Source organism: Theobroma umbraticum, unplaced genomic scaffold (assembly GCF_002168275.2).
Source record: "Theobroma umbraticum cultivar Fairchild unplaced genomic scaffold, ASM216827v3 scaffold_302.0, whole genome shotgun sequence".
In the NCBI taxonomy this organism is placed as follows: Eukaryota; Viridiplantae; Streptophyta; class Magnoliopsida; order Malvales; family Malvaceae; genus Theobroma; species Theobroma umbraticum.
Genome location: NW_018397287.1, coordinates 366,103 through 489,600, shown reverse-complemented (window position 1 = coordinate 489,600; position 123,498 = coordinate 366,103). Strand labels below are relative to the sequence as shown.

The 123,498-nt window shown below is 33.0% G+C and overlaps 13 protein-coding genes and 1 pseudogene across 17 annotated transcripts; 3 read left to right on the top strand and 11 right to left on the bottom strand.

Moving 5' to 3' along the window:
- Window positions 1-2,445: 2,445 nt before the first annotated feature.
- LOC110428552 (G-type lectin S-receptor-like serine/threonine-protein kinase At1g34300 pseudogene) lies at window positions 2,446-5,307 on the bottom strand (annotated as a pseudogene).
- Window positions 5,308-11,750: 6,443 nt separating this feature from the next.
- LOC110428568 (GDSL esterase/lipase At1g29670-like) lies at window positions 11,751-14,596 on the bottom strand. Its single transcript, XM_021444428.2, has 4 exons — window positions 14,103-14,596; window positions 13,352-13,585; window positions 12,271-12,517; window positions 11,751-12,146 (listed from the first exon to the last, which is right to left on the bottom strand). Exons 1-4 carry the CDS (start codon window positions 14,496-14,498, stop codon window positions 11,911-11,913), a joined length of 1,113 nt encoding a protein of 370 aa, XP_021300103.1. The 5' UTR covers window positions 14,499-14,596; the 3' UTR covers window positions 11,751-11,910.
- A 5,778-nt stretch (window positions 14,597-20,374) lies between these two features.
- LOC110428550 (Exostosin family protein) lies at window positions 20,375-24,170 on the bottom strand. Its single transcript, XM_021444406.1, has 3 exons — window positions 23,282-24,170; window positions 21,286-21,539; window positions 20,375-21,054 (listed from the first exon to the last, which is right to left on the bottom strand). Exons 1-3 carry the CDS (start codon window positions 23,904-23,906, stop codon window positions 20,503-20,505), a joined length of 1,431 nt encoding a protein of 476 aa, XP_021300081.1. The 5' UTR covers window positions 23,907-24,170; the 3' UTR covers window positions 20,375-20,502.
- Window positions 24,171-25,381: 1,211 nt separating this feature from the next.
- Window positions 25,382-29,459, bottom strand: LOC110428592 (PyrD). The gene is made up of 2 exons (XM_021444459.1): window positions 29,244-29,459; window positions 25,382-25,914 (listed from the first exon to the last, which is right to left on the bottom strand). Exon 2 carries the CDS (start codon window positions 25,868-25,870, stop codon window positions 25,571-25,573), a length of 300 nt encoding a protein of 99 aa, XP_021300134.1. The 5' UTR covers window positions 25,871-25,914; window positions 29,244-29,459; the 3' UTR covers window positions 25,382-25,570.
- Window positions 29,460-30,299: 840 nt separating this feature from the next.
- Window positions 30,300-31,513, bottom strand: LOC110428534 (protein DMP2-like). The gene has a single exon (XM_021444378.1). It carries the CDS (start codon window positions 31,002-31,004, stop codon window positions 30,339-30,341), a length of 666 nt encoding a protein of 221 aa, XP_021300053.1. The 5' UTR covers window positions 31,005-31,513; the 3' UTR covers window positions 30,300-30,338.
- Window positions 31,514-31,712: 199 nt separating this feature from the next.
- Window positions 31,713-42,011, bottom strand: FAB1D (FORMS APLOID AND BINUCLEATE CELLS 1A). Of its 4 annotated transcripts, none has more exons than XM_021444376.2 (15): window positions 41,760-42,011; window positions 41,388-41,629; window positions 40,572-40,665; window positions 40,013-40,287; window positions 39,892-39,925; window positions 39,051-39,758; window positions 38,473-38,617; window positions 38,031-38,390; window positions 36,248-37,117; window positions 35,607-35,935; window positions 35,052-35,178; window positions 34,760-34,915; window positions 32,907-34,400; window positions 32,566-32,832; window positions 31,713-32,331 (listed from the first exon to the last, which is right to left on the bottom strand). In XM_021444376.2, exons 4-15 carry the CDS (start codon window positions 40,251-40,253, stop codon window positions 31,984-31,986), a joined length of 5,079 nt encoding a protein of 1,692 aa, XP_021300051.1. In that variant the 5' UTR covers window positions 40,254-40,287; window positions 40,572-40,665; window positions 41,388-41,629; window positions 41,760-42,011; the 3' UTR covers window positions 31,713-31,983. The 4 variants fall into 4 exon arrangements, with proteins under 4 accessions (XP_021300051.1, XP_089641794.1, XP_021300050.1 ...); XM_089785668.1 differs by having other exon boundaries at window positions 40,596-40,665; XM_021444375.2 differs by lacking the exon at window positions 41,388-41,629.
- A 10,751-nt stretch (window positions 42,012-52,762) lies between these two features.
- Window positions 52,763-53,862, bottom strand: LOC110428580 (protein EPIDERMAL PATTERNING FACTOR 2-like). The gene is made up of 3 exons (XM_021444445.2): window positions 53,622-53,862; window positions 53,444-53,499; window positions 52,763-53,279 (listed from the first exon to the last, which is right to left on the bottom strand). The coding sequence occupies exons 1-3, from the start codon at window positions 53,725-53,727 to the stop codon at window positions 53,085-53,087; spliced, it is 357 nt and encodes a 118-aa protein (XP_021300120.1). The 5' UTR covers window positions 53,728-53,862; the 3' UTR covers window positions 52,763-53,084.
- Window positions 53,863-67,455: 13,593 nt separating this feature from the next.
- LOC110428557 (PWWP domain-containing protein 1-like) lies at window positions 67,456-72,464 on the top strand. Its single transcript, XM_021444415.2, is given in 9 exon segments — window positions 67,456-68,878; window positions 69,757-69,891; window positions 69,894-69,942; window positions 69,944-69,980; window positions 69,982-70,297; window positions 70,300-71,458; window positions 71,460-71,530; window positions 71,533-71,700; window positions 71,703-72,464. Coding segments are annotated over 9 exon segments (3,381 nt in total). The 5' UTR covers window positions 67,456-67,773; the 3' UTR covers window positions 72,044-72,464.
- A 1,923-nt stretch (window positions 72,465-74,387) lies between these two features.
- Window positions 74,388-79,101, bottom strand: LOC110428556 (transducin family protein / WD-40 repeat family protein). Its single transcript, XM_021444414.2, has 10 exons — window positions 78,955-79,101; window positions 78,788-78,868; window positions 78,003-78,122; window positions 77,674-77,816; window positions 77,427-77,574; window positions 77,237-77,320; window positions 76,468-76,583; window positions 75,785-75,864; window positions 74,935-75,025; window positions 74,388-74,788 (listed from the first exon to the last, which is right to left on the bottom strand). Exons 1-10 carry the CDS (start codon window positions 79,043-79,045, stop codon window positions 74,561-74,563), a joined length of 1,182 nt encoding a protein of 393 aa, XP_021300089.1. The 5' UTR covers window positions 79,046-79,101; the 3' UTR covers window positions 74,388-74,560.
- A 1,269-nt stretch (window positions 79,102-80,370) lies between these two features.
- LOC110428555 (Regulator of Vps4 activity in the MVB pathway protein) lies at window positions 80,371-84,446 on the top strand. The gene is made up of 6 exons (XM_021444413.2): window positions 80,371-80,693; window positions 80,847-80,979; window positions 81,162-81,265; window positions 82,839-83,010; window positions 83,099-83,239; window positions 83,313-84,446. Exons 1-6 carry the CDS (start codon window positions 80,644-80,646, stop codon window positions 84,303-84,305), a joined length of 1,593 nt encoding a protein of 530 aa, XP_021300088.1. The 5' UTR covers window positions 80,371-80,643; the 3' UTR covers window positions 84,306-84,446.
- A 661-nt stretch (window positions 84,447-85,107) lies between these two features.
- On the bottom strand, window positions 85,108-86,381 carry LOC149526231 (somatic embryogenesis receptor kinase 2-like). Its single transcript, XM_089785666.1, has 2 exons — window positions 86,178-86,381; window positions 85,108-85,615 (listed from the first exon to the last, which is right to left on the bottom strand). Exons 1-2 carry the CDS (start codon window positions 86,379-86,381, stop codon window positions 85,301-85,303), a joined length of 519 nt encoding a protein of 172 aa, XP_089641792.1. The 3' UTR covers window positions 85,108-85,300.
- Window positions 86,382-86,442: 61 nt separating this feature from the next.
- LOC110428554 (somatic embryogenesis receptor kinase 1-like) lies at window positions 86,443-92,404 on the bottom strand. The gene is made up of 10 exons (XM_021444412.2): window positions 91,883-92,404; window positions 90,760-90,892; window positions 90,576-90,647; window positions 88,906-89,049; window positions 88,200-88,271; window positions 88,011-88,082; window positions 87,815-87,927; window positions 87,182-87,313; window positions 86,749-87,090; window positions 86,443-86,570 (listed from the first exon to the last, which is right to left on the bottom strand). The coding sequence occupies exons 1-10, from the start codon at window positions 91,977-91,979 to the stop codon at window positions 86,455-86,457; spliced, it is 1,293 nt and encodes a 430-aa protein (XP_021300087.2). The 5' UTR covers window positions 91,980-92,404; the 3' UTR covers window positions 86,443-86,454.
- A 15,275-nt stretch (window positions 92,405-107,679) lies between these two features.
- LOC110428583 (uncharacterized) lies at window positions 107,680-108,566 on the top strand. Of its 2 annotated transcripts, none has more exons than XM_021444450.1 (2): window positions 107,680-108,029; window positions 108,115-108,566. In XM_021444450.1, the coding sequence occupies exons 1-2, from the start codon at window positions 107,724-107,726 to the stop codon at window positions 108,130-108,132; spliced, it is 324 nt and encodes a 107-aa protein (XP_021300125.1). In that variant the 5' UTR covers window positions 107,680-107,723; the 3' UTR covers window positions 108,133-108,566. The 2 variants fall into 2 exon arrangements, with proteins under 2 accessions (XP_021300125.1, XP_021300124.1); XM_021444449.1 differs by having other exon boundaries at window positions 108,111-108,566.
- Window positions 108,567-116,927: 8,361 nt separating this feature from the next.
- LOC110428590 (ethylene-responsive transcription factor 4-like) lies at window positions 116,928-117,350 on the bottom strand. The gene has a single exon (XM_021444457.1). The coding sequence runs from the start codon at window positions 117,348-117,350 to the stop codon at window positions 116,928-116,930; it is 423 nt and encodes a 140-aa protein (XP_021300132.1).
- Window positions 117,351-123,498: the final 6,148 nt, after the last annotated feature.

The following is a 123,498-nucleotide window of genomic DNA, read 5'->3' as shown; positions in this document are numbered from 1 at the left end:
AAATTCAGTTAAGGGACTTCAAAGAAAGAGTTTGTACATGATTTTTTGAAGGTAGAAGGCCAAGAGAATGATCTAAACCTCTGAAAATTTACAACATTTAATTACCTCATTTGGATGATGATCTGATGATGTTTCTGTAGAAATAATTTGTTGGAACCTAGTCCTTGTGTAACAAGGACTCTTGCAAAATCATGGTTATTTGTACTTCAAACTTGTTGAGGTTTTGAGAGATTTTTGACATGATGTTTGGGTCATGGGATGTCTCTAAATGGTGCCAAAATCAAAACAAAAATATGAAGAATGGAGCTCCAAAGAATTCGGGATAGCATAAGTGATGCAGACATGATGAAATTGCACTAGCTTGTGCAATTTCTTATTTGTATAATTAGGAGCTGTACTAATTCAGTTATGACCTTGATTTAGACTCTTAATTGTAGTGAAATATATCCTAAAGAGTTTAAGATTGTCCCAATTCAAATTCTAAAATCAAATTGGCAAAGAAGTAGGACTCTTGGCTATAAAGATCTAATTCTAATTGGACTAGGATTATAAAATCGAGGACAAGGATTAAGTTTTCAAATAGGATTAGAAAGCCTAATTGGATTAGGATTCCTTGTGAATATTAAATTTCTAATATAATTAGGACTCCTTTTGAAAATAAAGGTCAAATTTAAATTCATAGTCCTAAAAAATTTTGAATTACCAAATCTATGCTTAATTGTATTCCTAGTTGGACTAGGACTTTTAAATTAGCACAAGACTTGTTATGAAATTAGGACATCTATTTTAACTAGACTTCTTAAAAGTCTTTAGGACAAAAGGAAAGACTTAGAAGTCAATATTATTAGGGTTCAATGAAATTTAATTATATTGAATTTTTGGAAAAATTGTTTCCCCTTAGCATCAAATTATTTAGATTAATATCTTGGAAGATTGAGTGATATTATTGACAAATGACATATAAGATCTTCAATTTGAATTAAACATAAATTTTATATGTTCATTATATGATAATGAATTTATGAAGATGATTATGGACTTAGATCACTATAATGTGTTACGGATGGTTGTGTTTGAATGCATTTGATATTTATTTGTTTTATAAATAGAGAGTGTGTGCCTTGCCTTTTCTCTATTTTATTCAAGAATTGTAAAATTCTCTTCTCATCCTACTCTCTTCAAATATAACTTGAGATTTCTTTGCAAATATGTAATTAGAATTCATAAGATTGTATTAGATAGAAACTTTTGTGATTCCAAGAATGGAGGATGAAGGCATCAAGGAGACATAGAGATTACAAGACTACAAGATATGGTGATATTTGTATACCTATTGATACATGATGAACATATGTGTCAATAGATTTTGTTCAAAATGCCCTATGGGTGTCCTTAATAGATTATAAGTTTATTTACATTTAATACCATTTAAGTAAGTATCTTCACTTTTATTTTTCTTCCTACTAACTGTCTATTTACTTAAGATTTTTAATGTAAATAAGCAAACACCTCCCCCCATTTGGATCCAAGAAACATATCTAAAAAATCAAATCTCAAAAGAATCAAAATCTAAGTTTTGGTTTCAAGAACAAAATAAAAAAAATTTGACTGAAAATAAATTTTGAGCTTTAATTAATCATAGCAAACGTACTTCTAAAATTATGAAAAAATTATTTTAAGCCATTTCAATATCAAAGGAATTATTACTGTTATTTTTTATTTCCATTAAATTGTTATACAAAAATTACATATTTTTGTTCCTAAAAGACTTAGAAAAATTTATGCTTCTGATGGTGACATCCAAACATGTTTGCAAAGGATAGTAAATGTGAAAAAGACAATAATCAATAATCGAAATCATGTATGATAAAGGATCAAAGGCTCACCAAGGAGATGTCCATTATATAATTGGGTCAAGTCACCAACTTGACGAAAGGAGGGAGGATCGGCTTCTGCCATGTTCTGTGGGAATAAGCCTTCTCTCCCCTCTCCACCCACCAAACAAAGAAGTTGAACCATGACTAATCCAAATCGAATAGTCATGCACCAGTGAAGGTCTATAGCAGTACCCTTAGAATTATATGTTTTTGACAGATTCAAATACCCTAATTGAAACGGCACGTTACAGTTAGATGTTTCCATTAGTTTTGACAAATTCAAACTTGAATTGAATTGAGGTATATTACAGCTTTAGGAAAATATTCGGGTTATAAAATCTATTGCAGCATTAGCAATTGTCACTATGTACACAACAGGGGAAAAAGTTTCAAACACTTAGCTTCTTCAGTTAAAATTATATTCCTGTCATGTTTGGATGTACACTACCTTGACTTGAAATGATAGACTATGTTTGTTCTTTGTGTTGACAGAACAAAAGTTGCAGAAACTTCAGTTGATTTGTCAAATTTTATTCTCAAACAAAAGTGCAAGTTTCTGGAACTCTACTTCAACCTGCTTAAAGGAAGCAGAATTAGAAAACAATTTGATTTGATAGTTCACTGAAATCTCCTAAAATAATTGTAATAATCTACTAAAACAATAATAATTTATTATTTAAAATCTCCCATGTATTAAACCTGCTTTTTGCAGGCAAATCACGAGTGTGGATCTGTGTCATTTCTCTCTAAGCCTAGTAGGGAAGAAGATTCCCTCCCCATATCCCTCTCTGGTCTGAAAGGCAAAACTCCTATGGATTGGGATGATGAAGATGCATATGTTGAGAATGCACTGATATTACTGTTCACCGTTGTGCTTGTTCCTCTCGTGGACCCTTCAGCAACCACTTTTGGCGCTGCTGGTCTCTCAATATTGATGACTCCTTCTAGCATCTGTACCACTTTTCCCATCATTGGCCTCCGGGAAGGTTGCTCCTGGATGCACCAAAAGCTCACCATAATTGCCCTTGCCGCTTGCTCAATATCAACTTCTTCTAGTCTTTTGTCAACAATGCCCTCAATATTACCCTTCTCAAACTCCTCATAAGCCCACAAAGAGAATCTTTTACCATCTGTTTCTGTTGAGACCTCGAAATTCCTTGTTCCACTCACTATCTCTAACAAAACCATTCCATAACTATAAACATCACATTTTGAAGTTATTGGGTGATTAGCAAGCCATTCTGGTGCCAAATATCCTCTCGTCCCTCTAATACTTGCTAAGGACAAGTTCCTATTATCCTTTGGATTCATAAGCTTTGCAAGGCCAAAATCTGACACTTTAGCAGTGTAACTTTCATCTAGAAGAATGTTTTCCGGTTTTATGTCACAGTGAATTATGCAATCTCGACATTCCTCGTGAAGGTAAGTGATTCCTTTAGCTGTTCCAAGAGCAATGTTAAATCGATTTTCCCAATTCAGCGATTTCCCCTTGTCTTTCAACATAAAAAGGAAATTGTCAAGTGAACCATTTTTCATGAATTCATACACTAAAAGCCTATGACGCCCATCAGTGCAAAATCCGACCAATCTCACCAAATTCAAATGGTGTGTACTACTAATAGTTGCAACTTCCATCCTGAATTGTTTCTCACCCTGCTCAATTCCCTCTAGTTGCTTCACTGCAACCACCATTCTATTAGCAAGTGTCCCTTTGTAAACTGCCCCAAAACCTCCTGCTCCAAGCCTCTCTGAAAAACCCTTTGTATACTGTTGCAGTTCTTTGTATGAGAACTTCACCGGTGCACCAGATGCATAATCAACAAGTACATATTGAGCTGACATATGCCTAAATTTGGGACTACCTGGGTAACAGCAGCACCAAAAACCAATCAATAACGCAACCAAAACCAAAAGGATAGCCAAAACCACAACAGCAACAATCAACACAGATGACCTCGAATTGTTATCTTTCCCTGCAATATCTTGGTATGGTGATGCGTTTGGAACCGCTGACCCACAAACTTTCACGAATGAGGTGCTAGGAAGAATCGCATTCTGGTAACCACTAACAAAATCTGGGGTTTTCATGTAACAAGATCCACTTCCATCAGCTACTGAAGTGGAAGCAATGCAGGAACCACTCCCAAGACAATTCATTCTACAAGCTACGATTCCCACGATGAATGTCTGAGAGGAAACCTCTGGCGGATAAGTTAAAAATTTGGCATGTCCTAATTCTAACATGGTGAAATTCCCTGGACAATCCTCAATCTCCACTTTCCTCTTGCATCCTTTTCTACTATCATTTGCATCAATGAGCTCAAAATTCTGGGATGGGCATCCACAAATGGGATTCACATCTTTGTAACTGCAAATCCCCATGTTGCCACAGTATCCAAAAACCTGACACTGGTCAGTTACAGCCGCCCATGTCGGGGTTATATTCCCACTCTCCTTCGTAGTGCTATAAATCCTCAAATTACCATCACTATCCATCCTCAAAAATCTGAACACACCATTCCCTTCACCGTAGTCAGTACTATAAGCCATAATCATTCCACTAGAAAACGAAGGATCGAAGCCTCTCAAAATTCCAGCAGACTGCAATACATATCTAGGTGAAGTCAAATTTCCTTTGATGGAAGAGTTGAATCCTAGATTCCAGTATTCTATACTATTATTCCACTTTAAAGTAAGATCCCCTAATTTATTAAGAGATAGCGAGTAAGGACCAGAACGCAAAATCTTACCAACAGTAAAATCCTGTGAAGGAACGAGGGTATCAGTCGGATTCTCGAACGAGGACCATACTGGGAAACTATCATTGTTAAGCAGCTGAAAGTTGCCTGAATCGTCAAGAGACGCATGTGAGACACCTCGGTCAGCAGTGCCAGAGTCCCAAATAATGGTGCCGGAGCCATTAATTAGGCGGAGGGCTCCGGAGAGAAGCAAATGTAGAGTCCCACCAGAGTCAACAATGGCTCCAGCGCTATTGCTGCCATCACCAGCCGACCATACTGTAACTCCAAGAGAGTAGGTGATGGCAGCAACATAAGAAGAGGGAGTTACAGGAATGAAGGAAAGCGAGAAGGTGGAGGTGGGAGACGACCAGGATTGGTTTGCATCTGAAGCGTGAAGAGTTGAGCCTAGAGGTATGATGGTGGACGATGAAGAAACGGCGAAGAGAAGATGGAGGTGAAGGAGAAGAAAAAGGGATAATTTGGGCAAGTTTTCCATGGTGTTGGCGTTTATTTGCTTTCTTTCCCCTTTTTGATAGTCCATATCATCATTGCATTTAACGAGACAAGTAGTTGAAATGGAGTACAGGCTAAAGAACGAAGACATCGTACCGTAAAAGCAAAGGATAAAAGAGATTGTTTTAGCCGATTTTCTCGTGGCGGAAAGTGAAACTCTGCTTTCTCTTCGTCAAGGTCGTTGGAGCAGTTGAAATTTCGTCTACTCCCTTCGTCGCCATGGGTCCATGAAATTTCAAAGCTCCCTTTTCTTAATTTTTTATCTTAATTAAATTTCAATAAATATAAAAAATTTTAATTTATTATGACTTATAAATACATAAGGGTCAAACTCAGACAGTATTTATGAAATAAAGAAAATAATACACTTAGGGTAATATTTGGTGTGAGAGGGATCATCCCAAAATCTATAGTAATTTGCCCTTGGTGATTGGATCACCATGTTTGGTAGGAATTAAATAATCTAACAAATCACCATATTTGGTAGGAAATCAATAATCTTACATGAAAGTGACATAGGATCATTTCTTCTTCTTTTTTTAAAAAAAAAGAATGACGAGAAATATATTTTATGGATGTGAAGTGATTTATAATATTAATTATAGATACTATTACTCTTTTTCATATGTAAAAATAAAATATTATTTTTCATAGTAAATATCTGTCATTCTCAAGAATAATATTTTTGCATTGAGTTCAAAATATTACATCCTTTCTTTACTTTTTATTTTTTTTATGCTATAATAATTTTTGGTTTCTCGGCAAACTTATTATCATTTTAATAAATTTAGTTCATTTCATCATTTTTTTCAAAGATATGTATGTAATTAATATATAATTTTGAAGTTAATTTATCTATTGATAAATATATTTTTAATAGTTGTTGATTAAATCATTTAATTATACCTTATATTCGAAAAACAAAACATATTAGTACCTTACAAATTGTTATCTTTATACAAAACTCAAAATATTATTATTTTTAACTATTATATAGTTATTTTAGTATTTAAATGATTTTTACATGATACTAAATATGCTGATTTATAATTTTTAATCAAATATGAAACTTAGATGATTTGTGATGAGATTATTATCCTAACAAAATTTTTAAGTTGATTTGAAAAATATATCATAAGTAGCTTAAGTAAGTCATAAGGGGACGAAGTTTTCTCCCAATGTTGTGCATAGCAAAAGAGAATATGAAGACTACAAAACAAGAACGATCATTCAAGTTTCAACTTAAAATAGCATAGCCAAGTAGCCAATAGAAATTGAGTAGCTACAACCAAGAAATTTAGTCCCTAACCAACCTGTTAACCAACTACACCACCGTTCAAAATTCACAAGCCAAAACAGAAGGCCGAAATTAAAGCAACCAATTAGAAAAGGATTCAGTTTTTTTTTATTAATTATTACCTAATTTATATGAATTCGTCATTGCACCCTTGCATATGATATTTCTTGAATAATCTTTCAAGTTTGGTACAAATATACTCCTGTAACTAATTATTGATTAATTGTCATTACTCAGTACGTCACTTATTATTTTTATACTCATATGATGCTAATGTAGATGGTTTAAAATATCATATGATCATGTTATCATGTTACATCAACATTTTAGGTTATCATTTATTAATACATGTCAACATACATGCCATGTCAGCGTCACATGTCATTGAACGACAATTAATTAGCATTTTGATTAAAAATAATTGATTAACCATTAGTTATAAAATTTTATTTAATTGAAATAAAAGTATAAAGATTTTATTAAATGTAATAAAAATAAATATTTATTTAAATTTTCTTAAGTAGTTTAGAAAAAAAATTTTATCTAGCTGACATAGATAGCCTCGCAAATTACTTTTTGGAACAAGCTAAGCGTCAAAAGCTAAAATAAAAAGTCTAAAGATCATAAATGGGTATGTTCGTAATTTTAGTATTTTCCTTATTTAGTTAGAGGTCCTATGAGGATTGTAGGTATAATAGAATTTCTCTTTTATTTTAATTTACTTTGACAATAAGTAAGCATAAGTTTAAGAATTTACTCTTTTTTTTTTTACTCTAAGGAACTATAGAGTAAAATACTTCTTTATTTAAATTTACTTGCATGTCAAGTAGAATTAAGCTATTATAAATAGCATCTTTAGATATTTATTAAATAATTTTTTAAAATTATTAAATAATATTATTTTTTTTAATTTTAAGTTTAAGTTTTTGCATTTGAAACTTGATTATCAACTTTAATGGTTTGTTAAGTACTAGTCTTTATTTTCATGCTAACTCACTGCGTTAGTCGGTATCAGAGCACGAAAACTCACCCAATTTAATGGTAGGTGACAAAATTATGATAAGCGCTAGTTTTTATAGCGAAAATCATAACCTGAAACCTTACGATCTATAGTGCAAGATCAAGAGGTAGTGTTGAGAACCTTGGAGCAATGAATAAATCTCAAATTCCAATGTTTGGAATGACGTTTTAAAGAAGATCGATTTAATGCTTTAGGTGTATATACCAACAAAAACCAAAATGATGAAAGGCCACGTACCAAAGATGATGTAGCTCGGGAGCAACCTGTCTGCAAATCTGTTCTTGCAAACGGACGTAGATAATAAGTCAACATGGAAGATTCGAATGAACAAAATGATTATTTGGTAGATGCATGAGATACTTTGAAAATGGAATGAATGATTATGATGATCGAGATAACAGAGATTTAAGATTAAAGGTAGATATTCTTTGCTTTTATGAGAGTCTAAATATTGAAAAATTTCTAGATTAGATTGCAAAATAGACAAGTTTTTCAAATATATGGAGATTCTAGAAGGAAAAAAAGAGAAACTTGTAGCATGCAAATTGAAAGGCAGAGCTTTTGCATGGTGGAAAAAATTACAATCCAAAAGGAGTCGTGAAGGGAAAACACTAGTTAGAACCTAGTACAAGATGAAACAGCTGTTAAAAAATGATTTTCTTCCTCCTGATTATTAATAGAATTTATTCCAAAAGTACTAAAGATGCCATCAAAATCAACAAATTACATAAGTATACTATAGAATTTATAAGATGTGGTCGAAGAAATAACCTAAGGGATACAAAAGTATACAGGTTGCCAGGTATCTAAAAGGGTTGAAACCCATTATCAATGACCCTAGCATTGAGAATTTATCTAAAATATGAAAAATTACTTTAAAGGTTGAACTGATATTGCAAGAAAAGAGTAGACCTGATTATTTTCACAAGAGTTATAGTGGGTATAATCATAGAGCATCAAACGACAAGAATAAATCAATTTATGATAGTTTTACACGTAATGACCTATACAAGGAGAAAAAAGTGGTTGGAAAGCAAAGATGGCAAGTGTGAAGGAGGATCAGAAAGCTGCAAGTCTCTATGCTAAACCAACCTCAAGAAAGTGTTTCAAATGCAATCAACCTAGTCATAAATCCAGTGATTGTCTTCTCAAAAAAGTAGTTCATGTGGTAGAGCGTGAAGAAGATGATGATGAGATTGGTTGTGGTCCAAATGAGGATGATGACAATAGCTTGAAATATATGGTGAGAAGAATGATGTTGTTTCCAAAATAAGAAAATCACACTCGATGGCATCAATTATTTTAGATCAGGTGCACTATCACCAACCATTTATTTGATGTAATTATTGATAATGGTAGTTGTGAGAATATTATTTGTAAGGATGTTGTCAAAAGTTTGGTTCTTAATATTGAGAAGTACCCCCATGCATAAATTATTGGCTAGATTAAGGTAGTGCTCAAGATTCATGTAACAAAATGGTATAAGTACCTCTTTTTTTTTTGGCAAATACAGAGATGATGTAAATTTTGATATTATAGATATGGATGCTTGTCTCATGTTATTTAGTAAACCTTGGCAATTTGATGTTGCAATGCAACATGATGGAAAAGAAAACACCTGCAGATTGAAGAAAAATGACACAAAGTTTACTTTATTGCCAATGAAAGGAAATGCCAAAACCAAAGCTTTTAACGTGGAGGGACAAACTTTCTTTACCCCTACTTATTCAAGGAATGTGTTAGAGGCTGCTTTTAAGGAGTCAATAGAGGTGCATGCTCTAATTGTGAAACGGGTGTTATCTAGTAAAAAAATAAAAAAATAGTAAAGCATCTAGAAGCAGTCAAATCGTTACTAGAAGAATTCAATGAGGTGATGCCAAAAGATTTACTTGATGATTTACCACCCATGAGGGATATTTAGTACCATTTTGATATGATTGTTGGTGCTAGTTTACAAAATTTGCATCATTACCAGATGAGCTCAAAGGAGAGTGACATTTTCAAGGAGAAAGTGGAGGAATTATTACATAAAAGACATATCTAAAAGAGCATGAGTTCATGTGCAGTTTCTACCTTACTAACTCGAAAAAAGGATGGGACTTGGAGCATATGTGTGGATAGTCGACCCATCAACAAGATTACTGTTAGATACAAGTTTCCAATTCCTAAGTTGGATGACATGCTTGATAGGTTACATGAGGCTAAGGTGTTTATGAAGATTGATCTTCGTAATAAATACCATATTCGAATTAGATCTGAGGATAAGTGGAAAACAACTTTTAAAATGAAAGAACGGTTGTTTGAGTGGCTCATGATGCCATTCAGGTTGACTAACGCACCTAGTACCTTTATGTAGTTGATGAATCAAATACTAAAACCTTTTATTGGAAAATTTGTCATAGTTTATTTTGATGATATCCTGATTTATAGTCAATTAGAAAAGGAGCATCTTTTGCATTTGCATGAAGTAGTAAAAGTCTTACAGGAAAATAAGTTGTATGTGAACTTGAAGAAGTGCAACTTTATGGCAAATAAGCTGTTATTCTTGGATTATGTAGTTAATGCAGATGGTATTTAAATGGATGTAAAGAAGATTCAAGCTATTAAAGAATGGCCTACCCTAAAAACAGTAACAGAAATCAAAAGTTTTCTTAGGTTGGCAACATTCTATAGGTGTTTTATCAAAACTTTCAGTAATATTGTAACACCTATTACAAAGTGCCTAAAAAATGAAAAGCTCCAATGAAGAGAAGAAGCTGCAACCAATTTTTCTATACTAAAGGAGAAGTTATGTACCGTTTATGTTTTAGCATTGCCAAATTTTGATATATTATTAGAAGTTGAATATGATGCTAGTGGTGTGGGGATAAGAGCTGTTTTTTCAGAAAAGAAGAAACCAATAACTTATTTCAATGAGAAACTTAGTGATATGAGGCACAAGTGGACCACCTATGACAAAGAACTTTATTTTGTCGTGTATGCTTTGGAAAATTGGGAGCATTACTTGGTCAAGTGAGAATTTTTTCTATACTTGGATCATGAGGCATTGAAGTACTTAAATAGCTAGAAGTGGATCAATAAAGACATGAATGCTAGGTGGTCTCAGTTTCAACACAAGTTTCCTTTCAAGCTGAGACATAAGTTTAGAATACAGAATAAAGTAGCAGATGCATTGACTAAACATGTGGATTTGTTGGTGACAATGAGACAAGAAGTTGTGGATTTTGATATAGTAAGGGAATTGTATCATATAGATAAAGACTTTCATGCTGCATGGGAAAAGTGTATCACAAATCAACTTGTTGAGGATTTTTACATTCATGATGGTTTTCTAATATGGGGTAACCAGCTTTGCATTCCTAGATCTTCATTGAGAGAAAAGTTGATTTGAGACTTCCATGCTAGAGGTCTTGCTGATCATTTAAGCCGTGACAAGATGATTATTGCTAATGGAGAAAGATATTATTAACTTATTTGAGAAGGGATGTAACAAGATTTGTGTAGTGATGTTACATATGCTAAACCGTAAAAGGACAGTCCCAAAATATTGGTTTGTATATGCCTTTACCTATTCCAAAAAATATTTAAGAAGATTTATTTATGGATTTTGTACTCGGATTGCCTCGAACAGAAAGGGGCATGGATTCTATTTTGTTGTTGTTGATAGGTTTTCTAAAATGACACAATTTATCCCTTGTAAGAAGACTTCAAATGCAAGTGAAATAGCTAAATAGTTTTTTAAAAAGGTTGTTCGTTTGCATGGTGTGCCTAAAACCATCACTTTAGGTTGGGATAACTAGTTTCTTGGTCATTTTTGAAAGACTTTATGGAAGATGTTTGATTCATCTTTGAATTACAGTAACACAACTTATCCACAAAATGATGGCTAAATTGAATCGGTGAACGAAACTCTTGGCAATCTAATTTGTAGTATTTGTGGAAATAGATCGAAACAATGGGACTTTGCATTGGCACAAGCAGATTTACTTATAATAATGTTGTTCATAGTACCATAGGAAAATTTAAATTTGCATATAAAGTAGGATTATGCTATTATAAATAGCATCCTTAGACTTAGTTATTAGATAATTTTTTTTTGAAATTATTGAATAATAATTTTTTAAAAAAATTTGAATTTAAGTTTTTATATTTGAAACTTGATTATCAACCTTAAAGTCTCAATTGAGTGCTAACCTTTATTTTCACTAACTCGCTACTTCATTGGCATTCTATCCTAAGTCCATTTAACATAAGTAATTATTGCTAGTTCTTGGATTTTTCTTTTTTGGAAGTGGTTCATGTATTTATAATACAATACAAAACTGATTATTTAGGATAAGTTACACAACATTCTCAAACCAAATTAACTTACATAGACTTAACAGCAACTTTATTTGAGACTGAAGCGTTGAGAAAATGATCCATTACATCTAGAATGTCATCCTAATAGAGCTTAAAAATCTATAGTTTGGCAAGTTGGTGGACGTTAATGGGATACACTTCAGTGTGAAGATAAGAAGTAAATGCCTTGGTTGCTATTTCAATATTTACTGCTTCTGTTGGATGCAGCCCATCAAAGAACACATGAGCACTCCTGTCACCACATACCTTCCCACCTTTCTTGCACAAAACTCCACTGCCTCCTAATAGGCTCGATGGCACCACTTCACAACAAGCATTGTCAGCATTGCTGAAACCTGGAAAAAGTAGAGGAAAGTGAACAATATATATGAATTCATACTTTTCATTTGATTATTTGACTTTGTTGTTCAAATCCTTTGTAGATCAATAAATGTGTTTTTACGATGCAATGAATCTTACCTTTAGAGGCAGGGTTCTTGATGATATCCCTTATAATCTTGTATGAGTTGACAAAAACAATATTAGCAGATGGCATTTCGGCTTTGGCGACATCAACCAATGACTTCAAGCCATCATTGAAGAGAGTAGCTGCATGGTTAAGAGCTGTAACGCACCTGCCCTGACGCGCTGCTGTAACCATAGGAGTACAGCCCAGTGGATTTACTGACATCAATACAAATTTCCTTGCCCCTAAATTGTACAGTTTCTGCAAAATCCATGGCAGCTTACTTTATTTTGTTTCCTCTATCTCTATGGGTCCAAATTGAACAAGTTAAACACCTAAATCAAGTTTATGACACAAAGAAATATCATATGATGATTTTATGTAATTGAAGTATCCCAAGAATCATTGTCTGTCGTTCGCCAGAATAGCTTTCTCCTTGACGCACTTCAATTTTCCTTTTTCTCGAAATTTTTTTTTTTTTGTTGGTCATGGATGAGCCAAGAAACAAACACTTTCGAAATCATAGTACTTTGACTACTTGTATGGATGACGTGACACCATATGCGCCACTCACCGAAGAAAATATCAAGACATATACTTTACAATCCAAATACCAGAGCAAGGAGACTAGGTCCCATTCACTTCAAGTCTGTCTTGCGATAAACAGTGCAATCTTTGCATCGGGCTGTTGAAGCTCAAAGTTCGTATAACTGCTAGACTCCTTGTTACATCTTATCCTCACAATTGGTGGATCAAAGATCTAAGATAAAATCTATGTCATTTCACCTCTCCTCACTTCAATACCCATTAATTTTTCTGGTTTGTTTTCTTTACTCTATTTATTTGGAGAGATTATTCTGGTCAACTGGAGGATGTCATAGGTTGAAACTTATAGCTATTGCATTCAATATGAAGAAGACGAAACAGTTTTAACCGGTGACGTTTGCTTACTTAAATATAATGGCACATGTACGATGTCATACAAGTTAATTCCATGTTAAATACATTGATTTGCATGTTCCCTACCTATCACAAGACACACAAAACATGCTTACTCTTAGCCTTAAGTAAGCTTTTAGTCATGAATGGTTGTACCTTGAGTTGCTGGGAAAGTGAGTCGGTGAGATTGGCAGTGAAGGCTTCAAGGCTGACAAGATTGTAGGATTTCCTTAAGAAGTAGTTGAATGAATAGTCGTTCCCCCCAGCTCCCACAACAAACAGGTAGTTGGGAAGCAATTCCCTGCTTCCGCAGCGCACCTGTTTTTCCAGTTCTGGCAATGTGACCTCCTCAAAGTTCCTGATTTGTTGGTTCAGAGTGATTACTTGGCGCTGTTTAATGCAAATCCAAGACATAGAGAGTTTAATTAGCCCAATTCTGCTATCCTTAAAGAGGGTGTGAAATAAGTTTTAAGGGAGAGCTTTTGCATGTCATTTGTTTGATGTGAAGATGATGAGCAAAAATTGATGGGTATCTGCTGCAACTTGGCCTGTTCCCACACCCAAAATTCCAGCATATATCACTATTATGATGAATGATCCTACATGTTTATTCTGTCGCACAAGCAAATGGTTTTCCTAATACCCCCAAAATGCATATCAAAGATGTTCTGATAGTTCGGTGAAACCTCCTTTCATAAATGTTCAAGAATTTCATGGAAAATGACTTAACTAATTTATTTATGTTCTAACAAAACCCCTCCAAAAATTTAGAAATGCTAAGATGATACCAAGTTTGGGATAGCTAAAAGGCAAAAGCTTATTATGGCAATAATGTGATGATGATAGTGATTGTGACTGGAGCTTTTGGTGTAAATGATGTTGATAGTAAATAGAATTTTGGTCTTACCGCAAGAAAACCAGTGTCATCTAAGATACCGGAGGCACCAGAGGCAAAGTTGACACCATCGACAACTTTTCTTCCCTTGGTTGAAGGGTCAGAAAAGGTAGGGATAAGAGAAGGAAGCTTAAGCTTCTCACCGAGAAGGTCAATGACGTTTTTCCCATTTGTGAACCTGCCAGAAGGTCCACGGGGGAAGTCTATCCCATATGGTAAGAAATCAGCCTTGGCCGTCGAGTATTGAAGGTAGTTGTTGTTGCCATTGTCAACCAAAGAGCTTCCGAAGACAAACATCCCTTTGATCTGATGATCACTTCCATCCTCCCCACCTTTGCATGGAAAGAAACAGGTTAAGAGTTGGAGGCAGAAAAGGATAAGCGAGGTTGCTGTATTTTTAGTCATCATCTTGAGAAAGGGGGTAAGCTTTCTGCCCTGGTCTGGGGTTTGAACAATCAGCTTATTAATATTGTCTTTTTGTGCGGAAGGGGCTAGAGGCTTATTAATAGGAGAAGGAGAACGAAGGTCTCACCATTCATTCATATGTTTGGTCATAATTGCTAGTATCAACTTCCTTGTATTCCCTATTAATATCATACTAACTAAACAGCTTCTATCTAATTTATAACCCACGTATAATTAGAATTTTTTATTATTAATTAAAATATCATTTATTATTATATTTTACGTTAGCATAACGTAACATGTTAACATATAATAATAAATAATTATTTAACATATTGATGTGACATAATAATATGATCATGTGATATTTTTTACTCTTTACATCAATATCACGTGCACAAAATATGATAAATGACATTTTAACTAGTAACAATTAATCAACCGTTAATCACAACAATCTATTTGATGTAAAAAAATAAAAATATATGAATTTAATTAAATAAAATAGAACAATAATGATTTATTTAAAATTTCTTTAATTATCGATAAATTTTTTCAAATATTATATATGTCAAATATGTTTTACTTTTCCTCTATTATTTTGCAAATGACATAATAAAGAACTAAACCCAACATCATAAATCGTAATATTAAGAATGGGGTGAGGGTAATAGATGTTGTTCAAAATAAATAAATGAATAAAAGAACTGATAAAAACTAATTAATCTTAATTAAGGATTTTGCAAATACTACTATTGATCTTAATTAATAAGTCTAATGCACCATGGCGTTAGTAGTTAGCTCAGGGTCAGCACTCAGCGGCACCTTAAACAAAGCTACAAAAGTCAAGTCCAGGCTGAGATATGGGCATATAAATAAACGTCTCTCTCTTAAATGCTCAACCATATTAAGGCAGGAATTAAAAAAAAACAATTAAATTGGACTGATGATATCTCTTTGCTCAATCTGAAAATATTTTTTATTTAATGTATTATTCTCATTAATTTCAATAAGGTTATTGCATTAATTACATTTTTTTTCTCAAATATCATCTTAGAAAAAAGCAACAAAAAAAAAAAGGTTTGTTTGAAAAAAATAATGACAAAGCAAGAATTGAAGTTGTCAATTCCAATAAGTTTGGCCAGAGAACACTTCATTTTCCTGGAAATGTTGTCTCACGGGTAATAAATGTGGTAACTGTGGGCGGTGAGTTTTGAGGACAACGAGTAGCTACGTTCATTGATTAGGGTATTTAAAGTGTTCTGTTCCTTCAAGCAAAGACATTTACACAAAATTTATATACTAAAACTATGATTATGTGACACTGTTCCCTTCTCGCATGACCACAGCATCGACTCTCCTTTCATTTGGGTTCATGCGTTGAAGCTCTGAGACTTAACACCACTGAGACATCTATGCTTAACAACTTGTCTATGTCAAAGCTCTTATTGCCCTATATTCAACTAATTAAACATTTATCTTATCTACATTCAACCTTTAGTCATACCAATATTCAATAGAATTATTCATGTTTCATCAGACATCAACACCATTACATTTACGCAAACCAATTCCTTCTCTTAAATGCATCGAATAATTTTTTTTTTCTCAATTACTGCAACAGTCAGAAATTAAATTTTCAATTAATAATGTCAGAATTCATACCCCACAGCTCGTTATCATCCTGGAGAGATAGCGATCCAGTTGGGAAGTTTTTCATGGGTTTTCTTTCCCCATGTCAGTCCTGTCCCTTATCCTCTTTCTGAATGGTCTATTGCTAGGAGGAGAATACATTAACTTTCTTACCCAAATGTTGAAAATTAATTGCACCCCTAGAGTCCTACTCCTGAGCATTTGGATAAAGAGATCAAACATATTTGGTTGAGTAGAGATTGTGGGAAAAACTGGTCCTATTAAATTGTAAGTTAAAAGGTGAGACCATATTTCTTTAGGTAGTATAAAACAAATTGCTTTTAGAAACTACTTGAAAGGAGACTAATTAAAAAAGGTGTCAAGTATATCAGAACTTTTATGGGTAGTGATAACTTTTGATAAATAGTTTTAAATTTTTCTATAAAACGGTATTGAAAATTACATCATTATTTTATAATTGTATCATTTTAATTTTATTTTTCTTTAAGTGATATTACATACTATTTTATATTTCAAATTGTAAGTTGTAACCATAAATATAAATGAATGTTAAGTTGGAATAACACTCTAATCTGGGAGAGGCAAGTATTGGTGGAATTCTTCGAGATTATAAAGGGGAAGTAGTTATAAGATTTGCTATGTCTATCGGTTTTTGTGAAGCTAATCAGGTAAAAATTCTAATTATAATAGAAGCTTTCTTATTGTTTAGCAACTATATAAAAAATTTACAAGTGAAATTATGAATTGAAATGACTCTTATAATGTGATCAACTGGATAAATAATCCTTTGAAAGTTCCTTGGCGTTTCAGACAACATATGGTACAGATTGGTTGTTTTCCACAGCTCAATTTCCAATTCAATGGTCACACATACACTTATGGAGGCTAATGAAGAGGTAGATGTACTAGCCAAACAATATGCAACATGTGAGAGTTATTTACTCCAATTGGTTGGTTTAAGAAATTTTTTATTACATATGTGTTAGCTTTATAAGCTCTAAATTGATTATAGTTTTGAAATGACAAAAATAATCAAAATTGCTTGAATGAGTTTTTTCCTTAAATTATTCATGTTAAAAACACCCTAGCATTTGCTTTTAAAATGTTCAAATACTTAACATATTTTAAAAGTGTGGGGATGAGCCCTACAACCAATTGAGATTGGTCAAGGCTTGGTTCCAATCATGCAACAATATCATTCATATTGAATGATTAAAGGTTTTTCTTCACCAATAAAATATTAATTACAATAAGTTAAAAGTCTAATTAATTGAAGTACAGGAGATTAATATGCCTTGCAAGGAAATTATAATGGGTTGCAGTAATGAGATCCCAATGCATCAGAGCATAATCTCAAAATGTTGCTGATCAATGTATCATTGAGATTGGACATCAAGGATATTTAAAGACGAGTACATTCTATGTTCCTTATTTTGGAAGTACGCAATCGATCATATAGATTGAAGTATAGAGATACTTAAAACTAGAATATAAGTGCTTATCTAAGAAAGCAAGTTCACTGAAAATGACTTGCCATGAAGGGTACATGTGGTAATACACTCCACTATCTATGTAACACTTCTCATGTATTAGTTGTAAAGTATTCCCTAGACTTGAGACACCAAGTTATCTTGTATATGGAATGATATGCTTTAATTTCATCTTTACAGGTGCCTAACCAAAGATGGCTAAACAATATGCTTTTGGGTAGATTATGAAGCATGTGAAGGCAAATGAATAGTCAAGATATAAATCATCAGCTCAAGTTTTTTAGAGGATATATCTTATCAGCTCTTGGTTAAAATTAGCTGATTAAAGTCCTTAGCAAAAGCAACTTAAAAATTATAAAAAGGTTTCATAAGTCTTTATAAAACTAATACTATAACTACAAGAACGAAGATGGAGATCAATAAGAGTAGACATTGTACCAAGCTCTTATCATTTCTAGGATACACTGGAAGGTTGTCAAAGAATCTTTTAACTCTCCTAACAAGTAGATAACCATGATGTATTGCTAGATGTCAATCTTAGTGTATGGAATCAATATGAACTAATTGATTGAAATTTATATCAATCAATTAAGTCATAAATCAATTCCATTGCTAACATGTTAAGAACCTAATAGGTCACACACAATGACATTTGAATTAAATTGGAAAAGTGATGATTTAAGTTAAACTTAAATCATACGCTAGGTAATTAACTTCTATAAACTTAATTAAAAAGAATTTAATTAAGTTTTGAGCATAATATATAAATAGTTATAATTATAATGCCAAAATTGCAATAATATAAAAGAAATTATATCAATTTAATTTCTATTGGGTTTAATTAAAATAGTTTAATTAAGTCATGATCCTATATTGTAATACGTTATAATTTGACGAACCTTATTGCAAAATTAAAGTTAATTTTAACCTAAATATATAAATCTTTTTTAACTATTTTTCCACATATGAAAAAGAAAAGTTGTAAAAAAAAAGGAGTTTTCTCTTTATGTGCTGTCACCTACTTTGTGAAGAAGAAAAAATTGTTGTTGAAGCAATTTTTCAAATATGTGATTCAGCCATCCTTATGATGAGTGGAAAAGGACAAACATTGTTCCCTTTTGCTAGCACAAAAGCATGGTTAAAATCTTCTTCCTTTGTAAAAAGGTTCAAGTGAAAATGTGTGTACTAATGTTGGAGGCCAAGAGTTTGATTGGTTAGGGTTTTTGCTACTTGTGGCGTTCGCAGGTTGCATTGAAAATATTGCTATTCCAATCAACTACAAAACTCTTGCTTTTCATATTAACACATATCAATTCAGCTCCATTAAGATCAAATGTAGTGTAAGTATTGTTTTTGAATTTAAAGAATAGTTTCTTTCAAGCATTTGCCCAATACTTAGTAAATTTTGACTGAGATTAGGCACATATAACACATTAGAGATCAATTTGATACCCTTTCATGTTTTTATTATAATAGTGCCTTTTCCTTTTACTTGCACGAGATCACCATTTCCAATCTTGACTAAGGAGTTGTATGAACCATCAAGTTGTGGTGTTTTGAGCGCAACTTGAGCTACAGATATCCAATTGCCATGATGTTAAAACCACTAGAAAGCTAAATGAAAAGTCTACAACTTTTGTATGTATCACTTTGCCTAGTTCGGACCAGATCATAGCCAAAATCACATGGGAAGTGACTAAACTATGGTAGGGATAGCACTGAGGCTGGAAAGCATAGAGCAACAACAGAGCAGCTTCAGCACCGCGGCACCATGCACTCAGCACCTCGGCACCACCTATGTTCAGCCAAGCTAGGCCATGGGACATCAAGCAGCGCCATGCTCTTAGCACTGCGACGCTACCCAAGTCAACCAAATTACCCCAAGGCAGCAGCCTCGGCGTCACAGTGCCATGATCCCAGGGCTGTGGCACCAGCACGTAACTTGGAAATCCTGCACGCTCTGATCTTTTAAATTGAAGGGCTATGTGGAGGGGTTTAAAAAGGGATTTTTTTTGGCTGAAAGACTAGAGTTCAAAGCAACCTTCAGGAAAAAAAAAAGAGCAGCTTTCTACAGAAGAGGAAAAGAGGAGAAATCAAGAAAGATTGGGTTTCATCAGCTCATTTCTCTCACTAGTTTTCTCTTTCTTTCTCTAACTTTTATTTGAGAAATGATTTATTTTATGAGAATATTGAACTTTGTTGTAAATATGATAAGCTATTTTTTTTTCTAAGATTGTGGTTGAGCTCTTCATGTAATTTGAATATTTTAACTCTCTTTTACTTATTATTAATAGGTATTGTGTTGTTTATTTCAAATCTATACTTATGGCTTCTAATTGTTTTATCAACAATTGATTGATTTGAGTTTCTAAATGCAACTTGACAAAATAGATCAAGGGTTTGAATAGTATGTGTTCACTTCACTTACAGCTTAGGTGATTTGATTAGTCTTTTGGATAAAAATATACTTAAATATGATGTGCAGCCAAATTTAGAGCATAAGCTAGCAATCAACCTATTGATATAAGTATAAAGAGGGAGATTAAATTCAAATGAACAATAGAGTAATTCCACAATCCTAGACGCTAATTCACTAACTCTCTAGCACTTTTTAACATTAATTCTCTAATTTAGCTTGTTTCCTTTAATTTTATTTTTAATTAATTGTCAAATTAGAATTATTTGGATACGATTAGATACCTAATTTTAATAATTAACAAAAATTTAGATGAACGATATGACTTGGCTCTATAACAATTTCATTATAATTTATAGTTTTGAACTTTTCATTGTGTCAAACAACCATAGCCTTATGCAAGTTGAAAAAGAATCAAGTGCCAAAAAAGAAGAAAAGAATCGTGCATTCAGGTACAATGGCATCGAACTGGAATAGATATACCCACTGGTTGTCTTTTCTCTCGAACAATGGCTTCCTTAATCGCTGGCAATTTTTGCTGAACCTTTTTCCAAATGTGATTTACAGCACCATCAGAAGGAATTGGCCCAATGCCACCCGGATGGCCATTATCATACACAAAAATAGGCTGCACCTTAGCCATATTCTGACGGAATTCATCCCTACGTTTTTCAGCAAAACTTCTAAGATGAGCAACAAGCCAATTTGGTCTCAAAGCATCACTTACTGCCACAAAAACTGAAAATGTTGAGTAATCCACCATCCCTTCAAAGGGGAGCTCAATATTGTCGCTGACAATCACGGGAATACAAAGACTTTGGATGGCATCAAAAAGTCGGCATGAAGTGGGAGTATCACCAGCTGGGTGCAAGCAGAACTCTGATGATCTCATCCCCTTAATTGACTGCTCTCTTCCAGTGGCATTAGGGAACCCTTCTTCCATAATAACTCCTGGTTCGTTAACCAACAAGTCCCATAATTTTTCTCGAACTAGGCCTCCCTGAAAATTTTAATAAAATTGACAACAAAGTCAAGCATAGGAGAGACATAAAGATTTCAGTAAGAACTGTGATAAAGCCAGCCTGAAATTAACAACATAATAAAGGAAGCTCAAAGCTGAAATGTCTTAACCCTCAGTATACAGTCAAAGGTAAACAACAATCAAGTAAAACAATTTTAATTTATAAGATGATACGCAGCTAGCTCCAATGTTAGGTTGTTTGATACTAACCCGGTGCCTGTGTTTAGCTCCCTTAAAATAAAGGAGGGTTTGTCGTTTCTTGTTTTCTGACAACTGCAGCCTAGGAAGCAGATGGGTATATGGAACAATCACGTCTTTAAGCAATGAAACTTGGGTGTGATGTATCACGTCTGATGAGTTACCATTGGATGATTTAGTATCAAGCCTAAACCACCCACCAAAATCCACAACCAGTAAAATAGCTGGGGCTATCTCTGCTCTGAAATGCCACATTGCAACTGGGTCTGCCAAAGAATGCTTCAAGGTTTAACATAACCTGACAATCCAGAGACTAAATCATAAGCTGTAAAGCATGCATAATAATTTTCCACTTTTTTCCTTCTTCTTTAGGCACTGATGGTAAATTATCAACAAATCATTATATTCTTATATGAAGAGCCAATTTCAAAGGCATGGCATATTTTAGTATAATTGACCCTACATGGCACAATATTTTCAAAGCAAGGAGTCAACAATGATATAGAAAGAAAAAGAAAAAAAAAAGAAGGTGGATTACACAATTAAACCATAAAAGTTAGAGGAGTAGTAACGGTGTATAACCTACAAGCTACAAGACAATAAACAGTTTACAGAAGCTGTAAGACTTCAAAGCTAACAAAACAGCTCGCCTGAATCAATTTCTCTTATTCCTTCTAAGATTGTTACTGAGGGGCACAGATTTCAACCAATATATATGTAACACTAATTTTTCAAAACTTAAAAAGCTAGCTAAATAAATTTGAAAATGCTAGACCTTGGGCAATAGGCCACCTCTTTCTAAACTAGCTGAATGACACACAACTCTTCCCCTTTTTGACTGTCTGAAACCTATATCTCTCTTTTGTGACCAATTTGGGCTCGGCTTGACTTTCTACACCTCACTTTGTCCTAAACTACCTTCATGTCATCCTAAGGCTAATTACACAAAATTGACAACCATGCTATCCTCTGCCTTAAAATCTGACCTTCATCAAAGGCACTTTCATACAATAGTAGCAGTCTTCTATCAAACACAGCAATTTGGTTTCAGATATCATTGTCAATGATTTTCTATGAAAATTGCACAGCAGCTGTGCAACCATCTTCAATACAGCCTACAAGCTTAATTTGCATTGAACTAAAAAAATTAATATTGTGCACAAAATGATCAGCATATCAGTACAGGACTCCCTAACACAAGAATAGCAACTAGGATGATGCATCCATACAACGCCTAAATAAAAAGATGTCTTCTAAAGCAATGAGTGCTTGTTCCTTTAGCATGTTTACAAATCCCACATATTTTACTAATCCAAGCAGACCAACCACCCCTCCAAGATCACTACTTATACTCATATTCTTCCAGCTACTAATGACTAACAAACTAACTATCAAATGGTAGAAAAATATAAATCATAGGACTAAATAAAAACACAAGTTACTCCACTTTCCATTGCCTAATAAAACCTATCCATCCAAGAACAAATACCAAAGAAACTAAAAGAATCCATCCTCAAGTCTACAGCCAAGTCCACAATGACAGAAAAGAGTTGTCCGTACGACTAACCAAGCAAAACACTGCTGACTAAGGTACTGTCTGATTGCTATATTGCCACTTTCTTTTTGCGATTAGAAACACAGAAAGCAACAAGTCTATAGCACAAATCGTCCTTCAAAGCAAGTAGTACTATTTTTTGAAAACTAAAAAATAAATGCCATATTTTTGGGAGACCAAAATTCATTATTTTGCTTTTTTATAACATAATCACGTTGAAATCAGTACTGAAATTTAGTCACAATATTCGTTTTGAATCAATTAATACAACAATTAAGCTTCTTGAATGACTTTCAGGAAGGAAAAACAAATAGAAAAGGTAACTACAACTAAACAGCCTAAATAACTAAATCCCAATACATTCAACAAAAAGAAAAACTCAGAATAAGAAATTAAGCAATAAGCATATGGATTTAAAAGAACACAAAATATACTCAAAATTAAGCACATTACCAGTGAGAACGAAAACATGATCCCGTCCTCCAGACCGTTTCCAAGCCTCAGTTTTCCTCACAAAATCCACCACTTCCTTTTGCCTGGAGTAATCTCGATTTCCAGCTTTCTTCTTAAACGCACCGCTTCCCGATCCCAACTCCATCTCGGCACTCAGGGTAGCAAAAAAAGGAACAAAAACAACATTAGCCTCACTAACATCAAAAACCCTTTTAGCAAAAGATCCAGTTCTTAGCTCTCCAGGGGTTTCCAAATCACCAAGGATCCAGTACTCCGCACTGTATTGTTTGATCAATGGATTCTCAGGATAAGGAGGGTATTTGGTGGATTTGGTGAAATGGGTACCTGGGATCTGATGGTCCGGGTCCGCGGGGATTCGAGAATCGGGGTGATTGGAAGCCCAGTATTGTTCGAGTAAGCCAAAGTTAAGGGATCTGGGAAGGTTGGCTACGTACACTTTGATGGAGTTCTGGAAGGAAGGGAGGGTAGTTTGGGAAAGGGAAGTTGCAGGTTGAGTAGTAGGGGAAGTGAAGAAAAAGAAGATGAAGAGAGAAAGGGAGAGAAGGGAGAGGAGAGTGAAAGTGAGAAACAGAGATTTTGTTGCAGTGCTGCTTTTCATTGCCATTGCTTCTCCTCCTTTGCTTTGCTCCTCAGTTTCCTTCTAACTTGTGCGCTTCTTCACTCATTTTGGCTAGACCGTGAGGGGCTGTATTGAATTTGAAGAGGATGCTTTGAGATTTGGGTATTTCAGTGAGCTTGCAGTAAGAGGTTGTTTAGGAAGAAGGTTTCTGAGGTAATTATCATTAAGAGTAATGATAGATCCAAATATGCCCCAGGGGTGTAAAAGCTCAACGCGATTCACTAGCTAAGTGCCGTCGCGTTGTCTGCTTCAGGGAGAATGTGATTAACATTAGATAGACGAGGAGAATCAGAGTACATATTTATAATTATAATATATTTAATTATATTATATTATAATATTTCTTTTATAATAAATCATTATAATTAATAAATATAATGTGATTATAATCTGCAATTATATTATATTACATAAATTGTTAAAAACATTTTTATTTTTTAAATTAAAATAAGAAAAAATTATATTCAAAAATAAAAATAAAATATATTAAAAATATAATTAAGAGATGATATTATATTCAAATTAATATTAAAATAATATAAATATATTGAACTTACATTTTAATATATAAAGACTATTCTAAAAATTGATATTACATTCTTCGTATTTTAATCTTTTCGTAATTTATATATCAAACATTGTAATACTATCTTCATATTATTTGTAATCACGTTACATTGTAAGGTACTGAATGTCACTTTATTATTTAGTTTTTGATTGTTGAAAAGATAATTATGGAATGTTCGATATATATATATATATCGAAGGAAGTCATGATTGCAAAGAATGTGATTACTAAAAAGATTACATTACATTGTTTGATTTGAAAAGATTTTACTTAAAATGTAGTGTTAATTTACATAATTACCTGAAAATATAAAATTGGATAAACTTATATATTTTTAATGTAAACATTTAACTTTTTAAACTTTATCTCTTAAAATAATAAATAACAACATGACAAAACAACAAAATATTTTTATATTATTTATTTAAATACTAAAATATACAAAATTATTACATATTTATTTTTATAATAATACCTATAAATATTGCAAATACTTATTTTTGTAATAGCACCTAGAATTATCACATGAATAATAATAAAAAACAATATTCAAAAAGTTTTTCAATTTTTTTGTCAACTTCTTTGGCTAATTATTTCTATTTTTATTTTTTAAAAATAAATAGTAAATATTTTTAATAATATTAATAGTAGTGTTATTTACAAGTACATATAAATACTAAGAGCAATTTTTTTTTGTAAAATGGAGGTAGATGTTTCCCAAGAGGGGGAAATGAAGACTGCCCCAGCTGGCACAAGGGACATAAAAGAGTCTCTGTGCTGTATCCTGGCTTGCTCTGTTCCACCCTGTCTAACCCAAAATTGTTGTGGGTTGGGGAAGTTATATAGACTGTAAGCCATGCCTGTACCAAGACCGAAACCATAAAGAAGCAAATGACAGCAAGGAAATGTTAAATGTTTTTCACATTCAATATTACTCAGATTGATACACATGCTCTTCTAGCATAAAAGTTAAGTTGCACCCACAGCAAACTAATACAAAATAGAGAGGCAAAGGATTAGGGTTCTAACGCTATCCCTAAGAGGAGAGTGCCCCACACTCTCCTACCTCAAACTAAACAAACTAGCGCTCCATTACAACCTCGTCAAAATTCCAGTCTCTCACAAGATCCCTCCTCACAGCACGACTACGCACCAGCCGCGGGGGACCTGCCATTCCAACGCTGTTTTGAAAATTTGGTTGTGGGGTCACTTTGGAGGTTGATGGTATAGTTGGTCTCGCAGCTGGAAGAGATGACTTCCGGGCCAAGCAGTTAGCAATGGCTGAACATCTTCCCTCATTATCTGAACTTGAAACAGAGTAACTCCTAAAAGAATGCGACGGACTTTCCACACCATGACACACCAGACATGCAAGACTCATGTTTCGGTCTTGAAGACCCTCAAACCAGAGATTGCCTTTTTATCCTGTGATAATACAAACAGATATAAGAAGATAAAGTGTGAATGTTCCATAGCATATATTCATTATATATTATTGAAAGCAGAATTCAAAATAGAAAAAGCTGCTAACAAATCAATGTTAAATGTTTCATGAACAAAAAAGAAATGTAACTCTTAAATTTAAATAAACAAATTTACAAAAGCGCAGCAGCATAAAGAACAATGTCGGAGAAAAATGCTAAAGAAGCTAATAGTTTGTTTATCTGATCATTTTGAAGTGCATACACAGCATCTATAACAAGCAAAACTAAAGTAATTACTCTAAGAGGAACTGCAAACCAGACTGTCATTAGCATTCAAAGTTAACAATCATCATGGAGAATGACTCATTGATTTTTGCCTAAATTTATATCAAGTTGGCAGTCCCACTTCCTGGAAGGCTTACACTTGTTTTCTTTTTCATTTTTCCTTTTGAAGCCTGTTAAAAGATTAAGTCTAAGATGTTGCAGATAGAATGCAAAAAGATCACAAAAAACTAAGTTGGGCCCAACATGCAGACCATGGATCTTGATTAAGCAGATAAAACCAGAAAAGTGCACATATGATTGTAAACCATGAAACTTAGAAAAAGTATTGAACTATTTCAAGCATATTGCGCATTCCAAATTCAATGCAAGGTAGAAAGACTACTTGGCCTTTCTTTTGAGTAATTTAACAAGTAAACCACAGATATGGTTCATTATTTTCTTAGCCAACATTAGAGAAAATGACAAGATCTTTCATATAACCTCTTCAGCCATTATTTGAAGTTCAAATAAGGTAAAGAATGTGGCTTGATAGACCCTAAACTGTAAAAAAATTGATAAACATGTTGGATACAACTGGGGCAGGATTTAAGTTCAAATCTTAATAAGATATACAAAGAAAGGCTATAATACTAAATAAGCCCTAGAACTTTCTCACTTTTTCTAACAAGCCCCTATTGTATAATTTGTGTCCAGATAGATCCTTATGTTGACAGAAAGATGTCATTTGTATCACATAACCTTAACAATCATTGATCAACTGATATTTTCTACATATGTGGATAGCGATGTGGCTTTTCTAACATTGCGAAATTGGCTAAGTGGGAAAATTTCTCTCCAAGGCATGGGTCACTCTAATCCAATTTCGCCATGTCAAAAGAGCCACATCATCTACCACAAGTACAAAGGATGCCAGCTAGCCATAAGCTTAACAGCCACTAAAGTCATGTGTCATGTGAAATCTTATCGTCAACATAAGGGCTTAACTGGGTAAAAATCATAAGATAGGGGCTTTTTTGCGTACAATGAAATGATAGCTTTTCTAAGAAATTTGAGATAGCTTAGGGGCATATGTAGTATCTTAACCCAAAAGAAACAATGGTTCCATAGCGAATTCTAGTCCACTTATCAAAGCCTATGGTACATTAAAAGCAAAATGCATAACTCTTACGCTGTAAGCCTTGATGGCATTCTTGCAATTTTTTGTCAACAATTAGCCAACAAAAAAGGCAGAGGAAGAGTTCCAACTAAAACTTAAGCTTTAGAACATGATATTGTCCAACTTCCAAATAACAAGTTAAACCAGTGAGCAATTCTTCATTTTTGAAATTCTAGATAAACCAGAACATTTCTCAGTTCACCAACAGTGATTTGACTACTTATTAAGCTAGCTGTTTCATGAATGTAAAGCTAAAATTCTAAAATTAAGCCCTGTCTGCTATACTAGCATCCTTCACTTGTTACCTTCTCTACCACAGGCTATTGGTAGATTTTAACTTTAACCTTTGATAAACCACATCTCTGCGGGAAATAGCAGAAACTGCAAAAAGGTCTTCCACTAACAAAATCATAATGCTTAAGAAGCTAATTGCCAAGCATCATCAAATTTCTGAGGACAACCAACAGGAAGAACCCTATCTCCATATGTTTGTATGTATGCATGTGTGTGTCTACCATCATTGTTATATCTTCCACTATCAAAGTTTCCATTGATTAATGCATTAATTTCCCTTTCCTTAGATATTTCTTATGTTACCCACACATAAATGGGTATACAAAATGCTAGAAAATATCTTAGATGTACATCATTCCTTGTGAATACAAAAGACGAAAGCATCAAACTCACTGATGTGTCGAACAAATGTGCATACCTAAAGATGTTCCGGTGAGGGGAGCCCCTCGTCCCTTATCTAAAGGACTACAATCGAATATCACACCATGTCCCAATCAACATCAAAAGACCAAAGCAAACAATGGCAAACAAATAAGCAACTTGCTTAGCAGGTCTTTCCACCAAAATTGGCATGTAGTAGTTCCCAGCTCTATTGATGATGCACAAGAAGAGATTCGTGCTATACTAAAGATGTGGTATATAAAATCAAACTTGATGTCTCAATTTCAAGGATGACAATCTCATTTACAAGTGCATATGCAGACCTATACAAATAATCAAATGATCTATTGAACTGATTCTTAAAAGGAAATAGAAATGACTCTGACCATGCTACAATCACAAGCATGTAGGATGTATGAAGGGAGAAGAATAAGTTTATTCATGCACTATGATTTTCCTACAAACCCTACACAGTGCATCAGAAGACCTATGGCCCAACAATCATGCTAGAATCACAAGCATGTTGGATGTATGAAAGGAGAGGAATATGTTTATTCATGCACTATGATTTTCCTACAAACCCTACACAGTGCATCAGAGGAACTATGGCCCAACAGCCTTGCTAGCCTTGCAATATTTACACCACACTATCCCTCTTAAGATATGCCCTTTCCAAAAGTTTATAATGAAATCTCATATGCAAAACACTAAACTGCAATTTGTGCATGATATAATAAATTGCCCAAACAGCAATACAACAAAAAATTCCAAAGAATAGTCGCTTACATTCATTGTTACAACCAATCATCCATCAAACTATGCCTTATTTACCTCATAATCCAACACAAGACCAATTCATCCCCTTACACGTATAGTTCAATATGCAAATCATATCCAACTTTTCAACAACCTAAAACCCTAAAAAATGAATATCAATGCAATTCAATTACCTCCCTTTTTCACTTTTACATTTACGAAAATGACTAAAAAGAAAGAAACCCATCTCAAAAACACTTCGTATTTCGGGTTCCCATGAATTGAAAACCATATTTCTGAGCTGAAGAGCACAAAGAAACCAGAACCCAGAAATCCAAGAAAACCAAGAAAGTATATGTTAAGCCATACATGAACAAAAATCCACACAAAAAACATAAAGTAAAAACAAAAGAATTCAAACAAACAGAAGCAGAGATCTGAGGAAAGAAAATTATTACCCGGAACTCTTTCGTTTCAGGTTTTGGGCGAGTTTGGGGCTTAATGGAAGTGTGTGTTAAGCTTTATTACTTTCGATGTGTTGTTGATTCCTGGGAGGCTTAAAAGAGGGAGCCGTGCAAGTGGTTAAGTGGGTTAAAAGGGGAGTAGTGTGGGAGGGGACGAGCCGACGCATCAAGATTCTGTTAGCGTGGACGAGGAGAGGCCCAGGGGACACGGCTGTCACTTTGTTCCTGTTGAAGAACCAATCATGTTTATCCATGTATGGAGGGTGGAGAAATTTATTTTCTTTGTCCACATCCGTTGACTTGGAAACTTTTACTTTCTACTTCTGACCATGCCGCTTCTTCACCGTTTACATTTTACATGCTATTTTTTTGGGAAAAAACAATTGTTTAATTTTCTTGATATTTGGAATTATTAAAACGGAAAGCTATTGATTTATTGGTAAGGGTTTTTATTTATTTTTTTTACTTAATAAATATATTTTATAAATTAAAAATATAAATTCGTGATAAGTAATCATATTTGATTTAAGATAGATTCACATCAAATCGAAAATTTTACATAATTAAGTAGATATATCAGTAAGAAATGAAATGAGTGAAGGAGAATGTCACGAATCTCATGTTAATAAAAAATATAAAAAGTTTTACACTTATAAGTAAGATCTTTAACTTATTTAATAATTATGTTTATTGAATTAAAAACGTGAATCGTGATATTAAAATTTATTTAATTTTTTATTAATACGAGTCTTTATGAGAGATATTAAAAGTCTTGCAAATTACTAATAAATAAGTGATGAATCTCAAACATCGAGGATGGATTGGCCTTTCCGGTTCACATTTTATAGAATAAATTACTCCAATAGTCATGCACGATTTATACAATTTGCTAGAGCACTAAATTCTCGCTGTCCTTTTGTGTTTGAAATGGTAATCATTGTACATCATCCCGCAATATCATGTTCAATTTCAATTTGATTTCTCAATTATCTATAACATTACAAATTTCAAAAAAAAAACCAAAAAAAAAAAAAAAAGGTAATACTAGATACAAGAATGGAGTTATGCATGAAGAAACCAAAATGTCTTTCAAACTCTGGAGTACCTGGCTTCCCTATGCAACAAGAATGGATACCCAATTCCCCTTCTCCTGGAAGGAAACACCACAAACAAAACACTTACGACAAAGCCAACCACAAGAGGAACAGTGTTGGTGACCTTCCTTGGGATTCCTGGATAATAGCATGCCGCAACGTCACTGTGCGACCCTGCAAAGGCTAAAAATGCAACCAATGAAAGCCACGCATGGACGATATCAGACCATCTCAGCTTGTAATCTGATGGGATGCAAGGTTTCTTCCTTCCAGCATTGAATGTCCAAATGCCCCTGAAGGTTGCTATCCCATAATACAACCTTCCCGTGGCTGTTCTGAAGCTGTCTGTGAATGTGAAGAATACACAGGAAGCTGCCAGGAAGACCAGAAAAGAACCCATCACCCAGCGGCTGAGAGAGGTGCACTGGCCATCATTGGTTAGGAGAGGAGCAAAGATGGTGAAAGCAAGGATGGTCGCTGTTGGTAAGAGAACATTGAGCCTGGCAGTGCTACTTAGGATTGCATTGATGATGTAAAGGTAGTGAGATTCATCTGCATCATCATCTTTAAGGTATTGGTATTCATCCTTGAGTTGAAAGCTTTCAGTGAGATCTTGGGTGATCGGGTTTTCCATGACTAAATGAAGGCAATGCAAAATCATGGTTTCCGTGAGAAGTTTATATTACGTGTTGGGAAGAACTTTATTATTCTTTGTTCAAGTTTAGGAAGGGAATCAATTCCTTTCCTAATTCCTATGCTTTTATACTACAATATTCTTCCCCATGGCTTACTTTCGGCATTTACTTTCTGCTTGACACAAGGATAGAATTTGCCATTTGTATCACAGAGGAAACCATATCCCTGAGCCTTTGTTAGGAACTCAGCTCACTGTGGACCGAGACACACAAGACTGGATGCTTGAATCTCATCAATACACACTTCGATCATTCAACAGAAAAGAGCAACTACTGAAAAATTTTCCATTAAACTCCTGCTGATAAATTTTGCTAAGAAGTCTAGACTCAAGGTTCAGGATGGAATCTGAAAGTGATCAGAAACCTGGAAAACAAGAGTGCTTGGTTTCAATTGCCAGACCGTGCAGCAGCCGTTATTCTTCCCTTCAACCACTGGTTTGACGAATGCAGGGTATAATTCAAATCCTCGATATAACTAACCCTATTTTCTGACCATGTGTACAAGTTAAACTTGCTCCTTCCTTTAGTAGCATGCTAGTTAGTAATAAGGTTAAATCAGACAGCCCAGACCAGAAACTAGAGTTTCACAATAGCAGCAACTAAAAAATTTGACAGGCTATCGATAGCAGAAATGCAGAAGAATAGCAAATAACTAAAAGAAAAGATATCGAAAAGACAAAATGCTACTGACAATAGCTGAAACTTTCCATTGATTTCAAATTATCAGTCTTTCAATAACAGCGGCTCTCTACAATTCCTCACTTGACTGTACAAAATTATGAACATTACGATGGATATGGCGGACCTATAGGAGAAAAACTATCCCCAGAAATTTGCTAAAAATTGCATAATAATGGGGTAAGATATGTACACAGCATTGTTCAACTGGCTGTAAAAATAGGGCTAATTCAAGAACAAAAAAATGAGAAACCAGGTATACATGAGCTAGGTAGAAATACCATTTAGGTATGCTTGCTTTAGGGACTTGGATTGAGATAGATCATCATCTCCAGTGCCACAAAGTTCACAGGGGTCAGAGGATTCCTGTGAGCACCAATGATCTGGAACACTCAAAAAGTATGTCGACATGAACTTTCTGAATCTTTTCTTATACTCCTTAGGAGAAATAACAGTTGGCAACACATTCTTAGGAACAACCAATGAAGACTTAACCCACGTCTCAAGTTGTTTGTCCCACGTATACTGCCTGAGATAATCAATAATCCCACATACAAGCTCCTGCCGCTGAGTATCCACCCCAACAAGTAAAGAATAATCCATTACATTGATTGACTACAAATAAAAGAAAACAATGGAACGGTCAGTCAATAACTCACTCCAAATTAGAGAATTATTACCTAAGAAAGGGAAAAAAAAAGTTCTAACAGATTATTTTTATGTTCTCCTTTTTGGTGGGGGTGAGAAAAGAGAAGTGTTGAATATGATTCAAGGGCAAATATTTTCAAAAACAAATGCTGCTCAGAATAGAATTTAGCAAAAGTCTAATTGAAAGAACTAAAAGCTCACATTTAGGAAAGTTGTGTCATTCCATACAGCCCGCTGCAAGAGACGTTTGGCTTTATTACTAACATATAATGGAGAGGAATTCATGTCATTGACAAAGTTCTGATCTAAAAGAACATCTCCAGAACCATCAGCAGCTGAATTAAATCGAGCATGCAAGGCCCCTTTCAGATCATACTGGCGAGTAATATTTCTACCGAAGGTAAGATTTTCCATCACCATAAGATCATGCCTAGACTCTTTCCCCGTCTTTGTCTGTCTTACTATCACCTGCAAAATGTTAAAATGTTCAAGCAAAAAAGCAAAGAATTAAAAGTCAGATGAAAAAATAAATAAAAGCAAACCTGATAAATTCCAAGAACTTTAGCAAGGCAAGTTTGGCTTCCAGAGTCAAATGATTGATTCATGTACTTGAAATAATGTAAAGCAAACTTCTCAAATGAATCATACTCCGTCTTCTTAATTTCCTTTATAATAAACCTGTCATCAAGTGTTTTAGCAAAAAAAGACTTGCTCTTCCCTCCTTTGGCATCCCAGTTTCTACAACGGCTAAGCGAAGCAATAAAATCAAGCTCTGAAGGGCAGCACCTGTCCCGAAGATCCCGGAACCGATTAGCATACAAACATATTACTGAGTATTTACCCTTCCCAAGTGATTTGGAAACCCCTAGAGAAACCTCTATGTTAAGAGCATCAAGAGGAAGTAGAGAATCCAACAAGTTCAACCCATCAAAACTAGACAAGCGTGACTCTTCTGAAGAAATGCTCAGACTAGAGACAGAATCAGAATCAGATGAACCACTAGAAGACCAATGTGAGGATGTTATGGTAGGAACTCGAATGAGACTACGTAAACTTTCAATCATTTTATCTCTCCTGCCATCCTCATTGGACGCTTCTATTAGAGCAGGCAGATCTTTCAGCATCGTTAATGCACAAGCAATTATACTTGAGAGTTCGCCCTCATAGTCTGACACAATAAAATCATTAGTTCCTAAGGGGATGTGTAGCCTTGACCCTTCCTCCCTGATTAATTGATAGCCTGTGGGTACTTGCGCTGGAGTATGACCACTGACGCATTCAAACTTGGGGGCATTTCCTCTCAGAAGATCCCTCATATATATCTGTCTGATTTCAGAAAAAGGCATCCAGAACCAACCATTTAGGTTTTCTAAGCTGGAAAGAAATGAACGTGGGGATCCACCCCTCCTAGATCCATTTGAATCGACAACAAAATCATTGTCTGCAAGATCTGAAGAAATTGAGATTGTTCTATCCATTTGTAAATGATCTGACATAGGTGCATCCTCTGCTTGACAATTCTCATCACCAAAATGAGGATGAACAGATATATTAGATGTTGCAATGGACTCGTGGTTGGATGATTTCATAGGGCATACACCATTCACTGTTGGCTTTTCAATATTCTCAAGCACAGTGGAATTGCCATGCATGCTGTCACATCCTACAGATATTTGAACAGGAATATCTAGAGAGAATTCATCACCTGAAAATTCATTTCCTTCAACAAATGAACCTGGCTCAACTTTCAAATTAGCAGTATTATCAGAACCTAGATCACCATTTCCAGAGTTAGTTTCTGTCCCACTGTCCTCTCCATCAGCGCTACCCGTATCCGACTTCAGTTGGTCTGGCACTGCTTTGTTACTGGCACCGGTGACTACTACTGTAGGATCAGGCAAGAGGAGAGAATGCAGGCGTCGATCCCAAATGCACGATTCCAGAAGAAGGTCCCACCTTAGTCGGTTCAAGCTGAGGAGTTTATGAGAACCCAAGTTTGCATTCCCAATCTTTACAACAACATTCTGAATGTTTACCTGCAGTTTTTTCCCAATAATATAAATGATCAGAGAAACATAAGCTCAATTAAATAGTGATTTGAACAGCATGGCAGAGCAAAAAGCCAAGATAATCACCATAAATGAAAATTCTTCATTTTGCTATGTTTGTTGATTTGTATCATGAATATTGCAAAATTTATGTACAGTCAAGTTTCGCTTGGGACAGTAATTTTGTGTAAATGAGGGAAACAAACAAAAGCACACACTCACAATAAATGTGACAAACTATCTCGCACAGATTTGAGGAAGAAAATACTTGCTTGTGGGTGGTGGATGACTAAACATAAAATCAAGGGCACACAACAACATATCAGAAAGAAGAAGAGAAAGCCAACCTCAAATTCAGAAGCTTCCAATTTCAACATCTCTTCAACGTCAGAGAACTCTTTTAACGAGCCTTTAAGGTTTAGAGTTAAGCCCACAAACTGAGACCTTATCTGCACCAAAAAGCTTGCAACCTCTCTAAACATTAGCATCCCTTTCATGTACACCTAAAGAAATACCAATGCCAATTCAAATTTATTAATACAAGTGAATGTTGGTAGGGACAAGACAAATGTATAATTAATCACAGAATAAACATTATATCAAAAGTCAAAGCACAGTGAAAATAGAATATGCACATACATTTTCATATTCTTCCTTCAGCCAGTCTGGTCTAATTGACTTCCTAAACTCAAGCTGTTGGGGAGGCAAAGACACAGTATAAGTGGCAACAGAAGAGTAACTAAACATTGCAACCATAGGGCCTAACCTGCAGTTCCATGAACATAACAAGAAATATAAGGACAACAAAATTCAAAAGGTAGTACTTTGAGAGTTTCTAAACTTTTTTAACTGAAACATAGAAGGAAAAGCAAGCAGAAGTTAATTATTATCACACAGCTCCATAGGAAGAGTTAGCATTTTGCCAAAATTTGCAAAATGTTCCACATTCTAAGACCAGCATAGAAAAGCCAAGAATAGAACTTAACATGGAAGAAGTCCCTGAGCATATGCACACTATAAATCTCCCCAACTTCTAGCCAATAAGTATATTCACAAGTTTGTAAAAACACAAACTGTTACTGTAATTATCAAAGCCCAAGTCTCAAACAGAAGGGCACATTTTTCCCATTTCGAAAATGCATTTGAGAGTACTGAGAATTTATTGTTAAATGAAAACAAAACAGTAATCCATACCCAAAGAAATACAGGAAATCCCTCTGCATAGAATGCCTGCAGCTGGGTAATCCTCTGGATGAAGAGCAGTCAGAAAAGCTGAGCTCCAAGAACTTTCCAAATGAGAGACCACATGCAGTGGTTGAAATTAGCACTCTTTTTGTAGATTTTGAAATTCCATTCCCAGTTTTGCACTTGCCACAGCGACTCCACATCCAGAGTTTTCCCTCTGCTTCCCCAGGTAAATGCTTAGAAAGCCGTTTAACTTGTATTGTTAGCTGCTTATTATGATGTGCATAATAGTAAAAGTGAGCTTCTGGAAGTTCACCACATACAGCACACTGGCTTCTCTGCACAAAGCAGACGTTTCAATCAGTGGAAAATTCAATAGAACCACACATTTAGAAAAAGTTGGGTTTCCAATGCAGTCTACCACTTAATAGAATTGAAGGTTACCTATGTTTCTAGAGATTAAAAAGGTAAACTATATACCCAAAGAATTCACCAAAACAAAATTTAGTAACATGACAAGATAAAAATTCATATCTCCAATAGTTTAGAGCAATGGCAACCTAATCAAACTTAACTCATCAAGAATCACATTTTGGAGAAAACAGCATTAGTAATAAAAAAAATCCCTAATAAATGTAGATCCCAGATACCTGATTAAGTAAATTATCTTGAAGGAACTTTCCAAGGGGAACATCAAAATTCCTATAGAACATGATATGGCTAAAATGGCTTTGCTCACAAATAGTCCCCCTTAAGGCATTTCGGCTAGACATAAGAACCAAAATACTTTGTGAATCCAACATTGTATTGATGTCCTCCTTATTTTGCATTTTTTCTTCATTATCATCACCATTGACTTTCAAGTTAAGTGGGGCTTCAGTGGAAGCCAGAACAGATTGAGATTGTCCATCATCAAAAGATTTCTCTCCATCAGGACTACTTTTAGATTCCGTATCAAATTGCTCTGAGGCCTCCAAACTATTCATTGCGGGCACTGCTTCTGTGAGCTTGGATTCCCTCCCATTTAACCCAAAATATGCAGACAATGACCGATGAGGAGCAGTGGATGCAAGAGGGAAACTGTTTCCTATAACTTTCTTCAGAGAGGCAGAAATAGATGACAACCCAGACAAAATGGCTGGATTAGATGGCTCCAAAGATAATGCTGAACAGTAGTCTAATCCTGACTTCGCAATTTGATCACCATCTATTTCCCCGTTTATGTGGTTACATTCTTCATGGAACCCATTCAAATAGGGAATGTCATTTGCATGTGATCCAGTTTCAGTTGTAGACTCATGAAGGCAAGGAACACTCAAATTACCAGTTTCTGTGGGACAGGAATCCCGATCCATTGGCAACACATCAGCTATTCCAGTGAAAGGAATTGTAGAGAACATTGCCTTTTGATCAATAAGGAAAGAAGTTTCAAGGATTAAATGATATGCCATCACAACAGCATACTGCACCACACACTTGATCTTTTTTAGTTCTTCAGAATGACTTCCTTTTAGCAAAATCTGCAATACCATGATACCAAGTCAACGAGGAAGTACATAACCAGGAATATGCAAAAGATATCTCACCCAAAAAAAGAAATGAGGGAGCTTATTATCAGGCAGATAGCATCAGGTCAAACATCTTTAAGTCCAGCTATCAAACACAAGTTGTTCTTGAGAAACAAGAGGAATAATCATTAATGATGCAAAAGAAACTCAAGCAGAAGACATCCAGGTTTAACCAACCCCAAAAGAAAGAAAAGACCACCCCTGAACACCACTCTGCACAAACAACTACACATTGCTGAAGTGTAAAGAAATGGCTTAAAAGAAGAAAAGCAACATTTTACATGATACAGAAAGACCATATGCTATAAAGAGTAGAGTATTTGTAGGGAAAGGAATAGAGACCATAGCAAGGAGCTTTTTCTTCACATATCAACATAAGAGGCTCTAGTTTTAATATATTACTATATTTAAAACTAACAACATACAGAAAATTAGCTATATGTAAGAGCCTAAAAGATTATTAATTTAATTAGTTAATTTAATATGTATTAAACTGGAACTTTCAATAGCTTTGGTTAATTAAGTTTGAAGTTCAAGGCCTTATCAACCTCATTAATCTTCAAACAACTGTTAAAAATAAAGCCAGGGGAATGTTTTGATAACTTCCGATCGAGAAGTTTTATGACAAGAAATACATAGTAAGTTGTCACAAGAATGAATCTTCTGATTACAACTGCTTATTTACATTTTTCCAACTGTGCCCACTAATCTGACCATATAAACTTGGCCCATATTCACCATCTAACTCTATTTTGCTTAGCATGCACAAGTGCATGTGTGTTTGCAACAAAAGCATGGCAGTGCATCCTGACTACTGCAACAAACAATTAAAAAAGGAAAGAAGAAGAAGAAGTCATCAACTTACAGTGCAACCAAGATGTTTAGGACAGCCCTCAAGGAACATTAACGTTTTAGTTGGCCGTTTTCCCCCTTCAACAAAACAAGCATGTTCCTCTACAAACTTTTCTATATGAAAGGAGTCACACTGCTTAAAGGAGTCAGACTGCTTTAGCTTTTGATTCATCAAAGTATCGGATGGTATGATCGGTGAGCCAGTACAACGAGCAACTCTCTCAAGACGATGTAGCTTCATGTCAAACACCAGTGTGATTCCTTTGGCAAGGATAGACTCTTGGACATCACGTGAAACAGTTTTCTCCACCAAAATCACATTTGGATGACACATATCTATCATCTCAATTAAAGATTTCAGATGACCTTTTTCCTGTTTTTATGCACACACATTTAGAAACATGCAGTAATATACTTCTGCATTACAAAGACAGAGTTCGTTTCTGCCAAGTTACCTCTTCTAGTGAACTGAATGAAGACAGCCCACTTGAGGACTGACCAAGAACTCCCTGAATTAATAACAGTGTTGGATTCTTGTATTTAGTTTGCATGTGCTTATGAGCAGCATGCTTTTTAAAGACCAAGCCCTTGATTAATTGGCTGCAAAACAAACATTAAAAAGGTGTAATTCTGCTGACTTATAAAAAGGTGTTATTCAAATAAAGCATGCTAAATGTTATTTTCATGCGTGCTCTTATATGTTCATTCAACTAAAATGCAGTTAAAGTTTAGAAAAGAATACAACTATTTACATGCTACCAATACAAAGGAAAAGGGCAGAGTGACCAGTATTCTCTTCCTCCATTAGATTCTATGGAGGTAACAGATGTTTATAGCATGTCTTGTAAGAACTATCTGGACATGATGCACTCAGAAGAGCACATGACCACCTCCCTTCAATCTTTAAAAGAAACATAAATGGTGAAATAAAACCTATCTGTCTCTTCAATGTAAAACCAGATTACTTATTGAAGAAAAATCCATAAGCAGGAGCAATATACTTTCTAAAAATATTACATTGAAAACAAATCACCTTTGACTGCGAGAACCAGTTGCAATGCATTTTACTTTCACATATCCATCTGGACCTATTGCTTTTCCATCAATAGCATCACGCTTCAGAAACAGAGCTGCTTCCCAAGATAAAGCAGTAACTATATCCACCCAACTATCACCATCATTCACAGATCTGGCAACACCAGCAGATTTAAGAAGTTGACTGACAATAGGTTTGAACTTCCCATTTATCACCTCTTCCATGGCCCTTTGTTTTTCTTCTTTAAACCTGTAGCTTCCATTACCCTCATCTTCAATATGGCACAACGAACTTGGCTTTCCCCATTTTGTGCCATCTCCACACTCGTCATCGTCATCGTCATCATAAGCCATAGTACCCTCCAAGTCATGCTCTGGATCTTCAGGTTCTGGAGGTTCCCAAATTTGGGTAGCCATTTCACCATTAATAGACTGAGAAACTCCACTTTCTTTATCAAAGGATCGAGAAGAACTTTCAACAACATTTTCTTTTGCTTCTAGCTCATTACTAGCTTCTGTTATCACCACATCTCTCACTATATCCAAATCATTGCTATCTTTCTTATCCCTCAAGTTGCTTTCCGCCATCATGTTCAAGCTCTCAACTCTGTTCCTGGGACCTCCTGAGCTCAGGTGCTGCAATCGGCCATTCGGCAGACAATTGAGCTCCCCATGACTATTTCTTGAACCTTCCTCTTGGTCACCCCTGACAATTATAAAATATAAATAAGTACATAAATATATGCTTATATACACACTCACACACGCATATATGATCACAAGACTCCAGTTAATAGTGAATAGTAGTATAACAGCACCACGCAAAGAAGGGGACCTACCGATCATATGAGTTTATATCAACTGAAAAATCACCTGATGGAACAGAAGACAAAATTTAAAACATTTAGCTTAAAATGTAATGGAAACAAATTAGAAAATAGAAAAGAGATAGAGACTTACTGCAGCTAGAATATGAGCGATCACTGCTAGACAATGAAGTAGTTGGACTGATCATTGGTGTTGCATAAGGACTAATACCATCCCGCTTTACAACTTCTCTTCCTTGCCTCTCCCAACATAATTTACAAGACCAAATGGTGTCTCCATTACTTGAAATTAAAGCATTACTATTCTGCTGTTTCCTCTTGTCCTCATTGGACTTTGTAACTTCAGCACCACAGTAATGACACATGCTACACATTTGATACAATAATAACTCCAGAAAATTCAATCACCTATTTGGATAAGGGGAGAAAAGGTAAGTTTGATATTGAAAATAATGTAAACTGTTCTAATCACTCCAGTAAAACATTAGGATCCAATATTTGGGTAAACCAATTACCAAACACTTGTGTAAGGCAGTCATAGGATTTAAATTTACTCGCAAATCCGAAAATAATCACTCCAAGAAAATTTACATAATAAAACTCGTTTGATCAAAACATATGATAGTCAGCATAAAAGAAAACCAAAAGTGCAATTCTATGTGAACTAAGCGAATGATTTCTTTGCGTTTTACCAATGGTTTTCTTTAAAGACTAGCCTGCTAGAAAAGAATAGCTGCAAAGAAAGACCACGTCAATCCAGTATCCAGTACATGTATCCAGTCGTTCCTGAAAAAAGAGCAGGATAGTGTATCAAAAATTTCACCAGCAGATAAAGAAGTATACAAAATATTCCCAGTTTTTACACACAATTTGTTAGTGATAACACGCAGCAAATCTTAGAATGATAGTACAAGTCTTACTAAAAATACATAAACTAAAAACTTCAGTAATACTTCTATCCATGTTCACAAATAATTCTGCAATTCTAGATACATTTCAAAATTATCCCAAATGAATCAGTAAACTTCAAGAGTATTTCTTCTATTCAGTACTATTTATGCTGAGAACAGAAGGAATCCATCTTTATAGAGATCCAAAGGAACATAAATCATAGGGACAAATTCCTAAAAATTCCAGAGAAAACAAGTGAGATGAGAATAAAAAGGATAAAAGAATTTTTTAATAACCATACACTAAACCCATGTCTAAAATCAGATTCAAAAGGGTACCCTTTGTTATGTCCAAAAAAACCATCAGATTCCAAATACTTGAAATTACTGGTCCCTTAAAAAATCAAATCCATTGAAATAAAAATAGACTAAACAGAGAACATAGTATCAGATCAACCACAGTTCATTGAAAACAGTGACAATATACTGCAATTCAAAAAAGGGTTCAAAAAATAATAATAACATGCATATACCAGGAATCCAAGTAACAAGTCACAAGGACAAAAAAAAATGCTCCCTTAAGCTAACTAAGAGATAGAGAGAAGAAAAGGGTGTTACCAACAGCCAATGCTGAATTGCAATCTCTAAGAAAGAAAAGATAACTTGACCAACTGATCAAACAAAATAGCTTGAACACACGCACCAGATGAGAGATAGACAAGGAAAAAGAAAATTGCTTTTTAAAGCCAGTTGATCTGACAATTGGATAAAATCTCCAAAGCATCAATCTTTGAATTTCCAAAATGGCAACTGCTTAAAAGTTTCCAAAAAAAAAAAAACAAAGTTCCCACGTTCCAGCTCTGAAATAAACAATTTAAAAAGGGAAAAAGAAGTCAAACTAAAACCAAAAAAAAAAAAAAAGAAACTCAATGAACCCAATATTAAGGCAACAAAAACTGAAAGACAGAAGCTAAAAATATTATTACTTACTGTCAAAGCAATCCAAAGAACAAATATTTGGGTATGATGACCTCTAATCCAATCCCAAGCATAATGGAAACTTGTTTATTGGGTTTTTTTAATTTTCTTTTCTTTTCTTTTCTCCACTCAGAAAGCAAAGATTTTCTTTTCTTTTTCCTTTCTTAGGAAAAAGCAAAGGATACAATAGAAGTGAGTCCACAAAGTGTAGACAGAGAGAGAGAGAGAGAGGGAAAAAATGGAAAGAAAGAAAGAAAGAAAACAATGAAGGGAAGAATGAAGAAAGAATGAGAACTAAAAGGAAAAGAAATTTGAAGAAAAGTATTTAAGAGTGGGGTCCACTTCACTGTTCAAAAATCTTTTTTTTGAATTTACATTTGTTAAAAGGTTTAAATAATATATTTTGTAATTATGTCCCTAGTACTTTTATTATTTTTTATTTTTTTTTTTATTTGACATTTTGAGGTGGAAAAAGGATAGAGCAAAGATAACTTTGCGTGCATGAATATCATGACTAGTTCTTGATGAACCAAGGCTATTTGAGAAAACCAGGCTAGATAAGATTAATTCATTAATTAAGATCAATTTATATTAATTTGTAACTAATTAAAAATGATTAAATCAAGGATTAATTAATTGAACCTATACTGAAATACTTGCTAAATTCGAAGATGACTTAAAAGACTAACAAGTCGTGATTGCATTACGTCATGTTAAACCATATTCAAGAGTTAATCTTAATTACTATTGGGATGGCATACAGCTCCGAGCTATGAGATTAAGGTCAAAGTTTGAATTAGGAGAATCTTTGCTTGTGGCTAATCTTGATTGTCATGATTGATTGATGAATTAACCTATCCTTGCTTCTATATTTAAAAGTACTAAATGTACATCATGTTTTGTAATAATACTATTTTCTTTAGTTAAGAATCAAAAAAGGAAGTTGGAAAGAGGAAGAGCAAGCCTTGAAAAGTCATATGCAAGAGTCAAATAGACAAGATTTGGATATCTAAAATACATCGAATGTAAGAACAAGGAAGAAATGGTATGGCATCCATTTGGAAGATTATGCATTTATGGCTACCAATTTAATATTTCTTTCCATTTCATCCATAACTAGGTTATAGGTCTTTTCACTTTTTTACTAATATTAATGTAAATTTTTCATATTTTTTTATGCCATATACATATTATTAGCTAAGGAGTCTATGACTACTGTGCCATTTGCTAATTGTCATTCCTAGTTAGGGAATATTTGGATTTATCCGCTCCCATATTTTTGACTAAATATTGATAGAATATTCTATCATCAATTCCCTTTAATTAAAGTTCTTAACAAGACCTTGATTAATGAGAAGTGGAGTTCTTATGGAAAACAATGGACCCAAAATCGAGAAATATTCAATAAAAATTATTGTTTATACGTTAAAAGTACGTTGCAATAATATATAATAGAATGTAAAGTTCTAATCCAATAACAAGCTTAATATATTTCTTCAATTAAAAGAGATAAATTTAAATTTTTTTTAATGTGGGTCTATATTTGATATTCTATCACTTAATCACAAAGCGCAAAAAATTCTAAAAATCATTTGAAATAATTTTTTTTAAAAATTATGAGTATTTAAATTTTAAAATTTATTTATTAAAAAAATAACAACATTTGATTCAATAGTAACGTTTAGGTGTTATGCACTGATAATTTATTAAATTTAAATCCTTTTAATGTTCAATACTAATCCGGATAAATAGTTACTATCTGTAATAAAGTTAAAATTATTTTTAGAAGTAAAGTAATGCAAAATTAATGCATACCATCACATATTGTTAACATTTAGCATGTAAAACATAAGGAAAAGAAGAATAAATTTCGGTGGTCCAAGTATAAATAAGGAAAAAGACAAGGGCAACTATGGAAATGTTTGAAAAACTTGTCCAAATATCCTCAGACAGTAAGGCGGGCTTTGTCTTTTTATTACGTCACGAATCAGAAGGGCATTAACAAATCATAAGAACTCCTTTTCCCCCCAAAAGAAAAGTCCCAATACTCTGAATCTACTGTGGTCGATCACACAACTTACGACCACTAACATTCCGCCACCTGGAAGCCTATCATTAATTATGTGAGCACTTGATTTGTTTGGATTTGTGAACGATTGGGGGTGAACGGAGTGTTGTCGTCACTGCCCTCCACGTGGAAGACTGAGGGCGATCCTGTCATTTAATTTCACTTAATTACTAAAATACCCTTCTTACGAGGAATGAAGGGATACCCTTCGATTGAATGCTGTGGCGGGCGGTGATTGGCTGGACTGTGGACAGCTCCTTGGAAGGGGTCCGTGCAGTAGACGGAAAGCAATAATTGCCTACTTATTCACCTATCCTTACTAACAATTTTCAAAAGTATCAACCGCCAATTTCATTTTGCCTTTTTTTTCAATGCAAAATTTTGTCCATCTCTTAATCATCAATTTTTTTGTAATTAGGCAAATACTTTAAACAGTTTTTTGAAATAATTAAGAAAACCTTAATCTATTTCTTCACGTTTACTTTAAATTAAGTAAATATTTGTAATTAATAATTATCATTTGTCATTTTATATACTCACATGATATTAATGTGATGTTATCACTATCCGTTATTACATGTCAACATATTATATCAATATTATTTAATATCAAATAACAAATAACGATCAATTGATAATAATTAATTAATTATTAAATGTGAAAGTTTATTAAATTTAAAATAAAAGTACTATTAGACAATTATCCAAGAAAATATTAATATATTTGATTGATAGGGGCCCCATACATCAGCTTCTGATGTGGGTTTTATTTGTTAGATTGATTCACATTTATAAGACTATGTCACTATGTCACTCAAGATATGCCATGTATACGCTACGACTCACATCAATGTCCCACGTATTTTGACAATAAACTAATAATGGAAAAGCCTTCGCTTCTTCGCATTTCCTTTCACTTATGGCCGCATATTTTTCCACCTGTATTGCTACTTTCTTTGATATTTTTATGTCAACTAGTTAATATTCACAATTTTTTGTTTACTAATAAATTAAAAAAAGTGGATTTATCAAGGAAAAGACTATTCTTTATAATACCTTTGTCTCACCTAATTACAATTAATAAATTTAAAATATAATACTTGAAAAAAATTTTAAATTATTCAAAAAAAAATAAATAAATAAATTTTTTATTTTTGTATTACTTCAATCAAGTCAAATAAACTCTTATGATTAAGGGTTAACTCAAAATATCGTTAGTCATTTTATATTTACGTAATGCTAATATGACACTGACGTGAAAAGTGAAAAATATAACCTGATCATGTCTTCGTGTTACATCATTATCTATTTTGACATATCAACAAGTTACATGATATAAAATAATAAATAATATTTTATAAGTCATGAGGGTTTATACAAGTCAAAATAAAAAGTATATACACAAAAGCTCATGTAAGAGAATACAAATATTTGAAATAATCTTAGTGAAATCACAAATAGAATGACTCATTAATTTATAAATTTATATGTAAATCAATTATTCATAAATGAGATATTACAATCAAACCATTAATACTTATAATTATTCTATGACGTACTCAAAATTGGCTGGTTGATAGAGTTTTCCTTTTCTGACTTACAAATTTCATTTGACATTTATCTTAATTATTATAGTGATTAAACTTTTCAGCAAGCAACTTGGAAGCATGATTTGTTTTCTACCTTTTGTCTTGTTGGGGAAATTGTTGGCGATATTACCTAAATTATATTGTATTTGTTGGATTAGAATCTTCCCCTTAGCTAGTTTGACAAATTGGGGGACAATTAATGTGTTCAGATTGTATTTCGGAAATGCTCAAAAGCCATATATTATAAATTAAGGTTTGACAATAAGTATCATATTCATACATGAGTTTGCAGTTCAAACCACTCCAATGGTCAATCAAAGGTTTTCCCCAACAACCTTTACCATTTTATTTTGTTTTGGGAGTTCAATTATTTAAAGGTTTGAATTATACAAATACAATATAAGGGACATAATTTTTAGTTTACTCATGAAGTAATTATAATCATGTTCACCCGTATTAAATTTTAAGTATAATGCTTGAATAAGCCTTTGAATTATTTTAAAAAAATTTATTCTTTTATTATGTTCAATTAAACCTTTTTTTTTTTAATTTTAGATCAAACAAACTTTTATCATTGACGGTTAACATGTTACTTGTTATATGGAGAGTGAAAAATATTACATAATTATATTATCATGTCACATTATTGTTTATTATGTGATATAAAATTATAAATGACATTTTAATTAATAGCTGTTGACTAAGTATTAATTATAAGAGTTTATTTGACTTTAAATAAAAATATAAAATGTAATTAATCATAATAAAAAATAAAAATTTATTTAAAATTTTCAAAATAATACTTAAGTGTTGTTCCGGCGTGCCAAATACATATTGCAGATGTAAGCATGTATCTATCAATTTTAAAATGAGGGCACACGTAGGCAACTTGAGCATGAGACAAATCTGGCTCCAATTATTTATTTATTGTAATTATGAAGAAGCCAAAGTCTAAATTGCAGAGATCATCAGATTGGGATTTAATTTTGTTTCAAAAGAAAGATATGATTAAATGAACTATTGAAAATGCTTAGTTTGTCATTTTCCATGGGTTTTGAATTTTAAATCTTGTCATGTTAATAGGTAAAATGCTATTTTGCTGCCATCTTAAATGATTCCCTCCATTTTATCACTGGATAAGACAAATATCCCTCCTTTTAAAAGTTGGTAGCTACATCCAAAGTTTCTAAGTTTTAAACATAAATGAGTTCCAGTTTTTCAAATATAATTTTGAAATTAAAAGGCATTTGTTACTGTACAGTTTGATGATTTTACATGATCACATGTATATTCTCATCGTATTTCAATTAATTATTAATTATAAAAATTTATTTAATTTAGAATAAAAGTAAAAGAGTTTAGTTGAACATAATTGAAAAATAAAAATTTATTTAAATAATTTAGAGACTTTATAAGGTATTATATCCAAAACAATTACTATAATGAAATAGTAACAGTTGTAAACTTGACCTTAGTCCAAAGAAAAAAAAAACCCAAATAAATGATTCAATGAAGTGAAATCAATTTCCAGTCTTGACCCGTCGAGATATTTTATAACTTTAAGCCGCTCTGCAGTCTACACCCAGTTGAAGACAAACAGAAGTGTTCTTTCAGAAATGATTTGATTAATAAGACAGCTTACCACTTGGGATTTTACAACAGCTGCTAGCTTAACTCCGGCCAGTTGTAAGATTCTTATTTCTTCCACATTGTTTCTGGAAGGACCAAAATGAAGCAACCAGACACATCGAAGGTATGCCAATATGGCTACAATGGGATCATTATTATCTGAAACAGGCCGGAAAAAGGGTAAATGGGTGTGGGAGTAGGTGGTATAATTAATATTCCCTGAATAATGCTGCAAACCCTTTTTCCCTGAATGATATGCATAAACCGTAGTGAGTGTGCAATACAAAGGCCAAATATCCCCCATCACTGCCCTTTTCGCTGCCATGATTGTGCAACACAGACAGCCAAAAGAAGCACATCCCAACCAAGTTTATAACTGTTTAAGAATCCATTAAATGTGACTTATCCATCGTTTGTAAGCTATTAGTACTCTAAATCTTTCATACAGATACATACTTATATATATAATATTGTTCAAGATCCACAATGATCAAAACCCCATATATCCAAATTTGTCATCATCATTCAGTTGACAAGTCACATGCGCATGCCAGGACCCTCTCTCATTAACTTATATTCAACGTTCCCCTAGGCCTTTGAATGAGTAATGTACATTGGTTCTATTGAGACCTACCCTCACCTTTTTTCTTTTGATGTTAGGTTGCACCCCTTTTCTTGCCTTATAATTCAGGTGTCCCTCCCTATTTCCTCCATCTTTTCTATAGCAGCTGTGCCATTTAATGAATTGTCTAATGTTCCATCTTGAGACTCCATTTCAAAGGCACATCTTCTTTTCTATTATGTTTGTTGTAGCAGCAGGAAAATAAAAATACTTGTATGCATCTACGTGGTTTGATCAATTAATCTGAATCTAATTAGGGAAAAAATGACAAAAATTAATATGCATAAATAAGGGATAAAGTCTAAATTTATAATTTTATTTAAATTGATGGATCACATTTATCACACCTTTGAAGAGGTACGTGTAATTTTACAAATTGTTTTTTTAATTTGTTAAAAAATTATCAAAAATTAATAGTAAAAAAAATTTCTTTGGAAAATAAAAGAATTTGTATTCTATAAAATATTTTAATTTTAATTATTTTTTAATCAAATTAAAAAATTATAATGGTAAACTTATACTCATTTAAAGCTTAATGTAGTAAATATGATCCATTACCCTAAGTAGTAAATTTGAACTTTTATCCCAATAACAAAAGAGAATACAACTTTAATCACTATTTTTTTTGACTCATCATAAAATTGAAAACATATAATTTTATTTTGAAAAGATAAAATTGTAAATATATAATTTTTTGGAATGGGTCAATGACCTTAATTTTGTAGTGTTTATATTTCAAATATAAAGAGTAAATTTTATGATAGCCACTAAATTCATACCCTTTTCTCACTGTCCTCACCAAACTTCAATGTATTAAAATTTGATCATTAATTTTTTAAAATTGTATTAATATGGCCACCTTAATAGATTCTGTTCAAATATATGATGAAATGACGAAATAGTAACCATTTAAGCAATCATGTCATTTATAAAATTTATTATTTTTTTCCCTTTTTTGTCTTCTCTTTTTTTTCCCCATTATTTTCAAATATTTTTCATTTTAACAAAACCCGAAATCGGAAATGAGAATGAAATTAAGAAAAGTAGATTTGACATGAAGTTTTTAAATGACCTAATTGTTTAGGTCATTATATATTATGTCATTTATTTGGATAAAATCACTTACGATGATCACATTTTATACATTTTTAAAATTTCGTAACTTAATCGAGACGAATTAAAGTTTAATGAACAGTGGAAAAAAAAAAAAAACCTTAGTGACCATCCTTGAAACTTACTACAAATGCAAATGGCTATATACATGCACAAAAGGAAGACAAGTTCAACTAACATTCAAGCAGATTAGATGGTGAAGGTAGAGACAGAGCTGACCCTTAGCATTTGTGGTAGAGATATGATTGTGCCTTTTACTACACCAGACATGAGACTTGGGTAGATTAAGATCAAAGCTTTGGCACACGTTTCATGTGAACTCAACAAGCAAATGAAGAACCGAAAGTTTGATGTTAAAACAGTCGCATCTGCATGATAATAAACATCTGCTGATACGATCGAGAATTTGCATAATTGTGGCCGATGAAGATCACAGTTTTTGTGCAGAATTTCCTTCTTTCTTATTAGTATTCTCTCCATGTCACCCACAAGTCCACTTTCAATTGATTAATACGGTTATGGATATCCTTGGATTTTGTTCGAAAATAATTTCTCTTTTAGAAAATTTTAAAGATATATCTCTTATATTACGGATTTTACATTAATAAGATATAAAATGGATTTTGAGTTTATAAATAAAAATCTTCCATCACCTATAAAGTATATTTTTTGAGTTAAAAATTGAAACCCGTAACACTTTGTATTGGCAAAAACCATTTTAAAACTTTAGTCTTGGAGTACTCTCCACTAAAATCGAACCCTAGTTGATAAGGAAAGAGAACTCCTCCCAACCCCACCTTATATATATATATTGAAATAAACTTGTTTGAGGGGGCGGCATGACTGAGTATTGAGTTGAACAAGCATATAAAAGTAATGGTGCTTTGAAGAGGCAGGCAATTGGCAATGAGGGAGGGAGCATCAACAAATTATTAGTATGTGGACTGAAATATGTAATAACTATGCATGAAGCATATGGTGTCTTTATCATATTGATGTTAATTTGGTTGTGAATCCCATTAGGGATTGTAATATCCTAATTAATCCAGTTTAATTTGTAGACTAGTGAAAAGCATAATATCATCACTAAAGGTTTTGTCCACACAGACTGAGCTTTATTCAGGTGAGGAGTTTGCTTATAAGTTAAGAAACTTCAATGTGTACATATAGACAGGTACATACATTATGTCTAATTATCTATAATTAAATTATAATTTTTTTTATAAAAATAAGGTTAAATTTGTCAGTATCCTATGGCTTCTTATTGAATTTTGCCACTCTATTTCTATTTTGATTGAACGTTGTCATTATACTTCAATTTCGTTAACTTTGGGATAAAAGTAATGGAATCGAAATATTTTATTATTTTTTTGTTGATAAATGTAGCAAATCTCCATTAATTTTATTATTTTAAGTCCTAAAATCAACAAAACTGAAAGTACAATTTAAGAAATTGGAGTAAAATGATAAAATTCAACATTACCCATAGTATGGTGGTAAATTTCCACCTTAATTAATAAATATACACTATAATAAAATATCAGTCAAGTTGGCCTCAAAAAGCCCTTGGTAGGCTTAATCCAAATGCAGGCTTAGATGAGCTGGATGGACTGATCAGGCTGGCCACTAAACACCTCACCAGAGCACTAATAACCAACTTCATTTGAGGATATATAAAAAAAGGAAACAAATACTAAAAAAACTGTTTTTTTTTTTTTATAGAATTTTCTGTTAGAAGAAGTCAAAATTTTATTAAAAATATATTTTTTCAATTAATTTTTGACAAATTATTTTATCAAAAATTTCATCTTTAAAAATATTTTTCGTCGAAAATCTAACGTTCCGAATTATTGACTTGAAAGTTATACATTGCTTCATGTTATATCATTAGGACTTGAAACCCCCTCATTTTCATTCTCAGCCTCCCAAAAAGTTGCAAGTATTCTTTTACATGCTCACAAGGGAAAGGGGTCCTTTCAGAGATCAGATTTTGTGGGTGGGGGGGAAATTATCTTGTCTGATTCTATGGTTTGTGAGCCATCAGGGGGAGGGGAAGAAAGAATTCATGCCTTGGTTGAAATTTTGCAACTTACCCAATCAAATGGACTACATGATATAATGGTGGCTCCCATAGGAGAAAGCTATGTGACCTTAGCATCCTAGAAAACATCAAGCAGAAAAGGCAAAGAAGACAATTAGTGATTTAGTTAAATGTCAATAACCCAACTTGCAATTAAACAAAAGGCATTGCCCTTTTTTTTCCTCTCCTCTTTGTCACTTTCAGAACATTGAACAGTGATGGGCTAACATTAATGATTATAGAAAGCAAACACAAAAGGACTAATGGGAGGAGGAGAAGAAATGTGGACGCTAGACATGTTCCAAAATGAGCCAGTATTCACCAAGTATTTGTTTCTTTCCATGGAGGAATGCCCAATTTTGACCTTGGCAGTCCCATTCTTTATTTATTTTGGTCCTCATATTTTAGGCCCACCTTATTTATTTGCGCGTATGCAGCACAGGGCCAAAGGACCAAGCTCCCACCTCCTCATTTCTTGAATGATATTAACAAATTAATAATATTACTAACATAATATTTTAAACCACTTCTTAATTATTTAATATTTTTTAATTTCTATATTTTTATTTTAAATTAACTAAATTATTATAATTAATAATTATTTAACTGTTATTTATCATTTTATATCTACGTGGTATTGATGAAAAATATCACACAATATGTCAAGATCTATTATAATATGGTAGAATGTTAAGTAACATTTTGACTAAGTCAGTTATTCGTTATAAAAGATTTACTTGATTAAAATAAAAATATAAGAATTCATTTACACACAATAAAAAAATAAAAATTTATTTAAATTTTCTTAAAAAGTCATGAGATTTTTTTAAAATATTATGCCTATTATATTTAATAAGGTAAATTCTATCAATACATTTGGTTTCAAATTTTTTTCGCATAGTGTCCTATGATTTCTTTTTCTCAATTAATAAATTTTGTTTTCATATGAAGTTACATGTTAAATTTACTTAGTCAAATTATAAAAATATTCTTAAATATGAACAAATAAAAGGATAAAAAAGGCAGAAGTGGGACTTATGCCGTGGAGGGTTGAGTAAAGCAAGGAGTGGGACGGGTTGTCGATTTCATTCACCCATCCATCCAATTATGGTAGTAAAGCGGCAAATGGCAAACGTTGCAGAGATAGCCTTCCTAAGCCTCTTGACTTGGCTTGTCACCCTTTATTTGCCTGTAGGAGGAGGGCAGGCTTCTTTCCTTTTGGGGAGGAAACCCTCTGCATATTTGCAATTAATTAAAGTAGGGAGTTGGGCTAAGGCCTCTACAATGCCAAAGATGGACTCCTTTGTTGAGTTTGGGGTTTCAACAAATACTCAATTATCTAATTTTAGAATTTTCTTTTATTTTGAAAATTTTAGAACCAGATTATAGTATTTTCTTGACATTTTTTTAGAATTATTCAAAAAAATTTAAATAAATTTTGATTTTTTTATTACATTCAATTAATCTTTTGTATTTTTATTTTGCATCAAATAAACTTTTATTGTTAATGGTTATTAATCAAAATATTACATCTAATCGACATTAACGTAAAAGTTGAAAAGTGTTACATTGTTATGTCATCATACGACATTGACACGTCATTTCATCATCTATTATGATATATCAATATATATCATAGTTTATTTGACTTAAAAATAAAAAATACAGAGACTTAATCGAACATAGTAATAGAATAAAAAACTTATTTGAATATTTCTCAACAGTTTAAGAGCTTTTTTTAGATGTTATGTTGATTTTCTTTTATTTTAGTTGGCTAAAGCCTAAATGCTTATTGCAAAAAAAGTTTCATTGGAGAGTCAGTGAACAGTAAAAGGAGGTTTTGCTAAACTTAGAAATTTCTTTGGCAAATCAGAGCTGAAGGGTTTGCATCGGAGATAGCAAGAGGGGAAGTTGTCCCTTTTAAAAGAACCTCTAATTAAACATTTCTTGTTGGCTGAAGAGAGATAGAGGAGAGGAAAGAAAAGAGAAGAGATGGAGAGAGTAGAATTTGCTAAAACACACTCAGAATTTCAGATTCTACTGCCTAGAAACAAGCCCAATGCTACAGAGACTACAAAACAAAACTCAGCTCTCCTAACTAAATCCCCATGAACTACAACCACCCAAAACCTCAATTCTACTATTTACAAACTTGGAAGCCAGCATCAAGACTAGAGATTAATTAGTGTCCAATTTCTTCATCACTAAACAAATTGAATCTTGCAATACTAGTGTGTCAGTTGGAAGGCACGTGGTAGTATTTGCCTTTGCACATGCACCTATAGACAATAGGGCAGGACTCCGCGATGGAGCACTTGAAGCTAACCATCACCCTCTTGCAGGGAAAGCAGGGGCCACAAGCGTGGGAACAGTCAGGCAAGCTCGACCCTGTTGGGTATAGCTCCATTCCAAGCTCTTCCTTTTCTCCTTCCTGCAAAGCAAACCCATGGAACTCATCAACAACTCTTCCTTTTTCTTACACTACTCATACTCATCAAGCTGCACCCTGATAAATTAAGAAAAATGGTAATCTGGATAGCATAGCATTCATGAGATTGGACAAGGGAGACCGGGCCCACTTGGGGGGAAACAAACCTGGGGGTGCATTTGCCCTTCATCTCCAAATTTGGTAGCTTTTCCATGGATGCTGGCTGACAAGATAGAGGAATGACATTAAGAAAAAAAAACACAAAAACATACTCCTGAAACTGATGTTTGGTTTTTCATTGGAGTAATGGAGACAGAAAGAGATGCATATTTGCAAAGGACTTACCATGGTGATCATGAAGGGGCGCCCGAAGGCTGTCTGTGGCTAGGCAAACCATCAGGAAGGTTAAAACTAGCATTTGTCCAGCGGTTCTAAGCGACAAGTTGTTCATGTTTGTTCTTTGTTGTATACAGCAAACTACAGAAACGCGAGAGATGGGACAGACAGCTATATAGAAAGCATGCAAGAAAAAACCAATGTTTGAAGGGAGATTTGGTGGTGGACGGGGTAGTAATATATAAGGGGTGATAGAAGGAAAGAGTTTTAAATGTAGAAGGCGGGTACACCTGATGCACTTCACATGATCCACGGCTATCTTTTGAAAGGGTTTCACATGATTTGGTAAGTCACCCCAAAATTAAACCTACAATAATATTGCTACTCAAACCTACATTAAAACCTAAAAGTACAAGAAATTTGAAAACCCTATCTGCTGTAGAAATCTAAATACCAGTCAAGGTCAAGCTGACACTTGAAAGAATATCTAGACCCATAGCCAACAGAAAGGAATAAACCCATAGTTTTAGACAAGGGTCATTAGGCAAAAAAAGGCAAAAAGCAAACAAAAAGAACTCCCAAATCTAGTCTACATTTTTTATGATAGTCTCACCTGAACCAATCCGTGACTTAATTGATAACCTGAATCCTTACTGATATAATGTGTTCCTATGTTATGTGGCGGGCAAAGTTTCAAATTGGAAACCAAGAGAATTAGAGCGGTAGACAAGAAGTTGAAAGGCATAAAAGTACTACTGTTCATAAGACATTAAATTCAATAGAACAAAACAGAAGGAGCAAGAGAAAAAAAATCCAATCCCACTACTAAAAATTTTGAATATAAGATCACAATTGTATCATTTAATAACAATAGTGAAAAGTAAAAGCTTGGAAAAGCGTCATTAATGGGTATGGGAGACATGAGGGAGTTCACGAGTACAGACACTTGGTAGGATGATATTGATAAATCAAAGATGTAGATATCATCTGCCACAAAAATGCCCCTCCCATTGAATAACAAGGCCCTGCCATAAACGTGAAGTTCAGACCCTTGACTTAAATGAACTATTGCTTCACTTCTTCCATGCCCTCTTCCCCCTTCTACAATGTCTCTCTCTTTAATGCTCCCATGTTTCCCATTGAGATCACCCACTTGTTCACCCAGTGACAAGATGGAAGGCTTCCCTTCTTGCCCATTAATTCTCTCCAAGCCTTACCGTCACCAAATAACTTTTCAACGTATATAATATTAAGGTCTGCCCTAACATTTTTTTTAAATTACAAACAACAATGATGTACTTAGGAAACATTGTATCAAGCCACTGTACAATCAATCCAGGAGTATGGTCGATCCATTTTTTTAATTCTTAAATTAAACCTGATATCTTTGTCTTTTCCTTAACCTTGCACATCCTTGTCAATTTCATTCAAGAATATAAATAAACTAGGCATTTTTTTTATTTGAATAAACTAGGTATTTTGGTGTGATTTAAAGTTCCTAGTAAAAATTATATATATTTAATCACAATATAAAGTAAGTGGTTTTTATTAAAATGGCAGTGGCAGAGGTTGAGGCCGGATACTCGGACCCGGTTGGGCTTCGGCAGGCATATGAGTTATTAATGTCACGTTCCGACCCAACTCGACTCATAAAAGACTCTAGTTTGTGCCTTGAGAGTGATTGAGGTTTTGGAGTCTGGATTTTCAAAACAATTATCACCCAAGGAGAAAAGTGATTGTCATCTGATGCCTTGCGCTTATAGTATCAGCATGAACAACTGTTATGTAAAGGAAAATCTTGTATTCTAACTTAACTAGTAACTAGTTACTAATCCGTGCTTGGTCATAAGAGTTATTATTTTATAATATAATTAATAAATTATTTTAAGTAATTAAATAATTTTATAATAATATTGCATCCATGAATTGAGTAATAGAGTGATCGTTAACATGAATGTATGAAAAATGCTATCATTGATATTAACAATATTTTGTAACAAATAATAATAATTGTAAATAATGTCGAATTTCATTTCTCTTTTTTTTTATATAGAATCTAAGCTTAAGAGATTGCTAATGCAAATTTAAATAAAAAAATTGGTAAGAAAATATCGAAATATAAAATAAGAAATAGACATGAAATCTATACAAAAAGTGTTGAAATTGCATTCAATGCATTGTCTTGCATTTCAGCATAAACAAACTCAACAAATTTACCTATCCCACTTCCATATAATAGATCTAACACTTTAGCCTTTTTCTCTTAGCTTCTGTATGTTGATTATGAGTAATTGAAAAAACTCTTTAAAATCCCCAACCTAATAAATGGATATTTAAAAGGAAAAATAGATATTTAAGAAAAGAACACCGACATATTCTACATAAGCATTTGAAACAAAGTTTTTCTACAATTAAAATTAATATCCTAATGCTTCTGTTAAAGTCATGAACTATATTTTAATTTCAATATTGTTTAATTTTCATAAGTTTAAACCACTTACAGAGCAGATCAAGGAAATTTGAAATATAGCTGTATGACCTTGCAATGCTTTATATTCCAAGCATTTCATCTAGCAAGATTCTAATGATATATGTGTAAGGGAAGATAAATCAAATCCATAAAAATCCTCGTGTTGAATCTTCAAGAACCTCACCTGTTGGGAGTGTGAACAGCTTCTAGTGAACCTAGGCTTGCAACCTTTGTTCCAATTACTTGGGTCATCCATCACATATCTAGGACGACATGAGCGCTTTGGTTCTGGTGCACAAACACACATCCCATTCCTCCCACAGAGCCCATGCACTAAACATTGTTGCATAACAGCTTTCCATGAGACGGTCGATAATCCTGTCCCATTATTCAAGCTATAGAGCCTGAGGTTTCCATCATAGTCCATTGTTAGCCTCCTCTTGATCCCAGAGATTGAGTCAGAAGCATTGAACTGCATCCAATCACTTGAGAAAAACCTGCCCATGTCATCAAAAATAGCAATTCTTGTACTGTTAAAGTTTTTTCTCCCATTTGTAAGCACATTGGTTTCAATAGTAGGCCAACCTGTCATCATTGTATTCCGCATGCCAATGCCCAAGCCCCATCAATATCTCCACACTTCTTGTCACAGTCCACACTAACATCTATGAGGTATTATTCATTTTGACTGGCTAGCCTGGTGGTTTTGTTCGACAATAAGTTGAAGGTGGTGAACTTTTATATTCTCAATATTACTCTAATATATAGCGAATATGGGATTCATGGCTTCCTTCTTTAAGATCATGACATCCTCTCTTACTCCCTGTTAAAAGTTTTTCTTCGTTGTTCTCTTTGATGTGAGATTTTGTAACTTACCTCGCTAGGAACATTATCTCGATGATGTGAGATTCACGTCCATGTGAGGACCGTAACACTTCACATACATTTCAATTAGTGCAGTTTTTAATATCATATCCATTTCAACAACTTGCTTATCTATGTAAGTATGAACCCATTTGCCCATGTCAAGGGCTCCAACCTCTGCACAAAGTGAAAGCATGGTCACCATTATTACTTGGTTAGGTCTCACTCCACTATCCCTCATTTTGACAAAAAGAGCCAAAGTCTAATCAATGCAATCAGCTTGTGCATAAGCTGCAATCATAACACTCAAGATCATAACATCTTTCTTTTTAACTATGTCAAAATCTGCTTTAACCTTCCGTATTTGCCCACATTTCTTGTACATATCAACCAAAGCAGTAGCAATAGCCAAAGACACACAAATACCATTTCTCAAAATCATCAACATTCATAATGTTTTGAAGACTGCCTTTTGATAAGCATTAGTCATTGCATGTAAACATTTGGATACAAAACTAACAAAAAAAATTTAACAAAACAATTTGGAAAAAAAATGGCTAAATACCTACAATAGAACAACAACAAAGATAGCACCAACACTTATCTTCACTACAACTATCAAAACACAATGAGATGAACCTCATAATATGGAAACAAAGATAAAAAAAAATAAGACTATAAAATCAAAATCACTCAAAAACACAATGATCAAAATATCCTATCATTTTAAAAAAATATTATATTACTATTAAAATTAACATAACATTAAACCAAATAAAAAGAGATAATAGCTCAAGCAATATGAAAATAAAAATGTTTTTAGTTTTTCTTTCCTTAAACTCATGATTATAACTGCTTTCAATCCCCTTCATAAAGCCCAATACTTTCATCCTACCCTAAAAATGTTCTAAATATATGAAAAAGAAAAATCAAAAGTGATTTGATAGCTTAGTGGATATAGCAAACCCTCCCCATGGAAGATCCAAATCCAAGTTTGATTCTTTGTATACATTAAAGGTATGTAGGATTAAGATATCCAAGTTCAAGGTACTACTTGAAACCTAAAGAGAAAAGAAAGCCAATCAAGAATGGCAGTTACTGGTTGAACCCTCACTTTAAGGGTATCATCTAGAGGAACATTGGATGCCATATGAACTTTAAGCATAGGGAGACCTTCCACATTTCGTATAGCACGAAGTATTGATTCAATATGCACTGTTTGTGAGAGAAACATTACCATAGTGAAATTAGACAATAAAAAGACTATCTCTATAAGCAAGCAAAATAATATTATAGATTATGTAAACTGAAATAATTTGTTAATCATAATGAAATTGATACAGTTTTAATGCCTCAGTACTTCATTCATTATGTCAAAATCTATATCAGCATCAACTAATGATGGGCTTATTAAGCACTGTTGCTTGTTGCTGGCTAAACCATACCAAAGGGCAGCAGGAATTGTTGGGTTTTCATATGTTAGCTGTTAAAAGGCAAAGTATTAAACAATTCTTCTATTTATTTTCTAATGAGTTAAGCTTTTTTTTTATTGGCAATAATTATTTTTTTAACATATTATTACTATAAACCCCAAAAAAAGAGGGTATAACATATAAACTGAAATGGGGAAAGAACTAATTGATTCTTTTTTTACTATTTAATACTTATTGCCTTTTACCTCTATATAATTTCATTTAAATAAAGTCGATAACCCAAAGAAAAAAATCATTAATCGAATTAATAAATATTTGAAAAATAAAATCATGATAAAAAGACTCACAGAGATCCATGATGTGATTCCTGCAAAATTTTTTTTGCATAGATAAATACCTTGGTTCCTTTCTGTCCCTTTTCATGGGATATTCTTTCAACTGCATATGTGCCCGAAATGCAAAACAGAAACTTTATAAGACAAGGAACAAAAGGGGGAAATGGAAATGATGAATATTTAATAAAATACATAAAAAATATTCCTAACAAAAAATAAAACCATATAAACATATATAGTTAGCTGCTATTTATTTTACCTTATTGCAATAAAGAACAGGGGTTGCAATCAACGACAATATCTACATTTATAAAAAAAATAGAACAAAATAAATATTAATTCCAATGTATAGTGAAGTACATAAGGAGGTAAATTAGGGAAGGGTTAGGGTTTGGTACCCTAGGCAAAGACGTCCTCCATCACTATAGAATCAGCTTGCAAAAATCAACAAACTCAATGCAACAGTCCTAGACTCTTGGATCAGTTTTCAAATAAATCTCAGCAAGATAAAGGCCATAAAATCAAAATCAGAAGCAAAGCTTGCAATCAAAAACAACCAGACACAGTCAACAATCAAGATAGAAACAACCAAGAAAAGGAAATCAAGCCAATAAAAGGATAAAAAAATCTAATAGAAACAGCATCAGCAGGAAGGCTTACGCAGAATGTTGTTCATTTCAAAAAAGGATCAAGGCACCATCGAAGAGACCACAATAAAAAACAAAGGGGACTTTTAGTAACATGATAAATGAAGGCAAAACCATGAGCAGATCTTCAGTCCTGCCTACACCTTCTTTGGGTAGTGAACAATTTTCCATTTCTGAATAATCAATGCAACCTTGATTAATATAATCTTATTTGTAGTTTAGAAATATAATCAAAGAAGACCAAAAAATGAAGTAATTAAATTCTATTAATCTAAGTTAAAGAGAATGATTAAACAACATATTTTGTAGATTAATCCATCTTTCAAAATTGAATATTTGGATAAGATAGATTTTGTTATAAATTTAGTAGTTAGTAAGAATATGCACAAATTATTATGGGAAACGATACTTAACTTAACTTTATATTTCTTGTAGGATTACGTGCACTTGCGTGTATTAAACTGACAATAATGCCTTACTGTTATTTTCTTTTCTCTTGGTTGTCAAGTACAAGATTCACAGACAAGAAAGATTGTTGGGATGAGCTGCAAGGTAGGAAGATTGCTTGAGCTTGTCTCTCTTTATCTCCTTATGAAACATGCATCAATTGTCATTACATCTAGTTCCTCTTTTGTATAAGTGACACTAGATCTAGCAATTTATATTTTTGTGTCTTAATCATGTTGACACGAAACACAATAAGACCAAATACAAACATTATTCGTATCAATATATGAAAGATGTATACAGATACATTTAATAATTATGTATTATGACACGATTAATACATTTATTAAATATGTCAGAATTTTTTATACGACACAATATGATTATTATTTTATGCAAACAATGATCATGGTAGTCTTTTATTTTATTTTTTTAATTTATAAAAAAAATGTTTTTGAATAGGTAGTCAAGCAATTTATTTATGTAGTTATTCCCTTGGGCTTTTTCATTTATAGACTTTTTGCCTTTAAGACTTTTTGGACCTTTGAGCTTGGCCTCATTATATCAACCCTCCACCATTTTTTTTCTCCATGACAAATGGTCTAAGTAGACAAGCTTTGTGATCAAACACATGTGCTTGGACGAAATGGGGTCAATTAAACCCAAAACCAAAATCCCATAATTACTAGCCCTCTTGCTTTATGCTTTTATTACTTTGTTTTTAGCCATTTATTTTCTTACCTTTTGAAAAAAGTTATAATAAATCAAAAATAAAAGCTACAAAAACAAAGTCATAATTGTTTTTTTAATATAAACCCATTAGTTTTAAATTTGTAAACACCAATATTTTATAACATACTTATTTCATATTAAAGTAAAAAGTTATGCATTTTGTTATTTGAAAAAAATCATATTATTTACCTATAATCTCTTAAAATATTATTTGTGTTATAAATAAATGAATATGTCCATTGAATCTATCAACCCTTCAAGTTTCATTTATAATTAATGTATATATTTATGATGGTTCATCAATATCTTCATTAATATTATATAACCCCCACATCTATGTAATCCTATAAATAGGGCTTTGTACTTGATAAAAACTTACAATCAATAATAATAAGAAATAGTGAGAAATGGACCAGAAGTTCTTCTTTCCTGATAAATGAACCAGAAGTTTTTCCTTAATTCTTCTTTAAATTCTTCTCTTAGTATATCTTGTTTTATATTTTATATGACGTTATCAATACGAGTTTCTAAAAGTAATGAGAAGATTTTTTTTCAATTAGATTTTACTTTTTTTTTGCATGGTCTAATCAGCGTGAAGTCAACTATAGATTTAGAATATATCTCTGTCTCCCTGAAGTGGTGATAGACTATCTCCCTGAAATGGTAATAAACCTCTGAGAACCCCAATCTAAGGGTCCAATTTTTTGTATGTAGTATATAGTAAATATTTAAAAGCCCAAGGTCCACATCTTGGAAGTGAGTGGAAATAATTATCTATTTTGGTGCCTTAACATAGAGATGCATTTTTAAGGGTAAGATTTTACAAATACAATTATTATAGACGAAAGCGCAAATGATAAAGATAAAGCGAATACTCTGATTGTTATTTTTGTCATTTGTATGAGATCCTGAAGACTCAATATTTATCCGTCTGAGCTCCTGATATACTATGGAGAAGATTAAGAGAAATGTATGATCATACCATGATTGTTATTTTCCCTTAAACACAGTATGATTGGCAACATCTCAGGTTGCAAGATTTTAAATCAGTGTTTGAATACAACTCAACCTTATTTGATATAGTTTCAAGGTAGGAGTTATATGGAGTTAAGCTCATTGAAACAGAGCTATTAGAGAAAGCTTTTTCTACTTTTCATGCTTCAAATATTGTATTGTAGTAGCAACACCAGCATCGTCAATTTATGACATACTCGGAGTTCATTTCGATCTTCCCAACTGCTAAGTAGACTAATGAACTACTGTTCAAAAATTATGATTTTAGACCTATTGGCTCAAAAGCATTGCTCAAGGCAAATGCTAGCTCTAGTAAGAGTACTGACTGATTTAAGGGCCGTGAGCATAGGCTAGTGCATAACCCATGAAGGGGTGGCAAAAGATATAAGCGCCCTAGGCAAATTAATCTTGGCTTGAATCATGCCAAGGGCAAGAAACCTAAGAAGGAGCATGATGAAAGTATTTGCTATCATTGTGGCATGACTAGATAGTGGTCGCATTCATGTCATATGTCAAAACATTTTGTTGATATATACTAGGCATCCCTGAAGGATAAGGGCAAGCGAGTCGTAACTCATGCCATTAAAAATGCTATGACCAACATTGAGGCTAATAATACCTCCATTGAAGTGACTTTTCTTGTTCCTGTAGAAGCAAAAACATCATTAGATGTCTTTGATTTTTTTGAGGACCTGAAAAGGCATCAGATTGGTGAAAGTCAACTTAGGCTTAGGATCTAAGAATTTTAATGTTATTTTCAATGTATTAGTTTTACTTGATTGTTCATAAATAAAATTATTATCCCATATCTGATTTGTGAATTTTTACTTGACACATGAAGTTGTTAATAAGTGACACATGAAGTTGTTGATATAAATGCAAATACGAACCATTGAGAAAAATAAAGATATCTGTTTGCTTGATAGTGCAACAACACATACCATTCTTCATGGTAATCATTTTTTCTCGAGTACAACATTACGTAAGGCAAATGTCCATACAATATCAGGTCTCATTGAAATTATTGATGGTTTAGGGAATGCCACAATTGTTCTACCAAATGGCACCTCTTTGTATATTGAGGATGCATTGCTAAATAGTAGATCAAAGAGGAATCTACTTAGTTACAAACATGTACTCTGTAATAGGTACCATCTTGAGACAATTAATGAGCAAAATAAAGAATTTCTTTGCATCATCTCTTATAAGATGGGCCAGAAGACTATCCATTGGAAGTTGGAAGCTTTAACTAAAGCATTATATTGTGTCCCTATTAAATTTATTGAAGTCTGCACTACCATGTCCTGATGACTAGTAAATCCCAATAAGTTTGGCCTTTGGCATGATCACCTAGGTCACCCAGAAGCTACGATGATGCGTAGGATAATCCAAAATACAATAGGACACACTCTAAAAGATAAAAAGGTTTTGTTGTCCAAGGTTTATACTTGTGAAGCATGTTCACAATGAAAGCTCATTACTAAACCTTCTATGACAAAGGTTAATCTTGAATCCCTTCCATTCTTGCAAAAAATATATGGTGGTATTTGTGTACCAATACAACCAGTAAGTGGATCGTTTTGTTATTTTATGGCATTAGTGGATGCATCCTATAGATGGTCCCATGTTTCTCTGTTATCTACGCGCAACGTTGCCTTTACATGTTTACTTGCGTAGATTATAAAGTTCTAGGCACATTTCCCTAATTATTCAATTAAGAGCATAAGGATGGATAATACTATTGAATTTACATCAAAGAGCTTGGATGCGTATTGTACTTCATTAGGAATCAAGGTTGAGCACTTGGTTCCACATGTTTATACTTAGAACAGATTGGTAGAATTCTTGATAAAATGCGTCCAAATTATCGCTTGTTCTCTATTATTGAGAATAAATCCTAATTAAGCAATGTGGGGTCATGCTGTTTTGTATGTGGCAACATTGCACCCCATTGCTAGCCCCTTGTAATCCCTCATGCAATTGGTTCTTGGTTATGAACCAAATATTTCACATTTACACACCTTTGGTTGCACTATGTAGGTGCCTGTAGCGCTACCAAAAAGGACTAAACTGGGTCGCCAATGCTATTTGGGCATTTATGTTTGGTTTGATTCACCATCCATTATTAGGTTTATGGAACCAATGACGGATGATCTTTTTACCGTTAGATTCGCGGATTGTCATTTTGATGAAATAATATTTCCATCGATTGGGATAATTAAGGCTTCCATGGCTACGAAGCAAAAACCAGTTGAGATTTGCTCTAAGAATGAGAAAACTTTATCCCACTTAGACCCAAGAACTCTTGAATATGAAAATGTGGTGCAGCGTATAATCCATTTACAAGATATTGCCAATAAACTTTTTGATGCATTTAATGATGCTGCAAAGGTCATGGAACCTCATATTCCAACTGTGAAAGCTCCAGCTAGGATTGTTGTTCCTGAAGATCAAATTGACATGGGTTAAAAAGGTCCACACTTGAAGCGTGGAAGATAAAAATTATCTAAAAGACATTGTTCCTTGAAAATGAAGGGGGAAGAATCACAAATCCGCTCCAGAGGAGCCTATTGCTTTTAAAGAGGCACGAATTGCTCCAAAATAGCCTATTGCCCCTATAGAGGCACAAACCTATGAAAAGATCACCAACCTAGGGAATACTGAGATTTTCATTATATATTGTAATGAGATTTAGGATTGAAATGAGATAATCATTGATGATGCTTTTGCATTCTTAGTTGCTCATGAGATTATGAACGATGATTATGAACCACAATCTATTATCAAATGTTGTCAGAGGCAAGATTGGCATAAGTGGGAGGAAACAATCCAGGTTGAATTGGCTTCCTTAGCTAAACGAGAGGTTTTTGGGCCTGTAGCTCGAACCCTCGACAATGTAAAGCCTGTTGGATATAAGTGGGTCTTTGTCCATAAACGAAATAAGAAAAATGATGTCATGAGATATAAAGCTCGATTCGTTGCCCAAGGTTTCTCTCACAAACTTGGGATTGATTATAATGAGATATATTCACCTGCAATGGATATGATTACTTTTAGTTTCCTTATTAACCTAGCAATTTTTAAAAAATTGAAAATGTGTCTTATGGACGTTGTGACAGCATATTTCAATGGTTCATTAGACTCTAATATTTATATGAAAATTTTTGAGAGATTAAAAATGCCTAGGGCATACACTCTTCGCAACTTATTCTCAATAAAGTTACAAAGATCTTTGTACAGGTTAAATGAATCCGACTACATGTGGTATCAACACTTAAATAAATACCTACTTAAAAAAGGGTATAAGAATGATCCTATCTACCCATGCGTGTTTATAATAGTAGTTTATGTCAACTATATAAATTTGATTGGAACTCTATAAGAATTATCTAAAACTACTGAATGCTTAAAACGTGAATTTGAAGTTAAAGATTTAGGCAAAACTAAACTTTGTCTTGGTCTAGGGCTTGAGCACAAAGCAAATGGAATACTTGTCCATCAGTCAGCATATATTAAGAGATTGCTTAGATGTTTTAACATGGACAAGGCTCACTCATTGAGCACCTCTATGGTTGTAAGGTCTCTTAATCCCCAAAAGGACCCGTTTTGTCTTAGAGAATTTGATAAGGAGATACTTGATCATGAAGTATCATATCTCAATGTTATTACAGCCTTGATATACTTGGCACAATGTAAGAAATCGGATATTGCTTTTGCAATAAATTTGTTGGCCTGTTTTAGTTCTGAGCCAACCCGGCGACATTGGAATGGGATAAAACATATCTTTCGTTATTTTCGAGGAACCATAGATTTAGGGTTATATTATTTCAAGGATTCCATTAACTCTAGTTTAATTGGACATGCTGATGTGGGATATAAATATGATTCGCACAAGGCTCGCTCCTAAACTGATTATTTATTTTGTTATAACGACACCTTCATTTCTTGGCGCTCTACTAAGTAATCGCTAGTAGCTACATCTTCCAACCATTTTAAGATTATCGCTTTATATGAAGCTGGAAGAAAGTGTTTGGTTGAGATCCATTATAGCACATATTCATGATTCTTGTTGTTTAATATCGATTATAAATTCTCCCACTATAATTTATGAAGATAATGCTACTTGTATTACAAAAGTCAGTGGAGTATATATTAAAGGAGATAGGACCATGTATATCTCGTTAAAATTTTTCTATACTTATGAACTTCAAGGAAGTCAACAAGTTGACGATAAATAGATTCGCTCCTCCAATAATCTTGCAGATCTTTTTACCAAATCATTGTTAACGTCAACATTTGAGAAACTAGTATATGTCATTGGAATGTGGCGAGTTAATAGGATGCAAGATTAATTTGCCCTTAAAGTGGCAAAGTATCAAATGCTCTATAAGTGGCAATATGGATCAATTAAGGGAGAATAGATTATGGACTATGCACTGTACTCTTTTTTTATTATGTTCGATTTTTGTCCCACTGGGTTTTTCTGGCTTAAGGTTTTTATCAAGGCAATTTGAAGCCCTTGAAATGGTGCTTCATCTAAGGGGGAGAAATTATTAAGTGCTCTGTATCTTTTTTGCCTTTTATCTAGTTTTTGTCCCATTAGGTTTTCTCAGCTTAAACTTTTTAATGAGTCAGAATTTTAAATCATTGTTTTCATGATTTAATGGACATTAAAGAGAGAGTGTTATGAATAAATGAATATGTCCATTGGATCTCCCAATCCTTCAAGTTCTATTCATAATCAATGTATATATTTATGATGGTTCATCAATATCTTCATTAATATTATATAATCCCCACATCTATGTAACCCTATAAATAGGAATTTGTACTTGATGAAAAATTATAATCAATAATAATAAAAAACAGTAATAAATGGACCAAAAGTTCTTTTGGGAAATGAACTAGAAGTTTTTTCTCAATTCTTCTTTAAATTCTTCTCTCAATTATTTTCTTAGTATATGTTTTTTTATATTTTATATCAATTTGCTTTTATATTTAAAGACACTTTTTGTTTATTTATTCAATAAAAGTAACAAAAGCATTAACTGTACGACATTTAAATTAATTTTTTTTTCATTAAATAAAATTAATATATATCTACATATAATATTACAAAAATTAAGCTTGATTTTATTTTAATTTTTCTAAAAGAATTTGATTTTAATTGACTCAAATAAAGCTTCAATTGTTCACTTTTGCCCCTATTTCATGTGATGCTTAGGTTTCATAATTTCATATCTCATGAGGAAGAAAGCTGTTGCAATAAAAAATGCTAAAGAAGTATGTGTGTTTATTTTATAATATTTAATAAAATTTTTAATTATTTTAAAAAATTGAAAAAATATTATTTTATTATATTTAATTAAATTATTATTTTTATTTTAAATTAAATATATTTTTATTATTAATAATTAATTATTTATTAATGTAAAAAAATAATTAATTATTTATTATTAATTAAAATTTATATTTATATAATATTAATATGTTATTAACGTAAAAAGTAAACATATTATCATTATATCAACATATCAAATTACTATTACTATAATATATTTATATGTTACGTTAACGTATCATGATATAAAATAATAAATTATATTTTAATTAATAATAATTAATTATAAAAACATACTTAATTCAAAATAAAAATTAAAATAATATAATTAAATATAATAAAATAATAAAAAACTATTTAAATAATTTAAAATTTATTTTAAATATTTAATTTTTTGTCTATTAATGTTATATTGAAATTAGTATCCCTAGTTCATCACGTATCAAGCCATCAGCCCTAGGATTGATGTACACTGAGACATTTGTATACGTGGAAGTATCCTATAAAAACCCAATATAATGAGAAAGCAGCCGTGATAATCTCCGAACTTATATAAGCGAAAAAAAGAAAAAAATCGAAAGCAGAAAAAGAAAATCATGAAATCCCAGATTTTCTTTCCATCCAAACAACCCTTTCTCTTTTAGGGTTTTATTTCATTACTTTTTTTAATATTTTTATAATTATAATTATCTTCCTCAAGAATCTCTTCCCAAAATTTCTCACTTTCCCGGGAAACGAACACACGTTTTGTAATCCCTTCCACTAACAGAGGTATGCTTTTTCAGTTATTTTTGTATCTCATTTAAGCTCCCGAGAACGCTCTCCATTATTTCAGGGTTTCGACTTTGTTTATTTATTTGTCTCTAGCTGTTCAAAGAATGTTATCTGTTATGAACAACGACCCTGGATTCGATAAAAGTTCGGATAAAATCGAAGAGAAAGCTAGGGTTTCTAGCGATGATGCTATTGATAGCTCAAATGAAGAGAATAGATTGAGTTTAGGAGTCTCTAATGATGAAGCTAGGGTTTCTTCGATGGAACTCGATTTGAAAGATGCTAGGGTTTCAGAGAATGAGAGATCTGAGGATGTTAGGGAGAGTGATGGTGATAGTGTTGATAAAGGAATAGGAACTGAATCTAGGGTTTATGATGTAACAGATCGAATTGATGAACAAGATGATAGAGTAAATGATGATGAGAATGATAGAATAGAGAATGTGGAGGAGGTGGAGGAGGATAGTGGTTCAGAGTACAAGTCGTTGTTATCTGAGTTTGATGATTATGTAGCCAATGATAGAATTGGTGGAGGGACTTCCAGGGCATTGAGTTATGGGTTTGAAGTGGGTGATATGGTTTGGGGAAAGGTGAAGTCTCATCCATGGTGGCCAGGGCATATATTTAATGAAGCTTTTGCATCTCCTTCTGTACGCCGCACTAGGAGGGAAGGACATGTGTTGGTTGCTTTCTTTGGGGATAGTAGTTATGGATGGTTCGACCCAGCTGAGCTTATCCCTTTCGATCGTCATTTTATGGAGAAATCGCAGCAGACAAATTCAAGGACTTTTGTGAAGGCTGTGGAAGAGGCGATGGATGAGGCTAGTCGGAGGCGTGGTCTTGGTTTGGCTTGCAAATGTAGGAACCCTTATAATTTTCGGCCCACAAATGTCCAAGGGTACTTTGCAGTTGATGTGCCTGATTATGAGCCAAATGGGGTTTATTCAATCAATCAGATTAGGACTGCGAGAAATAATTTTAAGCCTAGTGAGATCCTTTCATTCGTGAAACAATTGGCATCAGCCCCTGGAGCTTGTGACCAGAAATGCATTGAGTTCTTTAAAAATAAGGCTACTGTTTTCTCTTTTCGGAAGGCGGTGTTTGAGGAGTTTGATGAGACGTATGCACAGGCATTTGGCGTGCAGCCAGCACGGCCTTCTAATGCTCCAGTTGATAAATCAAATCAGCCTGTTAAGCAGCCACCTCGAGGTACGTGTGTCTACATGCTTTATGCTGATTTTGGAAACTGTTTCAGGTTTTGATTCAATGTAATTCTCTACTATCTGTTCTTTCTTTTGTGGTATTATATAAATTTCAAATGTTGTGTGGTTTTTTAACATTGCAAGTTTCACGTGGTTAAATGCGGTATTCGCATGACATTTCTTGGCTTTTAGTGCATACTTTGTTGAATTTGTATGGTTTGCCTCCCATTTTTGTTTGACTGAATAGTGCATGGTTCGACTAGATGTAAGCTTTTAACAAGTGTATTGCATTACTAGTGGCATTCAATACTTGCAAATTTTAGGCAAGTATGATATTATATGTTTCTTTATACAATCATGAAATGAGTTTGTTTAATAATTTTGATCTCTCCGAAACTGTCTTATTAACCGTTATAAAGATAATTTTTCATCAAAATATTTCTTCTTTTATATTGACTCTTCTGGAAATGGTCTCTACTGCTCTTCATTGGAAGGGTCATCTTAGGACACAATAATATATACTGGTTTCCTTATGATCTTGGTGCTGCAACAGCTTTTCTTTGGATTTTTAGCCTTTTAATTGATGTGTAGGTCTCCTTTTTACACCATAACTATGAAGGTCTTTTGTCAATTTGTATTTTGTTAATGAACAACTGCCAAAGAAACAAAAAGTTGGGTATGAGGTTTCTCTATGGTTTATTCATCAATGACTATGTTTATTGATATTATACAAGAGTGATCTGTGAAGTCTTCATGTCCCTCTACATCCAGCTATCCAATTATAATATTTGCTGGGATAAACCTCTGGTTATTTTTGTTTAGCTGTGAACACTGCCATGTCTCTGTTCTTATGAGATTTTACTTTCTTTTTTTTGCCATTTCCAGCTCCTTTGAGTGGTCCACTGGTGATCGCAGAAGCCTTGGGTGGTGGGAAGAGTTCTAAAAGGCTCATGAAAGTTAAGGACCTTTCAAAGAAAGACAGATATCTGTTCAAGCGAAGAGATGAAACGAGTGACTTGCAAGCCCTCAAATTGGCCAAGGGCAAGCTAGTTCCCTGATACAATCTACTTTCAGAGGGATCACCAACTTTTCTAGCCGGAGATTATGTTTTTGCAGAAGAGGACTCCCGTGTCTCAGATTCCACTGAAACAAGAGCAGACTGTCTTTTTGAGCAGGGATGGTGCAAATTCGAGTGGAGATTTATCTGGCAACGAAGTTGTAACTGTAAACCTTACTTCAGCAAACTGTACTGCTGTAAATGGAAAGCTATCTCTGAATAAAATTGATGGTGCATTGGCGTCTTTTCAGCGGGAAGGTGATGCTATGTTTGATCTTAAACCTGAGGATGGTGGAAAGTTATCCAGATTGTCTGAAGGTGGTCAGAAACCTGATCTGGGCTTCACGGCAAAACTGGAAGGAGGCCAGGGATAGATCAATTTCAAGATGGTTGCACTGGTGGGCATCCTGTCCTGGTTGATGTAAAGCACTCTGGTGGTTTGAGTTCTGAGGGTGGGGTGAAGAAAGCGAAAAAACGGCCTTCAGTGGATATAGGCTCCGAGAATTCTACTTGGGGAGAGAAAAAGAAGAAAAAGAAGAAAGAGGTTGGCCCAGAAACAAACTCTGATCATCCACAGAAGCCTTGTGTCCTTGGAAAAGGTGGGGCAAAAGCTGCCCAGACCAGTTTTGGTCCTAGAGAAGAGTCTCAGGTAAACCATCCGAAGAAAGATGGTCCTGCAAATTCATCATTCAATTCTGTTGGGGCTTCCACAACAATTGGTTTGGGAAATTCTGGGCTTGAACTTGCACAATTACTTAGTGATTTGCATTCCCTGGCTCTTGATCCCTCTCTTGCTGTGGAAAGAAATAGTCCAACCATTATTCGGCAGTTCTTTTTGCGATTCCGAGCACTTGTTTACCAAAAAAGCTTGGTTCTGTCACCACCATCTGAGATGGAGCCTGCTGAAGTTCGTGGCACTAAACCTCCTTTTGTTGGATCCTCTGATAACCTTCCCAATGAGAATGTTAGAGACTCAACTCCTTCAAAACCAGTGAGACCCCTTGGCAGACCTGATGATCCAACAAAAGCTGGACGGAAACGTCTCCCATCTGATCGTCAAGAAGAAATTGCTGCGAAGAGGTTGAAAAAAATTAGTCAGTTGAAATCATTAGCTGCAGAGAGGAAGGCCAATTCGAGGACAATGGAAGCTCCAAAAGTGGAGGGAAAAGAACAACCAACTGCAGGGCCCCCAGCAAGACCACTCAAAAAAACAGATTCTGCAAGGAAAATGGAGCCTCCACCTAGGGCTGTTGAGCCTACAATGCTGGTAATGAAGTTCCCTCCTCAGGTATCACTTCCGTCAGTTGCAGAACTGAAGGCAAGATTTGGTCGATTTGGGTCATTAGATCAGTCTGCTATCCGTGTGTTTTGGAAGTCCTCAACATGCCGTGTTGTGTTCAGACACAAGCTTGATGCACAGGCAGCATATAGATATGCTAATGGAAATAATTCCCTATTTGGCAATGTGAATGTGAGATACCATGTTCGAAGTGTGGAAGCTCCTGCAGTTGAAGTACCAGATTTTGATAAGACGGGGAGATGATACTGCTAGTGAAACCATGCGAGTTAAGGACCCTGCAGTTGAAAGATCAGCACCAGTACTTCACACCAGCCTCTTGCACAATCAGCAGTCCAGCTGAAGTCCTGTTTGAAGAAGCCAACAGCTGATGAGGCAGGGCAGGGAAGTGGTGGTAATGGAGGTAGAGGGACGGCCCGTGTAAAATTCATGTTGGGTGGGGAGGAAACTAGTAGGGGAGAGCAATTGATGGTTGGTATAGAAACAACTTCAACAACAATGCTAGTTTCGCTGATGGTGGTGCAACTTCTATTGCAATGGAATTTAATAGTAAGAACTTTCAAAAGGTCGTTGTTCCTCCATCGTCATCCCCCTCTCCAATCCATCCCATTCCCCAATATGGGAAAGCCCCAGCTAATAATTTGCATCACACAGAAGTAGCTCCCAGAAATTCTCACAATCTTAATACTCAAACCATCCCACCCGGTACAGCAAGCATAGATATCTCACAGCAGATGCTAAGCCTTCTGACAAGGTGCAATGATGTTGTGACGAACGTAACGGGCTTGTTGGGCTATGTGCCTTACCATCCTCTCTAAAAATTAATGCCTTGATCCAAAGGAGATGATAGATATCATTTACCCAAAGCTGCAATGAATGAATGCGTGGGATTTTGCAGCAAATGGAGCAGAAAGAGAGACGCCTGGCATAGGGGTCTGGTATTCTTTTTGTTTTTTTCGAAGAGCTGTTGGAGAGAGAGAGAGAGAGAGGGCGATGGAGAAAACTCATGATGTACTACTACTCTTTGCATACTTCCCAGTTGTGTACTGGTTTCGATAGTGCATGCCCATGTTCCCCCTTTTTAATCTCTACTCATTGACCTGCATCTGGTGTTGATGTGATGAATACTGAAATAGTAAAGTATGTGTGTCTTTCATGTATTTAATTTGGTAGTTCTACACCTCTTGGCACGTTCTATGATCTATATATGGTTCAAACAGACTGGTTTTGTTGAACAAATCCTAATACATGGATCATGGATGTAGACACACCGTAAGAGTTAACAAAGGCATTAGGATTCAGGTCTATTACCCATAACCACACCAAACAAGTTAATCAATGGGGGACCATGCCTATTTCCATCCCTCTCCTCGCGCCCGGTGTCTACCGTACAGACGAAGATAGCTTTGGGGGGTTTTTTTTTTTTTTTGAATATTTTAATTACTTTATAAAACTCGTTAATGCGTTTGAGGCTCTAAGACAAAAGTGTTCATTCTCAATACTAATAGATCAAAAGTGAATTATAATATAAACTGAAGATTAGTGGTGATTTATCCAAATAAACAATCAAAACCCAAGAGTGGTAGTGATTTATCCAAATAAACAACTACTTATTCATGGCAAGCAGAGCCTGTACGAAGTTTAACAACACAATTTCAAGTGTATGCTTGGGATAAAGTGAGCGGGAAAATAAATAAGAAAACATACAAAATTGGGTAAGCAAACTTTTATTAGTTTATTTCCTGCCTGGAAAAAAGTAGTACATTTTTCCATATAGATATAGTAGACCACATTTTCAAGTGATACTAGTAAGTGAGGTAGGGTTTGGTGGTGGCATGAAGGCAGGCGGTTGGGGTGGGGGGTTCTTAAGGAAGACGACAGCGGTGAGTACATTCGCAAGTGATAGAATCCAAACACCTCCTTGTATAGAGCCTATCGAACTTTTTGGATTCGCACAGCCTGTTGCATGTTCCACTGTTGCAATGCGGCTCCATGAGCATATCGAATTTGTCATAGCAAATCCCATGATGCCCATAAAACCCTTTGTAGCACTCCACACCTGCCAAAACCCACCAACATGAAATCAATTCACGCCCTAGTCATGCCAGGGGAATGCAGTCAGCAGTTATGCTAATGCTGTCATTTTGACCATGGGCATGGGGACTAGGTACCATTCCTTGCAAAGGCAGTCAAGAAAGAGACAGAGGAAGAGAAAGGGACCTAAGGGTAAGGTTAGTGAGAGGATAACCAGGAGAGACAGCAGAGCAAGAGCCTTCCTCATCTTCCAACACAAAAACCCCTTGTTCAGAAGATTGAGAAAGATGGTGATGGGATTCAACAAAGACTAATAAGCATTATATAGATAGACAGTGTCTTTTTGAGTGTTTTAAAGTAACTCCCAAAGCCTGCAGTCCAATCTGGAGTGGACCCACTAAAGCATATAAGACAATGAAATATGCATCTACCTGGGTTTCTCCTGCTCTGGCTGTAATGCAATCCCTCTTCTTGCTTCAACTATTTTGACTGGTCAAAATCCTCTGCCACTCCAGTATCATCTTGGAGACAAGCTCTCCTGCCGAACGTCACCATCACCTACTTTGTCCTTTACACATGCTGTGCCTGTGGCCAAATGTAACTTCCTCTGTGTTTTTTTTTTAAACTTTTTCCTGAGATTACTTGCATATGTAGGAGTGGGAATTATAATGGCTATCAAACCATTCTCAGCTTGTATTACATAGAGAAGAACAAACCATGGAAGAGAGGGCTAGTTAACCGTTTAGCACTATTATGCTCCAAATAATTGCAAGATATTTTTACTAGTATAGAATTTTGATGTTACAAAATGTCATAGTCAATGGAAGCTGGTTAGGATTACTATTCAGATTTCACTTAATAATAGACATTTTTGAATTGAAACTGAGTTCGTGATCAATGAACTTACCCAACTCTTTATTAATGTGAAACTTCCCATCAAAATTAATTTCTCTCTTTTAAAAGCAAAAAAATCAACAAAACAAAACCGTTTATATGAAACGAAACATAATGAAACATAATGAATCTCATACCAGTAAAAAATATATACAATTTGAACTTATAAGTAAGAGTATTCCTCCAATGTAAGTTAAAAATGAAGACTCATAACATGCCATGAATCTCACGTCATTAAAAGATAAAATGAATCTCGAACTTGTAAATAAAAACCTTCCACAACAAAAAAAAACCTATACAAGTGTAAAAGTATATCGGAGTACATACAAGTAACAATTCCTCTCACGGTAAGAATACAAATTATATTAGTTTGTAACCCCCATAAGAATCTCGGAAGCTTATTTTCATTAATGGAAATCTCTAATTTCAAATACACGTGCAGTGCCGTCAATGGAAACAGAAACAAGAAACTCTAGATTGGAAGATACAGACAGAGATTGGATGGCATGTTCGTGCCCTTTCAAGGTTTCTACACATTCCCCCGAGAGACAATGCCACAGGCGTATTCTCCCATCACAACACCCTGTAGCCAAGAATTTGGATGCTCCGAGCCAAGCCAAGCATGTTACTCCCTCCTGCACAAGCATGAAGCTCTTTTAGTTTCACCAGATGATAAAACCTTATTAAATTAACCGTGGCTAATTCTAACCATGAGGCATAGACCAATTATTAGTGTGTAAAATATTAGTATGAGTTTCATTTTCGAAACAAGTCTACTAACCTTGTGGTTACATATGAAACGCAGCGATGAGTGCTGTACATCCCAGATGGTAAGGTTTCCATCCATGCCACCAGAAACAGCCCAGGGGAAGCTGCCATGTATAATTTTAACACAAGGTCAAACCAATCATACAAACAGAAAATTTTAACAAGGTGAAATAAGTAGGCATGGGCCATTTTGTGTGGTTTATGTGCTATCTTCTCTGAGACAAGAAACAGTACAGACAAAGACACCCATGCAAGACTTTCATATTTGCATGCTTCCCTATTTTATGTTTGAGCCATAAGAATGTTAAGAATGTGCTTGCTAGGAGTTCTTTTATCTCGTCAATGAACTTTTTAAGGTTTAGTTATTTCTCTCTCAGTTTTTCAAGTAGGTTCAGCACATTTGATCAGATTGATTGATAGTGTAATTGTGATAAAATCACAACATTCACCAAAATTTCTAAAACAATAAATCTCTAATGAAAACCAGGCTACCACATTCAAAATGGTAAAAGACCCACTATTGGGATTCGACAAATTAGACTCTCTTCAAATTAACCATTTTATATGGAGAACATATTTCACATTCATCATAGAAAACTGTCTCATTACCCAAAAAAAAGGTGGTCTTTCTCATTTCTTAATTGCCAGCACATAACTAATTGATTATCTTTTGAGACCTTCCACTTGATAATATTATTTTCTCCTCAGAGTGGGGAGTATCAACAGCATATTTTATCTTTTTTCAACGCTCTAATTCAGTTCTCAACAATTTTCATGATCTGAATTCAAACTTATTTAACAAATAGAAATTCTCTTGTCAAAGCATGCATGTGCGCTCACACACACAGAGATTATCTACATACTTTGGTGAAAATGAAACGCATTCAATTGACTCTGGATCCCCTTCAGTTGAACTTGATTGTGCAGGCCAAGAACTAACAACCTGTGTTGGTGACAACATTTGCAAGCATATTAAACCAATGCAACAAAATACTATAAAACTGAATCTAGTTATAGGTCAAGACAGCGACATCCTACAAGGTTCCTATCATCACCCTTTACATGCACCCCCTCAAAAGGAAAAGGTGAAGAAATAGGGCATAAATTTTGCACTCATGCATCAAAGCACATAACTAATTGAACAAAAGAAGTTGATAGCTTATTTTTGTTTAAAACTACCTTTAAAATGGAGTAGTTACAGGAAGAATTAGAATGTTACAGTTCAAATTCAATGCCAGCAACGCAAACATCACATAATTCCGTATTAAACAATTAGCTTTTACTAGTACTTATCTTCGGCTAGAAACTGTTAAGAAATATTAAATCATATAGCATCACTTAAATTATATTTTTGGTTGTTGTAGTTGGGGAAAAGAAGGGGTAGCATATATATATATATATATATATATATATATATCTCCATTGCAAGATGAAACTAAGTAGAAAAATAAGATGCTAAAAAACAAATTCAAGAAAATCCAAAAATTATTGCCTTTATTTGGTGTTAGGCTATCTATTTTCTTTAAGTTGCATCAGGAAGTCATACCTTCCCGGTTGTGATATTCACGACATGAACAGAACCATCCTTTGAACCAGTAACAGCAAAAGTTGAATCTGAACTTATAGACAAGCATGTCAGTCCTTCACTATGATATGGATGACCTACAGAGAAGAAGATTTATTATCAACAATATGAAAGAAAACTGTGACAAGGAGTGCAAATAAAATAATATTAACTCCTTTTACAAATTAAATGAGACTAGTCAACAAAAAAGTGCTGCTAATACCTCCCTTCTAACCAGATTTTATAACATTTGAACAAAAACATTCTAGTACTACAGGTTGTGTTTACAAACTTGAAAAAGAAATGTATTAATAAAATGGATGTGTAGTGATAATATAGAAAAGTTTTTATTCCATGTCAGCATGTATAAAGGGCAGTTTAAATTGAGCCAAATTGTTACCAGTGGCAACAGCCCTATTTGTCCAAAAATTTACGGAAAGTGAAATAAACACTTTCTGAGAAATGTCCACTGCAACAGAGCTAGCTGTTTTGGATCCTATAATGGGTATCTGTTGAAAATTCCATCATGCAGCATTTCAGGCTATATCACTAACTTTGGCATGTGAAGATTCCACTGCTTTGTGGTGTAACTGCATATCATCTTTAGAGTCTTTTCTTGATCTCAAGCATGCTTTCCATCAAATATGTTCAATAGTGTTATCTCAGATTGACTAAGTTTAGAGTTAGCTGTAACCTTATATTCAGGTTGGGTCTCAATAATGACACTTCAATTTGGGTTCCGGATGAATACCTCTTACAACATGAATGCTTTCAACTCTTCTTGGATTCCATATCCTCAAGGTAGCATCATCAGAACCAGTGCATATTGTTTTGCCTGGGTAAATGACATAATATTTATTAAATTTCCTGTAAACAGAAAGAGATGCTAAAAAGAAAAGGCAGACCAAATGCTCTAATAGGATAGAATGAAGAGTTAGTACCATCAGGGGTAAAATCACCACAAGTCACACTGGCTCCATGGCCTGAGAATACATTAAGACAATGCCCGTTATCAGCATTCCACATCCAAACAGTGCAATCCTCAGATCCCGCCAAGATCAGATGTCCTTTTGGGTGCCACCTGACCCACTAACAGGTAACAAGCACATAGTTAATTTAACTTTAAATGAAAATTTTCAAAATATAATAATACAAGAGGACTTCATGTCCTAGAATTTATGGTTTCACCTCAATGCCACCTCCTGGACCCTCAAGCGTGCATTTCAGATTTCCTGATGTATCCCAAATTTTAACAAGTCCATCAAACCCTCCAGATGCAAGTAACTGTCCATCATTGCTAAAGGCTAAACTAGAGACTGAATCAGTATGGCCTGCACAAGCATTTACTAGACGTTTAGTAGAAGAATAAAGAAATGAAAAAAGCTAAAAAGGTAAATATGTTTATATTTTCACATTTTGGCAGTAAGGGACGAACAAGAAAGAAGTTTTGGTTTCAACCAAAAACTTATTAATTGCTATAAGAATAAAGCCTTGAGATGTTTGTATCATGGTCACACCTTGGAGTTCAGAAGCCCAATCAGCATGACCTATTTTCCAAAGGAACCCCCTATCGTCCCCACCCCCAGTTGCCACTAATACTGGATCTGTTGGGCTACAGGCAACCGCATACAGTTCACCTGTGATGAGAAAGGAAAAATCGAGATTAAAAAAAATCCTGAGTAAGATAACACATGCAACATGTTAAAATTCACTATCAAATCATGAGTTTTGAAGCTCCTAATAGTTCATTATTTGTTTACTGCTGCCACTCTAAACTGTTATTACCAAATAGAGGATTACTCTCTTAATGATAGTTATTCAATGTGAAACATATCCTCCAAGGATAAAGAAATACTGAGCAGAAAATTAGTCCAATTTTGATATCAAACAAGAGAGATATTGCTTTATCAAGCCGGTGCTTCTACGTAGTAAAATGTAAATCAACCAAGAACAAAATTCCAATAATCTGATGGGAGACAACCCTTTTACACGATTCTAATCCCCTGGTTCCACATTGGTAGATTCATTTCTGTCCATGTGCACACAAGCAAGTTTCCATCAAGAGAAACACTATGCCAAATTACAACCAGCAAACATGAACAATTCCTTTCAAGGAACTGAGCTTGCCCCTTCACTGAAACTTCAAATCCAGATAAACCCGATGTCCCAACAAAAAGTTAATCGCTTTCAAACTACCATGAAAAGTTCTTTCAATCAAACAAGTAAATGAGCGAGAGTAGATTTTGCCAGACACCCACATCAGGAAAAGAAGAAACAAAGCTGAAAAACAAAAAATTTTTACCGGTATGACCGGTGAATATGTGAATCGAATCATCTGGTTCCTCAGCAATTTCGGCATCATCATCGTCCGCGTCAGGAAGATCTGAATTAACGCAGGCGCAAATAACAATAATGAATGATATGAAGAGAGAAACATATTACTGAGAAAATGTATTGAAGAGGCAAAACCTTCTTCGTCGACATCGACTTCGTGGATTATATCGGATTCGTCGAGGAATACCTCGCCCTTCTCGTCGTCTTCGTGGCCTGCCTTGCTCATTTCCTTCCTCTGCTGAATACTGGAAATATGGTGTAGGGTTTTGCCTGGGGTTTTGGACACTTGCTCACCATTAATACTTCCTTACAGGCAACAGGGCACGGGCTTGGGTTACCCGTCAAGCCTTGGGTCGGAGATCGGATCTTGGACCTATCTATTTTTAAAGATTGAATCCGTTGGGTCGAATTTGACTCCAAAATATTTTTAAGTTATTAATATTTTTAATCTTTTAATACTAAACTTAATTTAAATGGACTTATCGGACCAAGCCCAATCGCGAGCTTCCCAGGATAGTAACCGGGCTTGACCCGACCCATGAGGCCTCTCTTAGGTTGTAGGCTTTTGTCTGCGTTTGAACTAGATTTTGAATCCAAACTCAACCTAGTTCTCTCTTAAAAGATTATTTTATTAACAAATGATAACATATTTTCACAAATTTTGATTATAAATTATTAAAAAATTTTAAAATCAAATAAATCTTTATACTTTTATTTACAATCAAAAAAGTCTTTATTATTAATGATTAATCTGTCAAAGTATCTAATATATTATAATAGATAATAACATGATATAATAATATTTTTTACTCTCCAAATCAATGTCATGTGTATAAAATAACAATTGAAATTTTAATTAATTTCAATTGATGAACTAAAAACTTACTTAACTCAAAATAAAAATATAAAACCTTAATTAAATAAAATAAAAAATAAAAATAATAAGTAATTTCTCGAAAATCACTTATACATTCTTGTTAATAACAACATAAGATGACATCAAAAATATGAAAATCCATATATAACATAATCTGATGATCCCAATGTCAAGAATTATTTACATAATTGATACATAAGATTATGTTTCCATAAACACAAGTGATTTACCAAATTAAATTTTCATGACCAATCATGTTTAATAAATTTATTCATTTAACAAGAAATCATATGTTTTTTAAAATATTATCCTATTTAAATATATAAAACCAATTACTTTCTTCATTATTTGCATTAACATATTACATTAGATATAAAATTAAAAACTCAACACCTATTAATAAAAATAATTATTTAAGTTGAAATAAAATTAAATATTTTAAAATTTTTAAATAATTAAAAAAAAAACCTTTAGCAATATGAAAAGTGAAAACGAGAGTGCAGCTTCAAGTCTGACGTAAGCGCCCAGTATGCCAGCGTTTCGCGGCCCCACGCAACGCAGCGAACGAAAAACGGTAGAGGAAGAGAAGCAGATCGTTTATTGATTGGAAACTGGATTTATTTTTATTTATTTATTTCATTCATAATAGAAAGAAAAATGCCTTAGTCGATAAGCAAGCCGCTTTATGCAACGACAACGCGTCTTATCCTCGTAATCAAAATAAAATAAAATAGATTTAATTTCTGGGCAGGGCAGGTCTAATTCGGCCTCGTCATCCAACCGAATAGCGTCCAATAAAATTATAAAGTTAATCCCAGATTAGACATCCTAATCGGGAATTAATTTCCTCCTCTTCCAACCTTGCATAAATACTGAACCCTGTTCACTCTGTTTCCAAATTCTTTTTCCCTAACCCTGTTCCTGCTGTGATCTCATCATTTTCCGCCATGTCCGTGCTCGATTCCTTCTTCAGCAAGGGCTTTAAGGCTGCTAAATGGTAATTTGATTTTGTTTTCGCTGTTTTTGTTCTCTTTTTGATGAACCTCTTAGATTGTTTCTTTACGTAATTATTTAGTTGATCCATTTTTTGAAGCTTTTAGCTTAATTTAAAGTTAAAAGATTGATTGTTTCTGGGTGGGAAAACCTGCAGCAAAACTCTACTCAAGTTAACAATTCCGCGGATTAAGTTGCTGAGGAATAGGAGAGAGATTCAGATTAAGCAGATGCGCCGGGACATTGCCAAGCTTCTTGAGACTGGTCAAGAAGCTACTGCTCGAATTCGGGTATATCCTTACTTTTTTTTTAAAAAAAAAAGAAATTTATTTTGGTTTATTAAATATTATTTAGTGAAGTGCATGTAGGTTCTTGGACATCTGAATTTTGCCCTTTTTTTAGAAGATAGTTCATATTTCCTGATAAAGAAGTTGATAGTTATAAAGAAGCAATGCCTGGATTTACGTTACAGGTGGAGCATATAATAAGGGAAGAGAATATGATGGCTGCTCAGGAGATCCTTGAGCTGTTTTGTGAGCTTATTGCTGTCCGTCTTCCTATCATCGAGACTCAAAGGTTATTGCTTTAGCTCTCTGCTTTCTTTTTAATTTTTTCCTTAATTCTTTCCTTTTTTTTTTCTTTTTTGAAAAATGCTACAGCACTACATTCCATAAAACTAGTAACTTGTACAGGACTTACACATTCAACAGATAGTTCATGCGTAAGGATTTACATTGAAATAGCTATAAATAAACATTAAATGACAAATATCATTAGACTTGATTTTATACGACCACAAATTCTGTTGTTGCAGGTGCTTTTGATTTCAGTTGTGACGCATGCATTCTTGCCTCCTCTCTTTCTTTAATTGACTCACACTCCCATATTTGCCCAATCCAACTTGGATGGCAACAATTAATTGTAATCTTCTCAATCATTTTGCCATACTCAAGTAAATATGTAACAAAATCCACAGCGATTTTAAAACCTCTAAATCCTACCACCTCCACCACTTTAAGACTCGGTTTGGGTTTTCCTGTAACATCACTAGCACTATGAGCATGATCGTATGTAGAAGATCTCCAAATTTTTAACTCCAATGAGAATTTGAATTTGCATTCCAGTTGCTTTGGTTTCTGGATTAGATTGGTAGGCAGAATTGCAATGCAGCAGGTGGTGATGTCAACTTTATATCAGATTTAGGTTGAAGGATGGGGCCAGTTATTTGTAGAAGGGGTTTTGGAAGTTAGAGTGAAAAATTGGTTTGACCAAATTGTTCAGTGTGAGGATTGCATCAATAAAATGAAGAGTAACTTAAGCCCTAGGTTCTGTTGTTAAAACAAAAATATCATATTCTAAATTTTGATTTAAAAGTATCAATTTTGTTGAAACACTTGACTTGTTACCCTTTATGTGTTTCAACATATTGTGGTCCAATAAATGAGTATAACTTTTGATGAGCCACTGATGCCTAATGTTCTGCTTTTATAAGCCTTTTTAGCTGGTTACAACTGTTATGTAATTCTTATAGTTCAAATAGCCAGCATCCTGACAAGTAACAACCACCCCAACTTCCTTTGTGGGAAATGAAAAGGAAAAGCAATAGAGAAAGGAGCGGAAACTAGGGGGAGGTAGTAGGTGAACTGGCATGGAAACATGACTGCCAAAGTATTATATTTGGTATGGTTTTGAATGTCTGATTCAATAAATTCTCTATAATCGCAATGATACCTTACTCCTAGGCATTGCCATGCCAATATTAAAATTTGGTGCTGCCTTTTGCAATTGCATAGGTGAAGCATTAGCACCACTGCTTGAGCTCAAGTGGTTTTTGATCAAGCCTGGGTTGTTATTAGTACGTGTCACTTCAGTAATGTAGAAGCTACACTTAATGCTCTTCACTAGAAGCACTTTTACAGCGGTCACCACAATGCTGTCATTTTGTCCACTTGTTGCTATGACTAACTTTGTTGGCTTAGTGAATGACATTGTGCCCAAAATGCTGTCTTTATTTAATTTGGATCTTACATCTCTTATATCCTTACACAAGAAGTTGACAAGTTATAAAAATTTTGAAGTTGCTCAAAAAAATAGCTAAAAACACGCTGCATTTTGTAGAATGAAATTTTAAAGAGTCATCCTTTTTCAGGGAATGTCCTCTAGATTTGAAAGAAGCTATATCTAGTGTCTGTTTTGCTGCACCTAGATGTGCCGATCTACCAGAGTTGCTGCAGGTTCAAATGCTATTTGCATCCAAGTATGGGAAGGAATTCATATCAGCTGCAACTGAGCTGAGACCAGATTGTGGTGTTAATCGTCAGGTATTATAAGTTTTAAGGTTGAGTGCATATTGTCGTTTTGTATTGTTATCCTTCCAGTTGACATCATTTTTGTAAATTCTAAATGCAGTTGATAGAATTGCTATCTGTACGTGCTCCTTCACCCGAAGTAAAGTTGAAGCTTCTGAAAGAAATTGCTGAAGAGCATGAATTGGATTGGGATCCAGTTTCCACTGAAACTGAGTTTTTCAAACCACATGAAGATTTATTGGTAAGTAATTTTTAGACTGTGTTTACTCTTGTTCTCTGTTCCTGTCTCTTTAAACATGCCTTTTCTTTGTCAGAATGGCCCAACACAGTTTGTCAGTGGGTCTAAGTTGCCCCTTCCTGCAGAGAAACATGATGAAACATTAAATTCTGCCACTGATCATGCCCAAAATGAGCAGCCTGATTCTGATTCAGATTTTGAGCCCTTAGATTTTCCTGAAGTTCCTAAGGTGTCATTGCGGCCAAGTGCAAATGCTGCATCAGCACCAGCAATTAGTCCACCCTCAGCAGCTGCTCCAGACCCTGAAATTGATAATGGATCATGTAGACATTCTGGAGCTCCTGGATATGTGTCACAAATGTCACCTTTGGAACATGAGACAGTGATGCAAGAAAGTTCAATCACTAAAGGAAATGAAATGCCCAATGATCCAGCTGGAGCCAAAGAAAATAAACAGTTTCTGCCATTCATTTCTCCTCCATCAGTATCTTCATCAATTTCTGCAAGACCAAGCAATCCACCATCTGCTATTTCAAAAACAGAAAATGAGGCCAATGTTGACTTACAGGATGTTTTAGCTGCTGCTCAGGCAGCTGCTGAAACTGCTGAGCGTGCGGCAGCTGCAGCTCGATCAGCAGCAAGTCTTGCACAGGTCCGAATTGCTGAACTTACACAGAAAAAGGACCAGGTCACTGAGCGAAGCAGCTCTGAGAACCGTTTCCATACAGATGTTCCTCATCAACCACCTAATACAGAGAAGCCCAATTTTGATCACCAAAACTCGTTTAGTGATCCAGCCAAAGTTTTATACTCTCCAGGCTCCCGTCGTGACCAGGAGCACCAAGGATCAGAGGTAGCAAATCTTCTTTCACTTGACAAACTCAAATTGGGTTTTGATTCACCAGTTTCCAGTGATCATGCTCTTGAAGGAGACCACCCTCAAAAGCAGCCGCAGAGGTTGCCTTCTATGGATGATGAATACTTTTCATATCCAAACCTTTTTTCGTCACAGAAGTCAGACCTTGGCTCTGGTGGTTCTTTTAAAGATAATTCCCATACTCATTACTAAGCTTACCCTCCCTCTTGTTCATCTTATTATCTTTAGGCCTTTCCTTTGAGTGGATTTGATTTCCGACCGTTTTACTATATGGTATTCATCGTTTTATCATTGTTATCATTATCATTTGTAAAGTATTGAGGTTATCAAGTTTCTCGAGTGTAAGTTGTGTATCATGGCTTGTCCTTTGGAACTCTTGCGTTGTGCATAAGAACCATAAGCTGCCCCGAAGCGGGGGGGCAGGCGGCAGGCCGCCGGGCGGGCCCGCGTCGCGACTGGCGCGCGCCGGGCCGCCGGCGCCCGTGAGGGGCGCGCGCCCCGGCCTGGGGGGGCCCGCCCCGCGCGAGGGGCTCTCCCGCGCCTTTAAGTTGAGAAGCTTTGAGAAATCAACTGGTGTTTACAGATTTGTACTTTGTTTTCAACTGTTAAAACTATCAAAACGTACCACACAGAAATTTCCTAAGAAAGGGTAATGGAAATTACTCCCAATTATTGAATGGCAGTGAGGCATGCATTAGAAAAGAAAAGGGGGGGAATGCCGAGCCCCATGAGGCAGGTGTTGCAACTAGTGATTACAAAATACAAGTAGAACAAAGTTTAAACCGTGCAAGCTATAAACATGTGCTGCCATTCAAAGAAAAAGGGGAAATTAAATCCCCTAGAAAATTGCATGCAATGGTATACCCCAAGACCCCCTTTGGCATGCCACAAACTGTTTGGAAGAATTAATACTAGGAGGAACATGAAGTGCAAATATGGGTTAGGCCGCCACAGCTGCTACTGTTTTTGAAACATCAGGGGGCTCAGTTCAAACTGCAGCAGAAAGATACAAATTGCACCTCAACAAAGCTGACTCATATGCACAAATGTAATGAATACAATGCGGAATTGGGCTTACAGGAGACATAAATCAGGATATGGTGTCATTAAATAAAAAAGAAAAAAAATTATCATAAAAAATAGCTAGTAAAAACTTTTTCCCTCTTTTTTACTGTAGCTATGCCATGTCACCTTGGACCGGATAACTCAACCGCATGCAGATTGTCAGTCGAGTCAACGATCCAGTCAGAATTAGGATGAGGGGCAAGTTCCACCTCCTGCCGGAGAACTTCGACCTTTTGCCACTCATCCCACCTCTCAGCCAACCCATCTCCTTCAAGCATCCTCACTACTTCTGACATCTTCGGCCGGTCCATTGGGGAACCTTGTGTGCATAGCAAAGCAACCTGGATTAACTGCTCTACCTCAGATTCTACATAATTGTTCTGTAGATCAGGATCAACTAGCATTTCCAACTTCTTCTCCTTCAGAAGTCCTTTGACCTGAAAGAATAATAGTCAACTGAATCAGCTAAGAGGAAGCAGACCACGAACCTATTGTTCCATTTATTTATTTAAGCAAGCATGAACCCCTCACAAGAACTTTGCCAGCTGTCTAAAGACAACACTTCCTTCTGGCATCTATTGCCAAGAAGGAATAGTTCTAGCTACCTCATAATTTTCCTAAGCAACTTTATTTTATGGACCTTTCCATAGCTGTCGCATTGCAACTCAAGTATGCAAAGCCTAAATAAAGATACAACTGTTTCTTGACTTTTAGGAAGATTCATTTCTCTTGCATACAAATAAACAGGTTCAAGGCTTTTACCAGCTAGGCTATCCTAGTGTGTTTTATCATTCTGCAGGGCATCGGAATTTGAACTAGGATCAATCCAATGAGTTTTCACATAACCCAAGGGTCAAGACATGAATAATATTGAGAATCAGGCAGGAATCAAGGCAAAAACTGATCAGTAGCTAAATTAGCATTAAAGCAGATAAGGGAACAGAGTAAGCAAATCAGTGTGATGACTAAGATAGTCAAAAGAAAATATCATGTGCATACCCAATCAAGCAACATGACATCATCGTCATTTGCAAGCCGAGCAAGATCAAAGGCCCGCTGTCCAGTGATAAGCTCCAGAAGCATGATCCCATAACCAAAAACATCAGTTTTCTCTGAAGATTTGCCAGTAGAAAGATACTCTGGAGCAATATGTCCAATTGTGCCACGTACAGCAGTGGTTACATGGGTATCCTTATAGTCCATAAGTTTTGCCAACCCAAAGTCACCAACAACAGCTTCAAACTCTTCATCCAACAAAATATTTGCAGCTTTCACATCACGATGAAATCTTTGGGTCACAATGATCATGCAAATAAGAAAGACCTCTAGCAGATCCCAATGCAATTCTCTTCCGTGTTGGCCAATCAAGTGGAGGTTGTGATGGAGGGCGTTCTGCAAGAATGCATCAAGAAAACAAGAAACTATACTCAAGATCAAAAGCAAAATTATATCTTGCACTGATTCTAATCATAACAATTTCAATAAATGAATCCCCCACCCACCACCCCCCATTCCCCCCCCAAAAAAAAGAAAATTGAGAAATTGGTGCACAAATGCTTGTGGGCTTCACCTCTTAGCCATGATGCAACACTTCCATTAGCCATGTAGGAATAAACAAGCAACCGTTCAGTTGGAGTCATACAAAACCCACGAAGCCTGAGGAGATTCCGATGCACAGCCATACTGATCATCTCCACCTCTGTTTGAAACTGTAACTCTCCACCAGGTGTACGCTCTTCTTTCAATCTTTTCACAGCCACCAGTGAACCATCAGCTAACCGTCCTTTGTAAACCTTACCAAATCCACCTCTACCCAGAATGTTTTTGTTACTAAAACTGTCAGTGGCAACTTGTAGTTCTCGCAGGGAAAACCTCTTAAGCTGCCCCAGATGGACTTCTGGATCCTCCTCCGCTGCAAATAGATGTAATTTAAACTGGTGAATTTGTAACTATTACCCAAACTTGAACCCTTCAACCAGTGAAATTTCATTTATAGCACTAACCAGGTACGTCAAAGAAAAATTCCTGAGGTTTCCGCCGACGCCACCATGCAAATGCAATTGCAGGAGCAGCAAACAATAAGGCAGCACCTGCTGCAACTCCTCCAGCTATTGCACCAGTGACACTATTCCCGCCTAAAATATGATATGATGTAAAAAAATTAGAATGCCCAAAGCAAAGCATAATAGCTACTTCCTTTGCACTAACCATGAGTTACCACAAAACATCTTTTTGCACCAGAACAACCAAGATAACGCATAAAATCAGAGGCAATTTCCAAATAAACAAAAGTCTTCATTGAAAGGCACTATTGTTAATTACATCTCATCAGAATCAAAGTTCATAATGATACAGTTCATTCACTTATGGAACTAAAGCACTGGATGTGCAAACTTCGGTATTCGCCCAGAAGGGCAGGGACATTACTTTCAGCTCATTTGCTGATTTGTGCAAGCCACGATATTACAGAATATAGTGGGAATAAAATGCTAAGCAGAGATTGGCAAATTATAAATTGTCAAATGGAACTAAAACAGTCTACATGACAACGAGAGTAGTAAAAAAATTTACTACACAGAAAACCCATAAAAGGCAGTTCAATAGATTCTAAATCTATGACATGAAAGGAAGATTACTTGGTGAAGAAATTGGCGGTGGTGGAACAAAAGGAGGAGGAGGAGAAAAAGGAGGAGATCCCGGGCAAGGGCGACCGGTAACCGGGCCGCACAGATCCAAGTTGTTAGCAAAACTGCATATGGAACAACAAACAACTAAGCATGATACCCAAATTTCGTCAGCCAAAAAGCAGCATTCAAATCACAAAAATATAACCTGATGGGAGTGAATAGTGAGAAGGAGCCATTATCAGGAACCTCCCCAGATAGACGATTATTAGATAGATCCCTGCATTTAACAGTGCAATTTGAGAATACACAACTTTTGCAATCATTATGATGTCTCAGAAGAAAAAAAGGGGGCAGAGTAAAGGATCTTGACATAAAAGGTAAGGTTGGCACTCACAGTACTTGAAGTGACGTGATATTAGTTAATGACATAGGAATCGGACCGCTCAAGCTGTTGTTATTAAGCCGGCTATCCTCACACAAAACATTTCAACAAGAAAAGAAGTTAAGATCTAAACTGATGAAGATTATATCAAGCAAACTTTCCCCTACACCAGCTGTATATAAACACACTTAAACATGAAAAGCTCTTTGTTTTAAGCATCACTTGCTCAACCAGTTTCATGCGTAGTTGTGAGTGATGTTTGGAAATATACAAAATGCTGTACTTGCAGACTCATATTTAAAGGTTGAAATTAACCGTGGAAATTGTTGTATTAGCTTTTAAATGTCAAAGTAGTTTCAACTCCTCCAGGATTACTTTTAAACTGAAATTTTAACTAAACAATATGCACTGAAAATTTGACCAGACAGTTATAATTGATGAAGAAATGCAATGCAATGAACTTGTATGTGCTATACACAATATCAAAATATTCTTTCTGAATACTAAAGAGAGGGTTTAACATCTTGTACTCGATTATTTACTTAATACCAAATACTACTAAATAACTTGTTTCTACTTGTTTAAGTATAGCTCAATTTGTGTACCAGGTACATGATTCTAAAAATAAAAACTTAGATTCTTGGTATGACGTGCAATTCAACATGTAATAAATCAGTTGTTGTACCAAAAAAGGAAGCTGCAAAGCAAATATACTTACAGGAATCGCAATTTTGACAGCCTGCCCAAAGACTCTGGAATAGGACCACTGAAACTATTCAAATACAGATCCAAGCTCACCAAGCTAGTCAAATTCCCAAGATCACTAGGAATTTGTCCACTTATGTTGTTACTATAAAGTTCCCTGGCATAAAAATATACATCTCTATGAGCATAAGAAATGTAATGGAATACTAAGACAAGTAAACTGTACGATAACAACCTAATACTTGGATTTGGATGAACCTGTTTTATTCAAAGTCTATAAGAACTTGGAAGACTTTCCCCGGAAACCCCTCATACGGTATGAAAATTGTTCCCTTGTAATGTTCAAGGTAAACAAACCACCAATTCAAAAAGGACATAAGATCATTGTTATAGTACTATCTATCCTCCCACAAAGCCCACCGGAAAGACCAGCTCAATAACTAGACAAGAAGGCATGACAGGCTCAAAAGTAAAATATAAACTAGCTCCACAATGCATGTTAATTCCTCTACACATCATCTATAGGATTGCGCAAGATGGACACCTCATTTTGACAAGTGAACCTATTTCCAGTTAGTAGATATACACTGCAAACTTTCTAATCCTAGTCGATAGCTGTTTACAAAGCTGATGGAAAACCCTTGTTTAGCAAAGCATCTTTTAAAACTTTACCATACCCTAAACAAGAAGATCATAATTAGACTCCACATGGAAAGACAATTTTTTTGTTCATCACAAATGGTGTGCCTCAATCTGGAGGTAGCCAACATGACCAACCCCATATTAAATAAATAAGTCCCTACTACAGTTACTCATTGACAGAGTGATTTCAGCAACCAGTCCAACAGAATCAACAATTTTAAATTTGTGTAAAATACCCTGACCCCCTTAAGTTTTGACTGAAATTACTCGGAAATACATTAGATTTCGAAATGGACATTCCGCCCCAAAGCTACAACCAACATTAACAAAAATAATAAAAAGACTTAAATGCCCTTTCTTTTTTTGTTAATTTAAAAATTATTATTATATTTTTAAAAGATAGAAAGAATAAGGAGCACCAATCAGGGCTCCCTAGGGGAGCTCCGGTGATCCCCAATGGAGAGCTTTTTTCTAATTAATAATAAAATAATAAAATTATATAATTGTAATTATAAAAATTAATCAAGAGTAAAATTGTCTTTTTACCCTTACCACATTAGCAAGTTGACAGAAATACTAACGGCTGGACCTACATGTCCAGCAAAAAATTTTTTTTTAGGGCGAAGCGTCCATTTCAAAAACTAATGAACCTCCGTGTAATTTCAATCAAAACTTAAGGAGGGTCAGGGTATTTTACGCTTTGAATTTTTATCTTTATTCCACAGGCAAAAGAAGACTGCCATTGTACCATGTAGAGGAATTATAGGTTAGCCCTTTCTCAAAAATATAAATTGAATATGTAAAACACATCTGATAAACTACATGAAGAGGCTGTGACCCTAAACCACTACCTCTTGCCGAAGTAAATAATGAAGCTTATTTAATGCAACAATCCTTATTGTGAACCAATTCTTCCTTTTGTTAACATGGGGCAAGTTAGCAATAGCATATGGTTGTTTACTCAGAAGAAAGCACATAAAATCGTAGACCAATTATACAAATGGAGAACAGCTAGAACTATCAAGGCAAAGCATGAATTACAAGTACTGCAAATTCTTGAGCAAGCCAAGCTGTGGTACGAGCTGACCAGACAAAGCTGCATTGCCAAGATCACTGAAAAATGACACAGAAATAGACATTACACAAGTAATCCTTTGCAAAATCAGTAAAACATATATTTCAAGTTATAACCACTTAGAAGACATCAACGAGGGAAAATGCTTACACTCTAATGACACTATTATCATTGTTACATGTAACATGAAACCATGTGCAGGGGTTGACAAGGGTAGGATCCCAACTCTGCAGGACATTGTTAGGATCATTCAAATTGGTCCTTAGGCTGTGCAATGCATCACCTGTTTCAAGAAGAAAGTAAAGATGGTAAGAGGTTGACATTAATTAATAATGCATATGTTAAAGTATATATAGCAAAACCAAACCAGCTACATTCAGGAAGCATACTAATTTCCACCCGACAGAAGCTTTAGCAGGTAATTTAACAAGCAGAAAACATTGTTGCTTGCATATGCTTAAACAGTTCCACAGGAAACAGTAAATGATATCAACTTTATCATACTTAAACAGTTCCAACAACAAAATTTTATAAATTTTACGGTATGAGGAGTCAAATGTAAATAAAAAAAAGTTCCAAAATTATCCATTTGATCAATACTTGACCAAAAGTAGAAAAAAAATGACAGAAAATTCTTTTTCAGTAAACTGTGTGAGTTGAATGACTTCATGAACATAATAGATCTGTTAATAAACCAGCAAGGCATGTAAAAAAACAATTCAAATTGTGCGAAGCAGCATGATTCCTACAGTATCGTCAAGTCAACATTTTTTGTACTTGAAAGTACGCAACTGATGTGAACAATTATATGTCATAATCTGAACATTTGACAAAGGCATCCCAGAAAAAGCATTTTCCTAACACATATTCTCATATCATCCATATATCCATTATAACAAAAGTCACAAATTGTAAAACTATATTATATAATAGTATCTGATTTACGACAAGGATCAGAATCCATAGAACCAAAATAAGCACTTCTAATGTAATCTTCCAAAAGCAAAACACAAAAGAAAAGGAAAATTATACTCCAATCATCAGGAAAGCAAGTATATATTCTAATTAAAGCACACTCATTTTCAAACAAAAAAACCAAATGATATAACAACATATCAGAAATCCATTTTGCGAAAAGAAGAAAAAAAACCAACAAATGTTACAAAAAAGTAAGGATCGAACTCCTAAAACAATTGAACACACAAAGAACAAAAATGGGTTGCTGCAAGAAACAGATAGAAAAACGAAAAAAAAAAGTAAAAAATATTATCACCTTCCACATTAGCAGAAATAAGCCACAGACGATGCAGCAGCGCAAAGATCAACCAAACCAAAGCCAAAGACTTAACCTTTTTGGTTCCTCCTTCCATTTGACAAACCCAAAGAAAAAAAAAAGCTGAAACTTTTTTTTTTAACCTTTTGAGCTTCTCAATCTAAATATCCTTAGATCCAAACAATAAAGAAGACCCCAACAACACAACATTACAACAAAAACCCAAAAACCCTAGCTCTCAAATCCCACCATTACCGCCCAAAAATCTCCTCAATCAAATCCCTTGCTTTGATCCCATTCCCCTCCATTGAAAAGCATGCCCCATAAAAGGCAACCAACAAAAACATAAATACAAAGAAAAAAAAAAACCCCAAACCAAAAATCGTTTCTTTTTTCAAACCTTTTCCTTTCAGCAACTTCAAAAAAATAAAACAAAATTAAAAAGAAATGAACTTTCCCTTTTGTGTTTCTCTTTCTAAGTTAAGTGAAAGAGCGAGCCTCAGAGAGAGAGAGAGAGAAAAAGATTTGTTTTTTTAATTTAATTTTATGCTATCATTTTTTTTATATTTTTGTTGGGAGAGTGAAGCGTGCAGTAAGAGAGGTGACCGAACGGTGCTGACCGTTGCCCGAACGCAGTCAAAACGGGTTCGCGCTATATCGTGGAAAGTGACATGACTTAAGGCTTCGAGGGTCATTTGGGAAATTCAACTCCGTTTTTCGGTCAAAACGTTGGGCTGTGGTGTCCCACACTTCTTGCCATGTCAGATTCGGTCCTAAATCATTATTTCTTCGCATGTGTCTCCCTCCTCCCCCTCCTTTTTTTTTTTAATTCATAATTTTTTAACTATTATTTAAGTATAAATAACAATCTTATATCCCTTAAGGTTCACTTTATTAATTTGTCAATTTTATAATAAACAACTTTAGGTTTGAGTCTTCTATGTGACTCTGAATTATGATTCACATCCTCTCCTATAGTTTTAACTCAAAATTATGTTTATTTTTTAATATAAAATATCATATAATATGGATAACTATATATGCCTCTTTTTAACTAATAACAAATAATATTAAATTTATTTTTCATAAAAAAACACGAAAAGGAAAAAGTTGCAGTGGCATGTCAAATGTCAATTAAGGGTAGGGGTATGCATTTCCCTTTGATTTAACTTGAATCCCAATAAACTTTTGAGAAAGAAAATAGTTGGAACATAAAGAAGGCCCCATTGAGACTGTCTAGTTTCCCAATGAAGTCATAGTTAAATTTAAATGAGAGCCCTAATGGAGTAGTAAATTAAACTTTAAATCATGAAGAGAAAGAGTAAATTAGGCCTAAATTTAATAATAGTAAGGGAATAAAGCTATTTCTAACCAATGAAGTTGACTTCACTTTGGTGTGATCTCCTTGATTTGGGCATTCCTTATATGGGTTATAACTTATGATGGAATAATCCTTCCTTTTTTTTATTGCATTAATATGTCAAATGCTTCCTCAATGTTTATTAGTATTCGTTAGGGTTGTCAAACAAGTAAGGTATCCGGTAAAAACCTTATCAATAAGTAGGTACATGAACCCTATTATTACTGGGTTACTTTTTAAATTTTTCGCCCAAATCCTAATATCTTATTCACTACCCTTTAATCATCCGAACTTATCTAAATACTTGATTGTGCAAAACAAATTTATTAATCTTTTCATGACTATCTAATTACTCGAACACTATTCGATACTAATTATATTTCACTTCTATGCAATTCATTAATAATTAAATTTATAAAAGTAAATAAATATTAAAATTTAAAAATAATTATACTTATATAAATAAGATTGAAATATGTGTATATGGGTATTGGGTACAAATACCTGATAATACCTTGACATTAACATTATAGGATATTAGGTATCCAACGGATGATACCCATATCCTACCTAAACTTGAAACGGATAGTAAACTTGCTACCCATGTCCATTTAAAACTCGAAAGTAAGGTACATGTACCCTATATAATCGAGTCGAGTACCTGATCAATTGTCGTCCTTAATATTGGTTAAGTAATTATTTGAAGGTAAGGTTCTAATTACTATGGTTTGACTAAATACTCTTTTAACTTTAATAACTTTTCTCTAATCACTTCTCTTTACCTATGACATGATGATAATCCTTAAGCTCTATCCGTAACACAATTTTCAAATAAATTACAACTACATAAATATTTTCTACCATCACACTTGTAAATTCAATAAATCATAATAATTAAATCAAAATTATTACAAAAGTTGGGCATTTCAATGGTTAAAATCTAAGTTTTGACTCTCAAGATTTTAAATTCAAATTTCAATATAAACATGATCAAATTTAAAAAATCAGAGAGTATTAAAAACTTTAATGAATATAAAAAAAACTCAAAATTATTTTAATCGTCATATTAACTTATATAAAAGAAGTATTCAACTTATTTCTTTCCAAAAAAAAAAAGTGTAACAATATATTAACAACAATAGTAAATAATGCCTATATTGATAAAACAAAAGATGTGATGACATTGATGATATTCTTAATAATGTGTCATGTCTCATTCTCTCTTGTTAGGTTTAAAGTGATAGAGGGAATAATTATTTACCTTTTTGTGTGACCAAAAGCATCAATTTATTTAAATCATTAATGTGACTAAATTCAATCCACTTTTGTTTTAAATGAATAACATAATGTGACTAAATTAGTTTACAGTATGTGTTATTAATTTGGTACTAAATTCAAGTTGTCACGAATTTTACAATAGTAAAAAATAAGATGATTTTTAAGTTTATAAATAAAGATCTTTTTCTACTTATGAAATATATTTTTTAAATTAAAAACTTAAATCTGTAACAAATAGTATCAAAATAAACCTCAAAAGCCAAATAAATATGAACTTTTCTTTATCTAAATAATATATTTTTTAGATTAAAAACATGGACGATGAACCTAGTCGTAACACAAATAACTTGGAGCAAGCGATGGGCCCATGCATAACACGAGTAACCAGGCTTTTTGTATTAAAGAAGAAAGTAAAGTAAATGTAGTGAGATTAAATAGGTTCATGCCAACATAGAAAAAAAAAAAGAAGCAAAAAAAGTAGGGGGCGTGCTTAGAATTAATTAAGTGTTTGTTGTCTTTGAATGGGGTGAGTGTGACCCTTGCATCAAAAATGGGAGAAACATCCGGCATTTTACTAATTAATCCATAAAGTCCAAATCAAGAATATTATGTGGGACTTACAATTACTACCTTTTTCTAATTGCACTTTGAATTTGTTGACTTTATATTATGTCAATACCACACATTCATAAATATTTATCAAATCAATGCATTTTGGGACTAAATAACTAAATAATTTTTTTTTAATGTAATCATGCAATTACGTTGTAGACTGATCAGCTTTGAATTGTTGACTTTCATAATGACAACTTTTTTTCTCTTTTGGAAAAGTATACTGTCATTTGTTTTGTTTGCTTATCATATAATTAAAAATTATCTAAATACAATTTGAATATTTAGTTTAGAAGTAATTACATGTATCACTCACCTCAAAAATTTAGATTCGAATTTTATTTTTAAAATAAAAAATCATTATATATTCGTCTTTCTTACCATTGCCACATAAGTATGTTTTTTTTTTAAAATTTACTTGAATATAATATTTGAAAAACTTTTAAATTATTTAAAAAAATTCATTTAAGTCTTTATTATTCTACTATGTTCAATCATATTTTTGTATTTTTATTTTAAGGTAAATAATCCATTATAACTAATAATTGACTAATTATCATTAGTAAAATGACACTTATTATTTTATAGTCATATGACGTTGATATGAATGGTAAAAATATCAGATAACAATGTCATCACACCTTATTAATACACCACATCAAACATAAATACTCAATTGAATTAATAAAAGAATAAGGGTTTATTTGATTTTTTTAAATAATTTAATTTTTTTTAAATATTACACTTTAATAATTTTTTTCATGCAACATGAAAATTTTTATTAAATAGTTGCATATTTATGTGATAATATTTAATTACGTGTGATATCTTAATTTATCGAATCTTGACTTGAAAGAAAAGACTTATTAAAAATATTTTTTTGATACTAGGGAAAAACTTTTAAAAGGAAATGTATGAAACTAAAGCAAATTTAGGATTAAATTTGTGTATTTAGTGATGCATAGAATGCACTCTTACATGGCATTGAAGCATGGGTATATGTGAACATTTGAGCATTAATGAATCCCAAATTAATGAAGTGTAAGGTTAGTGACTTCATCATAATACTCATTGTCCCTTTTTCATATGTTTGACATTTTCATAAATCTTAATCATGGAGCATGGAAAACGATTCTTGCTTTTATTAGATTTCACTTGGAGACTTCCATTAATACAAATAATTATCTATCAAGTACAAATTTACAAATTATAATTTATACATAAAAAAGAACATTAATACCTTTTAGCATTTGCTCATTTACAAATCAAACTAATACTATATATATCAACTTTTTCTTTTGTTTTTTACTTGATAATCAAATCTTATGGAAATAAGAAAATAAATGCAAAAACAAAATGAAAAAAAAAATCATCTTATATATTGGCGACGGAGTTTTAGATTTCAACAACGGAGCTAAAGGATTGACAGCTGTTTTAATAAGATATATTGATAAAAATTAATAAATTAATCAATTATTAAATGAGCGCGGATCAATTTCTTAATCGTGTTGTGACATTTAAAAAATTTTCATTATTGTATAAAAAAATAATCTAAAAAATAACAATTAATAATAGCAACAGCAATCATACAAAATTTTAGTTTTCCTTTTGGCTTTAATAGTTATAACCTTCTTTTTTTCTATTTTAAAGGGGAAAAAAAAAAGCTCATAATACCCACACCAAGAAGCCAATAATTCAAAATAATGTAAGTTTGAAGCTTTGATTTCAACAACCAAAGTCTGAGTCTCTCAGTAAACTCTAGTACCATGGTGAGTACACTATATATTCTTTATGAGAATCCCTCTTTCTCCACAAGAATGATTGATCATTTGTGGTCTTGTGGGTGGGACTCAAGACTTCTGTCAATGGCCTAGAACAATACCAAACAAAATGCTATAATTCAAAGAGGGTTGCCAACTTGCATGCTATTTGTACACCATTTTCTGTTTTTTTATATTAATATATAAAATTAATTCCTTTGTTGGGTACCCATAATTTGTGAAAAATTTTCATTTTGCATAATGAATTATAATTTGTTTCTGAACCACGGGTAATAAATATTTAAATTGAAACCAAATGAGCAAAATGCATTCTCCCTCAATTCCAGTTGTTTAACACATATTTAACTCATCACAAACATTAAGTAAAAAGGTTATGACCATTAAAAAAAGGGATAGAAGAGAATTAGGGTAACGATGATAAATAATTTTTTTTTGTCAAGTGGAAAACACAGTAATGTAATTTTCTTTATTGATTGTAACGTGATTGCAATGTAATATTATATTATATTATTTTATTTATCAAAATCTTTAAAGTAATTTTTTCGTACACATTGCAAGAAATATGAGTAATTTTTCTCATACTAAAGCATTCAAAAATAGAAGGAAAATACAGTTTTGGAACTTCATGAAAAAGAATAAAAGAGTATCATCTTTTTATAGGTGTAAATTTTATTGTATTAACAGTAAGTGAATAAATTAAAATGTGGGAAATTAAAGGATAAATATTTGAAAACCCCATGGCTCATAGTCATGGCTGATATTTTGAGCACTGAAATTCAGATATTTTTGTTTTGTGCTCTTCCACGTAGGGCAAATGGAAGCCTTTTTCTTCCATGGTGCATCCCCAGGGCAGAGCCAATTGTGGGAAACCAAAATTGTTTTTTGATTTTTTTTTCAATTAGAAAACACCAAACAGTCACTGTCCTCAGACATTTATGGAGGGGACCCTCCCAGAGGAAAAAGGCCGACGCCTTTTTGTGAATTGTGAGAGGATGGAGGAAAATTGGTCTAATTCATGGGTCTTTACACGTGTTCAACTCTTTTGTCCTAATCCCTCCCCTTTGTTTTGTGTTTTCTTTTGGACTTTGGGGATGAGGTTACATTTCACTGCTCTTGTTCAATTTTTTTAATTAAGTTTTATTTTAAATTAAATAATTTTTTATAATTAATAATTTATTAATTTATTTTAATAAATAAATTTTTATTTATCATTTTAGGTCAACGTGACGTTAATGTTGTATAATGATATGTTATAATAGATTATAGCATGACATGTTGATATGATATAATATTATGGTCATATGATATTTTTACTTTTCACATACTATAATAAATTTGATTGAGGATAATATATTTAAAGTGTAAAATTAAAAATATTTTTAAAAATATTTTTTTAATATTTTTATAAATTTGATTGTATTATATAAATTTTTAGTAGCATTATGAATAAAATGTAACTATAGAGATTGTATCCATTAATAAAGATTGCACATTTTCATACTGTTGCTAAATATTAAAAAAATAAAATTAAATGTTTAAATAACTACATTTTTTTTAGAATTTCATTATACAAAAAAATATGTTGTCTAACAAAATGTAATTAAAATCCAATTTTCTTATAGTGACATTAGCACCACATGAGTGTAAAAATGATAAGCGGTTGTTTTGATGAATGATAATTAGTTCATTATTAATCATAAAAATTTATTTGATTAAACATAAAAATAGATAAACACAATAAAAAAAATTTATTTAAATTTTTTAAATAATTTAAAATTTTTTTCAAAAATTATAACTAGTAATAATTAATATTTTGTAAAATAAAGTCAATCACATAGGGAGGCAAATTAAGCCATTTCACAATATGTAAGACAAGTGCGTACATGTAAGATTTAGTAGCTAGAATGGAGTCGTTGTGATCTTGTTTGGAAATACTACAAGTCCAATTTATTATGGAATTATTGTATTAAAGCTTTCTGACAAAACAGACATTAATGATGCGTTTAGAGGAGATTACAGACAAAGGAAATTTGCTTTTTCTCTTGTCCACCATGGAAATTAAACTATTCCCACAAAATAATATATCATGGGCATGGGATTAGGCCCCACGCCATTCATGATATTCCATGCGACTTCCTTTTTTAACGAAGGGATAAGCTTAGGTACGATGAAACTGCCCCTAACTTTGCATTCTGTAGCTCCTTTGCCTTCATCAGGTTCATCAGGTCACCCAAGCTTCTAGCATCAAATTCTTAGAAAATTCCACCAGTTTTCTGGATTTAATACAATTTAATGTTTAAATTAAAGGATTCAGTAGGCTTGGCCCAATAATCCATGGGCTGGAAGCTTTTATTTATTTATTTTTTGGTGTCAGTCCCGAAGCTCAGGTAGAAGGGACTCAGGATTCAGACGGATTGAACCCACCTCGGTTAATTGGTTGAGTCACCAATATTTGTTGGCTAAGAGTTGGGTTAAGGATTAAAATTTGAATATTAAGACCTAAAAATTTGGAGAAATGTTAAAAAGTTGGAAAAAGTATCTTGAATATTATTTATGTCTATATTTTCACTTTAAGGTTCGGATCATTTAGTAAATTCCAAATATATAAAATGATTATCTTTTTTATACTTAGATCAAGACATAATTTGAAATGTCAAGTGAGGATATTTTGTTGATCATTGCCATCATTTTTCCCTTTCCATATCAATTGCATGGGCTTAGACTACAAATGCAAATTGAAGGAATTTTTCTCCTTGCTTTTGTCGATGAACCAAGTTACCTGATGTATTTATGGCCATTAATACGAGAAATTCGACTTAAGTTTTTTTTTAATTAGAAAAAAAACTTAATTTTTACTTTTTAAATAAAAATCATGCATCAATTAATAAACTAAATATTTAGATACGAATTCAACCTAAACTTACTTCCAAGTAGCTTATGTTTTCACAGAGGTTTTGGATATATGGGAATGTGGTTGTCGGTGATGGCACTGAATGCCATAGGATTGATTGCCATAAGGGGTGAAGTGTAATAGGAATCTATCCCTCTCTAAAATTTTAAAAAAATTTTATATATTTTTTCTCTTAATACTTTTTAAAATAATATTTTATTTAATAATTAATATAAAATAAAATTTTTAGTTATTATGTATTTTTCTATCCTCTTCTTCTTTCTATTATTATTATTATTATTAATTTTCATTTTCATTCTTTCTGTTTATATATTCATAGTTTTTATAGATTTTTTTAAAATTTCTATGAACCACCAACTATGTTCTTTTTCTTTTTTTTTTGTTATGTACCTTCTATATTTTATTTGTTATATTTTTTCTGTTATATAGATTTTATTTTTTATGATTGTAATCCTTAAAAATTAAAAAAATTATTATGTAATTTTTAAATATAAGTTATACTGTTGCACTGTTGACTGTTGCTTAAAATTTCATCAATGTATCATTTTTTTATTAAACGTGATTGATAGATTAATTTTTCTTGTCTGAGCTCTTTCGATTTCTATCACAACTACAGAAAGAATCTTTTCAACAATGAAAATTATAAAAATAAGAGTTTGGAACAAAATGGATAATGAGTTTTTTACAAATAATTTAGTTATTTATATTAAAAAAGATATTATTAGTCTTTTTAGTATAAAGTTTTTTTTAAGAATTGTATTGAATTAATAATTGACGAATTAGAATTCAGAAAATATCGTTAAGTATAACTTTTTGTAAAAATTATTGTAAGTTTTTTTTATTTCTTTTGATTTACTTGTTATATAAAATTGTTATCTATTATAAATCTTTTAATTGTTAGTTAAGTTCAGCATAATAGTTTCAAAAATTATAACTTTTATTTCTCTTTATCCTTGACCCCCTCAACAAAATTTAGCTAACTTCGCCCTTGGTTGCCATCTTCCCTGTAACGTAGATGGAAGGTATAAGCAGAGTCCCATTTTCTCCCCACTAAAGCTTCAAGGACCCTTACCCAACTAGTTTTGTTATCTTTTAAGAAATGCCACAACATCACAAAGTCTGACCTTGGCCATCTTCTTTTTGTACTAAGAGTTGAACCATGCATACCATTGAGCAATTTAATTGAAGGACCCATGATATTGGATCACTTGAAGGGAAAGCTGCAAAACATAATTTATAGACAATGGCACTAGCTTCAGGAGTGGAATTAGTTAACTTTTAGTGAGAGTTAAAGACAAAAGGAAATAAGAGTTAAAAATTTTTGAGAGGGCCATTAAGAGAAAATATATATAATATATACAATATTTTAAAAATTTGTGGCCCTCTATAATTACACAAGGCTCCACCTTTGGTTAGCTTAAATAGTATAACTAATCTAAGAGATGGGTGAATTAGATTTCTAAAATTGTTTATCACAAAATAGATTTTCAAGGGAGATATACCAAAAATCAAGTTGGCTGCAATTTAATAGATATTCAATTGAAAGTAAATGAAATAAAAATTTTGAGTGTAAAATAAAGAGAATTGCACATCCTTTCTCTTGGTGCTTATGCCTTTATTAACTTGCCAATGAGTTCAATTGATTTTTAATTAGTACAAATACCATTTTAAGGTTTAGATATATCTTTAGGGTTTAGATAAAATTTATAATCAATACTTTTTGAACTTTAAGATATAATTTTCATATTTTTAAAGGATTGAAGTGTTTGACTAGATATATAAATAAAGAGACCTCCAATAGTAAGTATAAATTAGTAAAAAGAAAATATCAAAATGAGTAAAAAGAGTAGGAATGGAAACTCGAATAGATTTAAAATCACTTGAAGGCTTTGAAAGATTGAAAGAATGAATTAAATGCTTCTTTTCAACTTGTTTCTTGTCTTTATTCTTGGTTCCTCTTCATAAATGGGTTGAAGATGATAGATCCATTTATACCTAGGAAGATTGTTTGAGCCATTGGGAGGCATATAATGTCTAAAAGAGCCATTGGTTTGTTGATATTTTGACCTTTACATTGTCAACGGCTACTTTGAGATCGATCCCAATATTAGAGGATCGATCTTACCTTCATTCTTGCTTGAAATTCAAGTTTCTATGAGTGGGGATCATTTCTCAAAAGGTGAGATCGATCCTTAGCAGGAGGTTGACAAATTTTTAACTTTGATCTAGAATGGGATCGATCCTATAGTTAGATTAATCAATTTTATGTTTTGAAATGACAAAAAAAAAAACCAAAATTCATTCAAGTTATAGAGCATCAAAGCTCTCACATCCCCAATCAATGTCAAGTGAGTTTGAAAAAGAAGAGATATAAACAAGTCTTTGAAAAATGCATTCTAGTCCAAATTTATTGATACATGTTCTTTATGTATCGATACATTTAAATAAATATTGATAGATTTCAAAATTTATTGATATATGTTCTTTAGCAGAGTCAAAATTCAAAAGTCAAACTCAATTCATCGTTTCACTATCAAATGTATCGATAGAATTAAGATAGAATGATTATTAACTTAAAAGTATTGATACATCTCACCAATGAATCGATGCATTTTCAATAAAAATGCTCACTATCTCAAAAGTATCGATACATTGGTAAATGTATTGACACATTTTAAGTAGAATGTTAAGATTCCTACAAGCAAGTTCAAATGTATCTATACATGCACAAATGTATTGACATATCTCAATGGGAATTCAAAAATAAAAGGGGATGTATCGATACATTCACTTATGTATCGATACAATATGATTATTGGAACCTTAAATGAAGAGAAGAATAACTATTTTCAAAATAAATGCATCCCCAATTACCTTTGAAGCTTTAATAACTATAAATATAAGCTTCTTCAGCATTTATGAAAGTTAGAAGATTTGAAAACACAACTCAAGAAAGAAGAATTAGCCAAAACACATTGTACTCTTCTTAAATTCTAAAGGTCTTCTAGTCAAGCATTTATTGAACTCTCATCTTTTTATTTAAACATTGTACCAAATTCTCTATTCAGCCTTTAAGATGCACATTAGTTGCACTTATATTCCTCTTATCGTAGTTGCTTAAGTGGTTATACCTTAACCAATAGAAAAGGTAGAGTGGTTGTCCTTTAACCATAAAAAGGCATTGTATGAAAACATTATATTGGATCTACAAAAGGCATTGTATTGAACTTTGATCAAATAGTAGATTTTAAACTCCTTAGTGAATATAAGGGAAAGGACGTAGGCAAAGAAACCGAACCTCTATAAATACTTGTGTTGAATTTTTTACTCTTACTTTTATTAGATATTTAAATTTCTTCCACTAATTAAGAAGTCAACTAGTTTGTTCAGCTTCAAATTGAGCATTCAAATTAAAAAGGAAATTTTACGTTCTTGAAAATTAAAGAATTTTTCAAAATTTTCAAAACAATCCAATTGAACCCTCTTTTGGATTTATCCATATTGAGCTTATTAACAAAACACCTTAAACCTAGGAATCAATTATTGTAGCTTTTTAAGATTTATTATTAACCTTATCTTCTACTTTGAACCATTCATTTTAAAATACTTCTGATACTTTAAAAATGTTTTCTTTATTTTAGAATGACCTTAAATACTTGATATATACATGAATTGAATTTCATAAAGTATTTTAAGGTTTTGAATATTTCTTGAGCTTAAAAGAAATCGTTTAAGGAATTTCGAAAATAAAAAATTTAAAATAGAATTTATTAGAGTGATTTTGATCATAATTTTTAACATTTCAAACTAAGAATATATTTAAAGTTAAGAACCTTTTACATTTCGATATGACAAAATTTTTAAGAGACATAATATCGAAAAAAACCCTTAAACTATTCAAAAAAAATTCAAATAAGTCATTATTCTTTTGTTGTGTCTAGTCAAGTCTTTATAGTTTTATTTTGAACCAAATAAGCCTCTATAATTAATACTTGACTAACTATTATAAATTAAAATATCACTTGTCATTTTATGTCACGTAGTATATTAACATATTTTAATTGATGATAATGTGGTATGCTAAAGTGACATGATGACATGACCATATGATTTTTTTTTTCATATTAACGCCACATCAACATCATGTGTGTCTAAAAATGATAAGTGGTATTTTGACTAATGACAATTAATAATTTATTAGCCATAAGAGCCTATTTGATTCAAAATAAAAGTACACGGATTTAACTAAACGTAATGGAAAGATAAAGATTTATTTCATTTTTTTTGAATAGTTTAAGGGTTTTTTGAAACATTATGTCTTTTTGGGAGAAATTTGCTTACTGAAAATTTCTTTAATCTTTTCAATAGAATTGAAAAAAAAAGAAGCTCTCCTTAAATTTAATTATGAATATATTGTGAAGTGCTAATCTTTAAAAAACAATGAGGAGAGTTTAAAATATTTTGAAAAGTTTGAAAAGCTCCTCCTCAAAGGGTTTCAAGGTTAAAAGATTTAAAAAATGTGTCAAGTTAAGCTACTAGATCAAATTTGTACAAATTTTCCTTTTCAAGAATTCTATCTCTTTGGGTCACAGCAAAAAGGAAAGCAACATGAAAGCATAATAAGGAAAGGACCAGCGTGATCATGTTAAAAATTATGAAGAAAGAGAGTTCGAGGTTTAAGCTTGATCTAAAGATGGAAGGATCGATTTAAAATATAATAAAAAATATAACTCTCCTTTTTTATATGGAAAACATGATAACTAAAAATCTTTTAAATAATTCCCCTTAAGAAATTATAACGCAAAAGTGAAAGTGAATAGCATTCAAGTGGATGTCCAACATAGTCACCCAAATTCATATGTTCAAGGGTCATTTATAATAATTACCAAACCATCATCAAGCAAACACAAACACTATTGCAAGGAATAATTGGGCATTCTCCATTTTTGTAATCATTCAAGCAAATATCAACTTAAGGAGAGATTTTCATTTAAAACTATGCACAAAACTCATCAATTTAAATATACATCCATTATCAATCACATCGTCGCAAAATATGAAAGTTTAAATACAAAAGATCATATCCCAGCCATTTTTTTTTGTAAAAAAAAAATTAATTAGGTGAGAAACAAATGTAAAGGGTCTCTTTATGAGCATGGGGTTTATAGTGTTGCTGTATGCCTTGCAAGCTAATTGGTTGGTTGTACAAAGATGCATCTTATATTGAAGCATTTACTATTTATAAAAGGTATTTGTTTTATTTCTAAAAGACCTATAAATGTTGCTTAGTTGAAATAAAGGCTATGAAATGTTATATGCTTTGCATCCCATCAAAGTATTATTTCTAAATTGTTGCTAATCAAAGTTTTATTAAGAAAAATGGATATTAATAAAACATAGAGGCCAACACATAATTATGTTTCTGGCATATCAATGAAGTAAACCATCTCATAAATTGAAACATGAGAATATTTAAATTAACATATAAATACTTGTTAAGAACAAGTTCATTGAACATAATTCTTAATAAAAATATCGTATAATGCTGAAAATCTCTAAACGGCTTTAAAAGAATTACAAAAGATCCTTAGAACAAACTCAGCACAATCAAGAAGTAAACAATCATAAGTACATAAATTGACACTTTGACTGTTATAAGCAACATCATCACAATAAAAAATCCAACCATAAAACTTTTCATGGCATTAATATTATCTCACCATCAGTATGGATTTAACAATCTATAAAATGAGCCCATAAAAGCCATTTTATAGTTAAGATAAACAACAACTGGTAATTCCTCTACCTATGGTTTTTTTTTTAAAGGCATTTTTTTATAGCAATTGCGCGGGCTTTGACTTGGGTATTATATTTATTAAGATGGTTCTTAGACAGATCTGAAATCTCAGTATTTGGTATTTGTTTGGCTAATACCTCATTTAAGCCTTTAAATAAATGATTAGGTGACAAAGACAAGCAGAGAGCTTCCACGAATTAATTATGTGTCATATCTGACATCCCTCCCTGCAGTAGGTAGCACACCTGTCCAGCCTCTTTAATAATATTAATTACCACATACAACATTTTCTTTTTTAATACACCTCATACACATTTCATTTACCTTCCTACCCTTCACAATTTAATTTTGCTTTGCTAATTACGAATTTTCTAGGTTTAGAATATCAATTTTTGTGTCAGAGTAGTTAGGATATACATATAAATATGGTATTAGGTTTCAACCATAATGCCTCTTTGTATTATAAATAAGAAAATCATATTTGAATGAACTTATTTTCATTGCATATTTTGATTTTTTTCAACGTAAACATTGGATTATAATGTAATTTTCTTTTATTAGCAATTGCTATACCCTTCAAAAAACAAAAAGGTAGAAGACAAAGATATGCTTAAAATATAGAAAAACAAAGGCGAATGGGCTGTTAATCAATGGGTCTGATACTGTGTTTCAAAGAATTGAGGGAAGAAAACTTTCAGCAAGACTTTTAAAGATTAAGAAAAACAGAGCATAAGGTTTCCTGATATATAAAACTTTTACAAAAACATAATATAAATATAAATAAACATATGTAAAACATAACATAAATGAGAAGGTTTGGGAGTTGGGATTACTAATTTTCAAACGTAATTAGATATTACTTATCCCTCATTAAATAAGATTCATCAAAACCAAGTCATTAAAATTGTTCCATGTATAATTATATGTGTGTGTGTGTGTGTGTGTGTGAGAGAGAGAGAGAGAGAGAGAGAGAGAATTCGAACTTTAAGTTTTAATTATCTTTAAGCATATAAGGATAATAATCAATGTCGATACTACTATCTTTCAACGATTTGAACTATATATAGTTAAATTAGTAATGATCAAAAGATTGTGTGCTTCTTCATATAGTGAAGTTACATATTATTAATGGATGACTAAGTCACCCCTCCAAGTTCAATTTCATGTCATAAAATAAAGTTTTATGAGTTTGCTTATGTCAATGAGTAGGGTACTTATTATTTTTTAACTACTTTAATTTGAATTTTATTATTTTATAAGGTATCTAAATCCTATAATTACTGAATTAAATTTTAAATTACTACTTGAATCCTTATCCTAATATGTTAGACATTACTTGTTGAATACTCGTACTTGTTTAACATGCGATTAAAATAAATTTAAACTAACTTTTTATGTATATTATAAATAAAAATTAAATTAATATTTTAAAATTAATTCATAAAAGAATTAAAATTGAAAATTATATTTAAAAAAATTAATAAATTTTAATAAATATTATATTAATTATAAAAAATTTATAAATAAAAAATAATATATATAAAATTAAAATTGAATATTAAAAGTTATTATTTATAATTGAGTTTGGATAATGGGTATTTAAGCCACTGCCTGAGTTCGTGACAGGGAGTAGTTTCACTATTAGAATCTTACTCGAACTTGATTATAAGAATACCTTAATCTATCGTTTTTTTTTTCGAAAGTAAGTAAAATTTCATTTCATGAAGAATTTCACAAAAATCACCTAATTGTCTTACTTAATTGAGTTTGATGATATAAGATACCTGATTGTAAGGTATCCATTAATATCTCTAGCAATAAACAAGTTTTTAATTGCGAAAGCTTATGGGATGTATTAAATAATCCAAATACCAATAGAAACAGTTAAAATATGGATTTTGTTTTGATCAGTATGGTTTATAACTCAACGTGAATTTGATAAAAAGACGAAGCAATTAGGGGATACTTTTGTACTTTCGTCACTCAACGGTTAAAGAGTTTAAAGCACTGCTGACCAGCAGACCACCGAATCCAGCATTTAAGAGGGCTAATAAAAACGAGGAATAGTAGAAGGAAGAAGAAGGTAGCTTAGAGAGGAAACAATGGAAGATGCTTCATCAACTAGGGAGGTGACAGCGCAAGCAACTCCTGGTTACTACCCTTGGTCTTTTAATGAAGTTATAAGGGCTATTCTTAGGTGTTTGGGACTTGAAAACGAATTCCATCAAGACCCTTCAAGTCCAAAGAAAGAAGATGATGGTACAGTAAATGGTAATACTCAAGCTGGTTGCCTGGAGTCCCCTATGGTTTCCCTTGAAGCAGGTGCAGATCCAACTTCAACAACAGACCAGTCAGATCCTCCAAGCACAGTGACAGACGACCCACCAGCTGATCCTCCTTCCACCACAGTAAGCTTGCTGACTTCATTATTTTGTATGTTCATAGCTTTATGCATGCATTCTTGAGAAGCATGGTTCAATTCTATGCAGGAAGACGACCCGGGTCTCGTAATTTCTCTTTCTGCTCCAACAAGGCCAGGGACAAGTAGTGGCAGTGGTCCTCAGATAAATTAACTTGTGCTCTCATGATCACACTGAGTTGTGGGCAAACCAAACTTGGCAACAATATTGAAGAGAGGTTATCAAGGTCCTTGACTCTTCTTTTCATCTCTCTCTTTTTTTTTTTTTCTTTATGGTTTTTTCTGTGTGCTTTTGTGTGGTTTGAAGGGAGATTGAGAGTTGCAACTTGCAACAGTAGTGCAAGCATAGAGTTGATTTCAGTATGTGATTATGAATGATTTGTTAATAAATCTTAACCCATGTTTTAATTTTAAAGAGTATATTAATTCCAGTAACATGCGGATATTGCGCTTAGGAATTTGGAGTTTGAGGCTTTGTAATTTAGATTTAAATTCCACAAGGTTTGAGAGTACTGCTCTTCATTTATGCCAGCAGCAATCAATGTTTTCGAATGAAATGTTAATTCATTATGTCATTGTTGGACTGTACATGTATTAATTGTTTCTTTATGAGAAGAAAGCCCAGGCTACTGCCTTCAGCTAGCAATAATACATCGTACAATTTAAGAAACTCACCTGGTCAAGACTTCTTGGGAGAATTTGTTTTCGATTTTAAAAGTAATCAGGTAGCTGTGTCCAAGCTGCAAGGTGCCTGCAAGCCATTCTAAACATAATATGAAATGCCTGAAAATTCATTGATTTAATTAAATCATTAATGGCACCAATCCCAAGTTAGTAACAAATAGGGTAAGTCTTAGGATTTATAAATAAAGATATAAGAATTTATCTAATTCTCACTTATATGGATGACCTTCATAAATATAAGGGTCGAGGTCACTTCTTTATAGATGATAATAAATTCAAATAAAAATAATTTTTTTTTATATAAATGAAAGAGATTGTACAACGAAAACATTATATAATTGGATGGAATAAAATGTCATGAATTTTACATTAATAAGATTTTGTGAGCCCATGATATATATGTTTATATAGTTATTACGTAGATTTTGTAGAGCAGAATAGAAAGGTTGCCGTGCCACCAAGTAGTCTGTATTCAGTTAACACTAAACAGAGGGCATATAAATTTATATATCTTAGAACTTCTGTATACTAGGATTGCAAATGCTTTGGACAGGTGATTTGAAAGTGAAATCCCAATTTGAGAATCCAGATAAAAGGACAAAAAGAACTAAAAAAAATAAACAAGAAAGAAGCAAGCAATATCTGCTAGTTTCATAAGTTTTGATGGAACCATGCACAGGTAAAATGCCAGCCATCGCCATAAAACGGAGATGACACACGATCACTATACATATATATATATATATATATATATATATTTAGAGAGAGAGAGAATCACTCGAAAGTTCCCTATCCATTAAAAATGGAAGCAGGTACAATAAAGCAGGCAGAGTTCAACAGATTCATTCATCTTCCTTGCGAGTTTCAACACACCAAAAGATAAAACAAAAGAAAAAAAAAAAAGAACTTGTACGGTTCCTATAGTTATAAGCTTATTTACACTCCCAAGAAAATTATTCGTGCAAGTACAGGAGTCCAATGTCCTTAGTTATTGGCCTTTTCTAGGTAACACTTTCAGCATATACTCTTCTATTTGTTCTTATATTGGTGAGAATCAAATCAGCTGTTACAAAACGAAAAGCAGAACTTATCTTGAATAGATAAACGAATAGACTGTTGGGCGTTTGATGGCATTTATCCAACCTCTTTTTTAACCAATTATTTCAAAGTTTAATGTCATCGGAAAAACGAATACTTAAGTTCAAATTTATTTGTTTTATATATATATGGAGTTAGATTTAGGGGTGTGAAGCTTTTATGAAGACTATATTACTTTTTTTTTAAATTTTCAATCAAATTTCAATTATGCTATATATTATATTATTATTTTTTAATTACTAATAGTGTACTTATTCTACAATAAATTCATAACAAAGCAACCTTTCAGGAAAATGTTTAGAATCTTAAAAATTAGTAGATTATAATTGGGCAAAATATAATTAGTTTAGCATTGTAAAAAATTGGGTAGAATATTTATTTATCTAGAATAAATTGTAGATGCATTAAGCTGTTATTTTCATTGAAATAATTGAGCATCAGGGTAAGGTGAACGATGTTTTTACAATGCTAGAGAAGGAGTAGAACAGGGAAGAGGTTTGGATTCGTTAGGTTCAAACATGAAACAAAAGCAAGGAGAGCAATGGACAAGCAAAATGGGATATGGCTATTTAATCACAAGTTGGGGGTCAACATTCCAAAGTACGGGGGATATGAATCATTTTGGAAAACAAGAAGGGAATGGCAACAGGGAACTAAAGCTAAGGGAGTCAGAAGGGTGATGAAAAATGCGGACAAACAATGAGAAAAGCGTACATAAGGACGTCTTACACGCAGGTGGTAAGAGGAAGAGCAGAGCATAATGAGTTTTGAAGGGAACAGCCCCAGAAGAGGACACATTGAATCCAAGAAGTGTAAAAGAGAGATAAATTTTGAGAATCTTCAATGCTTGAAGAGAAGAAACATCTGTATTTGAGGATCTAGTGACAACTGAAAGCTTACAAGATTAACTGAATACGGAAAGCTGCCAGAAGTTGTTAGGAATTTGGCACCCAATCACTCCCTTATTTCATCTGGCGACAATAAAGAATTTGAGGAGCTGAAGAGAAATATATCAGATTGGCTCAACCAATGCTTTGCTTCCATCGAAGTGTGGTCAGAAGATTTTTCAGTGTCAAGCTATTATAAGTGGCTGGCAGCGCAAGGAGTTGATGCCTTGAGCTATAACACTTTTAACAATATTGCTAGGTGTTGGGGAAATCTAGTGTAAGTTGATGAGAGAACTTTAGTGATGGGATCGTGCTGATTCCAACAAATAACATGAGAATAATAGATGAACAAACTGAATGAACAGTGGCTAATAGGGTTTACAAGGTGTAAGTTAGTAAAATCCAAGTGTTTTGGAGCAATGTTGACTATCAATTTATTCTTTCAAAATCTATTTGTGTTTTTTGTTCACCTTCCAGGATAGGTCTTTGTTGCTTGTTATCCTCGAGCTGTTGAGCTTTTGTCGTGAAAACCTAGTACTTGTGTGCAGGGGTTATGACTGATGTTTGTTAGGATTTCTGTAATTGTATATAACTTTGATCACATCCTAAAGCTAGTCTCTTAATGCCATATGAAGTTTTCTATCGGTTCAAGACTTGTTATGGCATACTGGTTAGAAGATTTAATAATATCTCACTTTTTGTTCTTAAAAAAATCCAAGTGTTAGACAAAGCACAACAAATAATAGGTAGTGACAGTGAAAAGGGGGATGAGATGCTGGCATGGGAGAAATCTTCCATTGAAGAATCGGTTGAAAGTCCTGACGTTGAGGGGAGAGAGGAAGAAAATGATGATGTTGTATATTATTAGTATATTAAATATTTTATATCAATATTTTATATTTTTAAGTATATTTTAAAATTAAAATTTAATTAAAATAATATGTTTTTGGATCAGATTATGACATGCCCAAACCTTAAAAATCTAAAACTCTACTTAATAGTATTACAAGCTCATGTTTCCAATCTAAATCCTTATATATAAACCTTAGATTCATTTCATCTTTTATTGATATACGATCTGTGATAAACAACTTGACCCATGGACAAGTCTATATGCAAATTATGTTAAATATTTAGGACGAGTGCCCAACTTAAAATTAACTAACAATAGATGGAGAGGTCTTTCTTATATTTATATATATATCCAAGATACCCCTAATTTAATCATAAGTAGGGATTGTAGATTTATAACATGGCATGAATCAACGGAAGGGAGACCCATAAAGTGGCCAACAAATGGAGGTATGTAGTTGCTCTGATACCATGTCATCTAAAATTCAACATTATTAAAGAAGGCATTATCTTCATTCATTTGCCCTTTAATGGGTCTCTCTGTGATTCATATCATGTGATAAATCTGGTACTTTTACACGTGAGAGGGAGTATTAGAGAAGTGATAAATAAATCCTACACTTGTGATTCATATCATTGGGAATGATATTCTCTTTTAAGGCAAACATCTTGTTTCAAGCCAACTATAGGATATCATCCTTGTTAGATTAGCTGACTGGTGTAAGGGGAAATGGCCTCTTAATCACATTCTTGCAACTCACTTTCTCTTTGAACCTAGTAAAATACTTTCAAGAAAAGAAAATGCAAACCTAAACCTTCAAACGAATGGATGAGACCCCTCAATGGATCTCTCATACTCAATGTGTGCTGCTGTGCTTTGGGGAAACTATATCTTGCTGGCATCGAGGGTGTCATTAGAGACCATGATGGATTCATTAAAGGGACCTTTTCTTCCCCCATTGGCATTGAGGATTCCAACTTCGTTGAATTTCTTGCTATCAAAGATGCTTGTTCAAAAAATGAAAAAGATATGAACTCAGTGAGTTAACAAGTGAACAACGAACACTAAGTTAATAAAAGCCAAAACACATGAAAGATGAGAACAATTGCATGAAGACATGTGAAACCACAACACACTTTTTATTAAGCAAATATAAAATATATAGTTATAAAAGAGAGAAAAACCTAAAATACTAAATGATGGGAAGTAACTGACCACTTTTTAGAACACTAGTGTCCTTGTGTTTAATGGTTTACAAAGCCATTAAATGTAGCCGTACTACCCCACAAAGAAACATCACATTAACTGAAAAGCTAAATAAAAGAACTAACATTACAATATTAAAATAGCAAATAACGGAAACTTTTAATGAATCACATGGCTGAAGCACATGATTTCTTTTCCTCCATGCTGCAACAACTCTTGGGCATGACATATTCCAAAATTTTGTTCTTCCGGTCTTCAAGTCGAGCCTCACTCTTCAACACATCTCTTTGAGGTTGACCTGAAGAACTCCAAGTCCTTCACGTAGTAGCTCGAACTTGTCTTTATCTGCCAACCGATCACCGGTCTTACAATGATTAAGATGGACATCTCCATTGTTAATAGCTTCACATATAACATGGTGTTTCATCTAAATGTGTTTTGCTCTTCCATGGTAAATTAGGTTTTTAACCACAGCTATAGCTGATTAGCTTCACAACACTGAGTTAACAAAAGCCCAAACACATGAAAGACGAGAAGAATTGCATGAAGACATGCAAAGCCACGACACACTTTTCATTAAACAAATATAAAATATATAGTTACATGAGAGAGAAAAACATAAAATACCAAGTGATGGGAAGTAACTAACTACTTTTTAGAACACTAGTGTCTCAGTACTTAGTGTTCTACAAAACCATTACATGTAGCCAAACTACCCCACGAAGAAACATCACACTAACTTGAAAGATGAATAACAGAATTAACATTAAAATGTTAAAATAGCAAAAACTTTTAATAAATCATGTGGCTGAAGCACATGATTTCTTCTTCTTTATGTTGACAGCTCTTGGGCACGACTTACTTCAAACTTTTGTTCTTCTGGTTTTCAAGTCGAGCCTCACACTTCAACAAGGGTCACTCATTTTTTCTCTCTTCTACATGGACCTCTCACGCTCTTTACGTTGAAAGTGATTCCAAAAATGCCATTGCTTGGGCAAAGGACCACAACTGAGTCCCTTGGTGCATGAAGAACCTGTCTAACTCCATCGAAGCTCTCAAAGCCAATATAAAAAATATAACCTTTGCCTACATCAATAAAGAAGCTAATAGCTTGGTTGATGGGCTTGTTAAAGCAAGGGTTATCAAGTTTGATCACTGTTTAGGTGTGTTCGAAACTTCATAGATTTTTAAAAAGCTTTGTCTTGCATTTTGATTATGCCTTGATGATCTCACTTATTATTATGGTCTCTCTCTATTGTGTGGGAATCTTCTGCTTTTTATTGATGAACTCATTGCCGTTTTCTTCATTGCACTTATTAGAACCATCATTATACATTCTTCTCCATCATCTTGGATGCATTTTTAATGCTATGTCAACTCTATTTTGTTTGTATTTTAGGTAGAATGGCACATTTGTATGGTTTTTTTTTGTTTGAATGCTCTGCGCTTTAAGCTTTTCCTTTCACAAATTGGCCATTACGGTTCCCCCTATGTATTTGCTCTTTCCAAACCTTAGGCATATAAATATAACTTGGAACTCTCTGCCTATTGTCAATTGGTTATTGATTTTAGGTTGAATGTTCGTCACAAAACTTAACAAATTACATGTATAAAAAAAACTAGTATGCTGACAGATATAAATAAGTAAGTTATTAATAAAAAGTTTCAATTTTTATGTTTAAGTTTTAATATGCCTTTTGTGTGAATGGTTAAAGGGTTTTGCATGAAAATATGAGGGTGTAAAAAAGCCGCAATCTAAAGGAATTTATATTTGATGTAGGTATATAGTTTATATACATTGTCCACTCATGCCAACACATTAATGAGGTAAAACAAAAAATCTTGTGAGATTTAAAAAATAAAATATTTCCACTTTTTTGTCTCTTTCAACACTTTCTTGTTCTTTTTTTTATCTCTCTAACTCTACCATTTCTTCTCTTTCCTCCTTCATTAAAATTAGATTTTACGAAATTGTTCAATTTTATTCTTTTGAAATCCTAAGAGAGAGATTGAAGAATTTGGTAAGGGATTTTGGAATTTTGTTGAAAGAGATTGAGGAAATCATCTAAGAAAAATTCACTTTTCTCTCCAAAACGCTAAAAGGATTGGAGAACTTGTGCGATTAAGAATGAATAGATAAGATAACTTGGTCAATTGATCAAAGAACAATCAAAAGATTGCGCGTGACAAAGATTTTTGTCTTAAATTTGTGCAACTGGTTGGATATAATGCTTCTTTCTTGGTCATCCATGCCACCTAGACACAGGTTCCGGTAAATGATTTCAGAAATTTCAAATGTCAATCCTACACTATCACCAAAAAACCATAAATCAACTTCTATTGTTTAGAACCTTTATTAGAAAAACACCTAAATAAATGAGAATTGTATACATGTTCCATCCCACGAGTGTTAGTCTTTTTACTTTGAATGTTAAAAATATAAACTCATCTAAAAACTGATTAAGTAATGGTTGAGAGAGACAAAAAAAGTGAAAATATTTTATTTTTTATTTAACTAATTATTATAAATTTTTAAATATTTAATCTGAAGTCCTTAAATATTTTTTATTTTACCTCATCAATGAAGTGGCATATTTTTGTGAGTTGACAGTATATAGAAACTATATATTGTTAGTGCATAAAATATAAACTCATCTAAAAACTGATTAAGTGCACATAAAGCTCATCGAGCAAGACATCCGAGAGAATACGTGATGAAATAGGGGTGAAGTTTCAAGAATTTAAATTCATCATAACCTCACTTTTGATGTTAACTGAAAAATAGATAAGTGACTAGTTAATCAATTATCACAAAGCTTTAAATTACCAAAAAAGAAACAAGATTAAAATTAAATTTGTTAGTATATTATGTCAAATATTAAATTTTGTTATTGTATGTCAATTTTATTGAATTTGGCCATTATATTTTCAATTTTGTTGATTTTTAGATAAAAAGTAACATAATTAAAATATTCAACAAAATTTTTGTTGACGCAAGTGATAAATTTTTATCATTTTCGTTAAAAAACCTATAAAATTGAAAGTATAATGGCAAAATTTAATAAAATTGAAATACTATAATGAAGTTTAGCATCGATCCATTGCATAGTGACAAAATTTAACCTTAATAAAAAACCCAAACTTTTACATCTAAGTTCAATTGAAGATTAACTGGGTTAGTGTCCAACACATTATATTTAGGGGCAGATGGTAGCTTAATTATGGGGGGATTGTGACCCTCCCCAAAATTTTTAAAATTTTTTATTTTTTAACACTTTTAAAATAATTTTTTTATTTAATAATTAATACAAATAAAGAATAATAAAGAATTGCAATAAACTTAAGTGGTTGACTTCATACAAAAGAACATTTTCTTTATCTTCCTTTCGCTTGTTGTTGCTCTATATTCCTCTCATCAGCCCAAATAGCTCCACCATGGAGGCAGACGTATGGAAGAGAAAGACGTCTAGCAAGCTTTTGCATATATCAATCAAGACCCCGAGGAAAAAACAAGTAAGCAATTATATCCCTTTATCCATTCTTCACTGCTATGCCATCCTTCATTTTCTACTTGTTTCTCCGTTTTTTACCCCTCATCTTACCCTTTCTAGCCCATGTGGCAATATATCAATGTCACATCTAACTTACAGCAAAATTTCATGATTTGATTCAATTATCAAAAAATAATAAAGAGAGACAGAAAATTAAACTGGAAATATTTGGATTTAGTTCAAGGTTACACAATTAGACAGGATTATATTGCTATATTGCCATATCCAGCAATACCAACCACACTGTTTTTATTACAGTAAAGCTACTTCATAGGTCTCTGCATAGTATTTTTCTCGATTTAATCTTTCTATTCAAAACTGATCTATTTTGTCATTGTATTATGAGATCTTGTGTAATCGAGTCCCTCTACTTAATTTTGTTCATATTAATCAGTGGTTGTGCTGACGAGAACATATAATATGAGAGGGTATACAGTATACGATTAAAATAGAAGAGGTCGAAGGAACTGAAAAACCAAAATAGAAAAAAAGAATCCGCTGATTTTCTTAACAAAACCTAATGTTTGTTTGATCTCAATCTGAGAAATGTCAATTTTCAAGACCATTAATTTGTATTGTTCGCCAGAGAGAACAGGCCCTTCGTAAACTCAAGGATAGAAAGAACAGCTAGCAGAGCGAGCAAAGCTCTGCAAAATGGAAGCAATAACAACAGATTCATCATCTTCATTGACATAATTCATCTCCGGGTCATCGTCATCCCCTTCTAGTTCCGGCTTTGGGGGCGGTGGAGGGGGCGTTGAGGGTGGAGGAGAAGGAAGAACCAGGAAAGGGTAATAAAAATTGGTGCGAGCTCTTTCAATGCCACTGAAAGAAATGGAGGAAAGATCATAAGCTATGGCAGCTTCTTCAGCAGTGTCGAATGTGCATAACCAGTGTCTCTCTTTGGTATGCGGATTCCGAATCTCGGCCGCATACCTTCCCCATGGCCTTCTTCGGACTCCAAGGTACCTACTGGATCGCCTGGACCTTCTCTTGGGGTTTCTGTAAACTAATGAAGGGAAATTCTCCATTGTTGTCACTCTAGACAAGTAATAGTAATGAAGCTTGTTATGTTTAATTTATATATAAGCATAGTTAGACAATCGTTGATAATAAAATAAAGGCTCTTGATCTCCACTTGATAGTTAGGCCAAGCAAGTGGAGCAGGTAAGAGAGGTTGTAGGCTAATAGAATTAAAGTAGTAGAAGTAAGTTGCAGGTGTAATCTTGTTTCTCTAATGGCTGTTTTTCTGAGTCAAAACCTCCTAAATTTCCTCGCTAATGATACAATTAGAGTGAGCATACTGCGCAAATCAATGGATACCATAACCCACTTCTCTCTGTTGGCTTTCACTGTTCTCCATAGTCCCCATATATATATATATATATATATATCGACATTAATTAAATTATAAAGATTAACATTAAGAGCATTGAGAATAATTGATTTTACACTTCCTTTTGTCATTTCACTCCATTTTTAACCATATATAGAATTGAAATTGATTAATTGTATCATTTATTTATTTGATTATTGAGAGTAAAAAAAAATTCTAATTCGTAAGAATGCATGAATCTATTACTCTGAACTAACTAAATACTTATGTACGTTAATTTATATCGTAGTTGACTGCTGTGTTTGAAGTTCATTATCTTGCAATGTGTAATGCGGTCCGAGGCATGTGCCATTTGGGCTATGGATATGCTGGACTTTCGGTCCAATGTACTGATTTATGAATTAAAAGACCAATTTCTTTCTTCTTTTTTTTTTTGCTTTTTTTACTTTTTCATTTCACCATGCCAAGAAGTTGACAAAGATTAAATACGGATGTCAATGAGTAGTGTATTTGTTATTTTAAAAATATTTTAACTCGTACCCTATTATTTGATAAAATACTTAAATCTTATAAATATTCAATTAATTTTTTAAATTGCCATCGAATCCACATTCGAATATATGAGACACAACTTATTAAATGCCCATACTCATTCCATACTCGATTAGAATAAAATTTTAGAGTATTTTTTATATATTATTAATAAAATTTAAATTAATAAATTAAAGTTAAGTCATAAACAAATTAAAGTTTAAAATCATATTTAAAATAATTAATGAATTTTAGTAAGTATTTTATTAATTATAAAAAATTTACAAACCAAAAAGTATAATATATATAAAATTAAAGTTTATTATTAAAAGTCATTATTTATAATTAGATTCATATAGTGGATACTCTAAGACCATTATCAAAACTTGTGATGGATAGTAGCTTTAGTATCCAAACTTAAGTATATATTGTTTTAATCTTATTTAATCAAATTGAATAATATAAGACATTCAAATTATAAAATACCCATTGACATATCTAGAGTTATGCATCATTATTTCATTTGAATGATCAGGGCGGATTCTTTTGTGACAGGACTTGGTTGAGTGTTATTTTTCACAAGTATATTCAATGGCAAGTTATGTTTCCATTTCTCATTACATAAAAAGACAAAAACAAAAAACAAAAAAAAGAAGGTTACGTTGCTGTATTTGGATGACAGGGAAGTTGATATTCTCCTGGTAAAATGGGTTCCCTACTCCTCCTAGAAGAAGGCTCAAATTTGATAGAAACGACCATGGATCCGATCTTACCGTAGCTACTTGCTGCTGGTTGGGCCTAATTAAAATCATGACGCTCACTTGGTGGTTGGGCCTAATTATAATAAAGAGTTTAGGCTTACAATTACTGTTATAAAAACAATAATATTTTAAATTTAAAAATTAATATCTTTTTTTCATTTATTTCTTTGTTATTCTAAAATTATTTTTATCAATTAAACATTACAATAAGTCACAATAGTAATTCTTGTCTTATTTCATTCCGTTAACCAAACTATGTAATAATATTTTCATTTTATTTTTATCCTATTTTATTATCACAAAATACATATTTTATTTCATCTCATTCTATTCTGTAAACCAACATATCAAAATTTAAAAAAAAAGAAAAATGGTAAAAGATTAAAAACAAAGTGCATTGGGCTGTAGAAACTTATTTGTTTGAGAAATTGGGCTTCAATCAGATATACTAAAGGAAATATGGTGAAATACATAGCTTAATGTTTACCAATTTCACTTGCCATTTTGACATGCAAAACATGAGCATGGGATTGGAATATCTATTTTATTCCCAAAACCAAATACAGAAAAGAAGCAATGCTGTTGTCTAAGTGGACTCCTATGTGAAAGCAGAAACAGGTGAATTGTATTTTCAATACCAACCTACGGTTCTTCTGCATGCAATTCCTGCAGGAAAGAGGTTATGAATCCCACAAAGAACAACAGGGCGATTAAGAATTCAACATCATTTCGACCTTGATTCGTTTAGAGGTCACGATCCTACTATCATTTCATCTGTTCATTCTTTGCACGTTGCCAACGGTTTTGGGTTGCGTGGACCTTCTGCCAACCAGGGCCATCACAAAACTATTTACCTCCACGCGTTAGAGCGAGTATTACATTTATGATAAAAAAAATCTGAATTGTCATAACGTGTAAGTACTTATATTTAACTGTTTGACATAAAAAAGGAATTACCAGCATCTTTTTTGTTTAGTGCCACTAACCACCCCCATTGAATCATTTGATAAAACCAATAAATTTTGGTTTACGAAACAGATTAAGTTTAAAAGTTCAATGACGTGTGAAAAATGTATTAGCAATTTACAATATCTATTTAAAATCGTACCTAATAAATTTTGTATAATCTTTTAATCTTATTAATTCAATATTTAATTTTATTTTTTAATTATTTCTATTAATATGTGTATTCTACTCAAGTTTGACATAATCCACTTTTACCGATTGCAGTGGGAGTGAGAGTGAAGCACTATCATTGCTAATAGTGAAGCATTACAACTTGCTGGCATAAAGATCAAATCCTCTTTTTTTTTTTAATATATATATGCCAACAATAAAGATACATGCTCCCTTGTTATTTATTGTTTCAATTCATTCATGTAACTTGGATTATAAATAGTTGGAGATCTATAATTAAGAATCACTTCACCACTATTTTTAAAGCATGAACTTTAAGATTAGAAAATTCAATTTCCACATTAAATATAAAGGGTGGGGTTTATAAATTGTGACATCCCAAATCTTTGAATCCATATCTAAAACGTGGATATGATTTCGAACTGATATTGTAAAGCCATTGGTTCTTGAATCTTGATCCATGTGCTTATTCAACGTTCAATTTCTAGAGTAAAATAATCTTTTAACCTTTAGAGAACAGTAAGAATCTAATCAAGCACCTAACCTCTTTTGAGGATTCTCATCATAGCTTGCTTACCCTACCTTCATCATTATTATCCCACCGAGGAGTACATTAGTTGCTTCCTTTTATTAATGAAAGAAACGTTGAACCATGTGTGAACATCGTTTTTTGTGCTCCATTTTCAATCTTCCTCACAGGAAACCATTTGGAAAAAAAGGTAAATTAAGTATTGAATTGAAATTAGGGCCCTTGGAACATGTCATCTCAATATCTTACTATAAGATTGGAACCTGGATTATCCCTTCAAATACAAACTTCCCTTCGTTCCCACTATTGAATGATATTGTCCCTTAAAATTAAAAGGATAGATGACTCGTATGACCATCCACAATAAAACATTAGATATTTAATTAGAATTTAATTGGTATAATATCTAAAAAGTTGTTTGAATTATTTTAAAAAATTTAAATAAATTTTTATTCTTTTATTGTATTTAATTAAGTTTTTATAATTTTTATTTTAAATTAAATAACTCTCATGATTAATATTTAATTAATTATTATTAATCAAATTATCACTTATCATTTTATGTTTTATGACTAATTCATATAAATTTGAAATTCTCAAAATTTTGTCATAATTAATACGTTTTGTTTCCTTTGCACACGGTTCTATACTAAAGTCAAATAATTTTTTTTCACTCTTTTTCCTATTCTCTTTTTCCTCCTATTTTCTTTTTGATCAATAATGACATATTTGTGTAATCCAATAATTATTGAGTGTAATGGAAAATTAATTGAATTACTGGAAATGCCATTCAAGAAAGATAGGTACAAGTCATTATAATGTAATGTACATATTAATATAATAAAATGTATATATTTTTGCAATGTTGAGTTTAGTAATCTAATTGCACCACATGTAAAGTTATTAGTAATCAATTTTTTATTTAAGTGTAATTGTTCACTTAATTAAATATATATTTTTTAAATTCATTAAAAATAATAAGATTTTCAATTTATGAAATAAAATTAAGTTCAAGAAAACGATTATGTGTAAAAGGTATTAATTGTCTTATAAGGGTAGTTTAAGCCTCATGCTTTTTTGAGGCAAATCGAATTATGTACATTTTATTGCAAGATGATGTACATGTTACTCAATTATTATACACAATTTATTGCGATTTAAATTTTATTTTTTTGATATGTTAAAACCGAAAGCAAGTAAGGGTATTTTCATCTTCATAATAAATTTCGTGTTACACTTGAAATATATAAATGACACATATTATATTAAGCAGTATTTATTCTAACTAAAACGAGCTGTTATTAATTTATTTGCATTCCACTATACCCAAGTGTAATTTTCATTTTTGTAGTTCTATTCACTATTAACCAATTAAATAAACATGCTACTTCATATTCTACTTTAAAAGGAATAATTAGTGCTAGTAATCAGTGTTTAGCAATCTTAGTCACGTGAAGAAGATGGTTCAAACGATGGGAAAAGAATCTCTCAATGCAAAGCGCTAACTCAGCCGATGAATTAACAAAGAAAAAAAAGGACATGAACAGATTTACTTTTAAGTTGATCTTTATCTTTAATTTACTTTTAAGTTGATCTTTATCTTTAATTAACCTTTAAGTTGAACTTGCGTGATCAATGAAGCCTTACATTTGAGGTCATTAGGAGGAGTGCCAAGACTTAATTTTATGTTTTACAATTATTCAATGTGCTTCTTTCGTCTCATGTACTGATAATTTTTTCCATGTTCAAGCTAAGTAATTTACTTATATATTGCCATTCGGGTAAAATCTAAATAAAAATTTTAACATTGTTTTTACTTCAGAAAAAAATTTAAATAGCATGTACAGTACATGTTAATGTTGTTGAGTTGACATTAACTGCAAAATTTTAAAATTTCTTTCTTTAATATAGCCTATATTTCGAGCTAGTGATAGGTTGTTGCATGTAGGACAGAAATAGAGCAAATGGGATGGTCCCAATTGAGACTTTTTTCTATACGTAATGTAGTGGGGTTATCAATGATGGGGAGAGGTATAGTTCTACAATAAGAAAAATGAGATTTGTTGAGATGATAAAAAAAAAAAAAAAAGGCAGAAATAGTCTTTGAAGTATCGAGTATTGGGGTCCAGTGGGGGTCTCCGCTCCTCAACAATTTAAAAATTTCTAACTTATCTTTATTTTCTTGGGAAAATTTTTAATTTTTCCTTACAAAACTTTTAAATTTTTTAAACATATTTTTATTTTTTTTAAATTTTAAATTTTGCTCTGATAATAATTTTTTATTTAGTGAGATACCCAACAACAATTAATCAACATCTAATTTTAATAGACTTAGGACTAAAAATAAAATATATTACAATAGAATTATACCCAAATCTCACTTTCCAAAATCTTACAACCATCACCTCTTGTTCTCTTTTTCTTTTTACCAAATAAAAACAAAATCTCATTTTTTTTCTTACACTTTTTGTTTGAGCATTCTTTGTGCATAAAGCCTTTAGTTGATAACTTAAATTTTATATTACGATAATTGGTAAGTTTGGTTTATTTACTGTTATTTTATTTTTAATATTTTCAACTTTGAACTTTTTCTTTATTTAATAGTTTCTATTTAGTGATTTTGATTTAGGGTTTATCGTCTTAGTTTTTTTTGTTTTAGAAAACAACAAAACAAGGATTTAATTAAGCACTTAAGGTTAATTATTATTTATTTATTTAGGGATTGTTTGATTGCTTTCCTACAAATTATTTGTTTTTTTTCTTAGATTCTTGTAAATAGTTAAATTTTTCATTCAGGGATTGCTTCTTCTTTAAATTGTTTATTAAAATTGTATTTAATTTTGTGTTTAATTTTAGGGAATTGCTTCACATTGAATTGTTTATTG

What these genes read in the sequence shown, in the direction of transcription:
- LOC110428534 (XM_021444378.1), bottom strand. Translation starts at nt 31,004, where the DNA reads ATGATTTTGCATTGCCTTCATTTAGTCATGGAAAACCCGATCACCCAA.
- LOC110428583 (XM_021444449.1), top strand. Translation starts at nt 107,724, where the DNA reads ATGGAAGATGCTTCATCAACTAGGGAGGTGACAGCGCAAGCAACTCCT. An exon ending in CTGATCCTCCTTCCACCACA is followed by an intron (nt 108,030 to 108,110) that starts GTAAGCTTGCTG and finishes AATTCTATGCAG; the next exon opens with GAAGACGACCCGGGTCTCGT.
- LOC110428555 (XM_021444413.2), top strand. Translation starts at nt 80,644, where the DNA reads ATGTCCGTGCTCGATTCCTTCTTCAGCAAGGGCTTTAAGGCTGCTAAA. An exon ending in GGCTTTAAGGCTGCTAAATG is followed by an intron (nt 80,694 to 80,846) that starts GTAATTTGATTT and finishes GAAAACCTGCAG; the next exon opens with CAAAACTCTACTCAAGTTAA. An exon ending in CCTATCATCGAGACTCAAAG is followed by an intron (nt 81,266 to 82,838) that starts GTTATTGCTTTA and finishes ATCCTTTTTCAG; the next exon opens with GGAATGTCCTCTAGATTTGA.
- LOC110428568 (XM_021444428.2), bottom strand. Translation starts at nt 14,498, where the DNA reads ATGATGACTAAAAATACAGCAACCTCGCTTATCCTTTTCTGCCTCCAA. An exon ending in ATGACACTGGTTTTCTTGCG is followed by an intron (nt 13,586 to 14,102) that starts GTAAGACCAAAA and finishes TGCATTAAACAG; the next exon opens with CGCCAAGTAATCACTCTGAA. An exon ending in CACTTTCCCAGCAACTCAAG is followed by an intron (nt 12,518 to 13,351) that starts GTACAACCATTC and finishes TGGATTTTGCAG; the next exon opens with AAACTGTACAATTTAGGGGC.
- LOC110428550 (XM_021444406.1), bottom strand. Translation starts at nt 23,906, where the DNA reads ATGGCAATGAAAAGCAGCACTGCAACAAAATCTCTGTTTCTCACTTTC. An exon ending in TCATGTTTTCGTTCTCACTG is followed by an intron (nt 21,540 to 23,281) that starts GTAATGTGCTTA and finishes ATTCTTTGGCAG; the next exon opens with ACCCAGTTGCAATGTGGCAT. An exon ending in GAGCTAAACACAGGCACCGG is followed by an intron (nt 21,055 to 21,285) that starts GTTAGTATCAAA and finishes TAAAATTTTCAG; the next exon opens with GGAGGCCTAGTTCGAGAAAA.
- LOC110428556 (XM_021444414.2), bottom strand. Translation starts at nt 79,045, where the DNA reads ATGAGCAAGGCAGGCCACGAAGACGACGAGAAGGGCGAGGTATTCCTC. An exon ending in AGTCGATGTCGACGAAGAAG is followed by an intron (nt 78,869 to 78,954) that starts GTTTTGCCTCTT and finishes GCGTTAATTCAG; the next exon opens with ATCTTCCTGACGCGGACGAT. An exon ending in GTTTCATATGTAACCACAAG is followed by an intron (nt 74,789 to 74,934) that starts GTTAGTAGACTT and finishes ATGCTTGTGCAG; the next exon opens with GAGGGAGTAACATGCTTGGC.
- LOC110428554 (XM_021444412.2), bottom strand. Translation starts at nt 91,979, where the DNA reads ATGGAAGGAGGAACCAAAAAGGTTAAGTCTTTGGCTTTGGTTTGGTTG. An exon ending in GATAATAGTGTCATTAGAGT is followed by an intron (nt 90,648 to 90,759) that starts GTAAGCATTTTC and finishes GTCATTTTTCAG; the next exon opens with TGATCTTGGCAATGCAGCTT. An exon ending in CTGTCAAAATTGCGATTCCT is followed by an intron (nt 88,272 to 88,905) that starts GTAAGTATATTT and finishes GTGTGAGGATAG; the next exon opens with CCGGCTTAATAACAACAGCT.
- FAB1D (XM_021444376.2), bottom strand. Translation starts at nt 40,253, where the DNA reads ATGTGTAGCATGTGTCATTACTGTGGTGCTGAAGTTACAAAGTCCAAT. An exon ending in GATTTCCTGTATTTCTTTGG is followed by an intron (nt 35,179 to 35,606) that starts GTATGGATTACT and finishes ATGGAACTGCAG; the next exon opens with GTTAGGCCCTATGGTTGCAA. An exon ending in TGGAAGCTTCTGAATTTGAG is followed by an intron (nt 34,401 to 34,759) that starts GTTGGCTTTCTC and finishes AAAAAACTGCAG; the next exon opens with GTAAACATTCAGAATGTTGT.
- LOC110428590 (XM_021444457.1), bottom strand. Translation starts at nt 117,350, where the DNA reads ATGGAGAATTTCCCTTCATTAGTTTACAGAAACCCCAAGAGAAGGTCC.
- LOC149526231 (XM_089785666.1), bottom strand. Translation starts at nt 86,381, where the DNA reads ATGGACTATAAGGATACCCATGTAACCACTGCTGTACGTGGCACAATT. An exon ending in ATGTCATGTTGCTTGATTGG is followed by an intron (nt 85,616 to 86,177) that starts GTATGCACATGA and finishes TTATTCTTTCAG; the next exon opens with GTCAAAGGACTTCTGAAGGA.
- LOC110428580 (XM_021444445.2), bottom strand. Translation starts at nt 53,727, where the DNA reads ATGAACAACTTGTCGCTTAGAACCGCTGGACAAATGCTAGTTTTAACC. An exon ending in GCCCCTTCATGATCACCATG is followed by an intron (nt 53,500 to 53,621) that starts GTAAGTCCTTTG and finishes CTATCTTGTCAG; the next exon opens with CCAGCATCCATGGAAAAGCT. An exon ending in AAGGGCAAATGCACCCCCAG is followed by an intron (nt 53,280 to 53,443) that starts GTTTGTTTCCCC and finishes TTTGCTTTGCAG; the next exon opens with GAAGGAGAAAAGGAAGAGCT.
- LOC110428592 (XM_021444459.1), bottom strand. Translation starts at nt 25,870, where the DNA reads ATGAGTCTTGCATGTCTGGTGTGTCATGGTGTGGAAAGTCCGTCGCAT.